Raw genomic sequence first — 110,000 nt, 5'->3', positions numbered from 1 at the left:
AGAAAAGTGATTTCTGGTTTCGAAGGCTTAAAACCCCCAAAATAAGACCGACCTCTGCATCTTTAGTTAAAGTCAGAGCGTTTTGTGTCGTCTTGTCATCACACATGACGGCGGCGCCGGCGACAGCGTGGAGGTGAGCGTAGTGTTGGCCCTCAGCCTCGCTGTAAACAGCCTCTGTGACTCATGTTCACACTTTACGCTCATTTGTCGGCACGCTCGCTGCTCTCAGTTCAGTTCAGTAAATTTGGGTGACCTGATTTTTAAGATGGAGAAAAAAAAACATCTTCTGACCTGAAGGCAACAGCTGAGACTCGCTGTCTGCTGAGCCGAGTCTCCGGTCATCAGGCCGGAGACTCGGCTCGTCCGTTCAGGTGAAACCTGCCGGGATCAGACTGCAGCCTCTGAATAACCCCGCAGTTATGCAACACAGCAGACAAAAAATGTCCCAAAAATAGAAAGGGACACACAGACAGCGGACAGATGTTTTGATCCTGAAGCACGCAAGACGGAAGACGGTATTTATGTTTTAGTTGCATGATGGAGATTTAATGTTTGTCTGCGGGTTAACCCTTTAACCGTCACACTAAGAAATACCATCACGAAAAATTATACAAAATTATCAAGTTAACAAAATGCAGCAATTTATTAAGAAAAGAAAAAACATTTTCCTCTAATGCATTGTAAAAAGTTAATAAGTCAATGTAAAATATGAAAATAAAATTTAAATTAAAATTATATATAACTAAACTATAATTTCAATTTATTTGGAACTGTACTTCATTTATAAATTTTGTATTTTTGTAGTTTACAGTACTTTCAAAATATCAAGATATATATTGTATATTGCGAAATAACCTAAAAATATCATGATATTATTTTAAAGCCCTAATTTACACAATTCGATTTTTCATAAATAATCAGCAGAAATGTGGATATGACGGCAAATATTAAAAAGCTACAACAGGCTGGTGAGTTCAGAAAATTGGTAAATAATGACGATGGCTTTGTGGTTGAAACACTATAACAACAATATCACGATACCCAAAATCTGAGACGATATCGAGTTTCATGTCATGATATTTACATAAAATCGATAAACTGCCAAACACCAACCAGATCACCCAGTTAACCCAAACAGCGGTTTATTGTTCCTACTGGGAGCCGCCTTTGAAACGTCCTCGAGTCGGCTTCATCGTTCACAGGCCGAAGTTATTTTATTTAATTATAACAATTTAACTATAACTGTATTTTATTTAACTTTACTATAACAGTATTTTATTTAACTTTATTTTAACAGTAGTTTATTTAACTTTATTATAACAGTAGTTTATTTAATTTTTTATGGCAGAAGCTTTTATTCGTTGCTGTAGTTCATTTATACATGTAGTAGCTTATTTTAGTAGTTTACAGTACTTTAAGAGGAGATTTCAAAATATCGAGATATACATCGTGTATTGTGATATAGCCTAAAAATATCGTGATATTATTTAAAAGCTATATCGCCCTAATTTACACAACGAGCAGTCTGGCGACTTCAGAAAATTGGTAAATAATGACGACGGCTTTGTTGTCGTCTGTTTTGTCCAAATTAGCTAAGAAAATGTATCTGTGAGAGCTGGTTTTCTTTTTAAGTACAGAAAATGACATATTTTTATATTTAAATTCAGGAAAAAGACAACGCGATCTACGATATTCAAAATCTGAGACGATACAGAGACTCATGTCACGATATTTACGTTATATCGATAAACTGCCAAACACCAACCAGATCACCCAGTTTACCCCACCAGTGGTTTATTATTCCTACTGGGAGCCGCCTTTGAAACGTCCTTGAGTCGGCTTCGTCTTTCACAGACCGAAGCACTTTAACGTTCGGCGAGAGCAGCAGGACGCGGCCGAGCGGCTCAGCTCATCTGTCATCGTGTTTCTGTGAAGGAGCTCGTTTCATAACGTCTAAAGCCGACTGAACCAGATCAGATTGTGTTCTTTGTATCATCAGATCCTGCAAACAAACACACTGTCCATACAGCCTGCTCCCACACACACACACACACACACACACACACACACACACACACACACACATACACACCACCCTGTAGTGTGCTTGTGAACTCCCACAGTGCCTCAGGGTGGGTGAGGCAGAGTGCTGAGCTCAGCGGGATCAGGCAGGGTGGAGCGTGCAGTATCGGGACGCCCAGCAACAAGGATGATCTCGTTTATGCTGCTTCGGTGGAGGTGTGGTTCACGACCGACTCGTGTTACATTCACTGCTCCAGAGTGATGCTCTGAATCAGAACTGATTCTTAAAAACCAACAAACAAACAAACAAACAAACAAACAAACAAACAAACACTGCTAACCCTTTAACACCAGGATCAGACATCACTTTTCTTGTGCTGCACTGATTTGTTTTAATAACATGGCTAAAAAGCAAAGAGAGATTTGACAAGAAACGTTTCGAAAATTGCAAAAAATTAGGGATGATAAAATTATTAGAAGATAATAATAAGATAAAGGGAAAATTGTCCAGAAAACTATATTTACAGGTGTTATTATTAAAATAATTCTATTATATTATTGGATCCACATCCGTTTTCTTGTGCTGCACTCAGACACTTTTCATTAGCATTTAAACCTCTGAAAAAAATTAAAATTGGTTTGATTTTTATGAACATAGCTTAAAAGGCAAAAGATTTCTTTAAAAAAAAGGAACTTTGTAAGAAATGCGAAAAATTAGGGAAATTAAAATGACACAAAATTTTGTTTAGAGAGAGAGAAATTATGGGAAGATAATAATAAAAAATAGGGAAACATAAAGACAAACTATATTAATAATTGTTACTATAATTATTATAAAAGGAACTTTGTAAGAAATGCGAAAAATTAGGGAAATTAAAATGACACAAAATTTTGTTTAGAGAGAGAGAAATTATGGGAAGATAATAATAAAAAATAGGGAAACATAAAGACAAACTATATTAATAATTGTTACTATAATGATTATAATTCCTAACCATTAAACTATATGTTAATTAATTAATTATAATTTTTATTTATTTATATTGTTTGTGTAGGTTTTTTTATGTTCTTTGTTAATTCAATTTTTATTTTTTAATGTATTTATTTTTGCTGAATTTCAGGTAATTTTTCAGGTACAATCGATGTTTCAAAGGGTTAAAAACAGGTGTAGTGAGGGTGCATCCTCCATTTCTGTTGTGGCAGAGCCAAAACGTCCTTGTGGAGCTTTCAATGCTCAGCTACACACAGAAAACTGTCTAAAATAAGAGCAGACTAATTTCCACTCCTACGGATGAGTCTGCAGAAACGTGCTTTGATGCTCGTACAAAATGAGTCAGAGTGCTTTTCAAACACTCCTCTTTTTTCCTCCGTGCCTCGAACACCAGTGTCGCCCAAAAACTATTAAAAGCACATCAGTGAGCCACACTGTCACTTTGTGACATGCTCCTTCATCACCATGAACACACACACTGTAGCTTATTTTAACACTAGCCTGCCTGCCTGCCTACACACACACACACACACACACACACACACACACACACACACACACACACACACACACACACACACCACACCATCCTGCTGCCCCAAATAATCACTGAAGCACCAAATGTGGATTAATCCGCCGCTGAAAATAGTCCCCAAAAAATTCACTATAGAGCCCTTAAACCTGGAAATCAGTATCAGGACGTCCAGTTCGCTCGTCCCAAAGTCAGTGTGTTTTTGAAGTCTTAACCCTTTAAAGTTTAAAGTGCAGAATCATACATTGCTCACAACAATATTTATCTGACTGCAAAATAATCTCATTAAAACCAAATTTCAAAACAAAACTGAAGATTGGTTGTGTATTGAAATGACAAACGGGACTACAAAGAATGAGACATTAAGACTTTAGGATCGCTGCGGACACAAGGATTCTTGTTTTCAGGCAGTTATATACAAATGAAATCGGAGATAATGAATAATTAATTCCACTTCTGCCAACAGACGCCCCGAAACCCGAAACACTGGACCTTAATTTTTCTCTCAGTTAACTAATAAATTGTTGCAGCTCTAGATCTGAGTACACTTCACTATCAGTTTATTTATCTCAAGTAAAACTGTGATATTTTCAAAACGAATTATCGTGATGTTCAACAATGTTGTTGCATCGTGCATATTTTCCTCCACAGGTTCAGTCTTTCAAAGAGTCAAAAAAGAAACAAACAACAAAAAACAAAACTGCAAGACGGACTTTTACTTCCAAAAACCTTCGCTGTAGCGAACCGGCGAAGCGTACCGATGTTTTCAAAAGTATTCAATAATTTTCATCCTTAAACATCACCTCAAGTTAGACCTTTTCTTTTCGTTTTGTTTTTGTTTTTGTGTAATGTTCAATGAGGAAATTGTTTAAACACGAGTTGTTTAAGAAAGCAGCTTTCTGAGGACGCCGCGTCACATCGCTGCAAAATCTCAGCAAAAATCACGAATAGCGAACATTTAGGAAACAGCTGACTCAGCTCACACGGTTGTTTTGAAGAAGGTTTTTGGCTTCTTGCTGGTCGGTTTGCTGAACATTTTTTTGTGGTATTTTAGTCACGTGATCACAACAAGACAGCGCGTGTACGCCGCCTACTCATGGTGCGTTTCAGGACCGCTCGGAAAAATGAGGTACGACATGTTTACGAATGAACTGAAAGGTTATAAAAAAAAAAGTGCGCAGGGACATGTCCCACACGTAGCCCGCGTCCGGTGGACGCCTGTTTCACACACACGAAACAAACAAACAAACAAACAAACAAACAACTATCACTGTTACGTTACTGCAAATCCTTTAAGCGACATTTAGGTTTCGGCTGATTGTTGAATTATTGAAATATTTATCGCTGCACATCATCATGAAATACATAAACTCACACAGCAGCAGATTAAATATTCCGAAATATACAAAAACAAGAGTCGGACGCTGCAGAGCGTTTCCCACTCAAACTTTTCTGTTTTCAACATCCTGTTCCTGCCAGGAGGAGGCGTCAAAATAAAAGTCTAATAAGATCAAAAAAGGAAAGGGACCACCAAAATAAAAGCTCACAGGAAGTTATTTAACTTTCAGACATTATTTACATCCCTTCATTTACCATTTAAAGTAATTCACACTTGATACTCCGTATATTTGAGCGACACTTCCACGTGAGTAAAACACTTCTTAAACTAAATTACCTAAAGAAAATTAAATGAGGGCAAAGTCCCAAAATGATGCTTATCCTGGAGTTATGCTGCGTTCGTGTGATGTCAGAAGGTCGGATTTTCTGAGTCTGGAAAATCTTTGTTATGTTCACGAGCTTTGGAGTGAAATATTGTAAATTGGATGGGTTGCATTTTAATACTAAGAGCGTTACAACAAGAGAGATATAACTGATTCCAGTTTATTTATAACTTTATGTATTATGTTATTTTTTTATATATTTTTTACATTATATTTTATATCTTTTTATATTTAATCAAGGTTTATAATATTATAGATATTATTATGTATATATTTAATTAAGCAACTAACATTAATAGCATATTACACTTTACATCAAAAACTAATATTTAACACGTGAGTTAATAAAAAAAAATTCTTACAACTGACCAAATATTGACTTTTGCTGCCATGTTTGTACAAAAATAACGTTTTTATTAATGTTAGTATACTTGCTTGGCATGCTTTATGGTATGGTTATGATACTAAAATGGGCAACTACTAAAAGTAAATGAAAGCTGCTTGGAACAAAATAACCAAATATATAATTTTTTACCCTCAGTTTTTGACACCGTTTCAATGCTTTCCTCCATTTCTGCTGCCCTGAAACGTCACGCAAACGTCGCAAATCGGTCAACTCTGGTATCACTGAAATTTCCCAGTTTCCCCACGAGTAATCACGACTTCGGCGGGCCGTTCATGTGCTCGTAACTCGTAAAAACAATATTTCTGAGGAGCACATGAAGGCAGCGTTCGTCTCCAGCAGCCTGGAGTTACTGATGGGTTTCTGAAAATACATACAGCACTTTGAGGTCATTAATTACCATTATCTTTCATTATCTGTACATAAACTGCATCTATCTGCAGCTGCTTTGAGGAGCTTTAATAAGGAGTTTTTTATAACGAGTTATCAGCTGGTTCAATTCTGTGAAGTGCTGCTGCACCACAGATTTTAATTCTCTGATAATTTCCCTCAGGACTCACCTGAAAGCCGCAGCACAGTTAATACACGTGTGTACAAATCACCTGTATGCCACAGTAACGTCCCTCTGAGGAAAACGACACCGCAGTACTTTCTGTACACGCACCTCTGTTCCTGTGGCTGCAGTCATAACTCACTTTAATGTTTCATTTCCTGCCGTTACAGCGGTGCTCCCGGCGCACTTCACTCGTTTATGTGCTGTGTGCAGTCTGACGGATGGACGAGGAGTTAATTGATGAATCCGGACGGGAAACAAAGATTTACTGAAACACTGATCGATCAAACAAAACATCTTTCTGCTTCAGTTAGTCGCTGTTTCCTCCTTGTTAGCGCGGTTTGAGAAAGTTACCACTAAAAACCTGCAGTTCATTTAATAATTCTGTATTTTAGCTGTTAACGTTAGTTTAAAGGACATTAAAGGACAAATACTGTGATATATATCATGTATCGCAATATAGCCTTAAAATATCGCAATATTATATCATCACCCAGCCCTAATCTGATCAAATATGACTGTGTTAGAGTTCTGCTATAACTAACAATAATCATATGTACTTTTCATGTGGTTTTAACCCTTTAACAGTCACATTTAAGAAATGCCCTTGCAAGAAAATTATACAACATTATAGATTGAAGAATATCTTAGCAAAATGGCTCAATTTATTTAGAAAAAAAATCTGAAAATAAAAGTGACTTTTATACAATAAAGATATAAAATAAATAAACAAAAAACTAAATAGGTATATATAATAGAAATAAAAATCCATATAAAATAAAAAAAATATGGCAAAAAAACTAACTGTCAATGTTTGGGCCAAATCTGAAAATGAAAGTAACTATAAAAAAAGTAAACAAACAAAAATAAATACATAAAATAACAAGAAAAAACAAATAAAATAAATGCAAAAAAAATAAACAAATAAAATAAATGCAAAAAAATAAACAAATAAAATAAATGGAATAATAATAGTAATAATCTTTCTAGAATCAATCTGGTAACAAAATCCGTTTAAATGTCTATTGCATGGGAAAACACAAATGTCCATTTAATATAATAAAAATAGAATTGACTGATGACTATGAATTGAAAAAATTAGGTTTGTTTTTAGTTACGGCTGTTGATCACAAAAATGTCACGCGTGCGGTTGCAATGTCTGTTAAAGGGTTTATCATAGTGTGGCCAAAGAGAGCCAATAACTCCACTCATTGTCTTCACGTTCAGCTTCCTCCCGCTGTGATTTAATAAACTCTCCGGACGAGTCTGACCGTCGTTACGAAGGCAGCTTAATGCTTCGTTTATAAAGGACCGGCATCGTTTATCACGCTGCCACTCAAATTAACCAAGATTACAGACAAAAGCTGCTGCCAGCTGGAAAACCCGACGAGCAGCATCCTGCCAAAAACATCAGCAACCAACGGATTTGTTCTCCGGAGCTTCTGAGGCCAAAAACGAGGGGAGCTTTTAAAATCACCCCTCACTTTAGTTTGCTGCGTTTATGGTTATGTTGTGTGACAATATCCGGTCGGTTTGCTTCTGCGTGACGTACTCGTGATGTTATATCAGCTGCAGAAACCAGGTCCACTTCTAGACCACTTTGAACGGGGGGCAGTCAGAGATGCTGGTGGGTTAATATGAGTTTGCTTTAAGCGCGGATGCTGAACTGTTTCATGTTTCTATCCAAAGTTTTTTTGATAAACAAGCTCAGTTTTGTGCCTTTTTATGCACTTTGGGCAGTGGTGCTCAACTTGCAGCCCGGGGCCGAATCTGGGCTCCAGATGGGGGGCCACCCCAAACATTTTCTAATTCACTATAAAAATAAAGTGATTCACACTGGGAATTGTTTTTGTTCTTTTAGTACCCATAAGGTGCCAGAATGCATAAACAGCACGAAAATAGGAGAGTCCCCCGCAACCCCCGACAGAGTCCTAGCTGAGGTCCTAAATACTAGAGATGTCCTAAAATCCTAAAAACATGCTAAAATCTTATAAATGTCTTAAAATCCTGGAAATGTCCTAAAATCTGAGAAACTTCTTAAAATCCTAAAAATGTCCTAAAATCTAAAAATGTCCTAAAATGCTGAGAAATGTCCTAAAATCTAAAATCTGAAATGTCCTAAAAACTTGAGAAATGTTTTAAAATCCAAGAAACGCCCTAAAATCCTATTAATGTCCTTAAATACATGTATTGGTAAGATAAGTATCCTTGCTTTAGTGACAATAACCACTCAATTTTTCGGGGCTGAAGATGTCTATGTTTTAAAAGGTGCTCTATAAAATAAAGCTATCATTATTATTATTATCATTATTATTATATTTTATTATTACTATTATTGTTGTTGTTATTATTATTATAGTTATGTTGGGTTTTGGTCGGGCCGATGAAGCATTTTGGGGGGCGTTGCTCACCCTTGCCAATTGCCTGGAACTGGCCACGGTCGAAACGCTGAACCAACCGCAGGCCACATTTTTTCCCGCTGTATTTTTAACCCGCTCTGTGTGTGTGTGTGTTTGTGTGGTGTGTGTGTGGCGTGTGTGTGAGTGTTGTGCGTGGGGTGTGTGTGCGTGTGCGTGCGCGGTGTGTGTGTGTGTGTGTGTGCCTCAGTGTGTGTGTGGGCAGAGAGTGACATATATGGGACATGTTCTACTTTCACCATGCGGGTCCACGAATAAACACAAACACACAGCTGACATGTCTGTCGGCCTCGGGTGGTGCCAGCGTGTGAAGCCGTGGCGGGAAAATGTGTCGCTTCCCATCATGCACCGGGGGCACGAGTGTGTAGGCTCGCTCTGCTTTCCGTTTACTCCTTAATGCTCAAAACGCCCACTCACTGACAGACACCTCGAGCACAGAGGGGAGCTTCTCCTCTGCAGCATCTTACTTTGTAACGCTGAAACACGTTTACCAGAGTGTGTGTGTGTGTGTGTGTGTGTGTGTGTGTGTGTGTGTGTTGTGTGCATATAGGACACTAAAAGCTCAGCAGCTTACAAAACAACCACGAGGCTCATTTAGTAGCTTTTCTAATCCATTTTTGTGAAGGTGGAGTTGTAGATTTTCCTTTTTCAGGGCAGTTCGAGGGCTTCTGTCCATGTGGGCGTAAATATCTCGTACTCAAGGTTTCATTATTTCGCTGAAATCACATTCCTCGCTCTAATTAAGTTGGAAACTAACGACACCTTTAAAAAAAAACTGCTCAACTCAGTCTGTCAGTCTGCTAAAATCGAGCGCAGCGATCGAAAGGTCACAAATCCATGGTGGCATCTGTTACCTCAAGTTAGGTTTGTTCTCATCAAAAATACATCCATTATCTCTACAGTCTGGCAGGGATGATCGACCCTCTTGACAGGAGGCCAGGGGCCCATACACGTGTCTAGGATTTAGGACATTTCCGTCAGAAAAAAAATTGCCATCAAACAGTGAAAAAAAATCTAGGCAGCCCTGATGCCTGGAAATTTCGTTCTCACCTTAATATTTTTCTGCAATTTATGGGACAAATCTTTCCAAGCTACTCAACTTTTTCCCCCGAATGTTTTCCAGAGAAATCAAAGAAATGTTCTCGGGTTTCAGAGGTTAAAATGCGGTTAAAATGCTTGTGAACGCGGCACAGGAAAACTGAATGTGTTTCAGCTCATTAACGGATCAGCTGATTGTGGCTGTATTTCTGATTTGGGTCAGACAACATCTGACCAGAAATAACTACAAAAAAAATCCTGAGAATCATAAGAAACGTAAGAATTTGCTGCCAGCTTTTCTGTCAGTAAGCACTGAAGAGCAGAACTCAGATATCACTGCTATAGTTTGAGAAATGAACCCAGGTGCGTCACTTAATTTGAGCCTTTTATTTCAGCTTTTTATAGTTGAAGTAATGTTTGTGTGTAGACGAGATTGCGGCCCATAATCCCCCCCCCCTCGTGTTGTGACAAAACGCTGGAGCGCTCTGCATGTCTGAGGAGTCATTAACGCCTCGCTCCTATTTCAAGCTGTCCAAGGACAATCTCCTGCACACTCGTGCGCCCACACATCATTCAGCCTGTGATGATGACAAGAGCGCAGTCTGCGCCGCCGAGGCTCTTCACGGGCTCCACACAACACGCTAATAACCGAGGATTAACTGAAGGAGGAGGAGAGCGAGTCAAATTACGACCCTCGGCGGGCCCCGTTGGCTCTGAGGGATAAAGTGACTCCAGCGGCTCAGAGATGAGACGATGGTCCCGTGCAGTAAACCGGTTCTGCTCCCCTGATATCAGCTGGATGATAACGCTGTGTGCTGCAGGACATGAGTCAGGCATCCAGCTGTACGGACGCAATCTAACACGCCCCACACTAACCCGAGGCCAGGGGCCGATCACAGCTGCAAATTTTAGGAAGATTCTGGGATTTTAGGACATTTCTGTGTTTTTAGGATGTTTTTGTGATTTTAGGACATTTCTAAGATTTTAGGATGTTTTTGTGGGATTTTAGGCTGTTTCAGGACATTTCTCTGGGATTTGGGATGTTTCTAGTATGGACACACACACACACACACACACACACACACACGTACACCTGTTGTTACTGCAGATGACTCGACTAACTTGACTATTAAAGGTTATGTAGAAAAAAAACATATTCCTCACTCCAAGATACTTAAAAAGTTTTTTGTTTAGTTTGAAACATTTTCAGCCTCAGTCTGTGCAGGAAAAACAAAAACAGTCCAAGTTTGCACAGTTTGTCTCAGACGTCAGCAGACGTGCTGTGTCCGTGTTGTGTTGCGTTGTGTTGCGACGTATCGCGAATGTCGTGTCGTGTCGTGCGTTCGTGTCGTGTCGTGGTCGTGTCGTGTCGTGTCGTTGTCGGAGTCTGTGAGACTGCTTCACTTGCAACTGGTCGATTTAAAATAATGTGTGAAAATCAGTGAAGATCAACAAAAAAAACCCAAATCTACACTTTTTGTCCTTCCTACAGCAAAAAGTGTGTTTTTTGTCGTTAACGTCCCCTCAGCTCAGACCCATATCACAGCCGGAGGACGTCAGCTATTCAGCACGTCTTTCATTAATGACGTATACGCGCTGAAGTTTATTTTAACTTTATATCTGAGTGACAGTCAGAAAAAAAGGCTCCTACCTGTTCTTCTTTGCTGCGGTTTGAGGTGAAGGTCGTAGAAATGGTTTTTTTGTCTTCTGTCCAGCAGCTCTTTGTCTCCCAGACTGACGTGACGTTGTCACAGTTAAAGGCTCTAAAAGAGAAAAGAGAAAATGAGATAAAGATGAATGCAGGTAATTAGAGGCTCTGTGAGGTCAGTGAGCCCTCGCTGACATAAAGCTGTCAGAGGTGGGCGGAGCCTGATTTAGACACTTTTTATACCAGATGATCATTAGAAAGTGTGTTTTCTTCTGACGACGGCACATTTATACTGTCTTATTATCACTCCACCCGATAAGGTGCATATGTCTGAGTTCTTCAAAGAAATAATTTCCCTTGAGATTGTCTGAATGACGCGTGAAAGAAGTGTGAAATTTGTAAAAATGTCCCGGCATTTTTTCCACAAGAGTAAAAAACAAGTCAGAATAGAAAACCTGAATATGATGTTGTGCACCAGAGGACGCTTTATTCTTTCCCACGCTGCTTTTAAGTTACAACATTTTAGATTTATGTTTATATTTACGTTACATCTGCACGTTTCATTTGTATCATAACAATGTTTCTAAGTAACAAAGCAAATGCATATGCATTGGTGGGCCCGCTGGGAAAAGGACCGGGGCCCAAAAGTCTCAGGGGCCTCTCTGTGGGGGCCTTCACCTGCAAAATGTTACAGAAACTAACACGTATGAACCAGGAAGAGACTCAATTTTTTTTTTATTCTTTTTAGCACTTTCTTAATATTTTTTGTTTGTTCTTTTTTTTTTAATTTTTTTTATTAAAAAACATTTTTCCAGGTCATTTTCTTGCAACTTTTTACTAATATATTGTTAATTTTTTGGCCATTTTTTGTAAAGTAGCTAGTCGCCTTCTTCCCATGGTTTTGAAAGAAATCAAGCCAGTTTCCTCAGTTAAGAAAGGGTTAACACACAGAGAACAACATAAATTTTCTCTCCGCTGGTGTTATTTTACACTCAAACAGTGTCGAGGGTTCAGAGAGAAAAACGCATCACTTCCACTCTGCTTGTTTTATCAGCAGCTGAACAAATTCAGATTGTGAAGCCGTTTCAGAGGAGAACGTGATGGTAAAACCGCTATAAACCGAGCCGGTGTGTTGACTCCCGAAACGCCGCTGATCTGACGCCGGCTGTTGCCTCTGACCTCCTCGGTGATGCCGTTAAAACTGTTCAAAAGTGACACCACAGCTGTGTTTTATGTATCTGACGCAGACGTTACCCTCTGATATTCAGGAGTTATGTGCTCGGACACATACATCCTGAATATTAAAGTTGGTTTTATGTTTAAGTGACTCATGGCAACAACGATTAAAAATAAAAAATTAGTCCAGTATTGAGAGCAGCCACGAAAAAAAGACTGCAATAAAACCACTTCCAGTAATTGTAATCTGACACTTTTACGTCCACTCAAAGTGTTTTTTTGTCACTATAGGCGTATTTCTGATAACCCTCAAATTGCACAAACTGAAATTGCGAATATAAAATACGCCTAATGGAAACAAATTTCGGAAAAAAAAAAAAAACTCGAACAAGGCATATTTCGCAAAACTGCAATGAAAACCCTTTTTTTTTTTGCTTTTATAGCTCATATAATGTGCAACAGCTGGTGGCAGTAATGTGATTTTATGGATGCAAACCGCCTTTAAAAACCCAAAGAAGAAAAAAATACAACAAAGTCACATGACGTCCTACAAAACATGACTCAGCATGTGCGGACGGAGGAAGAGGCCGAGATCTTCTTCACTCATACTAGACAAAGAAATCGCGGCGATATTAGATCGGCTTTGATGAGTGGCTGCAATAGAAATAAACCTGCCAATATTTTGAACATCCATCGCCATGGTTACTGTAATGTTATCGCACGAGAGAGGTCGCATTATATCACCCAGTGGAAACGCAGTCATCTTACACCTGTGTTTTTAAGTTTCAAAAATATCGCTTAAGTTTTGCACAAATCTGTAATGGAAACACAGCTACTGACAAAAACGCTTTTAGTGGACGAACGTTGACGGTGCACCGTCGCTCCCGAAGGTTACATGCAGACGGTTTGTCGGCTGTAGCTCTCTTTACTCAATGTTGGACTAATTTAAAAAAACGTTGCTGTTGACCACTCACGGCACGTTTCTACTACATGGTACCTCGACTCTCCTCCTCTTTGGTATCAGGTACTTTCCTGAGGGTCGTTTTCCATTCAAAAATAGTACCACCTCAATGTAGCTGGTCGTCATAGCGACGCAACACAAAACAGCCGTGACATCATCTTCAACGCTACACACACATCGCACTCGCTTGAGACGCTCACCGACCAGCAAGGGGCGTGATCTTTCTGGTCGCCATTTTGGGAAAGAAAAAAAAATGACACAAAACTGCGGCCGCGCAGCAACAGTTTGGCTATTTAAAAATGGCGGGCATGGGTTTGTGCTGGTCAGGGTATTCTGTGCGTGACGCGCATAGATGACGCAATGACGCAGTGACGTTTCTCTCTGACCAATCAGTGGTCTGCGTAGTTTCCACGTCACCTTTAAGTACCTCGTAGTACCCGCTCTGCTTTTTTTTTGAACCCCAGGAGAGCAGGTACCAAAAAAGGTGGTACCAGATACCAGGTACTTTTTCCCAATGGAAAACCAAAAAAGGTGAGTACAGTAGAGTACAGTAGAGTAGAGTAGAGTAGAGTACAGTAGAGTACAGTAGAGTAGAGTACAGTAGAGTACAGTAGAGTGGAGTAGAGTAGAGTACAGTAGAGTAGAGTAGAGTAGAGTAGAGTAGAGTAGAGTGGAGTAGAGTAGAGTAGAGTAGAGTAGAGTACAGTACAGTAGAGTGGAGTACAGTAGAGTAGAGTAGAGTACAGTAGAGTAGAGTAGAGTAGAGTAGAGTAGAGTAGAGTAGAGTAGAGTGGAGCTGGTACCATGCAGTGGAAACGCGCCTTTAGACACAGAAACATGGGAATAAAGGGTCCAGGTTGTTAAATAATGTCCCTTTATGTCTTTTCTTTGCGTCCTCGTCCTGCAGAGAGGAGACACTAACACTGTGACGGCTCATCTTTGAGGCTCTGTCTAAATTTAGACCCTCTGATGAAACGCCTGCATGCTTATAAAGCCGCTGCTGCTGCTTTGGCACTCGCCTTCACCTCCTGTACGCTGTGATGCTGCGTGCATCCTCTCATGCAGCCCCCCCCCCCCCCCCCCCCCCCCTCCCTCCCGCAGAAATGCTGCAATGCGTCTCCCTCAGCCAAGACTGGGTCAGTGTAACTCTGCTAGCAGCAACAGCCGGAGAAGCGTCACCATAGCAACAGCCAATGAGGCTCACGGCTGAGGGATTATATTTTTTCGTGCGTTATTGTGATTGTATGTGAAAAGAGCGTATTTGCAGGATTAGACGGGTCGGGGGCTCAGTGGAGACATGAGAAGGGAGCAGAGAGAGGAGGATGTTTGTGCACGCAGCCAAATGTGCAGAGTGAACGTGCTGACGGATGACGGAGGGCGTTGTACTGTCAGTAAACCACGCTGGCCTTATCGTATATTCATCATTTTTCCTCTAATTTCACCTTCAATAAGCAGCTCAGTTTACAGAAATCCATCTTCAGAGATCTGACAGACGTCCAGAGTCTAAATCATCACTCTCTGCTTCACGCTTTGTGATTTCTTCAGTTAAACTGAGTTTTTTTTAACTACTTCAGCCTGCAAACATGTTAATGATCATCTGACTGACACCTGACAGCTGCTGACAAACCTGTGACGTCACGTTCTTCACAGAAAGAAGATGAACCACTGAGAAAGAAATAAAACTATCGACCCAGCCAGTGGCTTTTCGAAGTGTTCACAGAGACAGTCGCTCTGAAAATCAAAAATACGTCTACTAATATTGTTATAGAGTTTTTGAGTGTTGGAGAAAACGGCCGTAAAGATGTTTCCTTCTCTGCAATATAACTGAACTCAGCTCGTGATGCTCAATGTGCCAAAAAAAAAAAACATTCAGGGTTTCCTCACACATTCATTGCGATAAAAAAACATCTGCCACCACGATATTATGATTTCGGAGCCGGACTGTTCACTCGGAGTGCTGCTAAAATATATAATATATATACTGTCGTTCACTGCACCCGCTCTCGGAGCGCAGAGTGTACTCTGGGCACAGATGGAGAAGCACAACGTCAGGCACAATGAAAGTGAAGCTTAATCTTTTATCACGCTGGGTCTAAAAGTTTGCGTTCACTCGCCTCTCCAGCAGGTGCTCCTCTTATCCATCATCTCTGTTTCTCTTTTAAAGTTTAATACTTTGTTAAAAAAATGATTTCAGTAAGAAAAAACAACAACACTGAGGTGGGTAAAAAGAGAGGAATATGAACTTTAGGGTTTGAGGACAAAATCGATTCACGTAAGAATCTCAATTCTCGTTTTTAACGATTCAGAAACGATTAAAAAAAAACCTAAACATCGACAATAGACTATATTTACTAGATATAGTCTATTCTTAACAATCTAAAATGTGTATCGTTTAGAAAAGTCGTAATAATTTTGGACCGTGTGTCGGATCGTCTTACTGTTTCTCCGGTGAAAGCTGCCGGCGGCGCCGCTCAGAGGGAAACTCCGGTGCTGCAGCCTCAGTATCCAGCCCGGGAACTCAGCTGTTTTTACGGGACCTTGTTCAATAAATCCATAATGACAGATCCGATACTGGGTGTCTTCCGTCCGTATTTTATCGATATTTCGATGATTAAAGTACATTAGCATCGATGCTAAACGCCATATTGGTTTCCCATAGTTCCTTCGGAGAGGTCAGAGGTTTGTTTTGATCTTGTCCACCAATCGGAAGACGAGCCGACGCTTTGTATCCGCTTACGTATGCCTACGTCATCTGACGCAAACTGCACTGTGATTGGTCCAATTCTGCTGTATCTATCGCTCTGTTATTGGCTGCGCTTCCTGCATTAGAATAAACGCTGGTAGCCCCGAAAAAAAATAAAATAAAATAAAATATAAAAATATAAAATGAAAAATATAATAAAAATAAAAAATAAATAAATTAATTAATTAATTAATTAAAAAATATATAATCTTAATAATAATAATGACAACAATAATAATAATAATGAGACAAGGGTAAATCAGGAGACAGTCTAACAAGCAGCAGGGCTTCATATGGACGTTAACTCTGGCACAGATAATGAGATACACAAACAACTGCAAAAAAAAAAAAAAAAAGATGGGACTTTTTTGTGGCCAGTTCTTAACTATAATAATTACAATGTTTATTTTTTTTTACTTTCTGATTCCCAAAGAGAAAGGTTTTCTACAACAAAAAAGCTCATACATAATAAAACCTCCATAATTTAATACACACTTTGCCTTCATAACATAATATGCCACTGGTAAAACAGACTGGAGTGAAACCTGAAATTACATCTCCTATATTTTGAATCGGGAATCAATTTTGAATCAGAAATCGTTTGAACTGAGAATTGATTCTGAATCGAATCGTGACCCCAAGAATCGAAATCAAATCGAATCATGAGATACTGAAAGATTCACACCCTTATTAACCACCTCCTCCCATTGCTCCCCACAGATGTAGGGGAGGGAGGGAAAGGAAATAAAAGGAGAAAAACACTAAAAAAATGAAAGAAAAAAAATACCAACAAAACAAAACAGTGTTCTCTGCTCAGTATGTTTCTATGGTCATGGCATCACGTATTTTGTGTGAAGCAGAAAAAAGTCTGCAGGTTGTTGGTCGTCACATCAAACACATTCAATAAACGATTGTAATTGGCCTGAAGTGGGTCAGGGCGGCTGTAAATCTGTTTTAACAGGACTAGATGCAACTGTTAAAGCAAATATATCACGGGGTCGCAGATTTGTCTGCTTTCCAGGCAAGGAGTTACATGCTGGAACTATTTTTTGTCTTCTTCTGGCACTACTTCCATTGTTTTAAGACATGAATATGATATCGATCTTCATCTGGCTTTCAACAAGAAAATGAAACAGTTATTTTGTGTGAATGTATCTTTGTTTTAGAGTTGTGGATTTTATCCTGTGATATCAGCAGCGTCAGAAGACCTCTGTAGTCCAGTCATAGTTCGGTGTAGTCATACGTTTTTTTATGTCTGTGTCCTGCAGGCCAGCGGATTCTCCAGTATCAGAGTGATGTCCTCGAGACAACCGTGTTGGTGAACCCGACAGAGGAGACCGCCGCCTCAGAGGTGAGTCACAGACAAAAAAACCAAACCATATGTTCAGAGTGCTCACTGAAGAGTCTCGGGACAGTCTGAAACTTCAGCGTCAGTCTGCGTCAAACTTGTTTTCACTGGTGAAGAACAGAGCAGCACTTCCTGTTCACTCTTCAGCTCCACTGAGACGTCCACGTCTCGTTTGATTAACAGAACAGTCAGTGTGAGACACACACACACACACTCTGTGTTGTAAATAAACCCACTCAGATGTGAATATTAGTCAGCTGTAGTGTAGCCTTTGACTGCTGGTTTAATGAGTTAACTGACCTACTTTTCAGATTATTTCTGCCTCGTGTAGTATTGTTATTATTAGTAGCAGTAATAGTAGTTTATTCTGAACATGTGAAAAAAAATGTACAAAAGAAAAAAAGACAATCATAAAGCAGTGGACGGAAATAAAAAAATACATTACAAAGAATTCGTGAAAAATGTAAACAACACATCACGATTTGATACACATATCTGAAAATTAAGGGGAAGAAGTACGAACTTATTTAATCCTACCCCTTATCCTGAGGAAATCAACCTAAACCTAAAAATGAAGTGTTTTACCTGTTGTGTTTACCTGTGTGCATGTAACAAGCAGAAACTGTACATTTCCTGTGAAAACCGATGAGTTTTTTAAAAATTGACACATTGTTCCTGAATGTCCCAAACTGATGCAGTGGGGGACCTCGTACGTCATATTTTGACATGCATTTTCCGCTTCATGTGCCAATGAGCAGCTCTCACAAGAATGAACACGGCAGACTTCCCATAATATATCCATGACTCACATTAAATGAAATATTGCAGCTCAGTGTATTGCTCAGCTCATACACGCGGGATGACGTGAACTTTTGGAAAGTGTAAATTAACCAACTAAATTGCTCAAACTTAATAAATCCAAAAACATTTTTCATATTTTCAGCGCAGTACCATTTAATCTCTTTGTTCTGATGTTAATTTATTATAACAGAGCATTACTGTTGGCCATCGTGATAGCTGGTTATTCTGTTCTCTCCCCAGATTCGCTCTCTGATCACTGACTGCTCGGGGAATAAGTTGCTGATACTGAGCGGCCAGAGCTCTGAGCAGGGAGGCGACATCCTACTGCAAGGTGGAGCCTTCACCTGGGAGCACTTCTCCGACATCATCTCAAACTCTCAAGTAAGCCAAGTGCATTTTGTCTCTAAATCCTCTTTACAGCGTATGGATCAACTTTATAAATCTTACACAGACGTTTTAGGTTGTTTTTCGTTGTTTCTGTGTTTGCAGGTGATTGAACTCCTGACCCGGGTCTCTTCAGAGCAGCCGTCCAGGCTCACTGTTTCCTGTCAGGGAGAAGGGGGCTGGAGCTCCCTCGGTCAAAGCCAGGAGCAACAGTCGCTCCAGAATCTAATTGAATACCGCCTGAACCCCGAACCTCACCTCCCCAACATGGACGGAGTCACAGAGTTCACCGAGTATGTCTCGGAGACAGTGGATGTGCCGTCGTCCTTTGACCTCCTCGAGCCGCCGACCTCTGGAGGTTTCCTGAAGCTGTCTAAACCCTGCTGCTACATCTTCCCTGGAGGCAGAGGAGACTCAGCTCTGTTTGCTGTCAATGGATTCAACATCCTGGTGGATGGAGGGTCTGATCGCAAGTCCTGCTTCTGGAAGCTGGTTCGCCACCTGGACAGGATCGACTCGGTTCTGCTGACTCATATCGGTGCAGACAACCTGCCCGGCATCAATGGTTTGTTCCAGAGGAAGATCGCAGAGCAAGAGGAGGAGCGCAACCAGGGATCTGGATCTAGCAGCAACGGGGACTGGATGAAGAATCTGATCTCTCCTGAGCTCGGGATTGTGTTTTTTAATGTTCCAGAGAAGCTTCGGATGCCAGAGTCCACGCTGAAAGTAAAGCGAAGCATAGAGGAAGCATCTCTTACGCTGCAGTACCTCAGCAAGCTTGGCATCACACCGGAGCCTCTGCACAGGGTCGTCAGCAACACCATTGAACCCATCACACTTTTCCACAAACTTGGTGTGGGAAAGTTAGACATGTACGTCTTAAACCCTGTAAAGGAGAGCAAAGAGATGCAGTTTCTGATGCAGAAATGGGCTGGAAACAGCAAAGCCAAGACAGGGATTATGATGGCAAATGGAAAAGAGGGAGAAATATCTGTCCCCTATTTGACATCAGTCACCGCTCTCATTGTTTGGATTCCTCACCGTCCAACAGAAAAGATAGTCAGGGTGCTTTTCCCTGGAAACGCACCGCAGAATAAAATCTTTGAGGGCCTTGAGAAACTGAAACACCTGGACTTTCTGCGATACCCAGTGGCTACCCAAAAAGACATATCATCTGGTGCACCTCCTCCCATTATCAAACAGACAAAAATGAGATCAAGGACTGACAGCAGAGAGAGCCTCAAGTCTTCACCCAAACCTCACGCTAAAAAGAAAGAAACTAGCGGGCAGGAGGAGGAGTCCAAGAGTGAAATCACTAAAGAGAACAAAATGGAAAAGAAAGAAGAGAAGAAAGCCAAAAGCGAAAGTCTAAAAGCCACCAAGCAACAGAAAAACAGCGAGGTGGCCCCAGCAGCAGCCAAGACAGAGAAAAAGAAAGTATCAAAGGAAAAAACGGCCAAGCAAGAGAAGGTATCCAAGATGGATGAAAAGAAAGACAAAGAGAAAAAAGAAATTAAGAAAGAGAAGGTAAAGAAGGACGAAAACATAAGAAAGGAAGAGAAGAAAGAAAGCAAAGCAAAAGAGGATAAAAAGAAAGATCAGAGTAAACCAGAGCTTAGAAAAATCACCAAACCCGACCTGAAGCCGCTCACACCTGAAGTAAGGAAAACTCTGCACAAGGCGAAGACTCAGGCGAAGCCTAAGACAGACAAAAATAAAGCAGTTAAAGAGGAAGCAAATGAGAAAAAGCCAGTCCCAAAGAACATCCCTGAGGAGATCGCAGCAGCAGCTTTGGCTGACAGGTCCATCGTGTCCTCCCCAGAGGACCTCACAGAGGACTTTGAGGCTCTGAAACAAGAAGAGCTGTCCAAATTTAAGAGTGAGCCAATCCAGAATGATGTGATCTCTGATACTAAGGGTCCTTCTTTAGTTTTCCCTGATGAGAAAATCACATCCTCAACTGCTGAGATAAAATCCGCTTCACCAAAATCCCCCGTCAAACAGGAAGAAGACAGCTTTACATCAGTGCAATCTGCAGCCGCTGTACAGAAGGAACCAAGCTTTGAGAAGAAGCATGAGGAGGAGAAAATGGAGAAACATGACAAATACCCAACAAAGGACGACATAAAAGACCGATCAAAGAAGAGTGACAGCTCAGAGGAGGAGGGCGATGTTATTGAAAAAGCCGAATTTGAAGGAACAGAAGACGACGAGGTCCTGAAATATAAAACAGAGGAGGTGAAGAAGGAAAAAACTGGGAAGGAGTGGGACACCAAGCCAGCTGAGCAAAAACCAACCACAGCCCTGTCTGGGCAAGTAGCAGCTTCTGCCTCGGAGCAATTCTCCTTCATCCAAGACGAGACCATCCCTGGTTACTCCGAGACCGAGCAGACTATCTCTGACGAGGAGATCCATGAGGAACCGGAGGATAGGATCCCACAGCTGCGCTATGATGTGGGCTCCTATGATGTCTCCGTCCCGGATGTCCCTGGTACCTTTGATTCCATGCACGGTATAAAAGAGATGAAGTCATCCGCCATGCCAGACGTCAAACCCAAAGAGCCTGAGCTTGCCCCGTATCCTGCCATCATTGCTGCTCCTCTTGCAGAGGAGGAGCACATCTCCTCAGCAACATCCATCACAGAATATGACAAGCTGTCGTCCTTTGCCACGTCTGTAGCCGAGGACCAGTCGATAGCCTCTGTGACGGCACCTCAGACCGAGGAGGCTGGGAGGAACTCTCTCATGCTCGACACCATGAACAGTATCCCCTCCCGCGCAGAGGCCGCCCACGGGAAGGACTACCTCCACTCAGCGGGAACCATCTCACCCACCTCCTCTCTGGAGGACGACAAGTGCTTCAAGTCTCCTTCCTCTGATGAGTTCCAGCCCCACATCCCTGAGATGGAAGCTGATGCAAAGATGAAATCAGCCCAAGACGAAGAAGACGACGAGGAAGACGAAGATGAGGACCAGACTCCGAACGTTGACATTCCTCTGGGTAAACTCCAAGAAGGCTACGAACACGCAGCCTTTATGATGCAGCAGGAGAAACAGAAATCCCCCTCTGCCACATTTGCTCCTCCTCCTCTTTTCTCTACCACGCAGCTCTCTCCCACAAAGGATGGCAAAGAAATCCAGTTTAGCACAGAAGGACTCAAGACTGGATCTGACATAAAGCCTGTTTCACCCCCTCCATCTTTCTCCCCCGGGTTAGACTTAGAGTCCCACTCCAGGCAGGAGAGTGAGGAAAGATGTGCAAGTCCAGACGACAGCACAATGAAACTGGCTTCACCCACACAGTCCGTGCCTACGAGCAGCGGCTACTCTCCAACTGAAGAGAAACCCTTTAAGACAGAAGACAAGGATGAAGCAGCGATCAATGTTAAAGCCGATTTCCAGAAATCTGTCACGATCTTAGACAGTACTGCTTACATCGGGATGGGAGGCGACAAGACTGCGTCTGAAGACTCTGAAGAATCCGATGAGGAGGTGGAGGAGGATGACTATTACGGCAAAAAGGATCTACAGCCTACTGTTAAGGCCAAGCTAATGGAGGCAAAAGAAGGATGCTTCTTGGACGATGACTTTGACGCAAAGTCTGAAAAGACAGAAACGAAAATCATGGACGATGACTTCGCCACTGAGGCAAAATCTGAAAAGACAGACACAGAAGTCAAGGGCTTGGACAAGATACAGGTGTCCCTCAGCCCAGAGCAGAAGCCAAAACCTCAAGTGATGTACTCAGATGTAGACGACGAAGATGAAAAGGATGATGACTTCCCAAGTGGGGTGAGGTCAACAGATCAAAGTGAAGATAAAACAGATGCGTCTTTAAAAGAGCCTGAAAAAAGTGTTCATTTCAGTCTCTATAACTTTCCGGAGAAGGAGCCAAAAGAGAAGGCCATCTACATCAGGCAGGACACGCCATACGTGCACGGCAAAACCTTCTCTTACAGCGACATCTACGGCTCAGTTGACTCTGATTCATATCAGCAGGAATCCTTGGATAAAGCTGAAAAGGACAGTCATCAGGAGTCCTTGGATAATGTAGAGAAAGACAGTGCAAAAGATGAGGAGGATGCTAAAAAACCTGAGCCCCTGTCGTCTCTGGTAACGTCCGCAGAGAAGACGTCAGAGAAGGAGACCACCTCTTATGGTAAAGACTCCTCCACCTCATCGTGGCTCGACACCAAGAGCACATCTGCCATACCTCCATCTGAAGACGTTAGAGGAAAGGAGACATTCGAATACAGCACAGGTAGCCGATTCCCTTCAGTGGCTGATAGACCCGAGGCCTCATCCACTTCTTTATCATCAGACAAAGACTTGTCTTTTAAAAGTCCAACTGACACAAAGCCCCAGATGTACCCTTCAGTGACAGATGTAGGCAAACCTGCTGTCACAGGATACACTGAGAAAGGAGCCTGTTTGGAGGTCGATATGCGAAAACTAACTGCGAGGGATGAGGAGGACTACGATGATGATGAAGTTGTCGATGATGACGACGAGGATGAGGAGGATGAAGAGGAGGAGGAGGAGGACGACGACGAAGGTGCTGTCGATTCTGATATGGAGAAAGGTGCCAAAGAGAAGTCTGAGAAGGAAGTGAAAAGTCCAATCACTGAAATGTTTGGCTCAAACAGGCCTGAATTTATGGTTTCGATGGCGGGATACGGTTACAACAGCCAAGGAAAGCCGAGCAGCTCGAGCTCGGTCTCAAAGGACGAAGACAAAGCAAAGATCGACTCCTTGTCCTTCAGTGCAAAGCCAAAGGATTTAGGTGCTACAGGTTTCTCTAGCTACTCCTCGGGGTTTGAGTACTCGTATGGAAGCGATGAGAAAGACTCATTTTTATCAAGTCAGACCGCAGACAAAGGTAAAGAGGATTTAACTGTGAAATCAACAGAGCACAGTTATTACCAGAATGACAGAGCTGATCCTGATTTTGAGAAACAGAAGACACCAGACCTTCTGAGTAAGAGATCGCTGGACACAAGCTTCCAGTACACGACCACCGCCGCGCCTGGGTACTCCTCCTCTTCGGCCTATAGCTACTCCTCCTCCACCTCTGGCTCCCTCTCCACCAGCCGTCAGTTCGGAGAGGAGCTTGAGACGCCTGCCGAGCCTCTCTTTGAGTACTCCTCCTTTAAAGACGAACACTCACTGGGCATGGATCCCCCCTTCTCCTGCTCCACTGGTGCCAAAGACGACTATTTAGAAGTGTCTGAAAAACAGATCACAGCTACTACCACAGCTGAGTCCACCTCCAGTTTAGCTCGCTTTTCACCTCTTAGTCCGTTTGAGGAGGTCAAATCCTTCCCTTCGCTTTCATCCGCTGCTTCTGCTGAAGACAAGAAGGAGCCTTCATCAGGTGGCGTTATGGACAAAGGCCCTCAATCTGAATGTTTCTATAAGCCTGATTGGTCTGAAGGGTCCAAGCTGGACACGGCTGTTGGGTTTGGGGCCTCGGCAGGACCGTTCGCTCAATCTTCAGAGTTCTCCAAGGACAAAGAGGCAGCCAGCGCTGCTCTGTTTGGCATCACCTCCTCACCACGCCCTGACATCGAAGGCAAGCATTACTTTGAGGAAACGGACAGCAGCGAAGAGGAGGATGAGGAGGCTTACATGCGTGAGATGACTCGACGGTCGCCTTCCAGCGGCCTGGCTGGTAGCCTATCATTTTCGGACAAGCCTGTAGCTCCAGCTGCCAGCGAAAAGCCAGCGGCTGTACTCCCAGATGTTCTCAGCTCTTACATGCCTTCACCTCTGCAGACCAGTAAGCCAGACACGGTCAATGGACCAATGGAAGTCAGCACAAGCTCCACCCTCCCTGCTGGAACAGCAGCAGCAGTCGGCGGCGCATCATCAGGCCTGGCCAAGGTGGAGCCCAGAGAGGGAGCAACAGGTTACAGGAGCTCCTATGAGTGGGAGATGTCAAAGCCACAGATGGGGATGGTTCCTGGAGACTCCCCTCCTCATTACCGTCATGACGATGAGTTTGAAGAGGAGTGTGAGATGGAACCAGAGCACCCTGCCCGCCCGCTGTCACTCTCTTCAACTGATCAGCCGTTCCGCTCGCCGTTCTACGCTGAGGAGTGCAGCCGAGGAGGGCAGGATGACGACGACGACAGCGATCAGGATCTTGGTGACGTGCCCATGGGAGCCACTTCCTCGTACGCCAGCCGCAGCTCTCCTGGATACTCCTCCTCCGAGTACAGGCAGTCCAAACACGACCTCTCGCCTTCCTTCATCAACCCATGTATGCGTCAGCTGTCCAGCGACGAAGAAGACGAGGAGCAAGGACGCAGGAGTGACCAGTCACAGGAGGCCGATGAGCATGATCTGTCAGTGAAGAGACGAGCTCACAAGCAGCCTCATCACCACCAGTCCCACAGCAGGGACAGCAGTTCTCTGCACCACACTGGCGGCATGTCGGCAGGGCTCGGTCTGGCCACGGAGGACACACCGCCCACCTCCGTCAGCGAGTCTTTAGCTTCGCAGTCGGACTCTGACGTGCCTCCAGGAACTGAGGAATACCCCTCGGTCACTGGTGATGGCAACATGGACTCAGATGAGGACGCAGAGTACATGCCTGTTGATAAATCATCTGCCACGGGAGGAGGCAGCCACCATTCCTCTAGGAGGAGCCACGACCCTCCTCCTGCTCCCCTCATGGATCCCTACCCGCACCCCCCACGGCCAGACGTTTGCATGGTGGACCCGGACTCTTTGGAGAACGGCTTAGTCAAGAAAGAGCCAAAAGCTAAGGGCTTAAAGAAAACTTCTGGGAAAACCAAATCAGCATCCCCGGCCAGGCGCAAGAGGTCGCCCATGCCCGTCAAACAGACGCCATCTCCTCGCAGTGCCTCAATGAAGAAGAAGGATGCAGACAAGAGCTCCCGTATGTCCCGTCTGTCAGACGGACAGGGCTCCAAAGACGATGACCTCTCCAGGTCGAGCTACAACCCCGGAAAAGGGCTGACTAACGGAGTCAAGAGCAGTTCAGGTGAGCAAACATCAATGGTTAATTCTGCAAAACAGTCTGTCTGACTCAGAATTATATTAATCAAATCAGATTTGCCCTTTTAATATGAATATTTGACAATTCCTTTTGTTTTTTCATTAAAAGTTTTAAAGTTTGGGCTCAGGAGGACATTCAGAGTGACATCCATTTAATAGAGTAAAAAGCTAATGCTGCTTATGACAAGGGACACGTATAATTGATGTTCTACACAGTTTTTGCAATAGTCTGTGCCTTTATGTGTTCTTGTTTGCCTGAAATATTTTGAACATATTTTAGGTAAATAAAGCTGTGGGGAAAAAATGACGGGTTGCCATGTTCAACAACATTTTTTTGCTGATACTAGATATCAAACAAAAGCCAGAGACGTGTCGTATTAGGTTTCTGAGCTTTAAATGGACCACTTCTAAGCAGAAGAGAGAGGATAGTTTTACCTTGCAGCATTAAGGTACAGAGCCTCTCATCCTTGGTGCTGCTGCATCGCGTCAGCTGCAGCCTCTACCAAAGAGTAGTGTGACAGTCAAGAGTGCTTACTCTGCAGAAAACTCTGGGGACCAAAGTGTCCCCAGGAAGGACACTGACCAGCAAAAAAAAAAGACTGACTGCTCGACTTGAAGCAATCACAGTTGACTGAGGGGACTCTGACTGATGATTTGAATCTCCAACTTTCATGGGGCAATCCTACAAAACTGATTTAGTAAGATCAATATTTTTTGCACAAAATGAAAGTTTCAATTTCCCATCCAGGTTCTCAGAAGTCCGGCTCCGCAGCAGCTACTGGCCTTCCTATCTATGTGGACTTGGCCTACATTCCCAACCACTGCAGTGCCAAGAACGTGGACCAAGAGTTTTTCAAACGCATCCGCTCTGCGTACTACGTGGTGAGCGGGAACGACGCAGCGAGCGGTGAACCGAGCCGAGGAGTTCTCGATGCACTGCTGGACGGCAAAGCTCAGTGGGGATCAAACCTGCAGGTAACAATTTGACGCTGAGGCTAATTAACAAAAGATGATCAGTTTATTGTGTTTTGAGGTTTTAAATGATCTCCTGTCATACAGGATGAGTTTTTCGTGTTTTTAAGTTGGTATCAACTTTGACTGACTGTAACATAGTTAAGGAAAATGGGGTTTTTCTTGGGTTTTGTTCCTAATAAGGTAAATTAGCTGTATGTTAGAGTAACACCAACAGCTGGCTACATCCTTGAGTTTTGGGAGTCCTATGTAGAAAGAGATATCAGATTGAGTCTGAGACTCACACCTTGGCGGAAAAGTAAAAACTGAACAGGCAAAGCTTAAATTTTGTCCATAATGTACCAGAGGACGGAGGTGAGGCAAGTGAGAACTTGAAGTTAAAAAAGCTTTGAACTGACTGATTTACTCACTTAAAACACGTGTTTGAACTAAAGCAGATTTCCATGTCCCCTCTAAAACATTCATTTAAGTAATATTGTATTTCAGCTCTTGACAAGTGAAGTAAAATGTTCATTTTAAACACATTCTGAGGTCTGGAAACCAGGTTTTCCATCCTCTCTGTTGTCAAACCTCTCCCTGAAATGGCATCATATAAACTGAAGAGCGCATTATGACTCGTTTCGGACTTTAAAACTCTAACTTTTTTGGCAAGTATTTAAATCTTTCAATCTCGAGTTTGAGTTCTTTTCAAAATATGGGGGAAAAAAATAATAAAAAACTTGGCAATAAATTTACATTTTTTAAAAAAAATTGAAAATGTACAAAAAATGTAGAAAAGAAAAGAAAGAGAATTATTGATTTATTTTCATATAAACACAAAGCCATTTATAATTATCATAATAATATAATAAACATTGTGTTACAGAATTATAATATATATATTTTTTTTTAGTAATTTCCTTGTTTGTTATTGACTTTTTTTGTACTTAAAAAACTGTATTTCTCATACATTTTTTGATAATTTCCGCTTAAGTTTGTCCTTGCTTTCTTCTCACGTTTTGGTAACAATCAGCCGATTGACTCTCAGTCGTGACACGTCCTTGTGTCTTGTCTCGTCTCCCAGGTAACGCTGATCCCCACCCACGACACGGAGGTGACCCGCGACTGGTACCAGCAGACCCACGAGAGGCAGCAGGAGCTCAACATCATGGTCCTGGCCTCCAGCAGCACCGTCGTCATGCAGGACGAGTCCTTCCCCGCCTGCAAGATCGAGTTTTGAGAGCCTCGTGTCCCGTCTCCCTCCTCCTGGCCTCCCCGGTGTCGATCTGGTTTTAATTGCTCTTCTTTATAGCCTGATATGCAAATCTGCTTCTGCTTTGTGCGTTTAACCGAAAGCAGAAACAGACCTGGATAACTGTCTATTTTTTTCTAGATTTTTATTCCTTTATAAGCTTGTCGTGGCTTTCACCGTTTGTATTATAACGGCAGTTTTCTGACAACTCAAAGTTAATTTTATTTCTCAGTCCTGTTTTTTTTTCTTTCTTTTTTTCTTTCCCCCGAACAAGAGACAATGGAGCCTTTGTTTATTGGCCGAGACAAAATGCCCATTGTATTGTAAAAAGAAAAAAAAAAGTGTCACATAGAAAATATGAAAAGAATATTTGGTTGCGTGTCCTCAAATTGGAACAAATCAAAGCACAAGTTTGCACACTTTAAAGGCAGCCACTAAATAATTTTCTTCCCAAAAATCGAGCCTTTCATAATAAAGGTAATCAACTGAATATATTTACTGCTAGAAAATCACCGTTACACGCATATAGTGATCAGTTTTACGTAACTATTTTCCCTCTCCGTCTTTCTTCTAAAAAGATGTCAGTGTTGAACTTCGTGCCTCTTACTGACATAGTGTGATAGAAAACACGTCTTTTGAGTATATTAGCTGTAGCATAGGGAAGACCATATTCAAAAATCTGTATCGTCGTGAATTATGACATCGCCACGGTTATCGCAAAGTGGAAACTGCAGTAAGAATTTCTCGGTGGCTGTCCTTTCTTACGGTGAATATGTTTCTCTGATTGTTTCTGTAGTCTTTGGTGTATTTTTTCAGTGTGTTTCCAGTTAACATATCGTCGCAGGATCATGAGGAGAACTGAAGTCAGAGGCGGCGATGCGTCATACCGATCTTACCTGTTTATATCTTTACATACAGAACGGCACTCATGACGAGGGGAGGATGTCGACAAACCTCATATCTGTGTCTCAAAGGTCTTTAATCAAAAGCTAAAGAGCGAAGAATGTATTCTGCTACAACAACAGGAACATGTGGTTGCGAGGAGAGATTGTGTTTGGTGATTGAAGGTGGTCGCTTCGATTGGTGGTTAGAGGTTAGACTGTCACCCACATGTGCCTTTCTGTCCCGCTGTGCTGGAGGGGAAATGAAAAGTGTTTTTTTTGTCGTGGAAATTTAAGGTGCACGCCAACACGTTTTCATCCCAACTTGTCAAATACACGTCGCTTTGAAAGTAAACGTACACGTCAAAATACACCCTCCTATGCAGGCTGTTCTCAAAAACCATACGTTCGTTTTCCTAATGCATTCAACTTTGTAATCCTGAGCCAGTATTTTCTACATAACATGAATTTTGGAGGGCTGCGATCACGTGATCTCGTGCTGAAAAGAAGGAAGGAAGTGGTCCTGATCGTGTGTGTCAGGAGGCGGGTTGTGGCGGTGAATAGGTCACGAAACACTGAAGTTTTGCAAGGAGAGGCGTGTTTGTATCTGAAACTAACAACAGTAACATAGCGTTGATTACGAAACTTTACGTTAAGGATATAACATCATCTCTGGCACGCTAATTGGGATGTCATACGAACTGATGTGTGTGCATTTTTAGAGGATATCTACAAGGACACGCTCTCCTGCATCAGTGTTAGATGCTCAGGTCAATTTACGTTTGTTACACGCACTGTGTCTTTTCAAAATATACTTCACAGGAAATGTAAAGTTTCTGCTTGTAACATGCAAACAGTATTTTCAAAAGAAACTTACAATCTAAATCAAACACTTGCAGGGTCCTAGATGAAAGTTCAGAGATTTTTTGACCACCGCCGCTCCTGCCCTTCCTTTGCGGTATTCGTTGATCTTTACACCACTGTAGTTAGGTCAGGACCATAAAAACTTTTTTTCCTCCCATTTGCAGTATGATATTTAGTGTTATGGCTCTGTTGTGGGACCTCTCCGCCCTTCCTCATGCCTACGTGGAAAACCCAAGGTGAAGAGAGCACCCCTCTGCCCTTCCACACACCTACGTGGAAAGCCTAAGACAGAGAGAGAGTGAGCATCAATGACAAACAAAAATGACACTGATAAATCGGACACAGCATGAAACGGAGGAGCTGGGGTGGAGGCGGGCTGCAGAGGAAGCAGCTACAGTTGGAAGGTTAAAGCGGATTAAACTGTGTAGATGAGAACGGCCCTACGAAAAATGGAAAAGTCTTTTCTTTGCGCTTTTGAAAAAAATATGCGTTCATATAATAACATTGTAAGAAAGATCATGGATCTGCAAAAACAAAAAAAAAATGCTGTAGTTTGCAGGACAGGACAGTAGCTGGTGGTGTAACTTTGTGATGGCACATCACAGAAGAACACCAAGAAGTGCGGCCTTGGCATCACCGTTCTCACAGGATCCGTGTGCCGACTGCCAGTTTACACGGCGACAGAAGAGGTGGCGTTTTTAATAGTTTCACTCTGGAACCTGGTTTCAAAATTGTGTTTTCGGGCCCCCAAAAGGCTGTTGTTGTGCGAACAAAAGGCCAAACTGAAACGAACTGATGACATGATCACTGACAAAGCGGCGGTATTTGACGAGTTGGGAGTGAGAACCTGTTGGTGCGTCTGCGGCTCTGTGGCGGAGGCCTCGGCGAGCTGGTCTCCTATTTTGTGGCGAGTTTTGTCGGCGAGAGCGCACAAAAAGGTCCGAGTTGTACATATTGAGCATAAAATGGCACTTTTAATAAAGCACCAACTCAGTATTTCAGCTGTTTTAGATTTTCCTGGAGCTGCCACACTTTCAAAGAAGCACAAACAGTAACCGGTGTGCAAAGCGGTCGTAAATTTAGCAACACGAAAATGTCAAAGTACAGCATTTGCACTGTTGCTGTTTTTCTTCTGGTTACTTTTAATTTTTTGCAGAAAACACAGTTTGTCCTGCAGGATAGATTTTAGCCACAATCACCTCAACTTTAAGCATCATGTTTTTGAATTAGATAACTTATTTCTTTTTCGGTGGTTAATCAGTGGGTGTTTTTAACTTTTAATATTATGTGTAGACGTGCTTTAATTTGATATTGATGATTTTATATTTTGATAAGTTTTTAATAGATTATAACCAGGAACAAATCTAACTATCCAACAAATTACAGGACCAACACGCCTCACCAGGGTTGCTATTTTATGATCCACAGTGAAAAAATATTCCTCTGTATGATATTTAACCCCTTCGACTCCTCTGCATGTACGACAGATGCATGTACATAAAGGCGATAGCTCTTTAAAAAGCAGAGGGCTGCAGGGAGCCCAGACCTCAGCGGCTCTGGTTGATTTGAATGTGAAGATGCAGATTACCTTTACGTTCTCCGTGGAGGACTTGATCTCCTGGTTGCCTTGGTTACTGTGCATCATACGGTATGTCTGACTCATCGGTCAGCAACGGCTGCAGCCTGCGGTAAATCTAGCCTCTGTGCAGGAGAGACAACTTTGCGTGCAGATTAGACCAGTTTCTTTCTTTGGAGGACAGTTTGACAGACGTGATGAGACGATGACGTTGATTTGAGGTTCCTGCTGATTTAAAGAGAACGGCTTCTTGTTAAAACAGGGTTGACCGTGACGTCAGTGATTTCCTGTTAAAGGAGAACTTTGGCATTTTTGTGTCCAAGAGACAGATGGAAACAGCAGTTTTTGACATTGTTCTGGTGTTGAGAGAGAGGGCATTTATTTACGCCAGATTTTAGCAGATGATGTTTTTCTGTTGGTTGATGTAGAAGTTGCTCTGGCTTCCTCGTCATAAAGCCTACGGGATTTTTCCATTGGATTTTGGATTACTGCAGAAAATCAGCTTTGTGTTTTTGTTTCGTTCAGCTTCACAAATGAACTTTCAGGATTATTGATGCCTAAATTGGACGGTGACATTTAACGGGATTCCTGTGGCATTTCCACGGGATTGGAGTCAATTTCACTACTAATCACATGATTGGGACAGGACAGAAAAAAAAAATCAATTGGAGCGAGCGGGACTGGGAATCATAATTATAACATTGAGCTAAAAATGTGAAGTCAGCGGCTTTTAGTTCGTCTTCACAGAGCAAAGGAAATACACGACTGCAAGTACAAGCACGCGTCATTTCATGGAGTGAAGTAAAATGGATCTTTTCTTACTCTCTAAAAGAAACACTTTTTAGGGAGAAACAGTGGCGGTGCTCAATTGCCCCATTTGTTTACATGGTGGCCCTTTATTTGGCTAGTGCGCTCTTGCTTAATACTTAGCCAATTTCAAAATCTGTTGTTCGTATCAGTCACTGACACAAAAATATGTGAAAAAGGGTCCATGCTGAAAAAATGCCAAAGTTTTCCTTTAACTCACTCTAATCTGCATTCCTACTTAATACAGCATCACTGTAAAGGCTGAAAATAACTAACACATTATGAGCAGACCACTCAAAACCCAGACTGCCAGACACTCATGTCAGTACATTTTTATCTATAGAGGATTTCCTAATATTCACACTTTTCCAGACAACGCTTAACACACACTCACACATAACCGCTGCATTTTCGTATTGTGCAAAAAAATAAAAATAAAAACTTAAATATCCGTCAGACTCTGTGAAACAAATCATCATAAAGACTGTTCAGTGAGCCCTGCTTGTACGTGCATGTGTACCTTTTTGAGTTATCCTGTATTGTAATAGCTGAAGAAGACTTATCATAGAAATGCTATTTTAAAAGATGTATATTTAAGAAGCTAAGCTGTGCGGTTCTGAGGAGGCACATGTAACCTGGCTGTGCTGTGCTGTAAAAGAAAGCCTTGTGGTCGTTTTTTTCCTCCTTTCTGCTTCATGGTTCTACTTTCATCTCTTGTTTTAAGTGCAATATTCTCTTTATCTCTCTCTTTAAATGCTTAAAAAGGTAAAAACAGAAAAACAGATTTATTGTTAAAAAGGGTTACTTTTTCCTCCTGAATAATTATTAAAACACATCCCGAGACATTTCTTGTTGTTTCTTCATTCGATTGCTCAAATTATAAAATAGTTATCATAGCATGAATCATACTGTGTCCTGTATTTGTCCCTTTTATTTGACTTGTGAGGTGGACGGATGATTTTTGCTGCCATCTGTTGGAAGACTTTAAGAAACACGGTCCTCTCAAATCTAAAACAGAGAAGAATAAAAAACTACTGCTTTAGCCATGATTTTATAAATACTGAGGTCAAATAAAAGTTCTGATAAAACAATAAATTAGTAAATAACCACAATTTAAATAATTTAGTTAAATGGATATATATAAATTAACTAATATATTTATAAAAATAAATTACAAAGAGACATTAGAAACAAATAAATAAATAAAACAAAACAACAAAACAAAACAAAACAAAAAAACACCACAACTTTAGCCACAATTTTAAAAATACTGAGGTCAAATAAAAGTGCTGGTAAATAATAAAAATAAAATTGATATATAGATTAACTCATAATTATGTGCAATGTGCAGTATGTTGCTACTGTATTTAAATGCTAATTGTTTAACAGTTGCTTAAGTTACTGTTTTCTACAAATTATAATATAAAAGACATAAAAGAAAAAAAAATCGACTTCGGTTTAGAGTTCACCTCAACTACCCGACTGTAGAATTTGATAACTGAGCAGCATTGTTGCGGATGAAACAGCTGATTGTCAGACAGCAGCGCAGTGAAACAAACAGAGAAGCAGCGCAGATCTCCAACAGGACAGCTGGCAGCGCGGATATCTAACACATTGCTGGCAGCGCGGATCTCCGACACAGCGGGTGGTAGCGCGAACTCCGACAGCGTGAATTTCTGAGGCAGCAGCTGGCTGCATGGATCTCCAACAGCAGGGATCTGTGACACAGTGGTAGGCAGCGCGGATCTCTGACAGTGCGGATCTCTGACACAGTGGCTTGTAACACAGATCTCTGACACAGGGGCTGGCAGCCCAAATCTCCGATAGCGGCAGCACGGATCTCAGTCCCTATTAAATATTATCATTACAAATGATGTCACAAAAGAGGAAAAGTATAAGGGCTACCACGCAAAAAAAGCGTATGTAGAGGTCTCGATAAGTTTTGAGTTATTTACATATCAAGTATACAACCATATATAATTTGACATACAGTTTGAAAAAAAAAATGCTGACTGTGGTTTGGAGTTCACGTAAACAACCAGACTTTAGAATTTGATAACCAAGTGGCATTGTGGCAGATGAAACAGCTGACTGTCCGACAGCAGCACAGTGCAACACACAGACAAACAGAGGGGAGCAACGCGGATCTCCGACAGCGTGGATTGCCAACACAACGGCTGGCAGCGAGGACCTCCGACACAGCGGCTGGCAGCCCAGATCTCCTACAGTGCTGAGATCCAACATAGCGTCTGGCAGCGCGGACCTCCGCACTGTCGGTCATATGTGTGTGTGTGTGTGTGTGTGTGTGTATTCTGTCATAATGATATTACTGTGATAAAAACTAATTTACCGAAGAACAATGTCTCCCCTTTTTTTCTTCATGTATCATTACGTCACATAAACGTCTTCTTTCTTTAAAATAAATGTAAGTTTTAGCCCGATTATCGAACTTTGTTTCAGTCCATCCTGTAGATGTTAGATGATGACAGATATTTCACTGAAACTTTGACCTGTTGGTGGCACTGGATGAAAAGTCAGTAGATTAAACACAATGGGAATCCTTCCTCTGAGGAACCGGAGTATGTGAAGCAAATGTTATGGCTATCTGTCCAGTAACTGTTGAGATATTTTACTCAAAACTACTAATTTGAAAAAAATCGACTACCACACAGTGAAGAACTTCACTGTGAGTTAAATCGAAGCGAGCTGGTAGCTTCTTTAGATTCACTCAATGTAATTACACGAGTATTCACAGGTGTAAGAAACACACACAAGTCTCATGACTAATAACCAACATTTTTTTCAATTTCTTTCTTCAAAATGTATCAATTAAATATTTTCTAAAGTGGGCATAATTTTAAAAAAAACAACAGTATTTACAAACATAAAAAACAGCAAGAATTTTATGACTTATAATCAGTGTGATATATTGATCCACTTTGAAAAATAAGATGTTGCTGATTAGTCGTGTGTATTTTTTACACCTGTTGTTGGACATTTCCCTCAAAACTAAAGCTGTAAAATTCATGGAGGCAGGAGACAGTAAAAGTCAGAGCATCTCCAAAATTACTGGGACGTATGTTCTGGGGAGCGTGAACGCCCGTCATCAGCATCTTTGACTTGCTGCTGACCCCGAAGGAAAAGTCAGTAGATTAAACTAAACTCACTGGGATTCATCCTCTGGGGAACATGATCGTCTGTACAGAACTTTGCTCCAGGTTATTAATGCTGATATTTCAATGAAACTTTGACCTGTTGGCGACACTGAAAGAAATGTCAGTGGATCACTAAACTTGTTGGGATTCATCTTCTGGGAAACATGAATATTTGCACCAAATCTTATGGCAATTCATCCAACAGTTTACTAGAAATTTCCCTACAAAGCCGAAATGTTAAACTCTTGACCATGCTGGAAATTTCGTTTCACTAAAGTTATTGGGACTCATCCTCTGAGGAACATGAAAGTCTGTCATCGGCATCTTTGTCTTACTGGGAGCACTGGAGGAAAAGTCAGTAGATTAAACTAAAGTTATTGGGATTCATCCTCTGGGGAACATGAATATTGGTACCAACTTTTGTTCCAGTCCATCCTGCAGATGTAGTGATATTTCACTGAAACTTTGACCTGTTGGCAACACTGAAATAAATGTGGGTGGATCACTAAACTTCTTGGGATTCAGCCTCTGGGAAACACGAATATTTGCACCAAATCTCATGGCATTTCATCCATATTTCACACAAAGCCGAAATATCAAATTCTTGGCCGTGCTGGAGATTTAGGGTCACCAAAGTGATTGGGATGTATCCTCTTGGGACTATGGATGTCCAACCATCCTTAGTGCCATGAAAAATTTAAATCATATTTGATTAATCTTTGGACAAACTGTGGGGCCCCAAAAGACAGATTGGGGATCCGGTCTTTGCAGACGTTATTTTTCCGTCCTCACTGCCTCCTCAGAGTGTGGATGATGTAATCCACAGCGCGGTCCAGACTCAGAAACACTGTGTGCTTTGTCCTGACTGTTTAAGCCTTTTTTTCAACAGTCTGACAGTCAAAGACCTGCAGAGTTTACAGCGCCGAGGCCCCGCCGAGCTGCTGATAAGAGATGTTTGTCACGCAGGACATCCGAACGGAGACGGCAGTGAACGGTGGAGGACGGCAGACACTGTTCGGTCTGTGAAGCTGCTTCTGCGTCAGAGGAAGCTGGAGGACAATCCCCGCATGGACGCTGCGGTGACATCACCTCCTCAGGTCACATGATCCGGGCGGAGGACAATGGGAACTACAGATGTGACAGTTTGTCTTTTTCATCACGAGGTGGAAAATGACGGAGAGAATTAAAGTCGAGCAGAAGGCTGAGTACACCTCCAAGTGTTCAAAACTAATACTGATTTCAATAGTGACACTTTGTTTAATACTTTACTTTGAGTGGTGGAAGGAAACTAAATACATTTACTCAAATTATTTACTGAAAGGGACTGTTTATCCCCAAATCAAAAATACGAATTTTTCCTCTTACCTGTAGTGCCATTTATCAGTCTAGATCAGTGATACTCAATTTATTTATCAAATGTGGCCCCTGACAGAAGGCCTGGTGGCCCCTAACTATTCACAATGAAGTGATTCACACTGGGAATCGGTTTTGTACTTTTAGTATATGTAAAAAATATGTTAAGTGTATTAACAGTCCCTACTGTCCTAAAATCCTAAAAATGCCCCAAAATTTTTAGGAACCCAAAATTCTACAAATTTGCTAAAATCCCATAAACATCCTAAAATTCTAGAAATTTGCTGAATCCCATTAGCATCCTAAAGTCCTGTGAAATGTCCTAAAATCCCGTTAGTTAGAAGACAGAAACCGTGACACTAAACCAAAACAACAAACAGACCCAAAATACATTCCTTTAGCTGTATTTCGTAACATTGATGAAGTATTACAGATTACTGTTGATGTTTCATACAACAATCTAAACCAAATTATTCAGCACAGACGGAGGTTTTTCTTTCTCCACAGAACAACAGACAGAAAGCATTTGCGGAGTCCGTGCCGAACTCCGTACGGTCAGAAACACGAACTGTGCGTCCAAACCGAAGCATCAGACAGGAAATGCGATTTCACGTCACAAAGCAGAGAGGTCTTTAGATTACGGATCAGTCCGTCACACCATTCATCCTCAAAGACTGAAAGGTGGATTTCTGAGCAGCTTTTAAAGCGTCGGTTCACCCAAATTACAAAAAAAATATTTTCTCGGGGAGAACGGTGGGAGAACATGAAAAAATATACGTGGTGGAAGAAAATATCTACATAAACCGCTAATGAAATAAATGTATAGTTATGTAACATTATGTGGAAGGTTTTCCACAAAAGATAAAGATTAACGGCATTTTGCACAACAAAATCCAACATTTTTTTTAAATTCCATGTCTTTTCCAGGCCTGGAAAATGACAGTATAGAATTCCATGCCTTTTTGAGGTTTTTCATGACCTTGTAACAATTTAATTAGACACATTAGAAATTTTCCTAAACTTTCAATTATTTTTTACCAATTCCATGACTTTTCCAAGGCCGAAAAACTTGGAAAAATTTCCAAGACATTTCCAGGTTTTCCATGACCGCATGAACCTTGGGTTATGATGGACTTGCCGAATCGAGCAGCCAGATTTTCCAGCCTAACCAAGTTTTTAAACTTAATTTCTGTATTTTCAATATTTAAACTAACAAAAAAAAACCACTTTAATTTTCAGCCTGATGTTGAAGTACTCTTTAACCCTTTAAAACCAAGACTGATATAATTTTTCTTAAAAAGCATTTACCTGAGGAAAAATGTTTGATTTCCATCAAAAAAACAACTATATAAAACATAATGAGCACGTCGTGCAAACTGCGAAAAAAAGGTGATGAGATGAAATGAAAATAAACTTTTTAATAAAGCATTTAAATTATTTTACAGGATTTTTTTTTTTTTTTGCACTTTCTTGATGCCGATTTTTTTGGTTTATTTTTGTTTTTTCTTCTTTTCTTTCTATTCTTTATTCTTTAGATATTTATTCATGTATTTATTTTAGAATTTCTTGCTATTTTTCGGGTCATTTTTATGTGAGTTGCTCATTGCCAAATCAAGCCAATTTTCTCAGGTATCAAAGGGTTAAGTAAAGAGTACAAACTGTCACATTAAGGACTGAATAATCCCAACTGACGGAGACTCTGCAGCTGCCCATTTCTGAAAAAAAAATCTCAAAACCTGGATTAATAAAACCCAAACCATCTGCGTGGCTGCCCACCAGTAGCCGTTTGTGATTAACTGGTTTTATTTTTTCGTAATTTGAGTGAATCGACCCTTTAAGCGAACAGTAAAGCGACCAGAGCGACTCACAGACAGACGGACGACGGGTCAGCTGTGCTTCACTCTACAGTACGTCACAATGTAACATGAAATCCCTCTGAGGAAACACGAATTACTCCTCCAGTGTGTGTGAACCCTCCACCCTAACACACACACACACACACGCACACGCACACACGCACACACACACCTGCTACATAACTGCACAATAAAAGCACATTTAATGTAAAAAGCTCCTCCTGTTTGTTCAGTGATAAAACTCTGATTTTCTCCCACATCATGAGGTGATTTCACAAAAAATATACAATAGCTATGGTACAATTAAATATCTGATGTGGGTATCAAAAATACCAGACCTCTCTTAGTTACGTTTTTTTTCAAGCTGCAATTTCAAAATAAATATTTTTTTTCTCTCTATCATTCCCTACTGATTATATTAGATCTTGGATGAGGCTTAAGGACTTTGGCAGTAAGCAGTGCACACACACTTTGACCTGCACTTGTTAAGAGTTTACTGGCTGTCATGAAGACTTTGAAACCACAGAAGCTCGGCGTACGACAAACGCCGCCACACGACGAACGCCGCCACACGACGCAGAGCAGAGGAGCTGCAGGTTGTATTTTCTCAGTCTTGAGCTGCGAGTCAGTTACTGCGTTTCTCATTAAAGTCTAGAAGTCGTCGTTTCCTGAAACTGACGACGGAAACGCTACAGCCTGTAGCAACGAAAATACCACGACGCAAAACCGTCCTGATACCTGTAATACCTGCAGATGTTACGAAAGCGAGAAAAAATTCACTGCTGCAGCTGTCCGCAGGGTAAAGGCCGAAGATAAAGACACAAGACAGATTTTACAGAGTTTAAAGCTCCATTAATCAATATCTTTACGGCCACTTGAATCACAAAAATGTCATTTTTCATTTTTAATTTCCTGTATGGTCACAAGACTTCATACACATTTTTACCAAAACATTTCATGACTTTTTAATAATTTTAAGGCCATCGACACTCTTTTTCTGTTCTTTTTTATTACTATATAACAGCTGTTTAAATATATATTATTTATAATATAGATAATGAATTCAGAACAGGATTTGAACTGAATATTTAAATATAATGTTGGGACTGTTTGTTCGTTATGAGAGAGGAGGGGGTTGTGCATGTCGAGTCATTTTTTAAGCACTGGGGAGAGCTTATGTTTTTTATTTTGACTGTATTTTGTATTTATTTTGTTATGATTTTTAGAGAAAATATGGGTTTGAAAGGCATGTTTTGTCAATTTTTCTTTCTTTGATTGTTTTGTAGGATTTTTAAAGAAAAAAAGTGATTTTTACAGAAAACATGCCATAATTATTACAATATAAAACATGTTTTCTATCTATAAAAGTAACGATACAGATCACTGCAGGCGGGTGCAAACCTCCTATCTCAAGATTTTGCAATTTTTCAGGAATCAGAAAAAAACGCCGTTTTTAAAAGGATCCAATGGAGATAGGAGGTTTAGTCACAAGATTTTTTGAATACATTTCATTGGTTGAGAAATGGTAAAACCCACTGAGAGACGCAGAGGCGGACCAAGTTTGTGCCTGACAACGAAATGCAGGAAGACAGTAATCAGGTTACTCACCCATCTTTTAGTGTTTACATCTCTGGTCTGATCTCCTGCACACAGCCGATAGCTACGTGTTTGTTTACATGAAGTGACAGAGGAGCATACTGAAGGATTCAGTGTGGACGGAGAGCTACCTGATTCTCGCTTTCTGCTGGGACACGCTGTCGTTATTTTCCACTGAGAAGAGGCTGCTGAGTCATGTGGTAAAACTCAGCAGCCTCTTGAAGACTTTCAGACCGACCTGACGCTGGTTTCTGGGTGTTTCTGCCCTCTAGTGGCCAAAACTTGATTAATGCAGCTTTAAGGATAGAGCTGGCGCACGACGAGCGACAATAAAGCTTCAGCGTACGACGAACGGCTCCCTGCTTCTTTACAGACTGATGAACTGAACCAGTGGACTGCCAGGAGGCTCAGTGGTGTCACTGGTTTGCTCCCAGTGTGCTTTTTAAAAGGCAATGAACAGCACGTATGGCAAAGTCATGTGCTTCTCCGGCTGGGAGGCGAGCGTGAGGATCAGCGTTTGTTCTGACTCGCAGTCGTCTTCAGGCCGGAGGAGAAGCTGTGACGCAGAGCGACGTCTCTGCTGATTGACGAGGACGATGATTGCAGAGTTACAGATGTAACCGCAGTAGTTTCCGACCGCTCCGCGCTCTACGGCTCTGCCGTGTGAGTGGCTCCAACCTCCAGCGGCGTCTCGGGGTGGGGGAGGTTTTCTGGACTGTCCGTCCACAGCTCCATCGACTCCTGGGTGTCGAAGAACTCGTCGGGCCCCTCAGGAGACTGTGGCGTCTGGGAGCTGGAGCCCGCCTCGCTGCTGCTCTCCCGGAGCTCCAGCAGCACGGGCAGAGAGCCGGGGAGGCAGTAACCCTCCATCCGAGCCAGAGCCAGCTCCGCCAACGCCGAGCAGGGCGCTCTCAGGCCGGGGTCTGAAATCGCGACACTGCAGGCGTCCATGGCGGCAGGAGCAAGAGCCATCTCCAGCCCTTCAGGTGAGCTTTCGGGATCTTCAGGCGGCGGCTCGCCCACGGCGCAGAGCTCGGCGTCGTCCTCCGGGGAGTTGTTCGGAGTCAGAGGGAGCTCGGCGGGGTTTGAGGGGTCGAGGCCTTGAGAGGGCTGAGTGGAAATGTTTTGAGAGGAGTGCGTTTCCTCGCTGCTCTGAGGGGTGAGGGCGATCTTCTCACTGAAGCTGAAGCGGGGGGAGGTGTCAGCGGTGGTGGGGGAGGACGGCCCGGCGCTGGACACGGTGCTGGAAGGACCGCTGCTGTCTGCAGGGACAAAAAAAGAACCGATATCAACTGGTACCTGCACATGATTGGGTCAGCACTTAAAGGGCCCTATTATACTCACTTACTGGGCCATATTTGTATTTTGGGGGTCTGCTAGAATAGGTTTACATGCTTTAATGTTCAAAAAACACATCATGTGTCTCATACTGGCCTCTACACATATACCGTTCGGTGTGCGTGGCAACACTTCCGGAGCGCAGCGCGTACTCTGGACACAGATGGAGCAGCAGATTGAGAGTGAAATCTAAAGGTTGCAGTTACTTGCAGCAGCTGTTCCTGCCATCAATGCATTTGATCATCTCTGAATAAATCAACAGATCAATTATCCAGCTCTGAGGTCACAAACTGCTGCTGAGAGTCTCGCCTGCACTGCGGTCACGTGACTGCAGAAACCCTCAGAATATAGAGAGGGGACACAGAATGACACAAAGGGGCACACACATTTAAAGGTGAAAAAAATCAAGTTTGCTAAAAAGGAGCTGTTTATAAGTTACTTGATTTTCCAACTTAAATTTCCAGTACTTCTAGCATCACGTGAAAACGCTGATGGACTCAACTGCAGAGATTAATTTAGCTTCAAATGTCAAAAACAGCACAGAGGAGTCAAACTCAATAAGTTTTAATTTGGGAGAAAAGACCAAAGTGTTGGTTCACTGAGTTCATCTGAAAAGACGACAGAAAACACAGACGGCGTCAAAACTGTTCGGCTGTAACGGACGACTTGTATTCCATAAATAATCCACAGACGTCTGAAACTGAGACAGCCGAGCGAGGCCAACCTAGAAATGTCAAATCTTGGTGGGAACAAGGAGACGCTGTGATACTCACACCACGGAGGTCTGTCAGAACGAGATCTGAGCGAGATGGAGGACGAGAGGACTCTCTGAGGGATGTACGAGTCCACCGACGGCTGGTTGTGTGCGTCAAACATGGCCGACAGAGCTGCAGAGAAAACGCCACAGGTCGAGTTCAGTGATGATCACGATGTCGGTACAGCGGTGACACTCGACCTACAGTCACCTACGACAACAACTTACGACAGAGGTCCGAGCTAAGACCCTATTGTCCTAAAATCCTAGAAATGTCCTCAAATACTACAAACGTCCTTAAATGTTAGAACCGTCCTAAAATCCAATAAATGTCCTAAAATCCTTGAAATGTCCTACAACGTTAGAAATGTCCTAAAATCCTGTAAATGTCCTTAAACCCTCAAAACTTCCTAAAACTGTAGAAATATCCTAAAATCTTTAAACATCCTAAAATCCTAGATTTTTTTAAAAATCCTAATAACGTCCTAAAATCTTTAAAATATCCTAAAATTGTAAAATGTCCCAAAATCCTAGAAATGTCCTAAAATCCTGGACATTTCAAAAACCTTGAAATGTCCTAAAATTCTACAAATGTACTAAAATCTTGTAACTGTCCTAAAATCCAAGAAATGTCCCTAAATCTGAGAAATGTCCGAAAATCCTAGAAACGTTCATAATTAGTAGAAACGTCCTAAAATCCAAGAAATGTCCTACAATTTTAGAATGTCCAAAATAAAAGTCCTAAAATCCTTGAAATATCCTAAAATTGTAGAAACATCCTAAAATCTAAGAAATGTCCAACAATTGTATAAACCTCCTAAAATCCTAAAATGTCTTAAAATCCTAAAAATGTCCTACAATTTTCGAATGTCCAAAATAAACGTCCTAAAATCCTGAAGGCTGTGTGGGTCTGCTGTGACTGGCCTCCTGCTGGTTGAGTGTCCCCTCTATAAAGTGAATCACGTGATTGTGCTGGTTTCTGACCTCTGGTCGTCCTGGTGTGCGGATCCCCGGCGCTCTCGCAGACGCTGGTGAGGAACTCGTTGACCTGTTTCAGCGACAGCGAGTTGTGCAGCGTCTCCAGAGGGTAGATGGAGGGCACCATCGAGCAGCCTTCGAAGCCTGCGGCAGAGGAGAGACACGGCGCCCGCAGGCACATCAGCGCTCGGTTAGATCAGGCAGTCAGAGGAGGAGCAGCTGACACCCGACACCACCGCCACCCTAAACTTCACCTCAGCACGCTGACATCCTGCTCCTGTGTCTGAACGCTCCCTGACCCGCTGCAAACTCCTGCCAGCCTTCACTTTCCACGCAGGCATGTTGCAAAAAAAACCATGCTGGACGCCAAGACGACAAATCAAACTATCACAAATCTACACATCTGGAAACATCTCACTGCGTTTGCAAAAAGCAAGCAGGTCTGAAAAATAACTTCTGCCTTCGTGGTCAGTCAGACGCACGCCGCAGCTCTACCAGCAGCTGTCCAGCTCAGCTCCTACACACTCCATCCAGAGCAGTTCATCCACTGTTAGTTCACAACCAAGCCGCATTTCACCAGAGCCAATCACAAAGCGTCAAACCGCAGCTCGCCTCGACCGCCTGAAAACCTCCGAGCGCCTTCTCTACTGTGCTGATCTGCACCGGGTGTGAGGGCGCACAGGCAGGAGTCACATGCTGGTTAAAGTCAGGAGGGACAGAGGGCATTCAGAGTCAAACACCAGCTCGTGTGCCTTTATGAAAACATTAAAGCTTTTGATTAGATGTATTTAAAAATAAAACACTTTAATCTTGCAGACGAGATGACGCCGCTTCGTCAGCAGCAGCCTGTTTCTGAAACGTGTGAATATTCGGCTGCCAATATGACGCTGCCTGCGATATGTTGATTTATGTGCAGTTTGTGCTGAAAACGTACGTGTTTCTGTTTCACTTCTGCTGAATAAACACGGATACCTGAGAGATTTGGCGCCGGCATGATTCGTTTAAGAAAGTAAACATTTTATTTATAAAAAAAATTAAAAAATCCTCGTTATCAGTATCGATAATCACTGTTGTCTGAACAGCAGAGCAGCATTTTGCCACATTAAAATTCAGCCTAAAGCTCTTTTCACACAGGACGGGAGTCACCGGGGGACGTCATGTGATTTAGAAATTCCCCTCGTGTGTGTTTTGCGTGCTGTGTTTTGCACAGAGAAACAAAATGTGTTCATCCTCCAGATATGATGCACGCAGTCATTTGTAACTCTGAAGTCAAAACATGGAAACATTGCAAAACCTGACCTGCAGCGACGTTCAGAGCTCAGTCGGACTGGGCGGAGTTACAGTACACAAGATTATTTAGAAATCCCAAAAGTATGTTTTTCGTCGTTACTACAGGCGCTCCTCTTTCTATTAAACTCAGTGGGCCTCACTCACAAACGACGCGTACACACAAATGTGTGCTTAACCCGTTTTACGCACAAATCCGTGATTCAATATTTTCTTACCTAAATTTACCGAAAAAATGTAAAACTGCCTCACAAACGACGACGGTTGGCTTACTTAGAAAATGTAAATACATGCCTCATGACTAAATGTGTAACATGTTCAAACCATAATTATTTAAAAAGGCTTCAGTCGGCTGGACGATATGGCTCTAAAATAATATTGTGATATTTTAAGGATATATTGCAATATGCAATATATATATTGATATTTTCAAATGTCCTTTAAACTAATGTTAAAAACTAAAATACAAAATTATTGAATTATAAAATTATACAAATGAACATATGTGCAATTTCTACAAGATAAAAATTGTGACACTTTTTCATAGTTGATTATTTCAATAATAATTGACGAGGATGAAAGGGTGGCAGTTTCAGTGTTTTTTAAAATAAATTTGATCAATTAATTTCTAACTAAATGTGTAACATATTCAAACTGCAATTATTTTAAAAAGGCTATAGACAATTTTTAAAACTGCTAATTTACTAATTAACCGTTTAAATGTATTAAAAAAATACGAAACCTGTCCATCCTCTTCGATTATTATTGAAATAATCAACTATGAAAATTGAGTGTCCCAGTTTCTACTGAAACTGCACATATGTTCATTTGTCGCCATATATAACAATACTTTTCAAATTTCATTAAGCACTTTATTTAACTTACTTATAACCTTATTTTATTGATGATATTGCAACAGTAGTGTATTAAACTTTATTATTTGACAGTATTGTGACTTTTATAACTTTATTGTACTTCATTTAACTTTACTGTAACTGCACTTCATTCAATAATTTTGTATTTTAGTTGTTAACATTAGTTTAAAGGACATTTAAAAACAAAGATATATATTGTGTATTGCGATATTATAATGATATATCGCGATATTTTATTATTTTAGAGCCATATCGCTGAGCCTTATATCAGACAGAATGATTTAAACCAGACAGTGTTGTGACGCTCAAAACATTCATATTTGTATTTGTAATCTGTATTTTGGATCTGATAGCAATTTGTGACAGACCCAGAAGTTGAAGTTACAAGTTTCGGTACAGAACATTTTTCTTTCTGTCACCAGGTTCAACAGTTATTACGTAGCATTCAGAGTTTTGCGATCATATCTGAGGAATAATGTCAGTAAATATAAGTAAAATACTTTGTTTATGCCGTGCAAATTTCAACAACACACGAGGTCTTCTGGTAACATAAGTGGTCCCGTGCACACGCGGCTTAAATCAAGTTTCCTGATTTAGATCAGTGGCAGAGAGTTTGATATTTTGGGCTGCAGACACGCGTGACGTGCCGTGTGATCGCTGCAGCGTCTGTGTGCTGTTGACCGCTCTGCTCAGATTTTATTATTGGCTTTTTCTTTTATTGTTTGACATTTTATCAAACTATTGCTCCCCGGTCTGTTGCTGCAGTAATTACATTTCCTGCCAAGATAGATTTTCGTTTTTTTTTGTTGTTGTTTTTTTTTACATCGAAGCGGCCTCAATCTGAAACTCCACTGACTAAACGAAAATGAGGTGCGCTGCTGTTTTACTGCCTGCAAATTAAAACGGTAATGTCAGTGTGTCTTCCCTCAGTATATTAGATGAAAATGCTTCTAGTAAATTCAGGATAAATGAGTAGTTGTTATGGGGCTTGATGACAGTGAGTCTGAATAGTGTATGTGTTGTTTTTAAGAAAAAAAGAGAGGAGAAAAGAAAGTGGGACAGACCAGAACACAAAGTGGGAAATTTAAAACTGTAAAGTATTAAATGGACAAGATTTATGCCTCACAATGTTCTGGTTTTTTTTTTTACCAAAATTCTGCACAAACCCATTGTTTGTTGTATTAAAAAAATCCTGTACCCAAACAAATATTTGTAAGATTTCTCTAAAAAAAAATCTAGATTTTTTTCATATAGGCTATAGAGATTTTTTTTGTACACATCTATATTTTTATTATTTCTTTACAATAATAGATATTTTGCATGGCAATATAGTATCAATACATGGAAGCAAGTATTTTGTTTTTAATTATATACATTTTTTAGTAGCCTGCTATATTATTAAAATCAGTTGCTTTTTCAGTCCCCTGGATACTTTTTGCTGCAAAAAATTGAGTTAAGTGAGATGAAAAGAGTGAAAACTTTAGTTGTAGTAAGTCGTTTTGGCTCTACTTTTCATATCTTGTTTCAGTAAAATTTTACTTGTTCATTTTCTACATTTTATTGTTTTTATTTCTGTTGTTGTATTTCCTTCATTGATGACAGACTTGTCTGATTTTTATTTAACTTTTCATTTGTCTTTTTACTGTTTTTATTGCTGTTGTTGTTATTTTTCCTCTATTCATGGCTCACTTGTTTTTTTTTTTTATGTAATAATATATATTTATTTAATAATATTGCTGTTTCCCGTCCTGACAGACATCACTGCCAGTTTTATGTTTCTATGGACTTTTAAAACATTTTATTGTGGTTGTTATCATATGTTATGTATCCTTATCGCCCGTATAAAGGTGAATTCAGGGCATTGCTGTAAAGTAGCTCAGTTTTCTCTGAGTAAACAATTGTTATCTATGAATCCATAAAGTTGTAAGAACATCTGATCCTTCAAAAAATAAAAATAAGAGAATTAAATGTTGATGGTTTATGAGTTGGAGAAAGAGGAGGGGGGAAAAGCTACTAACGCCACTGCAGGGGGGAGGAATAACTGTCGCAAAAAATGGCCCGAAACCCCCCAAAAAAGCTCACACCACTCCAGCTTGCAGTCCGCATAACGACAGAAACAGGCAACATGCAGAAACATCACGAGGCAAAGCAGAGAGTCAACCACAGAGCAGGCACAGTCCGACTGAACCGTCAGCAGCCGCCGAACGGGGCGTGAGGCTGGGGAGGGGGAGGGGCGGAGGAGGGCGGGGCCAGGGGCTGACCGTAGAGGTACTCTAGGGGGTCTTGGCCGGAGATGAGCCAGTTTCGGAAGAGGCGGAGGTGGTAGGAGCACTGGTGGAGGTGGTGGGCCAGCGCCCCGTCCAGAGAGAGGTGGCGGCCCAGGTTAGGGTCGGTGGAGAAATGCCTCAACAACTGGGCCACACGGTGCTCCTCCACGGGCTCTGAGGAAGAAGAGGGAGAGCGAGGAGGGACAGAGCAGTGGAGGAGGAGGAGGAGGAGGAGGAGCAGTACAAAAGACATGAAACGATAGGATATAAGCGAGGAAGAGAGAGGTCTGAAGTACGATACAGACCAGAGGGGAAATCAGTTTGAGAGAGGAAACGAGGGAAAAACAGAGAGGAGGAGGAGTGCAGTGTTTGTTTGTGTGTGTGTGTGTGTGTGTGTGTGTGTGTGTGTGTGTGTGTGTGTGTGTGTGTGTGTGTGTGCAGGAGGTGCTTTAAACGCAGCCAACAGCTCAACATGATCACCAAACAGCAGAAGATCAGAGGAAGCAGCAAATCATCTCAAGCAACTTTCTGCTGCAAAAATCAACCAGCACTCCACTGAAGCCTTTAACACGACGAAAATAAAAACACTGTTGCTCCTCTGCAGGTTTTTTTTTTTATTATTATTTTTATTTAACCCTTAGAGGCTGTTTGGTGCATTTTAGGCACTTTTCATTCTTCATTTTTTTTGATAATTGTGTGTTGATGCATGTGTCCTAAATGTAGTCCAGATTGTGTGTTTGAGTGTAATCAGTGAATTTGCAGCTCAGCTCCTACAATAAGTCTAAAATACACTGTGGAAACTAAATAGTTACATTCAGACTGTTCAGGTCCAAAAATGCTCCATTGAAACCCATTCAAACTGACATTTTTGATCCCACAGCCATCAGAGCAGAAAAACAGGACTTGATTTGGCATATGGAGGAAATTCATGCTATTTCCACTAGGTGACCTGTCAAAATCAATGTAGCTGCTGATCACTGACAGATCCCAGACTGGGATTATCGAAAAAATAAAAACTTTGCATGTAATATATTAAAAATAATACATTTTTGTGTTGTTTTTTTTTCCATCTAAAAACATTGTGGCATCATGACAAAACCTGACATTTAAAGGGTTAAAATTCCAAAAAATAATGAATATTTGATATTTATGATAAGAACTGATGTTGGTTAAAAAAAAACCTCAAGAGAGTAGAAAATAATATTAACAGTATTTTTTATAGCCTGATTTTGGAAAGTGCATTTGTGTGCAGAGCAGTATGAGTGAGAATTTGACACTGCACAAAAAATAATAATATACCAAAATCAATGTTGCTTCTAATCATTGACACATCCTTGGTTGTAATAATAAAAAACAATAATCTCCTTAGCATGCAGCATATCAAAAATAATTTTTTTTTTTGCATTTAAAAAAAACACCCAACTAAAAACATAATAGCAACTTGTCAAAAACCCTGGCATCTACAGGGTTAAAATTCTGAAAATGAATGAAAATGTGATATTTATGATTAGGGCTGATGTCTCAAAAAAATGATGTAGAAAATAATACTGTATTATACATTTTAAAGTTTGATTTTGAAAAGCGCGTTATGTGCACAGAGCGATACAAATGTGAATAATTTTCAAGCGGGCCCTAAAGGGTTAAAAATAATCCAATTGATGAAAATCCACAAAGGAGCAAGTGTGACACAAGACGTTCACAGGAAGCGGTGTAGCCCCAAAATAACCACAGCCTCGCAGCCGCCTCCCCAAAACAAAGACTGCAGACGCTTCAACATGTGCAGAGAAATCTCGACAATTTGGGCGACTGACGTCATTTTCTAAACAACGCTGTTCACACAAAGCTGCAGCTGCACGTTTGGCGCCAACACCAAACGGCGTCAGCACACCGGGGGCCGTCGTACCTGCTGCAGTGCACCAGACAGGCGGAGCCACCGCCGCGGTGGACGTGTCATCTTTTGTTCCTGTGGTGGATAATATATATTTAAGAAACAAAGAACAGGCTAATATGATATATGTGTGAGTCACAGTGAAATCATCTTAAAGGGACAGTTCACCCATAAATCAATGAGCAGTTTCATGTACACTTGCCAAATGTTTGACCGTGCAGAAGGAAGCGTGCATCTATTACCAGCTCACCTTTCACGCCGCTGAGGAGGACGCCGTCAATGTTTACATCTCGCTCTGTAACGAGTCAGCTGTGAGCGGATGCTCGCTCCGGTTGGGTACCGAACATCTAACGATACCAACTGAATTAAATCAGTGCTACAAAGTACCAGTTTACGTTACCGTGCATGTGTGAGCAGCGCGTGACGGAAACCTCGCCTGACTGCGGTGTGTTGTACGCTGGCCGTGTTCACATCGAGTGTCGTTGCTGTGATGCTTCTGCAGAGCTGCCTGCTGCTATGACAACTGTATTTCAACATTTACAAGCACATTGTCTTTTCCAATCTCACTGTAAATAATAATTATTTTTGATTTATTTTTACTGTATTGTTTTCCTTGCTTTTAATTGGTTACATTATTTTATTGCTCTTCTTGTTTAGCACTTTTACTCTTATTTTTGTGATATATTTTTCCTCTGTGAGGCTATGAAATACATGCGGACGCAGAATTCTTTTCACTTAAGTAATAATTTTTTACGTTTCACCTTTTTTTTAAAGATGAACGCAGAGTACAAACAGAAGGCATCACCCGAGAGTTGAATTATAATATTTATTCTATTTAGATTTTATAATAAATCCACATTTTTCTTAATTTTTTAAACAGTCACAAACCACCACTGCACTCTATTCAAACAGGAAAGGACCGGTTAAGCCCAAAAGAACCCGTAATTTATATTATTAAATTCACCTTCATTTTAATATATAATCCAGACGCCCTAACGTGTGTCTCAGGCTTCTCGTGCTCTCCTTTTAGTCGACTCACGGGACAACTTCCATCTTTCCCCAACTTTACTTCCCCTGTTTTTGTTCCCATTCTTTCTATTCTTTAAATTAATATTTTTTTTACTTGGATTTTATAGAAATTTATTTTGTTACATTTTATAAACCCCTTTTAATAATCATTTTTTATTGAAAAAAATTATTAAACATGTGAATACACTTTTTTTAGCCCGTGTGCCTTTGGAGGGACTCTTTCAGAAAGCTTCGTTCTTATCTTTGCCCAAGACAATAAATATGTATTTTTTGGGGTGAACTGTCCCTTTAACACAAGTGTTTATTTTGTGGGTAATCTGAGGTTGTGTTCACATTTCACTGCTCTGATTAATGAGTCGACTCACACAAAACCTCGCCACCAAAACACGCGTGGATGAACGAACCAGTTAAACCACAAAAAACTCTGCAGACAAGAAATCTAACTTCAATCCAAAAACAGAGAAATCAGAAGATGAGCAAAATCCAGACTGACCAAAACTTGCCTTAATTTCCACCATTAAAAACAAATCCTTGTTTCCAGACAGAAAATCAGCTGCACGCTTCACGACAGAAGCGAGGCACAAACCAGTTGTGTGCCTTGCTTCTGTCTTACCGAGAAATATGCTCCAAAAATAAACCAAAATCTACAAAAACAGCAAAGTAGAGACGCTCAGCTGCAGCCACAGACTCTCTCATCACTCTTCATCAATAATCACATTTTTTGCGTCTTTCACGTCTCGGACACAGCAGACGATCACATCCGTGCGCTGGAAACATTCACAAAGCGTGTGTGTGTGTGTGCTGATGGGTCAAAACAAAACGGATGTTTCTGTCAGAACGGACGGGAGATGGATGAAAAACGATTTAACACTTCCTCTGTTTGTCGATAAGAGCTGATCTCGGTTCAGTCAGCTGTAATTTAACCCTTTAATCCACATTATGGCGTGCAGAATAATCCCCGTTAGCATCACTGAGAGTCATGGAGCGGAGGTCAGAGGAAGGGTTAAACCTTCATGTGCTGCTGGTGGCGTCTCAACAACGAGCTCAATCACATCGTCCACAATGATGGAAACAGGTGTGTGTTTATGTCATTATCCTGTATACACACACACACACACACACACACACACACACACACACACACACACACACACACACACACACACACACACACACACACACACACACACACACACTGTCCACTGAAGGAACAAAAACTGAATTTTTGGGTAATGGTCAGTTTATAAACTGTATGCAGGATGTTAAACAGGGTTCCCACCCTTCACTCTGGACAAATCTGCATCATCGTAACGCTGTTTGGATTATTATGCTGCTTTACAAACATCAAAACAGTGAGGAGAGATGAAATTTTAAAAGGAAAAAAAAGGAAAAATGAATCTAGTTACAGGTCCAAAAGGTACTGAGGAGGATTAGGGCCACGCTCAAGAAAAAAATCTTAGATTTCAAGAAAAAAAGTTGCAATTTCTATGAAAAAAGTTCCATAATTTTACAAGTTTAATCTCATATTACGACATTTTCTCTGAAATTTACTACTTTAATCTTGTACTATCATGACATTTTTCTATAAAATTTACGAGTTTAATTTTGTAATATTGCGACTTCTTTTCTTTGAAATTTACAAGGTTAATTTTGTAATATCGTGACTCTTTTTCTCCAAAATTTAGAAGTTTAATCCCATAATGTTATGACTTTTTTTCCTCAAAATGTATCAGTTTAATCTCATAATATTACAACTCTTACTCTTGGAAATTAACAAGTTTAATCTCTTAATATTATTAATCTTTGAAATTTACAAGTTTATTCTTGTCATATTATGTCTTTTTGGGGAAAATAAGTTTAATCTTGTTATATTTTGACTTTTTCTTTGAAATTTACAAGTTTACTGTCATAATTTTATGACTGTTAAACTCAGAAAATTACAAATTTAATCTTGTAATATTACAACAATTTTTCTCACAAATTTCCAAGTTTAATCTCATAGTATCATTAATTTTTGGGGGAAATTAACAAATTTAATCAGGTTATATTGCGACTCTTATTCTTGTAAATGTATGAGTTTTAACTCGTAATGTTACAACTTTTTTCTTTGAAACTTAAGAGTTTAATCTCGTAATATTATGACTTTTCTTCTTTGAAATTCACAAGTTTGATCTTGCAATACTACGACTCTTTTCCTCAGAAAGTTACATGTTTACATTATTATTATATTATTATAATATATATTTTTCTTGAAATTATGATTTCATTCTCATATTATTTTGACTTTTTTCTTGATGTCAAGTTTTTTTTTTTTTTCGTAAGCATGGCTCCAATCCTCCTCCATAAAAAACAGACCTGTTATTTATGAGCAGATTTTTGTTTGTCAGTTATTATTCACATTTGTACGATGTCCTCTGTGGCTCAGGAGGACCGGGTAGATCTCTGCTTGGAGACTGATTTCTCACCGAAAAACCTCCGCTACAAATAAAAGACATTTGAAGACGTTTTTAAGTATCAAATGAAAGACACTACTGAGCTGCAGTGGAGGATTTGGATCCAGTTTTTTCGACCCACTCGAGGGTCTAAAAGTCAATCATCTCAACTTTTGCTGCTTCGATTGTCAACCTTCTTTGTCTCTTGCAAGTCCCCAAACTTCATGAAGTGTAACACCAAATTAAAGTGGCCCTTTAATAAATTCTCTTGACACTGAAGTAAATCTTCAATTGTACCAAAATAGCTTTCTAAATATCGGCTGTGACTTTAAAAAGAAAACTGCCAGCATTAAACCAGAGAGCACAAACAGAAAAACGTCAAGTTTATATTTAGACTAAAAAGTGTAGCTTTTGATCTCTGCAGAATATTTTCCTTTTCCAGGCACTTTTTAAGGAGGTGTATTTCGTGCCATGTATTTACTGTCTAAAAAAACCCATGTTCAGGGCATGTGTACTACGCATTTTAGATGAGAAAATTAGTGTTTTGGGATTGATGACTCAATGATGAAGATTAGTAAATGTTAGAAATCTCAATTTACATAATGTCTATTATAAAGGGAGTTATGAATAAAGATATAGTGTTAAACAACCGTCTCAGTGTTCAGCCAGACGAAGAGTGGCAAAGCCACAGTAACCATGGCAACCACTTTGCACTATGTCAACAGCAGTAATAAAGCAGTGGGGAGACAATAAATCAGGCTCGATTTATAAGATATATTATCCTTTTTTTCTCCATGTTGTGTTGTATTAAAGAAACAAAACTCCGCAATGGAAACCAACCAAGTATCTCTTTTAATTAAGTACGTGTAAACATACTTGATCCTGACTTCTGTCATTGTACACTAATTGAAATAAAATTGCAAATTTCCCCACTGTGGGACTAATAAACAATTATCTTAAGTAGATGAGTGCAAAGTCTGATTTTAACTGGACTGAAGTTGAAAATAGGGAACTGTCAGACACTAAATTATGACTGTAAAATGTGAGTAAAACTTTGCTGTAAAGGCAGTGCAGGATGTTGGATTTTATTAGAATGGTCTTTTGTTAAAGCCGGGTAGGCAATTTTATTTTGGCTTCATTGGGCAAAGATCCTCATAATATAAACTTTGTAATTCAAATGTTCTGAGAGAAAACTAGACTTCAGCTCCTTCTCTTGGCTCCGTTTTCAGGATTTAGAGAGTGCCAGACGAAGAGAGGGAGGAGGGCTGGCATCAGGGCGAGGCTCCCGACATGGACCGAGAGCTGTTCCTCTACCTACTTCTGACTAATGTCCGGTCGCAGGAGAATAAAATGGATGAGATGTGATTGAGGCTCACAGACTGCTCTGAACACATCTTCACAGAGACATGGTTAACCCATAATGTCCCCGATCAAACTGTTGCACTGGATGGGCGGACCTTGTTCAGAGCCGACAGGACACAAGACTCTGATGCAATTTCAAAAAATGCAGGAATTAAATGATGTCGTCAGCAGCAATCAGACAGCTGATGATTTTAATAAACTCATCCTTCAACTCCAAAGATGTAGCAGGATCAAGGACAAATTTTAATCTAATTTTTTTTACTTTGTTTAAAAAAATGACTAATAAATCTACCTTCTGCCTTCTATGCGATGCGAAACGTTGACAAGGAACTGAAACAAGTCCAGTTGTACTTTTGGATTATTTGTGTTAGTATATCGATACAATATCGCCACGCAAAATATTAAAATATTATGCCGTACCGATTTTTCCCACCTCTACCAATAAGGCAGCCAGCAGCTGATTTTTATAAGTTGGAGTCTGATAAACACAAAAGAGAAAGAGAACGGGGCAACAAGGGGCTGAAAAATGTGCTGCACGCAACTACAATGAAATAAGATGAAATAAATAAACGTGTGGGGAACACGTACTGTAGTGTGTGCATATCTAGTGCTTAGGACAGAGAGGAAGGAGCTGCAGGAGGAGGGTGAATTTTCATATTCTGACCATTTTTTGCCCTTTTAGGAAAACTGCGTACCCCAGCTTTGGTCATCCATCAGTTAGAAGTAATTTGAAGAAAAAAGAAGCAAAATACTGTAAACTGGAAATGATTCCCTGCTGATATCTGTTATATTTTACAGGTATAAGTCGTGTGAAGATATTTTCTGCTCCACTACTATTACGCCTTTGTAAAAATTCGCTGACATTCCCTGTCTCCTATTTTCTTGATATTTTGATTTCAAGTACCAGTGGGAACCCTGGTTAGAAAGAGAATGTCAGGTAGTGTTAGAAAAGTAAGAGTCCAAAGCATATGGGTAAACAAAAATAATTAAATCAGTAGAAAAAAAGAAAGTAACGGAAACCTGGAATGCTGCAGGGCCATGTGGAATTAAAAAAAAACAAAAAATCCAAGGTCAAAAAAAAAAAAAGTTTGAAGACATGCAAGACAAAGGGAGGTGGAGTGGAAAAATATTTGAAAGAAGCAGACGTACCATTAGTCGGAAACTTTGCAAACGACACAGAAAATCGTTTTACTGCCGGCATAGACAACAACTCTGAGGAAATAAAAAAAAAAAAAATTCACTAGTGTTACTATGAGCCACAGTGACTTGTATAATCATGTTTTATCATGTCCCTGCTCTTCTCTAATGTGGACGCAACAGTGGAAAAAAAATCAACCAGCAAGTAATTATTTTAAGGATCCAGTTTGTGAAGGAGCCCTAACTAAAGTAATTAAAGATATTAGATGTTTGAAGATGTCTGTGGGGCGACACATGATGACACATCTTCTGATGACACAGTGGGATGAAATGTTTGAACTCAGGAGGTGAAGAGTACACACCAAGAACGATAAAACTTCGAAAAACAAGCCCAATACTCAGCCCTAACTGCCCGAGGTCTGACAAACAGCACTCCCATTAACCCTTTGAAACCTCAGCCAGTGGGCTTCAGAGGAAGGCAAAGAGAAACTTGACAAGAAATTAGGTAAAAACTGGCAAAAAAAAAAAAGTTACAAGAAAATTAACTAATTCAGCAGAAAATGGAAAGTAAAAAACAAAAACAAGGCAATGACCCGAAAAAAATGCTAAAAATTAGAAAACATGACATTTAAAATAAATAAATTAAGCATCAAACTTTTATCAATGTATTGTTTAAATGCTACGAGCAATAAAACACATCTTCCCAATTTTTTAAATGTAATATAATATAATTATTTAATGTAATATAAATACAAATATAATAGTCATAATACAAAAAAATACAAATAAATATTCTAACATATTTTGAATATATAATTCTGATAATTATAAATATTGTTTCTGGATCCAATATTTTTTTATCTATACTTTTAAAAAAATTTAATTATTAGGCTGTTTTTTTGTCATCTTTTACCAATTTCTTACAAGTTGCTCATTGCCTTTTCCCATGTTTTTGAACAGAGTGAAACATTTTTGTTCAGGTTTCAGAGGTTTAAATACTTGTGAAAGGCATCTGAATGCAGCACAAGAAAAAATGATGTCCATTCTGGTTTTAAAGGGTTAAACGCCGTCCAACCTCTCGGTCATGTCCTGAGACAACAACAAAAAATCAACTGGTGAACCTGACCAGGATTCAGACTCTACTACACTGACGGCGGCGCGTGCACTGACTCAGCACAATCTGTGCGTACTCGTCTGTATCGAGCCAAAAACGCTTCCTTTGATTCCCAAAAAGGAGGTGGAACAACCAGATGGATGACAAAGACCAACGGCGAGGCTACATGTGGAAGAACCAGGACGATGGAGACTGTACGTCTGTAAAATCCCACAGTGACACCTGCTGGACGACATGACTGCAGACACCAGGGCCGAGCACGCTGGCCTTAAACGATGCATCACTGTTCCCTTCGATCTAACACTGACCGATATCCTTCACAATAAATATTATTCAAAAAGAACATTGAATAATATTTGGGCACAGTTGGAGCCCCAAATTTCAAAATTAATCAGCAGAGCGCAAATATATATATATATATAAAATTAAAAGGTGGATGATGAAAATGTAAAAATGCTGTATGACTTCTGCTATTGAGTCAAAATACATCAGATTATCATGTGTTTCTCTTAAAGTATCACAAATGTTTCTTATGTCTGCAGAAACTAAAAATTTGAGTTATATTTACTGGCTGTAATATGAACCTGGTTACACAGAGTTTAAATCCACCGAAAAGACTGCAATAGGAAGTCAGTGCAGCCATGGAGCATGCACAAAAAAACAAACAAAAAAAAAAAACCGGGAAAATCATGACTTTGAGAATGAGGGAAAGTTAACGGACACGTACTGATGAACAGTTGCTTTATACATGCGAGAGCACCAATAATAAAAATCATATTGTTTGCCGTTCAAAGTGAAAATAACAATTATCAATCTTTCACTAAATTCTGGCACTAACAAACTCTCCAAACACTCAATGCCGACTCTAAAAATCTAAAAATGACAAGTGTGATCTCCACTGCACAGCTAATACTGCCGTTGATGAGAAGAAAATAATCAGACAAAAGTTTATGCAACTCCACAAGAAATTACCCTGACTCCACAAACCAAGCGTACGTTTACAAACCTCCACCGTACGGCACTATATTTCTCCATAAAACGTTTAACTTTTGCACGTTTCCTGTTGCAGTCTTCACACAAAATGTCTAAATTGGGCGTGAGGCAGCATGTATACAAACTGCTGAAAATAGTTACACCAGTTTTACTCAAAGTGGTGTGGAGGAAAAGAAAAGATGGAAAAACCTGGTGGTTTTGGTGGCTAGAATGAATATGGAGTCTAAAACTACTAAAACCATAAATACATGTATGGGCATACATGATGGTTATGCCTTTATAAAGGGATAGTCCGCTCCTTTTAAAGTGAGGTTGTATGTGGTACTTATACACAGTCAGAGTACTATATACAGCAGATGTCAGTATGCACCCAGTGTGGAGCTCAGCTGTGTGCTGCTGTGCACGGGTGAGCCGGGTGACCCTTCCTAAGTCCTACCTAAAAAAATCAATAATAGTTAGTGTGTACACAGTATTTACAGTATTTTCACTGCTTTAGCTTACAGGCAGACGGTGATTTCTCACAGAGGAACTGAAACTGTCACATGTCTCTCTGCACAGAGCCGGACTCCACTGAGAAAATCTGTGATTTAACATCCGTGAACACAGGAGCTGCCGGTGTGACGCTGCCTCCATCAGTTAGTTTGTGATATTGTGTAATTTGGGGGTTTAAAGCTTTAATTCAGCTTCACAAAAGTTACACAAAAACATAAACTAAGTGATCAAAGCAGCTCCTGAGTTTAATGATGTTAAATTACTGGTTTTTCTCAGTGGAGTCTGGTGGCTTTGACACCAGCATAAATGACGTCTGAAGACATAAGAGATACTTAACTGACGGCCAGCGAGCCGAATCTGGCCCCTGATAGGGTGCTGGGTGGCCCCTAACCATTTTCTAATTGACATAAAAATAAAGTGAGAGTGTCAGAGTGCATAAAACCGCATTCAAATAGAGCTTGTTGATCAAAAAAGTGTCCGTCGAGGATTCGCCACAACCCCCGACGACAGAGGTCCTAGTTGAGACCCCAAACCTCCAAAAATCTTAGAAAATGTTCTAGCATCTAAACAATGTCCTAAAATCCTAAAAATATCATAAAATCCCAGAAATATCCCAGAATCCTACAAATGTCCTAAAATCTTACAAATGTCCTAAAATCCCAAAAATGATCTTCGAAACATCTCATAATTCCAGAAACTTCCCAAAATCCAAAAAACGTGCTTAAGTCCTAGAAATGTCCTCGACATCCCTAAATCCTAGAGATGTCCTAAAAATTCTAGAAACTAGAAATGTCCTGCGATTTTAGAAATGTCCTATAATTATTAAATTGTCCTAAAATCCAAGAAATGTCCTTTATTCCTAAAAATGACCTAAAATACTACGAACATCCTAAAATCCTAGAAATGTTGTACACTTTAAGAAATGTCCTGAAATCCTAAAAATGTCCTAAATCTTAGAAAACATGCAAATCAAGCTGCGATAGCGTCTTTCCCTTCAGGACGGGCTGCCTGATGAAAGTAAAGCAGTGAAAATACTCTCAATATACTTAAACTGATACTGTTTTTTTGGGGGGGTTAAAAGTATTTGGTTGTTGCAGTAGTTGCTTTGCTTTAAAAGTGTCGGCACTCTTCGTGCTTCAAACTGGGCGTTGACATCCGCTGTCGGTAAAACGCTGACCATCAATAAGCACCTCACACGACCACACTTCAAAAAATCCAAACTATCCCTTTAATTCTCACTTTTCTCATAAAGCACATTTTCTTCGAGCCCAAATAAGTGCTGTTATTTTGCACATTCTCTAACTACTGTGAACACATTTCTTCGTGCTGATCCTATCTGCATTTCAGTACGTCTACACGCCCTGTTTCCCCACAGGGCGCCGCTCAGGACGCCACACTTACACTCGTTTCTACATTTTAGCACTGAGAGGAAATGTGTGAGGCTCTGATCTGCTGTTGCCCTGTGCAGGTTTGTGAAGGAGCGCGGTCTCAAACACGTACCGTCTTTGTAGGACAGACTGCCGGTGGAGAATTTTTTGCGATGTGCGCGTGCGTAGTCCTGCAGGTTAGGGGCGCTAGAGGACCCACCGAGGACGGTGGTGCTGAAGAGCCCGGCGCACTGAGAGCCTGCGAGGGGGGCGGGGGGTGGGGGGGTTAGTTATCGCTACATAACATGCTGTTACTCAAACAACTAACCAGAGGAGAGACAAGAAAGAGAGAAAAAAGAGACAGAGAAAAGGGACAGACAGGCAGACACAGGAAAGCATGCACCTCCTACCAACATCTGTGCGCTCCTCGCAGGAAGCTGCAGAAAAGTCTTAAAGTTCAGAAACGATCTAAAACACAGAGGCTGAAAGGAAAATCCACCCTGAAGTACTTTTTCTGAACAATTTGTTCCACAATCAAAGCATTAAAGAAGTTCACCCAAAACAATATTAGTTGTATATAAAGCTCACAGATTATCGTCTGATTATCGGAGCCGATATTTGGCATTTTATTTTAACGATTTTTGATATAATGAATTAATAAAAAAGTGTGTTTATTACACTCAACCAACACCAGAGAAGGCAGTCTGCAGAACATGCAAAGAAACCCTTTTTAAAACCTCAGGGAGATGTTTTTTATTTATAATTTTTTTGACTTTATTAAAAAAAAAAAAAAAAAAAAAGTTGTGGAGAACTTGCACGTAATGTTTAAAGTGTCAGTTTTGATCGCTAAAGGCATTTAAACAAAGTTTTGTTTTGGAGTTTGTTATATTCCGACTTCTAAGTTTTGACAGAAATATTTTCATACTTATTTTAAATGTATTTTGGCTCCAAATATGAATTCATGCTAATAATCAGTATCAGCCCTGAAAAATCAATATCGTCCACTTCCTGTAATTACTGTCACTGCCAGAGGGGGGAGACAAAAGTCCTGCACTCCAGCTTCAAGGGAAATGGCTGAAAAATGAAAGCACATCATTGCAAATAGACTTTGACAGAGTTGCAACAAAAGACAACAAAAAAGGTCGTACAACAACGGAAAAACTTCCTGAAAAATCCTGTGCAGAAAGTGTCTTTTATGAATTCGTGAGCTGATGGATTTGGACGAGAATCTTTTTCTGGGACCAAAACAAACAGAAAACAAATAACTTTGCTGAAGGATAATCCAAAATAATTTGTTGAGCTACAGCAAAAGACACTCCGCCCTCCTAAAAGCTCATCAACAGAAAACTTTTCAGAGACCACAGAAAGCTGAAGGAGGTCATTATTTTACAGCATTTCTACTGTTTAGGGTGAACTTTTCCTTTGAGTGGGATTGTGTGAAGAAGTCAATGCTCTTTCCCTCTTTCATCTTTCCTTACTGATTTCCTACATTTCCGAAAATGCTTTTTGTCAACAGCACGTCGGAACAAAGAGTGCAAAAGAGAAGCACAGGAAGAGAAATCAGAAGCAAAAGCAACAAAATCAGATCGGTCTTTGAGACTTCAGTCTGAAAAAACGTCTGCAGATCCAATATTTGGTTGTTCTTTAATTCTCAGGGAATTATACAACAACGCTGAGACTAAACCGCTGGATCTGTGCTTGATATTAGTCAACAAACGGTATTAAAAAAATTAACCACCGACAACAAAATCGACAAAGAAATGCAACTCGGGGTGGATTTTTCTTTTAACAGCCTGCAGAGTTACTCCTTCTATGTGGATTACATTGATGAGAGAAATGATCTGAGGCTCACTGCGACGGCGGGAGGAGGCAGTGAAATGTTAATCTGCACAGAGCTGCATTAAAGATGACACTTTAACTCTGAACAGCATTTGACGCCTCAGTCGAGTTTCTGGTCACATATTTGATGATTCTCATCACATTTGGTTCTCATGACTAAAGTGGGAAACAATCTCACAACTGACTAACTTCATGCAAAACAACTGCAGATTTTTTAAAAAAAACACCAAAAAAAACACTGGACTCGTCAGCCAGACAAGCATTAAAAACACGGGGGGGCGAGATGCTCCATGCAAAACACATTTTACTCCAGGAGGACAACAATCTCTGCTTTAAACACACAGATAAAACTTGAATATTTTCCAATTTAAATATTTTTTGAAGAGCGATTTAGATCCAAAAACAAGCAGAGAATGTAGCCGTCGTTTCATTTGTGGCTGCCTTGTATTTGGAGACTAGTCGTCTTCAAACAGACAATATTTTAGCAAAACACGTCTGCAGAGACGACGTAAACACTAGTTAACATGCACTCCCCACACACAGTGAAAACAGCCCTCAGAGTGTATCATTTCCCAATCAAAACTCGTGTAGTGAAAGCCGTCCCGCCCGACCCCCGTCACTCTGAGCCATTTCACACGCTATCATCTACACACGCGGTTGCCATGGAAACGGTGCATTAGGACACCTACCTAATCCACTTTGTTTCATCTCGGGGGACTGACGCGAGCACAACGAGAAGAGGCGATAGCTGCCCACTTTGGAGGAGGATGTCTCCGAGAGAACCTGGTGGAGAAAAACACACACACACACACACACACACACACACACACACACACACACACACACACACACACTCAGCATCAGCATGAGTGTATTTAATATTATGCTGCCCTCCTGCTGGTTTGCAGGATAAAAATATGACCATGGACAAATTAAAAGGGGAAAAAACACAGAACTGATTACCGTAAAACTTCAAATAAAAAGCCCAATTCAACACCCAGTCCCTTTTAACATCCCGGTGTGGCGACACACTTTGACAGATAAAGGCCCGTCTCTATTAGAGACTCGGCCTGGTTACCATGCAGTTAATTTGGATTGGATTCTGGAGATAACGTTAGTCAGCTGCTTAGATTAAACATACAAATATGTATATATGTTATACTTTTGTCAACAGGAACACGAAAAAAAGATTCTCCACAATTCAGTCATTCATTTAATTTTACTAAAACCATGCGCACCAAAGAAAACGGTATTATCAGCATGGTAAACGAGAGAGACGCAAAAAAAGTATAAAAATAGTTGATGTAGAAGACTTAAAAACAAACAAAAAAAAAAAAAAAAAAAAAAAGGATATTGTCCAGTAAACTAAATTCAGAATTATTAACATAATTATTGCAATTTTTTAAGCATTTTTTCCAGGTCATTTCTCATCTCTCACCGTGTGTCTTTTTTTTTTTTTTTTTTTTTTTTTACTTTTTTTGTCAAATTTTCACTTAACTCCACTCACTCAACTTCTGGGTCATTTCTTATTCCTTCTTTCCACGTTTTTGAAAAACAAACAAATAAATAAATAAATACAAAACAACAATTTTGTGCGAAAGAAAAAAAAAGGCCTGTCCTAAATATAAGCCTGTTGACATCAGTGATTATAATAGCTGGGTTATTAATTGGTTACTGGCTATTAACTGAAGTTTGGGGGTATATGAGTAACTGAATACAAACAGCATCTAAAAGCTTAAGAGACTCCGGTTTGATTAAACTGTATCTCTTCTAGTCCACAGAAAGAAGCTGATTTCAGGAACAAGTTTGTGTTGTGAGTCTGCATCACCTCCATGGATCCCGTCTTGTGGTTGCGTATGAGCGGGGACCTCCTCTGAATGGTGATTGGCTCAGACAGCGGCACGGCGCGGTCAGTCTCGTCTCGAGAGAGGTCCTCCAGGCTGCCGGGGTCGGTCTGTTTCTGCCCGTTCTGAGTGAGCACAGAAAAAGGGCACAGTTCACGTGCTGCTTCGTGTTTCTGCAGAACAGAAACATGCTAAAAACTCCTGGATTATTTGATCTACCTGTCGAGCTACCTCTGCAGATGCGGGTCTGAAGCCAAAGCCGGTCGGTGCGTTCTCCTCCTCCTCCACACCTTTGACACCTGGACTGAAGTGGAGCTCGACGTGGAAGCGCTCCTCTGAGGTGAGGTCCTTTAGGGGACATAACGGAGACGTTATTCTGTATAAAGATGTCTCATCTCAGTGTAGAAACATCAATAATGTGCTGTGTATTGACAGATCTGTGGTGCTGTCCGTGGTGCTGAAGTAGCAGAGAGGAGGAGAGCGGTTTGTTGATGAACGTTCAGCGCCTAACAGTCAAACTGCAGCAACAGCTGGTCATCAACAATCAGCTGCTGAACGACCCTGAATCCATGACAGCATCACAACTATTTTTGCAATCTTCTCTGGCACTCACAATTTCACTCACTGCAAAAAAGTACAAATCAAAACATGCATCACTTTTTTTTTTTGAAAAGCTGCCATGAAATGATGCAAACAGGCTGCAAAAAACCTCAAAACAGCCCAAAGGGACAGTCTAATGTCTTTTTATAGACTTTTTTTCTTTTATTATTAGGAAGCAGTACTAAATATTAAAATACATAGTACAAATGTATGTTCCAGTGTTTTTTGTCCCCTCCTAACCCTCTTTGTGGTAGAACAGAAAAACAAAACACCACCATATCCAACACTCCAGCCACACACCTCAAAACCCCAGTAAGTAATCAAAGCAAAAATAACAATAAATGCATAAATAATTATAACAAAAAATAACAATTTGAAAAAAAAAAAGACGGGGAGAAGAAAACAATTGAAAAGATAGTCAATGCTCACTTCAAATTAGATGCAAAGAGAGACTGAGATGGGGTCCAGAGAGGATTTACATAAGAAATCATAGGCTGACATCTTCTGTACAAACAGACAAATGAGCCTCTCAGGAAGTATTTTATCTTTTTCTAACAATAAAAAGCACATTAAATGAGACAAAAAGGCAGAAGGGGCATTAGGGCTTTCCAATGAAACAAAACACGTCTGCAGGAAATGAGAGCAGCCAAAGCAACAACGTCTGAATGTTTCTCAGAGAGGCCGACCGGTGCGGGGGGCCACAACGATAGCTATCAGGAGTCAACTTTATACTTGACAAACTAAAAAAAAAGAGGAAAAACATTGTTGATGTGTTTCGTGCACACAGGCAGACCAGTGCTACCAGGATGGTGCAGGGTTATGGTCACGTGCCACAGCAGCTGTGCATGAGGAAAACAAGCACCAACACTACCTTATTGTTGTCTTCGTACAGCATGATGACGATCTGAGTCATGTAGTTGAGTTCAGAGACAGCGCTGAGGTAATCCATGGCACGCTTCCACTGCTGGTCCTTCTCCTCCTGTCGCACAAAAAAACACACACAAAAAAAACTCCCTTTTACCATTTGACCCCATCTGATAGATAGATAGATAAGTACTTTATTGATCCCGAAGGAAATTTAAGATAAGATTTAAGATCTGATAAACATTCTTTGGGACTTAAGTTTGACCGCTTACATCGAGCAGGCCTCCGTAGCGGAAAATGCTGAGCAGGGAGTGGACGTGACTCTCACTGGTGAAATATAAACGTGTCCTGACGTGGCGCCCCGGGGACATCACTCCACGAGAGTACCTGAGGACAAGACACCGCTTTACTTAGATGCTCCAAAGTACTCTCAGTAGTCACTTTACATCGTGTGTTTCCATCTCCTCAGCCTCAGTCAGATTTACTCACAGAGGATGCAGTTTGTTGACAGACTCGTCCTCGTGGGTCCTCTGCAGGTCCAGCTGGATCTTTCTGACCAGTGGGAGGCAGTAGGCGTACGCTATGTCCAATTTCTCCACTCGATTAATGCCGTATTCCTGCAAGAACACAGGAATGTCCTAAAAATACTACAAATACTAATGAAAAGGTTCACTGGCTTAAAAAAAGTCCAAATCACAAGGAGTGCAAAGAGAAAATATCAAAGATGTAGAAAATTGGTATAAGAAGCAACAAAACTTGATTTTAAGTTCAAATGTATCCACTCTTCTCAAACTTTCCAGACTTTTAACTGTAAATACACTTTACTTTTATTTTCTCGCATTCCTGCTTCAGTAATGCTTGTTTTTTTTTTTTTACCTTTTAAATGTGAAATTCTGAAATGTTAGTTTGTAAGTCAATAAATATAATTTCTACAATTATTCTATAATAATAATAATAATAATAATAATAATAATATTTTTTGTGTAGATTTAAGGTTACATTTTCAATCTAGTATCTGTGCTTTTCTCCAGAAAAAAATGTCTTGAATTCATATTTTTCTTCAAAAAGAAAAAAAAGGAAGTATTCTTCAGAGCAAAAAGCCAAAGAAAATATTTGCAGTGGTCCTCCTCTCTCTGTCTCTGTCTCTTTGTCTCACCTGTGGGATAACGATGTCGGCCAAAGCTCGAGACAGTCTGAACAGCTCCAGTGTGTCCTCCAGGCCCAGAGAGGCATTGTGGATGACGTCGTACTTCACGCAGTCGTAAATGTCGGGTATTTTGCTGATGTCGTAGCGCCCGTTCTTCATGCGGAAGTCTCTCTCCAGTTTGGACCAGCGCTGCAGCATCAACTCCAGTGTCTCACTGTGGTACAGCTGCAGGTCTGCTGACAGAAACAGAGACAGACGATTATGTCCACATTCAGACAAAAGAGGAATCAAGATATTTAATTCACTGTACACACTTTAGGATAGATCTACACCGTGTTTTGTAAAAATTTTACTAAATAAACTAATATGCTTCTGCCGTTTATCTAATTTATGTTTCAGCCTCTACTGCATCTGTCAATTCTCCTCCGCTCACACACACACACACACACACACACACACACACACACACACTATAGTGCAAATCACTGACTTTTGCCAGTAAAATGTTACCTCACAAAGACCGTTAGTCAAAGCCAACAAGTAGGGCGATATGGATATGGACAATATGTTTTTTCATACCAGTCAATATCGATATAAAACATGATATACATCAAATCACTGTTTCTGTCAAGCTTAAAGGCGTGTCCGCGCGCTAGAGCGGGCTGTGGGACATGTCCGCGCTGAAGTGGGTGCCGGACATGTCCGCGAGCTGGAGCGAGCAGTCGCACATGTCCGCGCTGAAGCGGGCTGTGGGACATGTCCGCGATGGAGCAAGCTGTTGGACATGTCCGCGCGCTGGAGCGAGCTGTCAGACATGTCCACATGCTCGAGCGGGCTGTTGGACATGTCCGCGCTGCGGCGAGCTGTTGGACATGTCCGCGCGCTGGAACGAGCTGTGGGACATGTCCACGCTGGAGCGAGCTGTCAGACATGTCCGGAGCGGGCTGTTGCACATGTCCGCACGCCGGGACGGGCTCCGGGACATGTCCGCACGCCGGAACGGGCTCCGGGACATGTCCGCGCGCTGAAGCGGGCTGTGGGACATGTCCGCGCTGAAGCGGGCTGTGGGACATGTCCGCACGCCGGAACGGGCTCCGGGACATGTCCGCGCGCTGGAGCGGGCTGTCAGACGTGTCCGCGCGCTGTAGTGGGCTGTGGGACATGTCCGCGCGCTGAAGCGGGCTGTGGGACATGTCCGCGATGGAGCGGGCTGTCAGACGTGTCCGCGCACTGTGAGACACGTCCGCGCGCTGAAGCGGGCTGTGGGACATGTCCGCGCGCTGAAGCGGGCTGTCGGGCTGTTCGCTGCATTTGGTTTGCTGTGGTGCTACTCTTATTATCATTGGCTGTTGGTGTTGTCCATCAAAACATGGCTGGAATGCGTTTATCCACATTCTATCATTACAGGTCTCATATTTCAATCCAGGGCGCAAAACTACCCAGGACCGCCTCTGGCTGTGAGTACTGAATTTTCATATTTTAAAGCACATCTTCTGCTCATTCATGAAGTCCTGCAGCTCCTGCATTGTCAACAACACAGTCCTGCAAATGTTTCACAGTAAAATGCCTTGTGTCAACAACTGAAGGGATTCTGTCCGAGGAATTTTATTTTGAAAAAGAAGCAGGAAAGTTTGTGTGCAACAGAGGCGCCTGACCAGCGCTGTTCACGCAGGATGTGTGGCGGCTACCATGCCGCTCTCACACAGGAAGCACGTTCCAGAGGGAAAATACTCCTCCTGACTCTACAAGACTGAGTGTGGAAACCAACTAACTAACCAGCCAACTAAATGAAACACCTTGACATGATTCAAAGACAGACAGGACTTGACAGGACTATTGTCTCACCAGCTGACTTTGGGTCCTCCATCCTTCTGCGGATCTGGGAGGTGAGGCTCTGAATGAGGGCGTAGACTTGGTCACATATGGCCACCGGGTTCTGCACGATCTTCATTGAATTCACCAAAGAGGCGCTGCAGGTCGGTGCCAGCTGTCTCACACACACACACACACACACACACACACACACAAAGAAAAAGCTCCTTCATTAAAAAGCCAATCACACAGGACAAATTCGCACTGACTACTTTCACATTACAAAGAACTCAAAGTCCAGCGCTGCCAAACCTTTGTCATTTCATCTAACTGAGAATGATGAAGGAATATAATTAATCTGCAAACTGTTAGCTCAAGAGAAACAATCCTTTCTGGTTTCATTAGAGGAGGTTAGTAATCCTCTGAGTGATCAAAGGAGACCTGAAAGCTAAAACCCCCGTCTTTCTCCGCACATCACTCTCTCAGCCTAACAACTACTGTGGGAAACATTTGCCAAAAAACACATTTTAATTCTCACGTTAGCTGAGAGAGGCGAGTTTCCATTACAGATTGGCACAAAACTTAAGCAACATTTTCAAAATGTTGACAAAATACAATTTTTGAGATGACTGTGTTTCCACTGAGTGATGTCATGTGACTTCTCCTCTGGTGATAACATCCCAGTAACCATGGCGATGGAGGTTCAAAACATCAGCAGCTTTATTTCTATTGCAGCCACCGCACTAGCCATCATTATTTCCAATCCGAGGCCACGTAGGCGTGTTATGGAGCCATGTTTGAAAGGCGAGCCCCTTATACATGGGAGCGGACACATATGAGGGATTTCTGGGAGCTGATAGTCCACGATTTCACGGAGGAATTGTGGATTAAAAACATCCGAATGATCCACTCAACTTTCTCAGAGTTATGTGATGCAATAACAGCTCCTGTAGCTCCTGCTGCATCATGAGGGAGCCAGTTCCTACTGACGAGCACACAGACACAGCATCACGTGACCTAAAAAAGACTAAAAAGTTTCCACTGCAGTTTGGACAAAAGTCGCTCCTTGGATCACCTGAAATACCTCCTCATGCGAGTGTAAAAACTTCTTTGCGATAAATGGGAGTTTTTTCGAAACTGATGTGTTTCTATTAGGCAAATCTTACATTTGCAATTTGCACAAATTGGGGGTTAATGAAATCCTGCCTAATGTGCTCTAACATTGTCACACAGTGATTTGCAGCCTCGAGAACTGCAGGTCCTTAGAGGCTCACAGCGTTTTAACAGCCGCAAAACAATCCAACACTGTTTGGATAAACTGTAAGATCCTTTTTGTTTTTCAAATATGGATCGCAACTGCCAAACCAACCAGAGTCTGCTGGAAACTACCTAAAAGTAAAGTCCTGTGTTTGACACATTTTTTAAATGGTGCAGTATTGAAAGAGAAAGGCGCTGCAGTGAAAAAGGGTACAATGTAATATGTTGTTTTTGCCACTGAAAGTCTAAAATTCTTATTAAACTTTGACGTAATAACTTTTTTTGTGATAAAAGGAACTTTTGTTATTTTTCATTTGGCGTTTTTTGTATTCGCAACTTCAATTTGTGCAGGGTTAATGTAAAACCCGCCTACTGTTAGATAATCACCCTATCGAAGTCCTCGTCGATGAAGTCGCGGTCCTTCTGCAGGATCTCGTGCAGTCGGGCTTTGACGCGGTGCTGGCAGCTGCTCAGCGAGTCGCTGTCGTTGTCCAGTAGCCCGTTCATGTTTGCGCTCTTCACCATCTGCACCAGGATGGGCGTCAGCTCGCCCTCCAGAGCCAGCAAACCCTGCTCACACACACAGACACACAGACACACAGACACACAGACACAGAGAGAGAACACACACAATGAAGCTGTAATCTGGGACTTGTTTTGATGCAAAGTGATAATTAGACAATTAGTGGCTAAAGCAGGAGCTGTTGTACTGCGACGAGGCAACAAACACTGACATTTTGGGACATGACTGATCTTGTTGACATTTTGGGACATGACTGATCTTGTTGACACCGACTGTAATTTCTACACTTTATACTCATGTTTCAGTTTAGTTTCAGTTTGTTTTCACAGTTAAATGAACAGCTGACAGTATCGGATATCACTCGTGACGTTTTCTCATCTACATTTTCATTGACAAACATTTTTAAAAGTTTTCTATAACTTTTTCAAGGACCTATAACAACACTTATTTCTAAATTTTAAGATTTTACTGCTTATTTTTAACCCTTCAAAACCCGAGCAAATTGGTTTGATTTATTTTATTGGGGAGAAGGCAACAAGCAACTTAACAAGACATGGCCCAAAAATTGTAAAACAAAAAAATGTACAGGAATATTGCCTGAAAGTTAAACAAAACAATTAAAATACTGAAAAAAAGTATTTATTTTGTATATTTTATCAAATTTGTCTTAAATATAATTTCAAATATAAAAACAAAATATAATATACAATCATAAATATAGTTTTCTGGATATTTTTCCCTTTTTAAATAATTTTCTAATAATAAAAAAATTCTTGCCAAGTTGGTAATTGCTGTGATAAAAAATGATAGCAAAGTTCAAAGGTTTTAACTGACTGCAAGTTGAATCCTTTTTGTCAGGATCAACGACAATACAGAGCGACAGAAAACAAATTCCTGTTTTATGCAGAGCAGTTAGGATATTCGAATAGTTCACACCTTTGCGAAAGCTGCGGCCGTCATCTGCACCCGGCCTTCATCAGACGCGTAGATCTTCAGGTCGTGTCTGTAGGTGCTGTGTAACCGCAGCAACCCGCAGCCTGGAAATCCAGCATAGTCTCCTAAAAAAACAAAAAGAGTGTCAACAGCATCACTAAATACAGGAACGCAGAAAAGAAAATTCACTACAAATCTGATGCATTTTTATCGTGATGAGCAATTTGTGATAAAATGAAGTCATTTTTGTTTAAACTGACTTAAACTGGATCTTTTCTGTAACTGTTTGAACAGAAGCAGCTGAAGTCTGACTGTCGGCAAACTGGGTCAAAATATCCGGTCACTGTTTGTGTTGCTTTAATGAGGTTTCCCCGTCCAGGTTGTCTTTGTTCACACCTCTGTCCTCACATCTCATGTTCTCCGCTAAAAGAGCCTGAACAACGTTCATGTGATAGAAGAGAAATGCATGGTTTTTTTTTTACTTTTAAATTCTCATTTTTCCTTTTTTTCTCTGCAGCGGTATCGTATTTCCTTTGGTTAGAGTCACTTTGAGCTGTAATATGTCCACACCTGCTGTCCTAAAGAACCACTCTGTGTTAAACTACACGTATGTAAGTCAGTAATGAGGTCATGAGAGCAGCGCAGACAAGACAAGAGGGAGAGACAGACGGCTATCGTTGGGGTAAACCAATATTAGTTTTTCAGGGCCGATATGATTATTAGTACTTAATGAGACTGATAACTGTTAAGCATTTACAATAAAAATCAAACTATTTCTGCAGAAATTTAGAATTTGGAACAAAGTGCAACACAAAACTCTGTCTAAATGCCTTTAGCATATGTTTTCTAAAAACTGAAACTTTAACATCATGTACAGCATGTTCCCTGCAACAGAAAAATTTAATTAAAAACTAATAATAAAAATACCTCCCTGAAGTTTTACAAAGTAGAGGGTCCTCCCATGCTGACACTTTCTATTTTACAATATAGATATAAATGTAAACACAACTGCTGTAGCTGTGGAAGTAAAGGAAAAGAAGGAGAGCAGGAAAGAGAAAAAGGGTTTTAAAAAATGTGCGTGTAGACGTAAACAGAAAGAATTAGAGACACCAAAGCAAAGCCGTCCTGCAAACATGAAATATGTCACCAAACCTCAACAATTCGATTTGATTTTGATTTGTTTCAAACATGTAAAAAAGGAAACGAGGATAAAAAGAGGATAAATTATTATACAAAAGCAGACAGAAAAAAGAAAAAAAATCAATGCTCTCTTTGTTTTTGTTGTCTTTCGTTTGTTTTTCTTGGTTTATTTTTTTAGTATCTTTATGTTCATTATTGTTGTTATCTAATCCAAAATCATCGCTTTGTTGACTGTGTACTCAGTTACATGTATGCACTAAATGGTGAATAAAGGATTTAAAAAGAAACTTATTTTAGGATACAAAATAATGAAATTAGTGCAACATATTTTATGCATTTGATTGGTGTTTTGTCTGGATATTATGTGATAGTTAACCATTAATACATTATGTGGGTCTTTAACTGTTTATTGTATCTGAAACAAAAGTAAATTTCACTCCTCCTGACCCACTTTTCACAGCCCGTTTCCTGCGTCTCACTCTGACCCGACATGGATCGCTGGCTGCTCAGTGTGGCGGCAAAATAAGCAATTAAAACTCTCAGCCTCTTATTATTATTATAATTATTATCATTATTTTAGGAGCAACAGCAGTGATGGTGGCGCTTTGCATGTGTAGCTGTTTCAGCATTTTAAGACCATTTTGAAATATTTATTGTACACATGAACTGATGCAGGAAACTTTTAACGCTGCGTGGATTATTGTGTCCTTCTGTCTCGACTTTTCCATCATGCACGAAATGAAACATCGACTGCTGTGGCCTTTTTTTGTTGTTGTGATGTTTAAAATAAGGAAACCTTTACTGAGTTACAATGTAATTTGAGCTGACTTTGTCCTTAATTTTTGCACAACAGAGCTGAACAGCTGTGCTGTGGACTCAAAAACCAAAAAACACCGGACATAAATGTACTTATGAATGTGGACAAACTGAACAGACTCTGACACGTTACAGTCGTCATCAACATGAAAACTTCCATTTTTAAATGGTTTAAACGGTTTAAATCTCAATGTAAACATTTAATACTCTAACAAAATCTACTGCCCAATATTGCATTTACCACTGTTTTCCCCATTACAGGTTTTTTTGGGGGGGGGTTTCCATAGTCGATGTGAGGGTCAAAGGTCAGAGGGACGTCACATGTTATGAAGTCCTCTGAGGTGACTGTGATTTGTGATAATGAGCTTTATAAATAAAACTGACTTGACTTGTATTTTGAGCTCTGTGAATATATTTGCTGCTGATGCTGTTTATTTAACCGGCGCAGATCACAGATATCTTCCACGGCTAAATGAACACTGATGTGAACTTTGGCACGTGGGCCTGAAGAGTTTTTTTAAGTGACAGGAGTTAAATATTACTTCAAACACTGCTTTGTCTCACCTTGACCTCCAGGGTACATACAGCGGAAGGCCCTGCCCAGCTCCTCAGCCTGAACTCTGCCCGCAGGAGTCAGCTCTCCTCCCCACTTCAGCACCAGCAGCAGAGACGGACCTTCTTTACGCGTGTCTGGAAACCAGAACCAGAGGACCAGAGTTAACACTGTTAACACTGTTAACACTCTGTGACAGCCCAAAATGTAATAAATACCTGCAGCTTTTCATGTAATAATCCCAGAAACGTAACAGCAGCTGCCTTCTACAAATGTAATAACACATTTCCTGCAAATGTCCAGAAAAGACATCTATGTGACAGCACAGATGTCTTTTTTGGACGTAGTATGGATGTCTTTTCTGGACGTAGTATGGAAGTCTTTTCTGGACATAATATCAATGTCTTTTCTGGACGTATTATCGATGTCTTTTCTGGATGTTGTATAGATGTCTTTTCTGGACGTCGTGCAAATGTCCACGACATGGACATTTGCAGGAAATTTCATATAACGTTTGTAGCAGGCAACTCTTATTACGTTTGTGGTAAATTTATTACGTTTGTGGTAAATTTATTACGTTTGTGGTAAATGTATTATGTTTGTGTGATTATTACATTGAAAGCTGCAGATTTTGTATCATGTTTGTGGTTTATTACATTTGCAGGTGTTTCACACTCACTTCAGTATTTTTGCCGACATCATACCAGTTTGAGTAGGAGGTGAAACAAAGTGCCTAAATATCGTCTTACCTTCCTCCTCACTGGAGGTTTTGGGCTGCCCATGGGGCAGGTAAGTTAGTTGCACTTTTCTGTTGATCCCCGAGAAGTGACCGTACCTTTACGAGGAGGAGAAAAAAACAAAAAAATGGAATCATTAAATGCCAGAGCTACTTATGGATAAACATGACAGCACAAAATTCCCCTGACTCATCATTTATTGGAATCACTGACTGTCCGCAGAGTTACAACACAACATGGCGATGCAGCGTTTTGTTATCATGCAGCACAAACCTGAAACAACCTGACAGATGCTGTTAGACGAGCCCAGACTCATCACTTTTAAGTCAAAGCTAAAATGCTCCTTTTTTTTATTCTGCCTACTCAACCCGCTAATGACTGCAAACTTAGTTTAAACTTGATTTTAAATAAAATAAAATAATCTTTTTATCTTTGCACTTTTGTCTGCACTTTTGCTATTTTATGGTGATTTTTCATTCTAAATTTTTTAAATTGTTTAGTAATTAAGTCTATCTTTAAAATATCATATTAATTATATTTTTGTATTAATATTTAGATTAATATTTGATATTAAATGTTTCATATTTTATCTCTTTAATCTTTTATTGTAAATCTGAATCCTTTATTATGTTTTTATATGTTATTGCTCTGTAAAGCACTTTAATTTGCCCTGGTGTATGATATGAGCTATACAAATAAAGCTGCCTTTAATTTTACAATATCAGGACATTTTTCTACATGGAGGCTGTTTACAGGACACACGCACGCACGCACGCACGCACACACGCACACACACACACTCTGCAGCTGTAACAGCCGCAGCTCATCAAAGGCTCCTGCAGTTTCGTGCAGCAGATGGTGACCTTTGAAAAACTCATTTGTCATTAGCACAAGAGGAGGCCGAAGACAAACTCAGGAAACTCTGTCCTGAGCTCTTCTAGGACGCTCATTTGGAGGGAAAGTGAGGCAATGCACGTCACCAAATTAATAGCTGCAGTCTGAATTTATGGGAGCGCTCAAAAACATCACATCCTTTTACGCCGAGGGGAAAACAAAGCTTTTGTTACCACGCTGAAGAGCTGCTGTGAGGTTTTATTGCCCAGTTTTAATGATCTCTATAAATAACCAGTATGGAGTTTATTTTTTCAGTCTATCATGGTTTAAAACTGAAACAAAGTCGTAGTGAATCAGTTGAATGAGTTCGGGGATGGCCGGTTAATAAGGTGACCCAGTTCACTTCACTCACATTTCCAGAACAGTCTTCAGCTGCTCCAGTTTGGACTTCTTCTCTTCTATCTCGCAGTCGTTGTGCTGTCCCAGTTCTGCCAGCAACTGCCGTGTGATGTCCAGCACCTCCTGTGAGGATCAGAGCAACACGCCGTCACAGATCACACACACACACACACACACACACACACACACACACACACACACACACACACACACACACACACACACACACACACACACACACACACACACACACACACACACACACACACACACACACACATTTACTTACCGTAAAACTTCAATTAAAGGCCCTCAGCAGGATTATATTTGGGATGGGCTTTTTAATTCCTTTCACACAAATCTGATATACACTAAAAATATATAAATATTAAACCCTTTGAAACCATGGAAGAATTGGCTTTTTTTGTCAAAATCATGGAAAAAATGACCAAAAGCAAAAGGAAAAATGACCCAAAAAAACAGGAAAAGTGTAACAAATATTTATTATTTTCTATATTAGAATACAAGCGGACAAAAAAAAAGCAGCCAGCAATAACAAAAAAGCCTCCCACTGAAACAAAAGAAAAACAAAATGACCTGAAAATTTCAGAAACACAAAAAACAAAACAAAAAAACAAGAAAGTAACACCAAAAAAATACAAGAAATGACCTGAAAAAAAAAGCTTAAAAATTACAATAATTCTTCACAAAACAGTTGCTCAGGAAAGAGAAATGCAATCAAATTATTTATTTAACTCTTTTAGACCTGAGCATATTGTCTTTTTTTTTTTTTTTTTTTTAAAAAATGGTTAGAAGGTAATGAGCAACAAAAAGAGAAGAAATGACTCAGAGGAAGAAAGAAATCTGTTAAAAGATTAAAAAAAAATAACCTGAAAATTTCGCCAACTCACCCCCCCCCAAAAAAAGTAAGTAAAAAAAAAAAAAAAAAGAAAAAAAAACAGGGTCTGGGGGTCTAACAGGTACCAGGCATTTATTGAAGTTTTACGGTAATCACACACAGGCTGTAAAGATTTACGTATAATGAGGAAAAAAATGAAAAACGATCACCGTCACCTGCAGTTGTTTCGGCTTCTTCAGCTTCAGTTTCCCAGTTTTGTATCCTCCATATTTTTCAAACAGGTCAAAGAACCTGGATGCAACAAAAATAAATTCAAATTAATCAAACGTCTTTCCTAAATTAAAAAGTCAAATAAAGACAGCGATGACCTACATGGGGTTACGAACTTCCATCTTCATCTTCTGTTTGGGCGTTCGGTCTCCGTGTCGGATGACAGCGATGACGCAGCGAAGCTCCATCCTGAAGAGAGCGCACGAACGTTTACACTCACGAACGTCTCACAAGCAAACTCAAGACCTGCTTTTTCAGTCTGCTTGAAATGAACTCTAACTATTTATTTCTTGACTGTTTATTCATACATTTTAGTCTTTTTATTGTTTTACTAGATGTTATTATATTTCATTATTTTTAACATTTTTATCCATTACTCTCTGTGCTGTTATCCTTTAATTCACCTTTTATCTACTATTTAGAGTATTTAATTATTTATTTATGTGTTTATTTACTTATCATTACTATTATATTAATGTATCTTTTATCTATGGGTTTGATCCTGCCTCTGGTGTTTTAATGAGTACTCTTACTTTAGTTTGTTTTTACCCATGCGCCTGTGCACTTGTGTGTATGAGTGTGGGTTGTGTGTGTGTGTGTGTGTGTGTGTGTGTGTGTGTGTGTGTGTGTGTGTGTGTGTAGTACCATACAAACAAAGTCTGACTGACTAATCATCATACAAATATCTGCACCATTTGAGGATTTTTTGACAAAAAAGTGTAATATTCTGGGTCGAAATACACTTACATTATATAGTGGTGTACTCTGGGTAAACACAGCAAACACGATGCTTTCTACACAGTAACTGTGACAGCGCAACTCAACATCTTAAAGTTAACCACGATAAAAGGCATGATGGTCAACATCCAAATGAATCTGAAGCACCTTGAACACACCTTCGCTTGCAGACATGTAACTGAACTGGCCTGACTGCTGTTATGACTCACATGGTCCCTGACGTCGTGGGAACGATGGGGATGTCCTCGGCCTCGGTGGGGATGGACCAAGGAATCTGAAACTGAGGAGCCAGCTCGCGCATCATAATGTTCCTGCAGAGCCACGAAAACACACAAACTCGATCTACACATCTGGAAGAGGAATCAACTAAATGTCCCAATGGATGACAAAAAAATAAAACACGGTACCCGAGGATCTTGGCGCAGTCGTCATAGTACTTCATGGAGTTCTTCACGAAACTGAAACCATTGACATCACACACATACGAGTGTGTCCGTTGGCTCGGAGGAGATCGAAGCCGCACACGGTTTGCTGCAGTGAAACAAGAGGAGGACAGTTTGTTTTCAGCGATGCAACTCGACTACGCGCCTCATGCAGCAACATTTTCTTCAATTTCTCTTAGACTTTCTTTTTTGGTGAAAGAAAATATGAGAAGTCAACTCCAGATACAGCAAACGCCACCTGTCAGCTCAGGTAACGCCCCCTCAACACCATATAAGGGCAGCTTTAGTGTAAAGACTCTGACACATAAACAAGACTGAAGACATGACGCCAAAAAAGGCTGAAAGATAAAACTCTGCAGGCGTGAAACTGACGTCGGGCTACTGTGAAATAAACTTACAGTAAATGTGATTTCAAGGAAATGCATGAAGTGTTAAAGTAAAAGTACACATGCAAAAAGGTAAAATAAGTTCAATAAATCAACATAATTAAAATAAATTAAAGAAAAAGCAGCAATTCCTTTTGCATGCAGTTTATATGAGAAGCTGGAACCTTGAAATGCTTTTTGCATGAAAAATGACTTACACAATGAAAGAAAGAGTTGCTGATTAATTTTCTCATTAACTGACTAATTTTTTCAGCTGCACTTGTATATTTTCACATTTTTGGTTCGTGCACAAAAATCTTAATTAATAAAGTAGTTATCTAATAATAGCAGTGGAGTAAAAAGTACAATGTTGCTCTCTGAAGTGTAGAGGAAAATAAGTATTAAGTGGCATGAGATTAAAGTACTCAAATAATGTAAAAGTAACCTCAGATGTGTACTTTAGCGCAGTATTTGAGTAAATGTACTTAGTTGCATTCCAGCTCTGGTCAGCAGAAGGACGCACAGTAACTGAAATTACAGTAACTGGGATCAATGCAACATGTATAGTATATAGTATTCAGTATTTCTTTAGCCCTGAAATGTAATAATCCAGTCATTAAAATTACTCTAAAACCTCATCTGAATGTGATTAAATGATATTTATGCATTTTTTAAATGTTCCTCAAAAAATACAACTTTTTTTGTGTGTTGGATAAAATTTAATGGACCGTGAAACTGTGCAGCTTTTCTCTTATATTTCTAAATATTATCTTACCTACTACAAAAATCAGCAAAAATAAGAAAAAAATGGTCAACCCCCAAAATCGGTGGGTACTAACAAAATAAAAACAAACCCTGGATACGAGCAAAAATAAGAGAAAATTTTAATTTGTATGTTGTGTCTTGCTTGACGCCCAATGAAAGACAAAGTGGAGCAAACAAGACTCCATAAATGATGCCTCTGCTCACCTTAAATGCCAGGCAGACTTTTCGGGCCACCAGTTTCTCCATCGCCGACAGCATGACGGGGTAACGGACCTCCTTCCCCTCGCTGTCTCTCTCCACCTTCCCGTCCAGAGCCGGGGACTTCCGAGCCTCAGCGTGAGCGTAATCAGGCCCCACAGTGTACACCTGGGGTCACATTATTTATATATATATATATATATATATATATATATATACACACACACACACACACTCAGTATAAATGTGAGTCTAAAGGTTTCACTAACTTATATTAGTGTCGTCTTATAACACAAAAATGATTATAATAGAGTTGGAGTGTGTGTGAGGGGTCGCTTTTTTTTATCTTATTCTAAATTAAATCTGGATCAACATCAGTCTTTCTTGCGCTGCATTTAGAAGCTAAAAAAGCACTTTGAGCCTTTGAACCCAGAGCAAGTTAGTTTGATTTCTTTTGAAAGACATGAGTTAAAAAAAGGGATTTGACCAAAAATGGCAAGAAATCAGTAAAAGGTGACTAGAAAATTACATAAAAATCAAAAAAGAGTGGAGAATTATTAGAAAATTATATAATAGGGGAAAATGTCAGGAAAACAATATAAAAATAGAATAATTTCATATTTAAAATTATGTTACAGGTGAAAAAAAAAATTTCACCACTTTTTTTTTATGGTCATTTTTTGTTTTTCACTTTTTGGTGCCTTTTTTGAAGTACATTTCTTTGCATCTTCTTCTTGTAGCTTATTTTTGCTGATTTTTGGGTGATGTCTTGTTAAGTTGATTTTGCCTTCTCCCCATGTTTTTGACAGAAATCAAACCAATTTGCTCAGGTTTTAAAGGGTTAAGGTTGTGCAGCCTTTTCCATAACTGAGGCTCTTATCTCAAAGCTGCTCTTTGGACAAAAATAGTAATTTTACTTTGCAGAACACTGAAGTTGCTGCTTCCATCATTTAATGTGTAAAATAAAGCACTGTAAGTGTTCGAAATCCATCGTACACTTAAACTTTTTTAAAATTTTTTAGGTGGCTGAAACACATTTGGCCGCAGCCCTCTTCACAGCAGTACATTGTTTAGCTTCTGTGCTGGTAGGTTTGTTTGTTTTTTAAAGACGCTAGAAAAGCAAAACGTTTCATGATATAATCAAAACATTAATGACAAAAACGGCAGATTTTCATGCTGATCTGATCTGGAAAATGAATGGATCTCTTTTCACCTTCACGTCTGTGCCGTCTGTCGGCATGAACTCTTCGTAGATGTAGGAGCCCGTCTTCCTCACGCTGCTCTCCGGTGAATACACGCTGCTCCGGCTCCCGATCTGCACAAAACACACAATGAGGGGAAAAAAGGTCACTGTCATTCTGAAAACACTTTAAAATTCCTTTTAAATAATGTGAAAAATGTGTTGGACTAATTTATTTTTATTAATTATCAACTTAAAAATTCTGTTTCTTTAATTATTTGTATACTTTACTTAAAACATACTTAAAAATTCCTTTTAAATGATGTGAAATGCTATTTTTTTATGAGGAATCAACTTAAAAAATGTGTTCATAAATATGGTAATCAATAATCATCATTATTATGAACACAAGTTTTTAAGTTGATAACTCATAAAAGTTGATTTGCTCCAACTAAGTTTTCAGCGTTATCAAAAAGAAACTCAAAAGCGTTGAGTGCTGAATGACCATATTTATGAGCACAAGTTTTAAGTTTATTGCTCATATATTAAAGTTGTCCCAACATTTTACTGACATTATTTAAAGGAATTTTGAAGTGTAAATGTCACCTGTGAATCTGCACTGAAAACAGTCTTTATAACATGAAGCTGAAGCTGAACTAAAGGCTGCAGCTGCGTGTTTGACAGCAGTGCGCCTGATTTATGCTGCTGCAGAGGAAAGCTGCACCGTGGTGTCCCTGTTATCAGGCAGGTCTCCATCACAGATTTGAGCAAAATTTAAGCAATATTCTAAAAATATAGATAATACACAATGTCAAGATGACTGCGTTTCCACTGAGTGATGTTCTGTGACTTCTCCTCTGGTGATAACATCCCAGTAACCATGGCGATGGATGTTGAAAACATGAGCAGCTTTATTTCTATTGGAGCCACCGCACTAGCTGTCATTATTTTCAATCTAAATCTACACAGGGTTGTGGAAAAAACAAACACACGGGAAAGTTTAAAAATACAACAAACCTGTAAAACGATTTTTGATCATTTTAAATATAGTTCTCTTGACATTTTACCCTAGCTTATAAAATTATTTATTATAATAATTAATAATTTTCTAAATCTACTTTTTTTTTATGCAATTCGCAGGACTTTTTCTTGCCAAGTTTTCTTTATGTTTCTGAAAGAAATCAAAATAATTTTCTCGGGGTTCACTGGTTTAAAAAACTTACATGTGAATGCAGCTCAAGGAAAGTGATGATAATCTAGGTTTCAAAGGGTTAATTGTAATTGTATTACTTTGATTGAGTACTTTTTATATTTTTTTTTTTTCTTTTGTGTTTGGTGTACATGTTTACACTGGGAGTTCTGGGAGAAACAGCAATTCAGTCCCGTCTTCTGTCCTGTACGTACGGCACAATTGCAAATAAAGTTGACTTTATCAGTTGCCAGTTTCGACCTGTGCCGCCGCTGATCTTTCACAGAGGAGCGTCCACGACCGAAGCACAGACCTTTCTGAAGAGTCTCTGGCTGCCGCCCTGCGGAGGTGGGGTAGTAGATGTAGACGTTGTGGTCCTCGGCGCAGACGGGCTTCTCGACAAAAGGCTTCTGGAATATCTCTCCGTTCACCTCCACGTGGTCCTCTCCTTCCACCAGGTTACACTCTGCCACACACACACACACACACACAGAAACAGAGAAGCCCCTCTGCATTTTAAAATACACACAGATGACGCTCGCCCCCTCCTGAGTGTTTACTCTGCAGCCCTGTGAAGCAGCTCTGCGCTCTGAGCCATGTAGCGCTCAGAGACATAAAACATCTGAGCGCGCATTAGTCAAAGGCCCGTCTCTACGTCAGCGTGCAGGGACAGACCTGTCATATCAACAGCACTTAAGTATGGTACACTTGCGGCTGCTTGACATTTGATGCTATATTTATCCACCGGCTGAAATAAAACCAACGCAGGCTTAAATTAACGGCCTCTGGATGCTGCACAGACAGGCGGCTGCAGGACGAACAAAACGCTTTCGAAGCAACTGAGAAGTGAAGGGAACAGAGTCAGCTTTGTATTGTACGACTGAGGATTCGGGCCATGTTAAGGGAAAAAAAATGTTAGATTTCGAGAATAAGGTCGTAATATTATAAGAATAAAGTCGTAATTTCACGAGAAGCCAGCTGGTATGAGCAACTATGGGTCACAACAAATCCGCCAAATTAAATTTCAAAACCAAGTTTTCCATGCAAGTGTTTTAATTTCTGATTTCAATTTATCAGCATTTTAAAAAAAAGTGTTTTTGTTTTCCAATTTTTATTGTCTTCCTTTTTCTAAATGGTAGTAGGGACATTATTTCCGGATTTTGTTTTTGTATTTCAAAACCAAAATTCATTGGCCGGTTGACTGTGAGTGGCACGACGATTACATAGGTAATATGTTAATTTCTGTAATATAACACCCCCTTTCTCGTAAAATAGCGACTTCTTTTTCTCCATTTTTTTTCTGTAAAATTATGACTTTTTCCTTGAAAAAAATATATTTTTTTCTGTAAAAAAAAAAATTTTTCTCATAATATTACAACTTTATTTATAATATTTATGTAGTCAAGTAAAAAATAAAAAAAAAAAAAATTAAATTGATGATTACTAATGAGGCATCAGACTGACCATCTGGTTTATCTGGGTCGCGGTTCAGCACAGCATAGCGCGGTAGATCGATTCCCTCCTCCTGCAGGATGCGATACACCTCCCTCCTGTTGAAAAATAAATAACACAACACATTAATAAAATATGAGTTTTATTCTCGAGCCTCACTTTGCTTTGCGTGCATATTTTTTGACCCACAACAGTGGAAACGTGCAGTTACAGTACTGTAAGTGCGAGTACCTGTCCTGTATGTAGTACTGCATGTTCATGTCATTGAGGAGCAGAGGGTTTCTCAGTTTGGCGTAGCTCACTGCCTTATCCAGCGGGGACCCTGATTCACACGCAGAGAAACGATTCAATAAATATGATACGATGTCAATAACGTGTTGAGAATCGTGGGCCGCTCAGGCATTTTTGGAGAAAAACACACACCTGAGGTGCTGCCGACTCACGTGGAGGGACAGAAACACCGTGGTACTAAACATAGCGCTGACATTGTGTTCTCAGAGAGGAGCTCTGTCAGTGTGTAAATGATTGGACGGCAGATAAGAAGCCACGTGATCTCTCTCACTCACACACACACACACACACACACACACACACACACACACACACACACACACACACACACACACACACACACACACACACTATACACCATGTGTGACATGAGCATGTGTGTGGAGGTTTATTTGAGTTTAAATTTGGATATAGATTTCAACTCTGCAGGAAACACATTAAACATAGTTACACTGTTTCCTGACATCATGAGGGCGTCCTGATATGACCCCCATGTCACCTAATGGGTTAGAAATTATTTTATATATATAATAATTATATATAATAATTTATTTTATTTACTTTAACATAAAAAATATATCAAGAAATAAACTTGACATTCAATGTTGAAAAAGTTTCCCTCAATTACTTGTAGTTTCAGTTACTGCATTCCTGAATGTCCTGCTGTTATTCTGAGGAAAAATGTTTGGTGGGATTTCCTGAACAAAATTTTTTTCGGCGACCGTGTTAACAGCTTAGAGCAGCCACCCTGCCTGCAGGAGCAGCACGTTTTGTCAGACTCGTCTCAGCTGCTTGTCGGCCGCAGCACAGCTACAGAAACTTGTGTTGTCAGCAGAAATAGACAATTAAAAAAAACGTAAAAATGGCATTTTGATAATTATATTGACACTTTACCACCTTTTATTACAGTTTAAATGCCTTTATCTGTCACAGAAATAAGGAAATACAAATATATCTGCTGCACTACAATGTTCCTGCTTCCATTTAAAAATAAAAGTTCTTTGACGACGTCTCCGTTGACAGAATCCCATCAGTTGTTGACACAAGGCGTTTTATTGTGAAATATTTGCACGACCGTGTTTAACAGGTGTTGACGATACAGGAGCTGCACGACTTCATGAATGAGTGAAATTTGTGCTTAAAAATGTGGAAATACAGAACTCACAGCAGCAGGTGGCTCTGCAGATGGGTACCTTGTATCATAATTTTGCACGAAAGGCGCTGATTAAATACCGTAGGCAGATGTTTGATCAAAACTGAAACTTTCAACATCACATATATCATAAAGTTCCCCGCATTTTTTTTATTTTTTTTATAAAGTCAAGTGAAAATTTTTAGAAAAAAATTTTTAATAAGAAGAAAGTGTCACAGTATTTGCACTTTTTAATTATTCTATTTTTTTATTATCCATCATTAAAATAAAACATTGATACAGATTATCAGCAAAATGCCAAACATCAGCCCCAATAATCTGCCAATCTGATAATCTGTCAACCCCCTCTATATATATTACGATAAATGAAAACCTACGGCAGTCACTCTGTGTGTGTGTGTGTGTGTGTGTGTGTGTGTGTGTGTGTGTGTGTGTCGTACCCTTGGAGTGGAAGGAGATGAGGCAGTCGCACAGAGGCCATTTGTCCACGGGCTCGTTGAGGATGACGTCCTCGGGGAAGATGACCACAGTGATGTACTCGAACTTGCACAGCCTCTCCAGGATCTGGGTCATCGGCTTGGACTTGGACTTCTTCATCATGCAGCAGATCCCCACCACGATCTGTCGCTCCGGGGGCTGAAGGACGGAGACGGAGAGAGAGACAGGGCAACATTTTAATCGACTGCACGAGGAAACAAGGGAGACAACGGCAGCTCTGTGCCATTAATCTCCATTAAAACATCACACTGACTGTGAGGACTTCTGCAGTGTCCCGTCCTCCAGGACAAAGACACTCACTGACAATTAACCTGATAACACACACATCTATAATCATTAAATTAACCTGAAAACACACACATCTATAATCATTAAATTAACCTGATAACACACACATCTATAATCATAACACACACACATCACATCTATAATCATAACACACACATCTATAATCATTAAATTAACCTGATAACACACACATCTATAATCATTAAATTAACCTGATAACACACACATCTATAATCATAACACACACATCTATAATCATTAAATTAACCTGATAACACACACATCTATAATCATAACACACACATCTATAATCATTAAATTAACCTGATAACACACACATCTATAATCATTAAATTAACCTGATAACACACACATCTATAATCATTAAATTAACCTGATAACACACACATCTATAATCATTAAATTAACCTGATAACACACACATCTATATTAAAAACACACACATCTATAATCATTAAATTAACCTGATAACACACACATCTATAATCATTAAATTAACCTGATAACACACACTTCTATAATCATTAAATTAACCTGATAACACACACATCTATAATCATTAAATTAAAAATAACACACACTTCTATAATCATTAAATTAACCTGATAACACACACATCTATAATCATTTGAGAGCATTTGTTCTGACATGTACACTGCCATGATGTAAAGGTCTTGTTTGCAGCACTAAACTTTGGTCTGGTAACGAATATTCAGTACTCCTACTACAATTTATTTAAAACATTTTGGCCATTTATTTTTTTTCTTTAAAGTTTTCTGCAGATTTATGTTTTTTTGTGCTCTTTGTGCACGGTGGTGCGGTGGTTAGCACTGTGGCCCAACAGAAAAGAGGGTCCGGGGGTTTAAATGAATTCACTCCTGGTGACTCATCTGCAATGTTACCATTATCATCACTGATGATTCGTGCTTCTGTTGATGTTTTAAAAAAAGTTGGTTGTTTTTTTTTTTTAGTCCCGAGGTGCAGTTTTGTTCCAGCTGCCATCACACCAGAGAACGAGCTGTAGGAAAATTGCACAAAATTCCACACGATCATTTGGGGGCCGATATTTATGATTTATTTATTTGCAGTTTTTAGATTATTATATTTATTTAGATTATTGTTTATTTAAGGTTTGGTTTTTGTAGTTATTGTTTTTATTGGTATCTATTACATATTTAACATTTTGATCAGCACCAGGACAATTTAATGTTTTATCTTTTTTATATTTAATCTTTTTATCCTTTATCTTGTATCTTTGTTTCCACGTTTGTGTCACAGCCTGCAGACCTGAACGCAGCGAGGGGGTCGATATTTTTTAAAAACTCAAGACCTTCCTTCTTAGTTTGACTTTTAATTTAACTTTTTTTTATTAACTATCTTAGTCTGTTTTACTTTTTTCTTTATCATTTTATTACTTTAACATATTTATTCATAATTTACTTTGTTTTTATCTTGTCATTTACCTCATATTTAAAGTTTGCGTATTTTATTTATTTACCCATCTACTTTTTTTCTTACGATCATGTTATTTATATATCTATATCCCTGTTTACTTATTCATTTACATTTTTATCTTGCTGTTTATTAGTTTGGTGCTGCCTCCTCTGCTGTTTCTCAGTTCTCGGTTTTGATGAGGACAATTTTTTGTGTTTTTTATTAACATACTTTGTGTGTGTGTGTTGGGGGAGTGGGGGGGGTGGGGGATTTCTGTTTTATTGTATGAAGCACTTTGTGTTACAGTTCATTTTTATGAAAAGTGCTGTACAGATAAAGTCTGATTGATTGATTGATTGATTGATTGATTCTGTCCTGTCTGTGGTGTCTTAACTGAAAGGATGTCTTTCACTAAACACTACAAACCAGATCTACCTGCAGATGCATATAAAGTAACCAGAGAGACGTCTAACTGGATGAACACGTTATACTAAAGAGGTTATATAGTTTGACATCCCACCGAGTCTGTGTCTTCGTCGTCCTCATACAGCTCCATGTCTGTCCTCATGCTATCTTCCAGGACCTCGCTCTCATCGTCCTCGCAACCCACGAAGAATCTGGGAGCGCCACGCCGGCTCTCGCCCGGGCTGTTGGGCTCTGACAAATCACAGTCCCCCGCGGCAGCCCTCAGCGTCCCACCGCGCCATCGTACACCAACACACCGCCAGAGCGGGCCGCCGATGGGAGGGCACGAGGCCTGGGGAGAGGGGCGGGTCCACTCTGCCCGGGCTGGACAGCAGTGCCGGTGGATGAAAGCGTGCGAGGCAGAGAAGAGAACGAGAGCGAAAGAGGGGCGCTCAGACGGTTATGTGACAAAAAAGGTGGAGCTGGTCAGTCCTCTGCGGTGACGCCGTTCCTCGAGTTTCTCATTCTTCATTCAGCAATTTCACATCTCATATTTCGGGCTCGCGTTTCCCAAGAGTCGTTAGCAACTCAGAGGCTGCAGCTCCAGTTATCTCATGACAGTCCTGACCTCCATTTATATCCAAGAGACTGACAGTCCTACAACAAAACAAAACATGCAACATTATTCACACAATTTTGCCTTAGTGTTAAAATAACATTTTGTACTGCCTCTATTTAACCCTTAGGGACTGTTTTCATTCATTTTTTTTAATTTTGGCTGTGTTTCATGCATATGACATCAATTTTTGCAAGATTGTGTATTTGAGTGTAATCAGTGAATTTGCAGCTCAGCTCCTACAATAAGTCTAAAATACACTGTGGAAACTAAATAGTTACATTCAGACTGTTCAGGTCCAAAAATGCTCCATTGAAACCCATTCAAACTGACATTTTTGATCCCACAGCCATCAGAGCAGAAAAACAGGACTTGTATTATTTCTGGGTGTCATTCTGGGCTTTTGACTCTGAATTTGTCATTTTGACTATTTTCCACCTGATGAGGTCATTTTGACCATATTTGGCATATGGAGGAAATACATGCTATTTCCACTAGGTGACCTGTCACAGTCAATGTAGCTGCTGATCACTGACATATCCCAGACTGTCAGCAGCTACACTCACACACTGACATATCCCAGACTGTCAGCAGCTACACTCACACACTGACATATCCCAGACTGTCAGCAACTCACACACTGACATATCCCAGACTGTCAGCAGCTACACTCACACACTGACATATCCCAGACTGGGATAACGCTTTAAAATCCTTACAGCCATAAAAACATGAACAAATTTGTGGGAAATCTTTCTGTGAATAAAAATATCTACATAAAATATGATGTTTGGCAAACAAAATTTACCTTAAAAAAAACAGCTTCTATTTCAGATAATGTTAGTCAAACTACTACCTGGTGGATTATTATCAATTCTTGACAAATGTCCCAATGTTGTTCTCTTTTTTGTCTTCACTTAAATTTTGCATTTTTCTGAATATTGTATTTGAATTGGTCTTATCAGCTGGTTTGTGTGTAAAAAAATTGCAGCAAATGAATTAAACCACTAATTAAATCTAAATGAATAAAAGGGTTTCAGTGCAATCATGTCATTATTCTAAACTGGTAATTTTCACTAAAAAAAGAATACCATCACTCAAAGCAGAAATAGCGGCGTGCCTGAGCAGAAATTACCTCCAGCACTTACTCTGCTGTTACACATTTAACCCTGACGCTGCAGTCTGCTGCAGAAAAACAGCGAGGCCATCAGCTCTGATCTGATCTGCATTTCCATCTCCACTAAACATTAGCCAGCCATGGAGACAAGACGGGCAGCGGACCACACGTCACACTGCAGACAAACAACATCTCATTACACTCTGGCACGCTGCAAGAAATCTGAACAACAAACCGCTTCAGCACCAGGCACAGTCACTCAGGGGTCACAGCTGAGTGTTTGCAGTGGAAAATACCAATATTAGCATAAGCAGCCTAGAGGAGCTCCAAATTAGGGCTGGGCTATATGAGCTGAAAATCATATTGCAATATTTTTTTAGGCAAAATCTTGATACACATATATATATACATCAATGTCAGAATTTTTAAATCTCCTCAAAAGCACATGATTAATTCTGAAACTGGGAGACAGAAAGATCTTTTTTTTTTTTTAATAGCACTGCTGTTTTCAACAAATTTTTCTGGTAAATACTTACTGTGTAAATAATATTTGTCACGGGTGGCAGCGCAGGTTTGCATGGCTGGTAAAGCACATGAGGGGCACGGGTGTTTACAGGTGGCATAATCATGCATGGGTTTTTTTTCGCTCACGCATCATAAAGACAGCCATCACATCATCACCCCCGCTTTTAAAAATGAAAAAAAGTTTGTTTGTAAATGTGCATCATTGATTAGACGGGAAACATCACCCAACTGGGAATTCTGCCGGGTCACCTTAATGAAGCACGTCTCCTCTCACACTCAGCTGAGAGGTTAAAAAGTAGGTCAAGATAGACGCTACAAACCTATTAAATGTTTCTGGCAAAGTGTCATTAAAAAAGGGGGAAAAAAAAGATATGCAGAGGACGGTAAGGACTGACAAATGTTTTAAGTGAGGACGTTATCTTTCCATTTATTGCTTCAGTATCGTGCCTGATGTTGGTCACATCTGTGCACATGCATTAAGGCAAAGGTAATTAGAAATAAGTGGTGTGTGTGTCATCAGTATTTACCTGTTGCCTGGTGCACACACACAAAATTCATTCTTAACGCCCATTTTTGGCACAGAGTTGATTTATTTATAAACTTTTGCCATGCCTAAGTGGATTTGTGTTTCAAAGCTTGAGCACAACAGTTAAATCTTCTTCTATTGCACCTGCAAAACTTACTCAACGGCTGCGAGCAAGGCCGCAGCTCCTGCTGAGGACGCTGAGGTCATGTCCTCTTTATTTTTTATGGGACTTTGGGGTTTAGGCAGACCGGGGGTGAAGTTTACATTCTACAGTTTCATGCTGCGTACAGCTTGTGGGGTGAAAACACTGTATCCCCATCAACTGTGTTGTTTTTTAAGAAGTTTGGAAACACATACCATGTTTTCAAACTGTGATCAAAAAAAAAATGCCCTATTTTTTAACACAATAGTCTTGATTTTTAAAACCCTGAAACCTGAGCAAATTTGGTTTTTTTTTGATTTATTTCAAAAACAAGGACACAAGCAACAGACAAAAAACAATGCATGAAAAAAAGGTAAAAAAGTTACAAGAAAATTATTAGAAAAAATGAAAAATAAAAAAAAAAAAAGACTAAAAAATCCAGGAAACTTATTCATGTCATAGATTTAAATTTTTTACATTTCAGGAATTTTTTTTGTAACATAATTTTTTTAAATTAAATTAAAAATTTATTGTATTATAAATATAGTTTTTCCCCCTTTTTGGAGAATTTTCTCATAATCCTCACCCCTTTTAAATTTTTTTTTGGGATTTTTTTTGTGAAATTTTCTTCTCACCTTTCACTCATTTCTTTGTTTGTTTGTGGAAGATTTCTGACAAAGTTGGTAATTGTCTTTCCGCCCATGTTTTCGAAAAAAATAAAAAAATTTTTTAAAAAAACATAGTTGAACAGGGCAAATAATTTATGAAAAGCATCTGAATGCAAACTAAAAAAAACTGATGTCAAACCAGGTTTCAAAGGGTTAATAATGTCAGTCATTGGGGAACAACATTCAACTGAATTTACAGCATAAAAGCCACTTAATGTTTCATAATTAATTTATCTGCCTGTTATTCCCTTTATAATCAATTTACTGTTTATACAGTTTATAAGTAATTTCAGAAAAATACTCAAAAAGTCCACCAATGTTCTGCAGAGCTTAGGGAGACGCTTTTAAATGTCCCCAAACAAAAATATATCATATTTTAAGTAATATTTAAAAACTAAAAAGAAAATGGCAAATCTTTCTGAGAAGCTGGACCCGGAAAATATTTTAATGTTTTTTGCTTGAAAAAAATACTTAATAACTATAAAAATTAGGCGATTATCAAAACGGCTGTTTTTTTTTTGTAAACAGACTGAAACAAATAATCAATACATAATGTGCATGTTAAATTAACACAATGTGCAATTATGCATGTGCATCTGTGTGAAAAAAAAAACTGTTAAGTTTTATGTCTCTTTGATACGATTTGTGTTATTCTTTATTTATCTTGTAAATTCCTTGCATTGATTTGCTGCTATAATACTGCAAATTTCCCTGAAGTGGGACTAAATGTTTTTTTTTTTTTAAAAGGATTATCTATGTATTGCAGTTCTGAGGGCAATTAAGGTGAAGTTTGCAGCTGGTCAGTAAATGCATGCAATGGTTTCTATAAAAGCTGATAGTAAATTCACAGCTGGAAATTTACTGAAGTTCAACGATGCAGCAAAGGCTACATGAGCACAATTCAACTCTGGTCCAGCTTCTTCTCTTTCCTCTGACTTCTCATTGATAATATAAATCACTGCCGGAGTTTTCTGGATCTCTATTGCAACACTTTCTGTTCAGAAAAACAGTTCCCTTTTCCTCAATTTCTGCTCCTCTTGCTTCACAAACTGCAACCTCAACCTCTCACCTTGAACCAGATGACGGAGGACTTCCTGCTGTGGCAGACGGCTCCTGCAGAGCGCTCTGCCAGGATCTGCTGCAGCCTTAACAACCCGATGATCAATGGATCCTGAGTTTTTAAAATCTTATTCATGGGCACCACACAAGTCTTATTAGCTTTATTAAGGAGACAGAGTTTCAATTTTTTTTTTACCTGACGGATAAATTTGCCACATTGCCACCTGAGCAGACTGAAGTGGGTGTGTGGGCAATATATTCTAGGGGTCGACCTATTTTGGTTTTTCAGGGCCCATACTGATTATTGGTAATTAATAAAGGGTGATAACTGATATAAGGAACCAAAATGCATTAACAATAAAAAAATGTTTGTCAATGTTTAGAATATGGAATATAACAAACTGCAACATAAAACTTTGCTTAAATGCCTTCAGCAAATATTCACGAAAATTGAGACTTTCATCATAAACAGCAACTTTTCAGTGAAAATTTAAAGAAAAAATGAATAAATAAAAGTAGCTTCCTGAGGTTTAACAAAGTGAAAGTTCCTCCCACAAATGACACCATCTTTACAATTTTTGATTCATTAATTAATTTTATATGCGATCATTAAAAAAACACATGATGATGAATGTGAAAAAAAAGATTTTTTTTTCTTTTTAATGGCTGAAACCAATATCTAATTTTCTACTCTGTTTTTCAGATTTAACGAGAACTTTTCTCCTTTTCGTGCACAGAAAACTGTAAGAAAACTGTGTTAACAGTCTGCAGTGTGTACAAGTATGAGGACTCATGCATAATGAAAAGAAAATTAAATATCATTCAAAACACATGTTTAGGGTTGCAAGTAATGCTAATATCTATTATAGATTTATCAGCTGATTTGCTTTCTTGTTTAAAAAATGTGACATTGCAGAAACAAATCAGCTCCTTTTTTACCTCCCGTGGATGGTGCCGTGTTCGTTTTTTTCGATTCGATGTCCTGATTATCTTTACATTTCTATATTGTTAATTTAACTGTCTTGTCATTGTCTGTATCTGCTTTATGTTGCGTTTTTACTTTTATATCCATAAACATTATCTTATCTTTAAAAATTAACTGAATATCACCAGACCAAGACTCAAATAGAGACTGTTTTTTTTTATCAAACTGTGTCTCCACAATTTTATAAAAGTGACTGTGCATCTAAATGGGACTAGGCTTTTATTTTAAGTTTTATAATATATTAATATCGGAATTTATTATTCCCTAATAATCCAGTATTGATTGGGCTCTAATATGAGCATTTCCTAACAGGACTTCTGATTAATTTAAAATATGTGGGCTTGTCCAAACACACCTCAGGTACACAAATTACCTGAGGGGAAATACAAATATTTCAGCTGCACCTGATCCTTCAATAATAAGAGGCCTAACAGGGTTAAAATTATTGTATGAATTTAGGACACAAAGAATTGTGTTAAACTGCATTTAAAATATGAAGGCAGACAGCAGGCGTGGTTAATGTTAAAAAATAAGTAAACCACAGACAGAGTCCATTATGTAAAACCGTAAAACCGCAAATGGATGCTAGAAAGGAAGACGTGCAATTTCATTTTACGTCGACCAAAAAAAAAAAAAAAAATGCTGATAAAAATATAAAACATAAAACGAATCCCAAACACAGCTACCAAACCTCAGCAACGACGTTATTTTGTCGTTAGCTGTCGTTTGCAGCGTTAAACACATTTAGCTAATATTAGCTTGTATTAGCATCGAGCTAACGGCTCAATGAAAAAACAAACGTCTGCTGCCGTTTTGACGGAATTTGAATCAATAACCAAACGTCGGTGCGATTATTAACGTTACCGCTTCAGGCTGCGGTCGTGCCGGAGATATTTCCGCGACATTAAAAGGTGAACTCACGGTGTGTCTGCGGGGTTTGTGTCGCTGCCTCCAGCTCCTTCACTGCTGACAGTTTGCATGTGAAACCAATCTTAATTTTTTTACAGTTTGACGCACTGCTGAGCGACTTCTCAAACACAGCAATGAGAGAAGAGGACGATTTAAGAAGGCGGGACAACGAAAACCACACGAGCCAATAAGCAGCGACTAAAGTGAGCTCGCGTGCAAAAGAGAGAACGTATGAGCAGAATGTAAACAGCGTCCTCTGGCGCCAAAACTGAGACAACAACAACAACAACAACAAACTGGTCATTCCTGTTACACAGTAATATCTCTGTCTCCATAAAACTAATACCTCATATCTTTTTTTTTAACATGAGCAGAATATATTTATATTTACTTTTATAGTTATTTTTAATGATTATTAATTTTTAATAATTTTTTAATTTTTTTTTTATCAGAGAGCATTTGACATGACCTCTAAAATTGCTAAAGAATATAAAGAAATACATACATTTTTATATGTGTGTGTGTGTGTGTGTGTGTGTGTGTGTGTGTGTGTGTGTGTGTGTGTAAAATATGAATATATATATATATATTTATTTATATTCTTTATCAATTTTAGAGGCCGTGTCAAATGCTCTCTGATAAATAAATAAATAAATAAATATTATTTATATGTATATAAAAAAAAAAAAAATCATATATATATACACCGACAAACACACACACACACACACAAATATATTTCCTTTTAAATGTTAAATAAAATCAATTACTTTAATTCATTTAAATCATTTTTATATACACAACACAAACACAACAAGATCCTCATATTAAATAATTAAATATTCAATTACTTTATGTTCAGAATAGTCATTTACATATACTATATATGTTACATATAAGCTTGATATTTATCATTTTATATCTCACGTTAAATGCTATCTGATAATTTTATATATATATATATATATATATATATATGTGTGTGTGTGTGTGTGTGTGTGTGTGCTGCTAGTGTCATTAAAATACATTAGATCACATTAGATTACTTTATGTACATACTATATTTATGTTCTTAATTTTTTACTTATATCTTAAATCTTTATCAATTTAAAATGTATGTTTAATGCTATCTCATAATATATTGCAGAGAAAAAATAATGTGTGTGTGTGTGTGTGTGTGTGTGTGTTTACTAGATTAATTAATTTCTCCTACCTTATACGTTTGGTATGTTAAGTGAATTTTAATGATAATACTTTTTGATACTTTTACTTAAATGAAGATCTGAATGGGCTCACTTCTTTCACCACTGTGTTTCAGCATTATCCACAAGCCATTAGGAGCACGACAGTAACCATTACTATTACTGCTGCTGGTGCACTTCAATGATTGTACTGTGTTGCATAAATCCAACAACAGGAAGTTTGTGGTCGGGTCTCCTCCTCAAACTCAGCGTTTTCTAAAAGGTGACCCTGCCCTCCGTCAATAGAGTCAGAGGAGCAAACCGCCCAGCGCCCGCCTGCTGCAGCTGATGTACGAGTACACATTGACGTCAGCGTGTCTCTGAGCTTCAGACCAGAGTCTGTTTGGCCACCGGGCCACCCTGACCGACACATACCTGTGTGCAGGCCAGCTGCTGCTGCTGCTCTGAACGCTGCAGGGTCAAAGCGGGCCACGATGAAGAGAGCGTTTTGTAAACAGCAGAGCGCAAAACAAGTCTCCACTATAACCTGGACATGGAGAAGAGAGCATGCTCTCACTTCTACAGATATTGTAAATATAGATTTCAAAATACCTTTTCCCTGTTGGCATACGATTTAAACATCTGAAAAAACTACAGTTTACACCAAAACTCAAATATTGTGTTTGTGTTACATCACTCAGCTTGTATGTACTCCCAACAGAGTCGTGATACTCAACTTAAAGCCAAATCTGGCCCCTGTTACGGTGCCAGGTGCCCCTCCCAACCGTTTTCTAATGGTGATTCACACTGTGAATTGTCTTTGTGCTTTTAGTGTACATAAGGTGCCAGAAGGCATAAAACAGCAAATCAAAATCAATCAAAATAGAGCTTATTTATCAAAAAAAGAGCCAGTGCAGGATCCCCCACACCCCCCGACAGAGGTAGTAGCTGAGACTCCAATGTCCTTAAATCATAAACAAAAGTACTAAAATCCTAGAAATGTCCTAAAATCCCAGATGCATGCTAAAATCTTAGAAATCTTCTAGAATCCTAAAAATGTCCTAAAATCCTAGAAACATGTTAAAATCTTTTATATGTCCTAAAATCCTAAAAATGTCCTAAAATCCTTAAAATGTTCAAAAATTCTAACAAATGTCCTAAAATGTACAAATTTGCTAAAATCTTAAAAAATGTCCGTGCTGAAATCCTAGAAATGTCCTAAAATCACAGAAATGTCCTAAAATCACAGAAATGTCCTAAAATCACAGAAATGTCCTAAAATCATAGAAATGTCCTTAAAATCAAATGAAAAGTCCTAAAAGCATAATAAAATCCTAAAACCCTAAAATCATTGAAACCTTAGAAAATCCTAAAAAAAAAATCCTAGATATGACTTAAACTGCAAAATGTTCCAAATCCTAGAAATGGCCTTAAAATCAAATGAAATGTCCTAAGTCCTAAAAACATCCAAAAATCCTCGAGACCTCCTAAAATCCTAGTAACATTCTAAAATCCCCAAATGTCCTAAAATCCGGAAACATGCTAAAATCTTAGAAATGTCCTAAAATCATAAAAATGTCCATAAACCCTAGAAAGGTCCTAAAATCCTAGAAATATGCTAAAATCCTTATAAATATCCTAAAATCAACAAAAATATCCAAAAATCCTAAAAACGTCCTTAAAATCAAATTAATTGTCCTAAGTCTTTAGAAAATCCTAAAAATGTCTTAAAATCCTAGAAGCATGTATGGCCCCTGGCCTCCTGTTTTTATAGGAGGCCAGGGGCCTATATGTTTTTATAAAAGTGGCCCCCAGGCAAAGACGGCCGAGTGTCCCTGCTGCTGTCGTCAGATTTTCGGTCAGTTTATCTGAAGCGCTCCCTCTGTACCTGCCGCTCCGCTCACAAAGAGCCTCTGTGAGGAGGCCCTCTGCTGCCCTCCGCCCTCATATGGCTTCCATTTGCCCAAACTTCCACTCTGTGAGACTTACAGCAGGTCAGACTGGGACAAGGAGGCTCATTATGAATGCAGCTCCAGTCTCTGGTCTCTGGTCTCTGCAGGACCTGGGTGTTCCTGTAACTGATAAATGTGGACGCAGCCATGTGGATGAGGCAACCATCAGCTCGTAGGTTAAGGTGCGGCACGTGGAAATTTCCACATAAAGGTCAAGTGAGTGCTTAACAAGAGCGTGTGTAAACCAGTCCACAAGAGTCTCGATGTTAGAGGATTAATCTGGTGAAAAGACCAGTACCAACAGGTATAACACTATAAATCTTAAAAACTATTAACACATTAATGAGCCACGCTGGCTGACACATTTCTTATTTTGCGATCAAAAGGACAATAAAGTATCATCTTATCTTAACTGGATGTTTTAAGCCAAAACATGATATTGTCGTAGCCGTGACGAGATAGTTTTGTCCCTCAACGTAACCACATTAACCACAGCAATGTCTAAACATAAAGCTGCAAACATCAGGGGCTGACAAATCTTTATTATATGAAGTTTTTTAAATGTTCTTGTTAATGAGTTTTCAATATAACGTTAAACCCTCGCCCCTCAGATTTCTCTGTAAAACTCGTCCTCAGTATTTGTTGTTTGAGACATTAGTTTGAAGCAGCAGAGCTCCTCCCTTACAGTCAAATTACAAATGCCAAATGTTCACATCCATGCCAATGTTTTCACTTTGTGTCACACTTATTGTTTGCCATTGGTTAATAAATTGCACGCCCAAGGTCGCTGACCGCTGCACTACATAATAACGTACAAATGTAACGTATCGTTGGTTTGCAGAAATGTACAGCACCAACATTTATTCTGGAGGCTGGGCTGGGTGTGAATATGGCAGCAGAGAAACTGACATTTCTCAAAAACTCCTTTATTTCCACTTAATGTCAGCAGGGTAGAAATGCATATAAATCACTTTTCATATTTGTTCTGATGTCTAACATCTGATATGTGAGCAGCAACACCTGCACAGTCACATCAGATTTACTGAGACAAAAACATGCAGAATCTGAACATTTATTTTCAGCCTCTACACAAGCTGATATAGACTTGTAGATTAGATTTTGTATATGAGCTGCACCTTTATCCTAAATATATATGTTCTTCACACAAAGCTGCCTTAAACTTCACATCATTAAGCATTTCTGCTTTTCTGTATCACAGATATTCATGTCTACAGCCAGCAGAGGATGAAGCACGAGATTATTTTTGCCTCTGCAAACACAGCTGCCCACAGAGGGTGTAAATTATAACAGTTACTCAAGAAACTGTGTTTATCAAGGAGCTACAGTGGCTTTAAGTTAGTTTAACGCTACAAGTGAACACGTCCTGTTTGACCCAGCGTGGTGTGTTTGGTGTCAGAGCGCCACATAAAACATGTAAGACTTCTTTCAGAGGGTGAAGCACGTGTCACAGCGCGGCGGTTAATGACTCGGGGTGTGGGGTGAACGCAGCGGCCCGGCTGCCGGTGGACGCGTCTTTTATCAGCTGTGTTTTCCAGCTCTGCTCGCAGAGAAGAACGTCTGCTCTGTTCTCTGTGGAGAGGAAGGAATGTCCTGTCAGAAACACGGAGAACCGGCCCGCAGATTTATTTATTACTCACTCTCATTGTAACAGAGAAAATTCGACATGCACCAACAAGTAAAGACGCGAGCTCAGGCGTGTCGTGGACGAACTGTAACTGTACCTCAGGGACTTTCACGTGTCAATGCTTCAAAACCAACATGATAAAAGGTGGTTTCCTCTTTTCCCATAACTGTGGTCATGCTACTTTAATGTCATCCCTATAGAACAATAAAATACAGCACAGAAGTCAAGTTAAAGTTTCCAGCCATGTCTGTGAAAACACAGATTAGTGTCACCAGTTCAGTCTACAAATGCCTTTATAATTCATCACGGGATATTTTAAACAAATGTATCAGCAGGCAAAACAGTGGTAGGAGCTGTAACACTGCACATTGAAAGCGCTCCTCGGGTAAGTCGACCTTTTCCATAAAAGGCTCTAAAATGTGAAACATGCTACCAACCAAACAGATAGAAGAGATATTTAGATTTATTTACAACTAAAGGCCCAACTAGGGACATCTATGTGTGAAACATCAGTTACTGCAGTTTTTGGTAGAGGTACGATGTTAGTTTGCATTGTCCCTGTCAAATAAACTAACTAACTAAATAAATATGTGACCAAATGTCCCCTCTTCTTTTTCTGAGATAAGACTTCATCATTATATCCTTTTAGACATGCAAGGAAAGATTAAAAGACATGCAATGCAAGGTCACTGCAGACGTTTGACCACCCAAGTTTAGTCAGTTCATCCTTGAGTCCGCTCGAATGTTTGTGTCAAATTTGAATAAATTCCCTCAAGGTGTTCTTGAGATATTACGTTCACAAGAATAAGAGAGACGAGGTCAAAGGGACTTTGACCTTTGACCACTAAAATCTAGTCAGTTCATCCTTGAGTACACGTAGACGTGTTTGCTTAATTTGAAGAAATTTCCTTTAGGGGTTCTTGAGTTATTGAGTTTACGAGAATGAGACAGGCTGTTATCGCCGACGCAGAGGCGTAAAAACAGCTGCACTGATCCAACATTTCTACCGCTTCGTTTTTTGTCCTGTGGGCTAAAATCTGCTCGGTCAAACTCAATCTGCACAAGTGTTTTTCCTCTTAACTGTGATCCATTTAAGAAGCTTTTTCCAAAACCAACACCCTGCAGCAGGTTTGACCTGTTTTTATTTGTCCAGTTCGGTATGTCTCACACAGGAGACATGTTGTAGACACTGAGAGCGTCTCACGTGCGGCAGGAGTCAGCAGCTTGTTTCTGACCTCGTGTACGAGCTGAGGCTGCAGACTCGGTTCTGTTCTGCAGAGATCTGCACACAGCGGCCATTCATACGGACAAGGCAAGAAAAATAAACACACTCCGCTTTCAACAAATGTCCTCCTGAGAGGTTTCTGACAAAATCCTTTCAGCAGCTCGGAGCAGACTTCCCGACTGCAAGGAAGTTTGAATGGAAGTTACAGTCCATCGGCTCGGAAAATCCCCCTCCGTACCCCGCCCCCGCCCCCCGACAAAACAATGAACACTGACACAAAATGCCAGGTGAAACGATTTCACGAGTTTGTACATGAAGAGCAGAGCTCATGTCAGGATGTGGAGAGCTTAGCTCAGCGTAAAGACAGGAATCAGAACCGCTCGCCTTTCTCTGTCCAAACTTTTAAAATCTTTACGAACACCTCCAAAGCCAATCGTACACTGTATGACTTCAACTCTCTGATTTTTGCACGACTCATTTTAGAGTTGGGCTGAACTGAAGCTTCGTCAGGCGGCTGTGGCTCAAAGGTAGAGCGAGTCAACCGCTAACCGGAAGACCAACGGTTTGATACCCCAATCCTCCAGGCAACATGTCGACGTATCCCTGGGCAAGATACTGAACCCCAAATTTCTCCCGATGCTGCGTCACTGGCGTGTGAGTGCGCGTGAATGTTTACTAAGTAGCAGGTGGCACCTTGCACAGTAGCCTTGGCCACCAGTGTGTGAATGTGTGTGAACGTGACATGTAGTACGAAAGCACGTCGAGTGGTTAAAAGACTACAAAAATGCCATACAAGTGCAGTCCATTTTCCATTTAACCGTGCAGTGTACGTCTGCTGGCAAGCGTCCGTCAGACGGTCGGAGGAATTTCTGACATGTCAGAAATTTTGGTCGGCGGATGCAGACGCTCACACAGTTGAAGCAGAGCCACGAGTCTTTTTTCTCACTGCACCTGTGCAAGAGCGTCTGAAAACGCCGTGCAAAATGCACCAGACAGATAACTTAGCAATGTACTGTTGGACCCAGCTCATCCCCCTCAACTAAAAAAGTCTTAGAAATCAAAAACAGGTCTGCCACCAATCTCCAACCCAAACTGAAACAATTAACAGTTGTTAAGACGTGACAACTGTTAATTGTCGACGACGACGGCAGACAGTTTCTTTTGGCTATAAGCATGGGGCTCAAATCAGTGTCTAAATGTCATTATGAATGCATGAAAAGTACTACCGCCCCCTCAAAGTAGTAATACACAAGTTGAGTTGATTACTGAGATGATTTCACTGACTCCTTTTTCACACGCGGAGGACGGTCGGTTCTGCAAACACCGAACTGTTTCTAAAACAGCTCCAGCTTCAGATCATGTGCTCTAAGAAACTCTCCATCCAGTCAACAAAATCTCAAATATTCGTCTAAAAACAAAAATGCCGTGAAAAAACCTCTTCACTCAAGACAGCAAAAGCAAACAACAACCTGCAGTGTTTGTTACTGTTCTCCTCATGTCGCGCTGCAGCCCTGAACAGAAAGTGGCCTTTGCTGTGAAAGGAGCTTATAAATAAAGAAATGTCTGCAGATCCCCGAGGACTAAACCGAAACTCTGTCATGGATCCATCACTGTGGGTGACCTCACCTCCACCTGTGAAGCAAGTCTTTATGAAGACAAAAACAACAACAGAAACAAAAAGAATCCACCTCAAGAAATACGTTTAAATAAGAAATAATTTAAAGTTTGCTGTTACGACACAGCAAAACACTTCTGCTTTGTTGATGAGGCGGATAATTTAGTCGCCCTAGTATAAATAGCTCAGTTTATAGCAACACCTCGACCCAAAATCTCTGAACAAATATTCTAAATGTGGAAAAATCTAAACATTGCAGAGGAAATGTGACACAAATGCAGACACAATTTCACCGTCCAGGAGCAGAGAGCTCAGAGTCTCTCCTCCTCCTCGCCTGGTCCAGGTGCTTCAGTTACTCAACACTATTCAGATTTAAATCCAGCCAGAACGAGTCCAAATCTCCATTATTCTCCCCTTCCCTGCATCCCTTCACCCTCTGAGGGTTTATATGGACAACCAAGGGCTGAATCTAAGAATATGCTCATCTATTTTCCCCTCTATGTGCTCCAAGGACACACAAACACTAAACCTGACGTCTAAACTGTCCAACATCAACAGAGTTTTTCTCCTCAGGGAGTAAAGATCACCTCCTGCCCAAAACCTCCAGGCTACCTTCACAAAAACCACCTCTTTATCCAGCCTGTAGGGCAAATCAGGTCCCAGGGCTGCTGCTGCCGACCTTGTTTGACTTTTTCCAATAAGTGCAGGCTTTAACATGGACAGAAATAAGAGAATATTAAAATAATCAGACTGAATCCTCCCGGGTGATTTATACTTCACTAAAAAAAGCACAAAAGGTGGAGGAGGAAATGACTCTTGCAACATCAGGGCATAAAAACTGAAGTGGCATTAATGCTGCTGTGTGGAAATGGAGCATTACTGTCATTAGGTCCCACTTAAACTCCACCTGCTATTATGAGTTAAGTGCGGTTCATTTTTTAGGCGTGAGAACACGTTGTGATTGCACATGTTGCTCGAACTCTCAGCGACTGAAAGAGCGGCTCTGTCTTCACTAAGTGAGCAGGCGGAGAGAAGTTAAAGAGGTGAGGCCGACGTGTTTCAGGAGCTGATTATTGGGCCTCATGCAGCAACATTCTCTTATTTTTTACCTTAATTTTCTTGTAAGAAAAAGTCAACTCCAGATGCACCAAACACTCTTAACAATCCAAATCTGCTCTGACCAGGTGAGCTCAATGATGAATCGCACTGATCATAGGTCACTTGTCAGCTCAGGTAACGCCCCCTAAACACCATATAAGGGCAGGTTTTGTGCAAAGACTCATGAACAAGACCGGAGACATGACGCCAGAAAAAGCTGAAAGGAGAACTTCTGCAGGAGGGAAACAGACGTTCTGTTAAATAAACAAAGTAATTGTGATTTCAGGAAATATAATGAAAAATTAAAATTCAAAGTAAAGTTTTAATACATTTAATAAATCAAAATAATTAAAATGATTAAAAGAAAAAGCAGCAATCCCTCATACAGTTCCATTTTTTTATGGAACTACACACATTTTTGTTTAGTAGTTTTGGATGATGCACAAAGATTAAGTTGGTTATCTATTTACACATGAAACAAAATTACATTTTTTGATTTTTTTTTTTGCCATGTTTGAAATAAAGATCTAATTATATTACCTTGTTATCAGAGAGAGCATGGGAGATGACAAAACATCTCTTAATGAAGAAAAATTTTGGATTTGTAAAATATGTTAAAAATATTTTTCACTGTAAAACTGTTTTTTTTTCATATATTATTTTGCAATCCTAATTGATTTAATGAACCTATTTTTTCCTTCTGCTTTTTTAAATTTTTTATTTTTTATTTTTTATATGTTAAACATGAATGTTAAATGTTATATCTAAATGTTATATGTTAAATATGAATTTTAAATGTTAAATGTTATATGTTAATATGAATTTTAAATGTTATATCTAAATGTTATATGTTATATCTAAATGTCAAATGTCATATGTTAAATATAAATGGTATATCCAAATGTATAACATAAAGAGTGAACATTTAGATTTAACATTTAGATTCAGCAATGAAAACATCAGCAATATAAACATTTTTATTTGACAATATCTTTAACATATTTTTCACAAATGAATAAATTTTGCAAAAGTTTGCAAAAAATGTTCTAAATGTTAATTTAAAAAGTGACTTTTAAAAAATCAAAATTCTTTTAAATTATGTTTTAGTGCAAATTGTGGAAAAAAGTTTCTGTTACTTTGAGAGTGCACAACTTTAGGATTGGCACCCCGTATGCTCTATATCAATACATGATCTTTAACATTTACAGCGAATTGAATTATGGGATGCTCGATGTTTCACAAACAACGTTGAATTCCCAGCTTCCAAAAGAGATGAGTTTTCTGACTTTTCCACATCATGTGAACATCTCTTCTTTCAGCAGCAGCACTGTGATTAACTGCACCTCCTCTGTCTGAGGCCGCTCTCTGCTTTTATTCTGAAAGGCCCTCTTCCTGCAGTGTGTGCAGCTTGACGGCGGCGTTTCCCTCCTGAGGTTTGACAGTCAGACCTGGACTCAGTCTCAGTCCTCTGCACTCAGCCGAGCATCCCCACCTCTGCTGCTGCTGCTCACCGGGACTTTACACTCACATCCTGGAGCTCAGCTGAGCCAAAACACACCACCGAAGAAGAGTCTGACTTCAACAGGGGTGACGATATTTCTACAACAGGTTTGTGATAAACTCTGTTTTATTGTTTGGTTTTTAACTTACTCAAGAAATACAGAAGTTATGAATATGCTTCTTTCATCACCTTTGCACGTGTGCTTTCAAAAAAAGTATTTTAAAACAACATTTTTAATTTTTCTAAATTGTTTTTTTACATTAATATATCCTAATTTAGGGGAATTCACATCCTTATAGAGATATTACTGTAATTGAAGATTTAGGTTATTCTAAAAAGCTGGTTTAAAGTTGCAGTCTAAACTCTATCAGTGGATTCTCACTGCAGTGAGTTTTTTTCATACTCGAGAAGCAACATTTTATCTAAATCATCTCTGAATAAATACAATAAACATCAAATCTGCCATATATTTTACTTGACACAAGACAAACAACATGTTTAAAGGGTCATTTCAACCCCAAATCTGTTATACATTTCTCTTACCTGTAGCCATTTTTGCTCCAAGTCTTTTTCTTTATATTTGTACATAGAAAAATAGTGTACATGGAGATGATCAGGAATAATACAAATATAAACAAACATAACCCCCCCCCGCAACAGTATTACTGTACCATTTGACAACCTGGCATTGATTGAGTTTGGATGCAACCACTTGTATTACATGCATCACGTACATATCGTGCATATTTTATACAAATAAATAAAAGTGACACAGTTAGAATAATAACAAAAATAGTAATAAAACAATTAATAAATAAAAATAAAATTTAAGAAAATAATAATAAAAAATAATAATAATTAGAAAAAGGTTAATTAAAATAAAATAGCATAGTAAACAAGTAGATAAAAGAAAATCAGCAAAGTTTACCTGTGCTGATTTTTATCAGTTTAGTTTTGGTGTGAGTTGCAGAGTGTTGGAGATATCGGCCGTAGAGATTTTTACCTTTTCTCCAATATAATGGAACTAAATGGCGCTCACACGGGGCGGCTGTGGCTCAGGGGTAGAGCGGGCTGTCCACTATTTGGAAATCGAATCGGCAGTTCGATCCCCGGCTCCTCCACTCAACATGTCGAAATGTGCTTTGGCAGCATACTGAACCCCAACTGCTTCCACTGGAGTGAGAGTATCTATGAATGGTAAATAGGTGGCACCTGGTACAGTAGCCTCGGCCCCCCAGTGTGTGAAAGTGTGCGTGAATAACGTGACATGCAGTGTGAAAACGTTTTCAGTGGTCAAACGACTAAAGAAGTGCTACACATATGCAGTCCATTTACAATTTACTTCTGCATGATACAGCAGCTCGTTCTCACTCAAAAATACGTCAAATACGTCTGCTTCGTTGGTGCTTTCGCATACAAGTTTGACGCCAAAAGCCACCTTCCACTTCCAACGCAGCTGGTCGGCGTCAGCTGAGAACCCACTCAGACAGAATTGGCAGCGTTGTTATTATACGGCTAACGGATAGCCTGACAGCGTCAGACACGTCCACGTGCATGGGTGGCGTCATGACGAAGCCGGTTGCATGAAACACTGAAAGACAGCGGCAGGCGATAATGCTGGCGGTAACAGCATCGTATAAGAAGCGTGAGTGTGCTTATAGAGCCGGTGGGTCCCAAAAACAGCCAGTTTTTATGTGGGAGTCCAGTGCTCACTTCCTGTGTGGATGTGTGTTTTTTTTACACCTCACCATGGGCCTCTTTCACCTAAATCTAACCATCCGCGACTTTGTTGCCTAATCCCAACCATTGTGACGCCCGCGTGGGTCTCCATGTGCTGTTGTGTAAATGTAAGGACCGCGCTGCGTCACTGTGCCATGTGCATTTGTTGAGATCAGGGTTACGGCATCAGCCGACACAGAAGAATACCTTAAATGTCATAAGTAGATGCAGAAGGTCACTGACGGCATCGTGTGACGAGTTTGGTTGAGAACGCGTTGGATACACAGCACGACGACGTCAGATCAAAACAGTGCCAGTAACAATGTAATATAACTTCCAATGTTACAACTTATATTACATAATATTAGAAGTAAGGTGTAATATAAATACAAGCATGAGGGAGGGGCAGTGGACGGGTCCAACAAACCCTGGACTTTCATGCAGGAGTCTGGTGTCCGCTTCCTGTCTGAATGTGATGTTTTTTTATAAACCTTGCCATGTGCCCTTTTTGCCTAAATCTAACCAGCCGTGGCAGCATGTGCGTTTGGTCATGTCCCAGCATTAGTTACCATGTGCAGTTGTTGCCTAAACATAACCACACACGGTGTAATCCCACCATGTGTTTGTGTCGACATCATGGTAGCAGCATCTCGGAACGTCAGCAGCAGACGCAGAAGGATATCCAGAGCGTAACATGTAGACATGGAAGTCCACTGCAAAGCGGCAACATATGATGACTTCAAATGATTTGGGACCATCCACCTCATTTCCCTTCTGCCCTATAAGGACTTTCTAACTCTTTAACGTGATCATTGCTGGTGGCATCACAACCTGCCGCTGCTCGGTGCGTAACATACTGCCGTGAAGAGAGCCTCTGTGTGTCCACGTCTGACGCTGAAGTCTACTGACAAAGTGGCAGTTTTTTGATGAGTTGGGAGTGAGAGCAGGCTGAAAAAACATTTATTTTTTATTTTTGGGTGAACTGTCCCTTCAAATTATGACCTTCACATGATACACAAAAGAATAAGTATCAGAAAGTCGATAAAACTAACTGTAGAGCACCACAGACTCTTATATCGCTGTCAGTGCAAACCTCCTGTCTCTAAAATTGCTATTTTTCAGGAATTAGAAAAATGGAAGGATCTAAAGGAGATAGGAGGTTTAGTCACAAGATTTTTAAAATACATTTCATTGGTTGAGAAATGGTAAAAACCCACTGATGGATGTAGAGGGGGACCAACAGAATTCATTTATGAAAAAAAATGAAAATAGTGAAACGTGGAGATATGAGGATTGTACCCGACAACGACGATATTTAAGTTAATTTTATTCTGAAGCCGATTTAAAATCAGCTGGTCTCAATCAAAGAGCTGCAGGAAGTCAATAAATGTTTAAAATCTGACTGCAACAAGTCATCAACATATTCTGAGTCCCTTAATCGTTATTATACGTGATGTAAGTGACGTTTATTAACCTGTGGGATCAGATGTCAGTCATGAGGAGATTTTAGGAAAAAGAGACAGACAGGTGAGGATCAAAGCGTGGTCACTGCCACACCTTTGGCCCTCAGCTCCTCCCGTCGTGTCTCCTGGCTGAATGTCAGCAGTGTTGAGACGTGATGGAAAGTCTGCTGTTTACTCAGGCCCCGGTGTCGTCAGAGCTGCCATAATACAGGTTTCAGGGGGAACAGATCTGGTGTTATGGGCCCCGGTCTCTGAGGGAGCGGCCCCTCAGCAGCAGCTGAATGAGCTCAGTGTGGAGGCGGCCACCGGCTCGGCTCGCACACAGCCCCGCCGCTAATCAACTGTCACTTAGTCCAAACAGCGGCGCTCAGTCCTGAGGAGACACTCCCTGCAGGTCTCCTCAAACCGAAGCGGCACGAGCTGCAGACTGACGGAGACGCTGTCAGAGAACATACACAGACGGAAAAGTTTGGAAGCAGCTGTTTTATTGAGTTTTTTTTTTTTTTTTTTACTTTTTGCAGTAATTTATATTTTAACAGACATGAAAACAGTTTTTGTCAGACACCAAATGTATTATTTACATTTGAAGTTTTAGCTTCAAAATAAAAAGACTGAAATGATTCAAACCTCTATGCAAGTTTTTTTGTTATCAATTTGTTATTTAGTTTACTGCAGAATATAAAAATAATCATCAAAGGAACGTTCATCTTGTCTGAGCTGTATGATAAAAAAATAGATAGATAAATAGATAAGTATGACGAAAAGATAAATGATTACAAAAAAATGTAGTTGATGTTCTTGTCAGTACACGATGCGAGGCACGCATGCCCAAAATGATCCACCATTTTGGACAGCTAGCTACGGCTACTCCACATGGACAAACCACATGGTACCAACGCGATACGAGGCTTGAATGCGCAAAAATGTTGTAGGAAATTTAAAATGTCACTACAAAACTGACTGTAACTCGCTTAATTCGGAAGCGATTTTAATGAAATTTGGCTTGTTAAAAACACAGAAAAATGATCGTGATACGTTACTTGTTGGAATTAAAATAAGTTTTCGGGGCGGATCTCATCAGCTGTATGTATACAGAGTTTGAAGATAAATCATAATAGCCTGATAATGATCGTATTTAGGATTTTATTCTTAGTGTATTACTAATGTTAGTAATTACATATGTATGTATTTATTTATTATGTTAAAATAGGGTCAATTCAAACAACTAACTAATCACATCCATGCTTGAAACTCGGATCGTGACATTTGGTTTGTCAAAGTGGTTTAGCCGTAGCTAGCTTTCCAAGATGTTGGACTGTTTTGCGCGTGCGTGCCTCGGACTCACATCGTGTGTTGACGTCCCCACCGTGTTTCATGACAGGTTAGAAGTCTGAAAAGCTTCAGAGACCCTCAATCATTATTAAATCACAGCGATGCAACCCGGCTCTTAATATGAGCCGGATCTACCGGTTTTTTTTTTTTTTTTTGCTCCCAGCTCGTCGAATACTGACATTTAATCAGCGGCTCATCACCTCAGAAATGACGCTCTCGGCATCCTTCAGCGTCAGTTTTGGATGTTCAGGGACGGCGTATCAATGTATACTCTGTACATGCGTTATGTCTTGTCCCTCCATAAAGCAGAATGGCGTTGTGGTGTTTATATTTGATAATGCACGTTTGTGTGTTTACCTCTGATGTGTGTGTGAATATGAACAAATACACAGAGTGAATTTGGGGAAAAGACCTTTACTGCAGAAGCAGGGAGGGGCAGGAAGTGTTTCTCACATGAAATAACATTTATAAACATTTACTCTTGAAAGAACTGGAGCTCCTTGTTTTCCCGTCAGAAAATAAGAGCGGCGAGTGTTGGCGAGTGTTGTAATGACTCACATGGACATCGCTGAGGCGTGTGAAATGTCTGACGGGAGAGTGTTTTGACTGTAAAGATGTGACGCTCCCTCTCCAAACTGGGAGAGGAAGAACATTGTGAGGAGCAGAAAACTGTTCACGCACAATGTGGCTCATGCAGCAGAATTAAATTACTCTCAATTTTCTGTTAAAAGAAAAAATACAAGAAGTCAACTCCAAATGTTCTTAAACCCCATTTAAACCCACCAGCAGCTATAGCTGGTAAAGTGCATGATGGTCATTTTACACTCACAAACAAATTCCTAAATGTTATTCATACTTGTTTTATTGACATTTGGAACAATGACTTTCTCAGCAGTTTTTTCCACATGCTAAAGTTTGGTGTTTTTCGACACATTATGCAGTGACTTTTTCTAACATTTTAAATGTTGATTTCATGGACTGTTTCTACAACAATTTATACTAAAATGTTCTTCAAAATACTTTCCATAAGTTTTAGTGACATTTGGAACAATGCATTTTTCGCCTTTTTCCCCACATGCTATAGTAGGTTGCTTTTCGACATTCTATTATATGACTTTTTTCAATATTTTAAATGTTGACTTTTTGGACCGTGTCTTCAAAATGCTATACTAGGACTTTTTTTGACATTTGGGACCATGACTTTTTTGACAGTTTTTTTCACGTGCTATGGTATGGCGTTTTTTGATGTACTATACTATGACTTTTTTCAGCATGTTGACTTTTTTGACCGTTCTTTCGTCATTCTACACTTTAATTTTTTTTAAGATGCTATGACTTTTTTTGACATTTGGAATGATGACTTTTTCAATCGTTTTTTCCACATGCTATAGTTTGGTGTTTTTCGACATATTATACTATGACTCTTTCTAACATTTTAAATATTGATTTCAGGGACTGTTTCTTCAAAAATTTATACTAAAACATTCTTCAAAATACTTAACCATAAGTTCTATCACCATATGGAATAATGACTTTTTATACCTTTTTTTCCACTTGCTATAGTATGTTGCCCTTCGACATGCTATAATATGACTTTTTTCAGTATTTTAAATGTTGACTTTTTGGACTGTTTCTTCGACATTTTATGCTATTACGTATGTTCTTCAAAATGCTATACTAGGACTTTTTTTTGACATTTGGGACCATGACTTTTTCAACAGTTTTTTATCACATGCTATAATATGGCGTTTTTCAACATACTATACTATGACTTTTTTCAGCATTTTCAATGTTGACTTCTTGGACTTTAATCTTCTTCAAAATGTTAAACTATGACTTTTTTTTACATTTTGAGCGATGACTTTTTGAATTGTTTTTTCAACATGCTATAGTGTGGTGTTGTTTTTTATATCAATGAAATGTAAGTAGACAACTTAGAAAGTTTCCAAGTACTTCGTGTCCTGATATTGATGACTTCCTCCTCCCTGAGCGCGTGGCAAAGACAAACCCTCTCAAGAAAAAGGTACATTTCATTTATCAATGATGTTTTTTGTGTTGCAGTCTGTTTGTTAGCTGCCAGCAAACACGCGACAATGAGGAGATGTGGTCATACTGACATTAGCTAAGTTAAGGTCAAATGTTTGCTAACAACAGTTTTGGAAATGTCAGCTTCAACATTTGATAACCAACATCAGTGTAGTAGCTAATATTTGGAAGCTAACACAGAGCGGTGAAGTAATGAGTCCAAAAAAATGGAAGTTCGTTAGCATTTTTGCACGTCCGGTTCCCTCGTCTCAAAGTCTCTGGGTTTTTTGGGTTTTGGGAAAAATGCCTTAAATAAGGTCTGTGGTTAATACGGGCCGAAGATATTTAGACGTTTTGTTCTGCAACATAAAATACATCCGCTTAAACCCAATTTTTGAATGTTACGCGTCTTAAGAACGGTGGTTGCTAACAAGTGGCTAAATGGTGCTGGGAAATATAATGAAGTATTAAAACTAAAAGTACAC

General features: G+C 39.8%; 2 protein-coding genes across 2 annotated transcripts; one reads left to right on the top strand and one right to left on the bottom strand.

The window, feature by feature from the left end:
- Positions 1 to 17,478: 17,478 nt before the first annotated feature.
- map1aa (microtubule-associated protein 1Aa) lies at positions 17,479 to 33,194 on the top strand. Its single transcript, XM_042490149.1, has 5 exons — positions 17,479 to 17,556; positions 18,595 to 18,735; positions 18,844 to 25,747; positions 26,510 to 26,736; positions 27,797 to 33,194. The coding sequence occupies exons 3-5, from the start codon at positions 19,006 to 19,008 to the stop codon at positions 27,950 to 27,952; spliced, it is 7,125 nt and encodes a 2,374-aa protein (XP_042346083.1). The 5' UTR covers positions 17,479 to 17,556; positions 18,595 to 18,735; positions 18,844 to 19,005; the 3' UTR covers positions 27,953 to 33,194.
- Positions 33,195 to 39,758: 6,564 nt separating this feature from the next.
- On the bottom strand, positions 39,759 to 86,625 carry ppip5k1a (diphosphoinositol pentakisphosphate kinase 1a). Its single transcript, XM_042490139.1, is given in 32 exon segments — positions 39,759 to 41,314; positions 42,164 to 42,277; positions 43,129 to 43,266; positions 47,546 to 47,725; positions 49,455 to 49,514; positions 59,499 to 59,624; positions 61,894 to 61,987; positions 63,033 to 63,173; positions 63,268 to 63,396; positions 64,520 to 64,627; positions 64,785 to 64,899; positions 65,002 to 65,129; positions 65,669 to 65,895; positions 67,505 to 67,646; positions 69,116 to 69,298; positions 70,188 to 70,309; positions 72,705 to 72,830; positions 73,443 to 73,528; positions 74,677 to 74,786; positions 75,738 to 75,813; positions 75,895 to 75,981; positions 76,740 to 76,841; positions 76,938 to 77,020; positions 77,023 to 77,061; positions 78,308 to 78,469; positions 79,515 to 79,616; positions 80,984 to 81,011; positions 81,013 to 81,136; positions 82,135 to 82,220; positions 82,354 to 82,444; positions 84,007 to 84,202; positions 86,328 to 86,625. Coding segments are annotated over 32 exon segments (4,167 nt in total). The 5' UTR covers positions 86,376 to 86,625; the 3' UTR covers positions 39,759 to 40,700.
- Between the last annotated feature and the right edge of the window lie 23,375 nt (positions 86,626 to 110,000).

Source organism: Plectropomus leopardus, chromosome 1, assembly GCF_008729295.1.
Source record: "Plectropomus leopardus isolate mb chromosome 1, YSFRI_Pleo_2.0, whole genome shotgun sequence".
Lineage (NCBI taxonomy): Eukaryota > Metazoa > Chordata > Actinopteri > Perciformes > Serranidae > Plectropomus > Plectropomus leopardus.
Note: the sequence above shows the minus strand (reverse complement) of the source record. Positions and strands in the feature narration are given on the sequence as shown.

Excerpts from the sequence above, each read along its gene's own strand:
- map1aa (XM_042490149.1), top strand. The coding sequence starts at position 19,006 with ATGGACGGAGTCACAGAGTTCACCGAGTATGTCTCGGAGACAGTGGAT. Across the intron at positions 25,748-26,509 it reads CGGAGTCAAGAGCAGTTCAG|GTTCTCAGAAGTCCGGCTCC; the intron begins GTGAGCAAACAT and ends TTTCCCATCCAG. Across the intron at positions 26,737-27,796 it reads AGTGGGGATCAAACCTGCAG|GTAACGCTGATCCCCACCCA; the intron begins GTAACAATTTGA and ends CTCGTCTCCCAG.